At 41.1% G+C, this 118,478-nt stretch overlaps 24 protein-coding genes across 24 annotated transcripts; 9 read left to right on the top strand and 15 right to left on the bottom strand.

The window, feature by feature from the left end:
• Positions 1-12,348: 12,348 nt before the first annotated feature.
• EAF02_008311 (uncharacterized protein) lies at positions 12,349-13,875 on the bottom strand (the record flags this gene model as incomplete). The annotated part of the gene is made up of 2 exons (XM_038904359.1): positions 12,349-13,347; positions 13,468-13,875. 2 exons carry the CDS (start codon positions 13,873-13,875, stop codon positions 12,349-12,351), a joined length of 1,407 nt encoding a protein of 468 aa, XP_038756081.1.
• Positions 13,876-13,881: 6 nt separating this feature from the next.
• EAF02_008310 (uncharacterized protein) lies at positions 13,882-14,697 on the bottom strand (the record flags this gene model as incomplete). Its single annotated transcript, XM_038904358.1, has 1 exon — positions 13,882-14,697. One exon carries the CDS (start codon positions 14,695-14,697, stop codon positions 13,882-13,884), a length of 816 nt encoding a protein of 271 aa, XP_038756080.1.
• Positions 14,698-18,080: 3,383 nt separating this feature from the next.
• Positions 18,081-19,145, bottom strand: EAF02_008309 (uncharacterized protein; the record flags this gene model as incomplete). The annotated part of the gene is made up of 3 exons (XM_038904357.1): positions 18,081-18,826; positions 18,888-18,907; positions 18,964-19,145. 3 exons carry the CDS (start codon positions 19,143-19,145, stop codon positions 18,081-18,083), a joined length of 948 nt encoding a protein of 315 aa, XP_038756079.1.
• A 3,053-nt stretch (positions 19,146-22,198) lies between these two features.
• Positions 22,199-24,300, top strand: EAF02_008308 (uncharacterized protein; the record flags this gene model as incomplete). Its single annotated transcript, XM_038904356.1, has 6 exons — positions 22,199-22,417; positions 22,535-22,757; positions 22,808-23,300; positions 23,365-23,709; positions 23,766-23,938; positions 23,990-24,300. The coding sequence occupies 6 exons, from the start codon at positions 22,199-22,201 to the stop codon at positions 24,298-24,300; spliced, it is 1,764 nt and encodes a 587-aa protein (XP_038756078.1).
• A 426-nt stretch (positions 24,301-24,726) lies between these two features.
• On the bottom strand, positions 24,727-26,165 carry EAF02_008307 (uncharacterized protein; the record flags this gene model as incomplete). Its single annotated transcript, XM_038904355.1, has 7 exons — positions 24,727-24,816; positions 24,932-25,229; positions 25,312-25,407; positions 25,487-25,571; positions 25,635-25,753; positions 25,818-26,043; positions 26,105-26,165. 7 exons carry the CDS (start codon positions 26,163-26,165, stop codon positions 24,727-24,729), a joined length of 975 nt encoding a protein of 324 aa, XP_038756077.1.
• Positions 26,166-27,775: 1,610 nt separating this feature from the next.
• On the bottom strand, positions 27,776-29,926 carry EAF02_008306 (uncharacterized protein; the record flags this gene model as incomplete). Its single annotated transcript, XM_038904354.1, has 4 exons — positions 27,776-28,975; positions 29,025-29,157; positions 29,205-29,777; positions 29,829-29,926. 4 exons carry the CDS (start codon positions 29,924-29,926, stop codon positions 27,776-27,778), a joined length of 2,004 nt encoding a protein of 667 aa, XP_038756076.1.
• A 533-nt stretch (positions 29,927-30,459) lies between these two features.
• Positions 30,460-31,566, top strand: EAF02_008305 (uncharacterized protein; the record flags this gene model as incomplete). The annotated part of the gene is made up of 2 exons (XM_038904353.1): positions 30,460-30,579; positions 30,643-31,566. The coding sequence occupies 2 exons, from the start codon at positions 30,460-30,462 to the stop codon at positions 31,564-31,566; spliced, it is 1,044 nt and encodes a 347-aa protein (XP_038756075.1).
• Positions 31,567-33,241: 1,675 nt separating this feature from the next.
• On the bottom strand, positions 33,242-34,878 carry EAF02_008304 (uncharacterized protein; the record flags this gene model as incomplete). The annotated part of the gene is made up of 3 exons (XM_038904352.1): positions 33,242-34,308; positions 34,355-34,735; positions 34,794-34,878. 3 exons carry the CDS (start codon positions 34,876-34,878, stop codon positions 33,242-33,244), a joined length of 1,533 nt encoding a protein of 510 aa, XP_038756074.1.
• Positions 34,879-35,478: 600 nt separating this feature from the next.
• On the top strand, positions 35,479-37,479 carry EAF02_008303 (uncharacterized protein; the record flags this gene model as incomplete). The annotated part of the gene is made up of 5 exons (XM_038904351.1): positions 35,479-35,571; positions 35,621-35,853; positions 35,908-36,109; positions 36,379-37,038; positions 37,108-37,479. 5 exons carry the CDS (start codon positions 35,479-35,481, stop codon positions 37,477-37,479), a joined length of 1,560 nt encoding a protein of 519 aa, XP_038756073.1.
• A 169-nt stretch (positions 37,480-37,648) lies between these two features.
• EAF02_008302 (uncharacterized protein) lies at positions 37,649-38,576 on the bottom strand (the record flags this gene model as incomplete). Its single annotated transcript, XM_038904350.1, has 2 exons — positions 37,649-37,924; positions 38,034-38,576. The coding sequence occupies 2 exons, from the start codon at positions 38,574-38,576 to the stop codon at positions 37,649-37,651; spliced, it is 819 nt and encodes a 272-aa protein (XP_038756072.1).
• Positions 38,577-39,279: 703 nt separating this feature from the next.
• Positions 39,280-40,035, bottom strand: EAF02_008301 (uncharacterized protein; the record flags this gene model as incomplete). Its single annotated transcript, XM_038904349.1, has 3 exons — positions 39,280-39,446; positions 39,513-39,670; positions 39,752-40,035. The coding sequence occupies 3 exons, from the start codon at positions 40,033-40,035 to the stop codon at positions 39,280-39,282; spliced, it is 609 nt and encodes a 202-aa protein (XP_038756071.1).
• A 9,750-nt stretch (positions 40,036-49,785) lies between these two features.
• On the top strand, positions 49,786-50,208 carry EAF02_008300 (uncharacterized protein; the record flags this gene model as incomplete). The annotated part of the gene is made up of 1 exon (XM_038904348.1): positions 49,786-50,208. The coding sequence occupies one exon, from the start codon at positions 49,786-49,788 to the stop codon at positions 50,206-50,208; it is 423 nt and encodes a 140-aa protein (XP_038756070.1).
• Positions 50,209-53,500: 3,292 nt separating this feature from the next.
• Positions 53,501-54,912, bottom strand: EAF02_008299 (uncharacterized protein; the record flags this gene model as incomplete). The annotated part of the gene is made up of 2 exons (XM_038904347.1): positions 53,501-54,044; positions 54,101-54,912. The coding sequence occupies 2 exons, from the start codon at positions 54,910-54,912 to the stop codon at positions 53,501-53,503; spliced, it is 1,356 nt and encodes a 451-aa protein (XP_038756069.1).
• Positions 54,913-58,351: 3,439 nt separating this feature from the next.
• Positions 58,352-59,551, top strand: EAF02_008298 (uncharacterized protein; the record flags this gene model as incomplete). Its single annotated transcript, XM_038904346.1, has 1 exon — positions 58,352-59,551. The coding sequence occupies one exon, from the start codon at positions 58,352-58,354 to the stop codon at positions 59,549-59,551; it is 1,200 nt and encodes a 399-aa protein (XP_038756068.1).
• A 771-nt stretch (positions 59,552-60,322) lies between these two features.
• EAF02_008297 (uncharacterized protein) lies at positions 60,323-61,342 on the bottom strand (the record flags this gene model as incomplete). Its single annotated transcript, XM_038904345.1, has 1 exon — positions 60,323-61,342. The coding sequence occupies one exon, from the start codon at positions 61,340-61,342 to the stop codon at positions 60,323-60,325; it is 1,020 nt and encodes a 339-aa protein (XP_038756067.1).
• Positions 61,343-64,937: 3,595 nt separating this feature from the next.
• On the bottom strand, positions 64,938-70,729 carry EAF02_008296 (uncharacterized protein). Its single transcript, XM_038904344.1, has 5 exons — positions 69,079-70,729; positions 68,924-69,008; positions 67,527-68,882; positions 65,802-67,480; positions 64,938-65,737 (listed from the first exon to the last, which is right to left on the bottom strand). Exons 3-5 carry the CDS (start codon positions 68,832-68,834, stop codon positions 65,500-65,502), a joined length of 3,225 nt encoding a protein of 1,074 aa, XP_038756066.1. The 5' UTR covers positions 68,835-68,882; positions 68,924-69,008; positions 69,079-70,729; the 3' UTR covers positions 64,938-65,499.
• A 762-nt stretch (positions 70,730-71,491) lies between these two features.
• EAF02_008295 (uncharacterized protein) lies at positions 71,492-73,988 on the top strand (the record flags this gene model as incomplete). Its single annotated transcript, XM_038904343.1, has 4 exons — positions 71,492-71,916; positions 71,964-72,502; positions 72,751-72,832; positions 72,905-73,988. The coding sequence occupies 4 exons, from the start codon at positions 71,492-71,494 to the stop codon at positions 73,986-73,988; spliced, it is 2,130 nt and encodes a 709-aa protein (XP_038756065.1).
• A 2,564-nt stretch (positions 73,989-76,552) lies between these two features.
• Positions 76,553-77,095, bottom strand: EAF02_008294 (uncharacterized protein; the record flags this gene model as incomplete). Its single annotated transcript, XM_038904342.1, has 1 exon — positions 76,553-77,095. One exon carries the CDS (start codon positions 77,093-77,095, stop codon positions 76,553-76,555), a length of 543 nt encoding a protein of 180 aa, XP_038756064.1.
• Positions 77,096-84,251: 7,156 nt separating this feature from the next.
• Positions 84,252-86,428, top strand: EAF02_008293 (uncharacterized protein; the record flags this gene model as incomplete). The annotated part of the gene is made up of 4 exons (XM_038904341.1): positions 84,252-84,344; positions 84,430-84,539; positions 84,603-85,397; positions 85,456-86,428. 4 exons carry the CDS (start codon positions 84,252-84,254, stop codon positions 86,426-86,428), a joined length of 1,971 nt encoding a protein of 656 aa, XP_038756063.1.
• A 1,134-nt stretch (positions 86,429-87,562) lies between these two features.
• EAF02_008292 (uncharacterized protein) lies at positions 87,563-89,889 on the bottom strand (the record flags this gene model as incomplete). Its single annotated transcript, XM_038904340.1, has 4 exons — positions 87,563-88,058; positions 88,124-89,526; positions 89,577-89,703; positions 89,753-89,889. The coding sequence occupies 4 exons, from the start codon at positions 89,887-89,889 to the stop codon at positions 87,563-87,565; spliced, it is 2,163 nt and encodes a 720-aa protein (XP_038756062.1).
• A 637-nt stretch (positions 89,890-90,526) lies between these two features.
• EAF02_008291 (uncharacterized protein) lies at positions 90,527-94,035 on the top strand (the record flags this gene model as incomplete). The annotated part of the gene is made up of 4 exons (XM_038904339.1): positions 90,527-90,612; positions 90,665-90,789; positions 90,838-93,742; positions 93,795-94,035. The coding sequence occupies 4 exons, from the start codon at positions 90,527-90,529 to the stop codon at positions 94,033-94,035; spliced, it is 3,357 nt and encodes a 1,118-aa protein (XP_038756061.1).
• Positions 94,036-94,836: 801 nt separating this feature from the next.
• On the bottom strand, positions 94,837-99,103 carry EAF02_008290 (uncharacterized protein; the record flags this gene model as incomplete). The annotated part of the gene is made up of 3 exons (XM_038904338.1): positions 94,837-97,316; positions 97,367-98,653; positions 98,698-99,103. The coding sequence occupies 3 exons, from the start codon at positions 99,101-99,103 to the stop codon at positions 94,837-94,839; spliced, it is 4,173 nt and encodes a 1,390-aa protein (XP_038756060.1).
• Positions 99,104-99,495: 392 nt separating this feature from the next.
• On the top strand, positions 99,496-101,567 carry EAF02_008289 (uncharacterized protein). The gene is made up of 7 exons (XM_038904337.1): positions 99,496-99,676; positions 99,755-99,808; positions 99,865-99,916; positions 99,969-100,022; positions 100,073-100,534; positions 100,584-101,066; positions 101,121-101,567. Exons 1-7 carry the CDS (start codon positions 99,643-99,645, stop codon positions 101,293-101,295), a joined length of 1,314 nt encoding a protein of 437 aa, XP_038756059.1. The 5' UTR covers positions 99,496-99,642; the 3' UTR covers positions 101,296-101,567.
• A 1,955-nt stretch (positions 101,568-103,522) lies between these two features.
• EAF02_008288 (uncharacterized protein) lies at positions 103,523-108,777 on the bottom strand. The gene is made up of 7 exons (XM_038904336.1): positions 108,369-108,777; positions 107,192-108,303; positions 106,693-107,116; positions 106,269-106,459; positions 106,031-106,215; positions 104,506-105,941; positions 103,523-104,437 (listed from the first exon to the last, which is right to left on the bottom strand). The coding sequence occupies exons 2-7, from the start codon at positions 107,314-107,316 to the stop codon at positions 104,264-104,266; spliced, it is 2,535 nt and encodes an 844-aa protein (XP_038756058.1). The 5' UTR covers positions 107,317-108,303; positions 108,369-108,777; the 3' UTR covers positions 103,523-104,263.
• Positions 108,778-118,478: the final 9,701 nt, after the last annotated feature.

Here is a 118,478-nt window from a genome sequence, read left to right as displayed (position 1 = left end):
TTGGCTTCTTAGTATTGGGGATAATTATATCTATAGGTGCCACAATAAGATCGATATCATTATTTATTTATTAAATAAAATCCTTAAATATAACAATATCGAATATTCTTTTCGAGAAAACTATTTGTAAGCGATTCTTGATTTGATTGTTATTAGAGTTGGTGTATACAAAACGATCTTCTGCTTTCTTATTCAGTATATTGGGGCAAACTGCTTTAAGACCCAATCTGTATATGATACGAAAGTTAAAATCAGCTAGAAATTTAGTTTATCTAGTTTGTTTTTGATTCAACATTTTTATCAATATAAAGTATTCTAGATTCTTATAATCAATAATAATCTTGAATGGCTTTTGAATTCTATATAATTCGGGTTTTCATTCTTTTAAGAATTTGATAATAACTAGTAGTTCCTTATCATAGATTTTATAATTGCATTTAGCAGTGTTGTGTTTTGAGGAGAAGTATGTAATCAGGTATAATCAGCCCTCATCGTTATACTGAGAAAGTACTCTGTCTGTAGTTCAGTTGGAAGTATTTGTTTTGATAATTGTGCAGCAATAGTAATCAAATATTGCAAGGATTGGGGTAAAGGCGAAAGCATTTTTCAAGTTTTCAAAAATATTCTTTTAATTAATAATCCAATTCCATATATTCTTCTTTTTTAATAAAAGATTTAAAGATTTTATGATTTTAGAAAAGTTGCGAATAAAGTATCAATAGAAATTAGCAAACTCTAAAAAACATTGAAGATCTTTTAGCTTAGTTAACAATTTCCATTCAAGAATAATTTTAATCTTATCAGAGTTTATCTCAATATTATTAAAAGTAATAATCAGATCAAGATACTTTGTTTTTCTTGTTTCGAATTTGTATTTATCGATATCGATTTATAATCCAACATCAATAAATCTCTGAACGATTTTGTAAATCTGTTTTCGATAATCTATAGTATTCTTGAAGTAAATCAAGATATTATTTAAAATATATTGTACAATTCTTATCCAAAAGATTGAAAAGAATATAATTAATATAATTCTGAAACAAGATAGAAGTATTACAAAGCCGAAGGGTATTACCAGGGATTCGAATAGATTAAAGTAAATTGTAAAAGCAGTTTTCTATTTATAACCTTTTATAATCTATAGTTTATTGAATACAATAATAATATTCAATTGATATAAATTTTAATATAATATAAGCATTAAGGGTTTTTTTTTGATTAATAATAACAAATAATCGTTTTTAATAATAATATTGTTTAATCCTTGATAGTTTTGATAGATTCGAATACTCTCCCTCAGGCTTTGCAACTAGGAAAAGTACGGGCGGCCGATCGGGAATGGGATTTACAAATAAATCCTTTATTTAGGTTATCATCAAACTACTTACAAACAATTTGGAGCTCGACTAGAATATTAAATAATCTTTATTATACAGAAACTCTTTATTTAATATAATCTCAATCTTATAATCCCAGAAGTATTATAGCAAAAGCTTATTAATAAAAGAGAGTAAAAAACTAATGAATAGATTATAGAGTCAAAATAAGAGTTTGCTTTAATCGTAGCTATAGATGATACAGATTGGTTAGTTTTTTCTATAAATTTCTCAATATTGTTTTCTATAATATTATAGTATAATTAAATAAAATCATTTATTATAATTCAATATAATTTATAAACTTTATTTAATTTATTCTATATTATCTTTATAATATAAGCTTCTTGACCTTTATAAATTAAATAAAGCTATAACTGTAAGGAACTTTATATTATTCATATTCTATTGAATATTTTGTAAAATATCAAACAATTCCTTCAGGGGGTTTGGTAGCAATAAGGGGTTCAATAAAGTAAAACGTTTGAATTCTGTAGCAATCTTTTGTATATCCTGAAGCCCGTAATAATCCGTATTAGAGCTGATTTCAAAATCAGCCAATTCGATATTATCTTGATATAGGTTTTTGCTTTCCCATTGATTCAATAAGTATAGCAATAATTTGAATCAATTAGTCTTAGATCAACAGAATCTATATTATCGAGATTTCTACCAATAACCTTTTCTATAACTAGAATCAAAAAACGTATTCTAAGAATATCGATTGTTCCAAAAATAAGAAGGAAAGAATCTAAAGACTTTTATTAATAACTTTCTCAATAAAGATTTGATATAAAATTAAAATAGATTTCTTTAAATTAAACTTCAAAATAGACTTTCTAATAGATATACATAATATCGAATTAAGTACTATATCTATTGAGGTCAATACATTATTACAATCGGGGACAACAATTGTAACGAAATTAATTGGATAACAATACTTGAAGTAGTATATAAATATAAACTTGAAAGTTATCGCTATCCAATCAATAGTAAGGTTATAATACTGGAGCTACAAAAAGCCGAGAATCATAAGATCTACTTTGGAAAGATTAGTGATATAGATAAACCGATTTCTTTATAATCATTAATCCATAGATCTAATAATATATATTGAAATAAAATATCAGAGATTCTTCTGTTATTAATAACAGATTACAGATAATAGAAAGAGAGTGTATAGGGATACTTAACTTGAATATAAGGATTCTATCTATAAATCTATATCTCGTAGCTCTATTATCTATTAAGTCAATAAATAGAATGATTATATTAAACACAAGGGAAATTTCCATTGAGATTTTAAGAGATTTGCTATTTATTATTCTAAAATACAAAGGATCCCTAAACATAACTGATCTTTTAATTTACAAAAACAAGCTTTTTATAAAGGATCTCGATTTGTGATTATAAACCGAGATTAATCTTTTAATATATCTGACTGGGGAATTAAATTTCTATTATCATCAGAATGTACAGAGCCTTCCACAAACCTATTTAGATTTGAGCTAATAATAGAGGTTAGGGTAATATATCGAATTGATATTATGGCAATCAGGAATGTATTTTGATAAGTAAAGTGGTACGTGTTGTAATAGGGTTTAAAATTGTGATTATAATTAGTGATAAGAAAACAGTAAATATTCGAAGTATATTGATTTGTAATAGAAAAGCGATTAGAGTATAATGTGGTTTTTAAACTGATATTATATTTTGTATTATTGCATTACTTTTTCTTATAGTTGAATTTGATATAACCCGGCTTCTTGTAGTAAAGGCAGAGGTTAAGCTTGAGATATTGTTTTTTAATATGATATGTTAAGGGTTACTAGCTTTAGCAAGCAATATCTAGTTATATGGAATCTTCAAAATAATCAGGTATAAGTATTACAACAATAATAACAAGCTTTTTTATATTGAATTTAATTTGATTATTAAAGTTAGTATTTTGATTCTTATATTGATTATCGAGGTAAATCTTTTCCTTTAGATTATTATAAATGTTTTGCTACTATATTATCTATATATCAATATCGATAGCAAATAGTTTATTAGAATAATAAATAGAAATATTAATGAGTTCTTATAATATTTTAAATTTAAGATTAGCAACTTATTATTCAGCGATCTTTTTACATTTGATTACAAACTATTTAAATTTGATAATAAAGTTATCAAATAAAATCTTTTTCATTTTATATCTGTTATAATCCATAAAAGCTTTTTAAAAAGGTTTAGAATCTGATATTACTTGTTTAGTTCGCACCAGATATCTATAACAATATATATCCAGAAGGTCAAAAAATCAGAATCATATAGATTATTAATAATTATATCAAAATATATCTGATTATTCATATAAACAAAGTTGGAAAATAGATTAGCAAGGAATATGATTTTCTGAAATTCTGATTCGTTTTTGTAATTCACAATCAAATAATAATTAACTGTATTACAAAAAGTTGTATATTAATCTTAATGTTTTACAATATCTTGCTTATTATCATTAAACTTTTCAAAAATAGCGAAATACTTGTGACAAAGTAAAGCTTATGAATTATTGCAAATAACAATCTTCAATATCTCAATTGTGTCTTTCAATTCGATAATCTTTGATTAAGTATTGATAGCTTAAATCTGAGTAGTAATAGTTTAGACTTGTAATGAGCCTATAATTGATTCGATCGATTCAAATATAGCTTGAGCGACAACAAAGTATACAGCATTTGAATCATTGAATAGGTTTGTAAAGAGAGAAAATATCGGCTTCAACGAAATTGAGAATGTGATTCAAGAAAAGGAATTATAAAGGTAAATTAGATGCAAGTACTTCTAATATAAATACTTGTTCACCTATCTTCAGCACTTTTTGAGGCTCAAAATATCAGTGGTAGGGTATACAATGGATCAACAGTGAATGCAATCAGCATGATCAGGACAAGGTATTGGTGGGGTTTTGGAAATAAATAAGAAATAAAACTGTGATAGCTTATTTAAAAATAATACAAACTGTCAAGATACAAATAAAGACTTGTCACGGGTTCACTAGCGTAGTATATTAGCGTAGTGGATGCTTAGTCATCTTTGCCATTATATGGCAAAGTTACATCGTACCACTTTCAACCTCTTTGTAGAATATCATATATCCAATCTAGTATCTATTCCTTGCACCGTAATAGTATATTCTACCTTCTTAAAGGTCCCGTTGCTATACGTCAATAGCAATCCGACTTTGACAACAATACTCTGATAGAGACTTCGTCTTCGTTCTTGTTTTTGTTCTCATCTTCATCTTCATCCTCGTTTTCATTTTCATCCTTATCTTCGTTTTTGCCTTTAAAATGACGGATACATTTGGTTTGTCGTCTACAGAAAACAAAATTCAAACACTTAACAATCTTAGAACAAATATTCAAATTGTTTTTACTAAATAACAATGACTCGCAAATAAACTTTCAAGCATCTCTAATTCTAATCTTCGAAATTCAGTACTCAGCCTTTCTAAGAACGAATAATTATACTTACACTATTTATATAGTATTATTAATAATTCATTAGAGTCACTTCATAACATACAGATTAGGATGGATATAGATCTGAGCAATGAGCATACAACCCTAGCCGATATACAAATCCACTTACAAACCCAGATATAACTGAATATAGTATTACAAAACCAGCTTTCCCAACTACTGTAAAACATATTAATCCAAATCCTCAACTCATTTGCTGGCGCTCAGCGATAAATCTTTAAAAACCCGGAAATCTTTAAAGGAGAGAAGACTGGTGCAATAGCACAACAAAACGAGTATCTAGCTTGGAAATAAGGATTATAAATCTACTGGATATCTAATACCATTGTATTTGATATTGAGAAAAAGAAACTTTTGTATATAGCCTCCCTTATCGAAGGATATACACATCAAGAATAATTAAAAGATATTGATAACATTTTATAAAATAATTCGATCCATACAACCACCAATTCGTTTCTCAAAAAGCTTGATAGCCTTTATATTACAATTGACTCTAAACAAAAAGCAGCGATTTAGTTTGATAAACTCAAGATACCGGAGAAACAGGTCTTTGCAATATTCTATATACAGTTGGAATACTTAGGCAATCAATATCACAAGTCTGATCGAGAGATGGTTTTTGCTTTAAAGCAAAAAGTCTCTGAAGAACTAAAACTCATGGTTCGTATGGACTCAAGCCTCTGTATATTAGATGATATTGAAGGGTGGAGAAAGAAATTCACAATTTGGAGCCAGAATTGCCGGGAGAATGATCATTACAATATAGGTCTATCAAAAAACAACCACAATCAACCTTGATTCAACACAACCCCTTCTATACTTGCCACTGCTTTATATAGTAACCCTATAGAGCTCGATACAATCAAATTCCAAAACAAGGTACAACAATACAAAGAGGAACGCCGTCTCAGCCTTTGCTATTACTGCAAGAAACCAGGTCACTTTATTTGGAATTGTAATACGAAAAAACAAGCTGACATATAGCGAGTGGTCAGAGAATACAATACAGAACCCCTAAGAGGAGTATCAGAATACAATCGCAATAATACCGAAAAAGGAAACCAACAATTCGGTTGAGGCGGATAATATCGAAGTAATAGCAATCACAATCAAAATGACTTTCGGGAATATGGCCATTAACAATAGCCTTATGTACGATAACAGCTTAATACAATCCATAACTATATCGAGAATAGTTCTTTAGTATTCTCGGAAAGTACCTTTAATATCTCTCCATACAATAGTATAATATCACTATCACTATCCAACAGCACATACAAGTTCCCAGAAAATATATCACCTTCACAATAAGTCGGCTGTGGAGGTTATCAAGAAACAAGAAATGGATAAGATACACTGTAAATAGTACTAAGCTGTTACAACTCAGCTCTATAAATAGCAAATCTCTACTTATCCAAACTATTATATTTCCAATACACACTTCCCCCTTTAATGTAATCAGTCTGATTGATAACAGATACTTCGATAAAGTATTCGCTGATCGATCATTTGTCAACCAATATAAAATTTACACCTAACTCTTACTTCATCGCCAATAGCTTTACTTAACCAACAGTAATGTAGTAGATATTATCACGAAATACTTTACTATGCCTATAGCAATAGAATTACATTTAAAAACCTGGATATTCTTTATTACAAAACTCTCCCTTGATATACTAATCATTTTTAGCTTGCTATGATTACAATGCTACAACTCATACATAAATTGAGCGAATATAATACTTTCTTTTACTTCTCAATACTATGCAACATAATATTATTGCAAGGGGAACTTATGCCCTCAAATATCTATAATCAAATCAATCCAGCAACAACCTAATAATACCTTAACTCTTCAAAATATTAATTCAAAGATCAAAAGAGTCTTAAACATATTACTGTTATCAAAGATTATCTCCCAAAAAGCTTATAAGACAAAAGATTATCGATCATTATATATAGAGGACGATGATAAACTTGATAATGATTATAGACCTGAAGACCCTGATATAGAATAAGATATACCTATTGAAGTAACACTTACTTCTAACGCAAACCATTACTGTACAAGAGTCTGTAATGGGAATACAGATACACAAGCACAAATGATACAAAACCAGCTAAAGACACACCCAGCAGTAATAAACAAGATTGCAGAATAAAGATAAAGAAAACCAAATCCAATAAGAGAATTATTGTCACCCTTTTCGGTATCATTATTAATAGTTCGAGAATACAAAACAAGTCCAAATATAGAGAACATTTAATGGTTATATACCTCAAGCTTTGTTTCTTTTTATCAACAAGATAACATTTGTATAATGCGAATCATTTGGGATAAATTAGATTAGGCTATAGCATCTAAACATAAGCTCAATTATATCTCTATAAACAACTTTACTAAAAATGAGCAAAGTTATAAAGACATACTTCAAGAATGTAATAATCTAACAAAAGCACTTTCTACAATGCCATCATACTTACATAACTTTATTCGAGATTGCTATAAACCAGCTTACCTATGAAGGATTTCTGAGGCTGATATATCAAAATTCTTAGCAGGAAAATCAGACCTCAGTGATAAAGAGATACGAAACATACTCCCTAATTAGCTTCGAAACAAATTATTAGCTTTCCTTTCTCGAAATGCTGAGGTACTACCATCACAACAAGCTTGGGATTATAGAATCAAACTAATGCTAGGCAAAGAACCACCTTATTTCAAAAACCGGTTATTATTATTATTAGAACTCAAAGTAATTCGGAAGTGGATTGATGACAACCTCTCTAAAGGATTTATTCGGAAATCAAGATCTCGTAGTGCAGCATCACTCCTTTTGGCAGTAAAGCCAGAAGACGGAATCCGTATCTGTTAAGATTATTGAAAATTAAATAATGTTATAATAAAAAACCACTACCCTTTACCTATTATACAAAAGACTCTTAATACATTATATAATACTAAAGTTTATTTCAAACTGGATATTATCACTGCTTTCAACAAATTGTGTATTATAGAAGGAAATAAATGGAAAACAGCTTTCATTATATGTTTTGGGTTGTTTGAATTCCTTGTTATGCCCTTGGGTTATGCAATGCGTCAGCATCTTTTCAGTATTATATCAACTATATGCTTTTCAATGAACTCGATAAATACTGTATAGTATATCTTGATAATATTCTTATTTATTCCAGTAATAAAACGGAACACAGGGAGCATATACAAATAATTATCCAAAAACTCGCTGATACAGGTTTATAGATCAATATTAGTAAATGCGAATTCGAAACAACATCCACACGGTATCTAGGCCTGATTATCATTACAAATAATATCAAAATGGATACCGATAAAGTCAAAGCAATTATATCTTGGGAGCAATCCCTCTTAATAAAAGATCTACAGCGTTTTCTAGGATTTGCTAATTTCTATTAACGATTCATAAAAGACTTCTCGAAGATTTATTATCCTTTGAATAACTTGTTATACAAAGATATCTTCTGGGTATGGGATCAAATGTATAAGGATACTTTTGAAATATTAAAACAGGCTTTTACAATTACATTTGTCCTTGTGTATTTTGATTATAATAAATGTATGGTTTTAGAGACTGATACTTCGGATTGGGCCTCTGGGGGAGTACTTTCTTAATATGATAATAAGAATGTTTTGTAATCAGTAGTCTATTTTTCATCAAAGTATTTAGTAGTAAAGTATAATTATGAAATCTATAATAAAGAGCTTCTAGCAATAATCAAGTCAATAGAAGAATAACGACCTGAACTTCAGGGCTTGCAATAGGAGTTCGAGGTTTTTATAGATTATAAGAATTTAGAATATTTTATTACAACAAAGGTCCTCAATCAACAACAAATTAGATAATCCGAGTTTCTATCCTAATACAACTTCTGCATCGTATACAGACCAGATATTAAAGCCATTCATCCAGATGCCTTGAGCTGCAAGCGGGAAGACAGACCAAATCTTTCGAATTCTAACGACAAACGGTTGAAGAATAGAGAAAGAATAGTCTTACTAATACAAAGGTTCGATATTGATCTGTACAAAGAATTGATAGGGGAAGTAATACTGGCATCTATGGATTTGATAATACCTATAGGAGATAAGCCTATTAACGAATTGATTAATAATGCCTACACAAAATCCGATATAGCACAACAATTGTTAGCAGTAATTAGAGATCCGTATGTACAAAAATAACCAGCAGAATTCCAAAAGACTATAAGAATCACTATGCAGGACTGTGGAGTATCCAATAATAGAATATATTATCGTGATAAGCTTTGGATACCGCTTGATAATAAGCTGAAAATACAAATTATCTACAGGATGCATTCTTCCGATTCGATTGGTCATCCTGGATGTACCAAGACTATCGACATCATCTCCCGAATCTATTGGTAGCTAAATATGCACCAGGAGATTGATGTATATATACAAGCATGTACATTATATACTCGTACTAAGTCATCAAAGTCAGCTCCACCAGGATTCTTAAGGCCTCTCCCAATTCCATTTCGAGTATAGTCTGATATATCAATTGACTATATTACACCTCTTCCAGAGAATAAACACTACAACTCGATATATAAGTATATCCTGATAGTGGTATATAGATTGACAAAGATGTATCACTTCATTGGTATAAGAATCTTAACTACAGAAAAACTGGTTAGTGTATTTATTAATTGGATATATATCCTACATAACATACCAGACAATATTATCTTGGATCAAGGTATATAATTCATATCAGGATTCTGGGCGTAGTTGTTGAAAAGACTAGTAGTAACTTTAAAACACTCTTCAGCCTTTCACCCACAGATGGATGGGCAGACAGAGTATATCAACTCAGTTCTCGAGCAATAGCTACACACTTTCATCAACTTCTATCAAAATGATTGAATGAAATAACTATTATTGGTAGAGTTTGCCTCTAACAATATGGTTTCGGAAATTACAGAATGTTCTCCATTTTTTACTAATTACAATTTTAACCCAAGTATTGATATAAAGCCAAGCAAACCCTGCCTACCAAAAATGATATTAACTCAAAAATGTGAATTCTTTAAGAGTAATAAAATGGCAGATAGAATGAAAAGGATTCTAAATCAACTTTAAGCACTCGTTAGGCAAGCCATAGATACATACAAGGAGCATGCAAATCGATATCGAACCAACTCACCCCGATATTGTATAGAATAGAAGATATTCATTAATATAAAGAATATAAAGATCTCTCGAAAAACAAAGAAATTAAATAATAAATAGATTAGATCTTATAAAGTCATTAAAGTTTATCTACAATCTTGTCTTATTCAATTACCAAAAAATATACAAATCTTCCCTATCTTTCATCACTCTTTACTTCTATTAGCATATGACAACAAACGGTTCCCGATATAATCCCAGATCAACAAAGCAGAAGCTATTACTATATAGAATAGAGTCCTTGAAAGGGAAAACAGTGAAGAGGAGCCAGTTCAGAAGTAGGTATTCGAAGGCATTTTAGATAATCATAATGAGGATGGATATCACTACTTAGTCAAATAGAAACATTACACCCCAACTTAGCAACCAGCCTCAGATCTTAAGGGTAATGAAAAGATTATAACTCACTACCATCACTTACACCCAGAGAAACCAGGTCCACCAAAATGAATACTAGAAAACCCAAAGGCTAAGACAATTTTGATCCCTAAACAAAAAACTACAAAAGAACTTAGAAAACAAAAGCATTCATCACAACAAAAGAAAGTACAATTTGCATAATATACTTTCTCTCAGCTTGCTTAGAACAAACAAGTCTTAAAAAGGAAAATACTATCACAAGTTCACTAACATAATATATTAGCATAATAGATGCTTAGTCATCTTTGCCATTATATAGCAAAGTTACATCGTACCACTTTCAACCTCTTTGTAAAATATCATATATCCAATCTAGTACCTATCCCTTACACCGTGATAAGACTTATATTGTATTATAAGAGTAAAAGAGCTATGAAAAAGTAAAGCCCTACTTATAGGAAGTAGGGCACGCTAGTATACTGTGCCTGAGGCACGAAGGCAACTACAGATCATATAGTTGGCGCCGTGACACTACTATCTATTTAATATATATCTATTACTACTTATCTAATATCATATTCAAAACCTATTCATCTACTATTAAGATAGTAGATAATAGATATAATATTATACTTAATATATATATTTTTTATATTATTTATTAATAGAAAGGATAATAAATATATTGAATATCCTCTCAAGACTCTTTAAGATATATCGATTACTAACTATTACGAGAATTACTAAGGTTTTTAATTTATATTATAGATTGGCGGGTTTTATAAAGTAGAGGAATTAGAATAGATTTTATTATTATAAGATACTTATAGTTAAGATTAATAGTCGGCTCTCTATAAATCAGTTGTCTCGTTTCGAGTCGAGTAAAGCGAGTATTTCTCGAGTATTTTTATTATAAAGAAATCAGAAATTCATTTATAATCTTATTAGTAATTAAACGTTTCTAACAATTATGTCTTGAATCTTTATACATGTCACGGGATCACTTCTGGGAGTATTCAGAAGCTTTACCGCTGAGCTAAACGCCCAAAAGACTAGGAGGTAGAACTGGAAGTTCTACCTTACTCTCACATATATAGCAGGACAGGACAGGACAGAAAGGGCTTAGTGTCACCCCGTGACACTACCCCCCTCCTTAAGGTATAATCTCTATACCATCACCTACTAGGAGGTTTCAGGATTCAGGATTCTGGATTCTAATACCTCAGGCATTCAGACAGGCAGACAGGATCTATATATGCTAGCCCCCAAACCAATGAAGGCTTGTAAGCTATAAGTAGGCCCCCCATACAGCTCCATTTATAACCAAGGGTAGTTCTACCTAATATCATGGGATCACTTCTGGGAATATTCAGAAGTTTTACCGCTGAGCTAAATGCTCAAAAGACTAGGAGATAGAACTGGAAGTTCTACTTTACTCTCACATATATAGCAGGACAGGACAGGACAGAAAGGGCTTAGTGTCACCCCGTGACAATACATTTGATTATATACTTTGTTTAGAAATTATTCAAAAGTCGAAGGTTATATATTGAAAATAAGTTTTTTCTTAAAAACATTTATTGATTTTATATTTAGATTTTGCTATGATTCTCTAGAAAGAAATTTTGAATAGGAAAAGTATATAGTTAATAATAATAAGACATTTAGAAAAATAGTAATCTCTGCTATCAAAGCGAGTATAGATAGTCTAGATCAATAGAAGAATAAACAAAACCGAAAGAACATCCTTACTCGACTGAAAGAACAAGCGATGAATAGTACACTTCTCTATTAATCTCTTCCCAAGTTCGAGTCGACCACAATTTTTTACTCCCTAACCTAGAATTAGCTCGATCTTCTCCGGTTCTAACTTTTCCCATTCTTCTGCCTTCACCTGCCCGCTAGCAAGACGATACGCAATACCATCCTTCCATTCCACCCATAATACTTTGTATTTATCTTTTTTCTGAAATGGGTGTTCATGCTTCTTTTGATCTGCATACCGCCTCTTCAAATATACTCGTGACTTGTACAAAGCTACAAGGTCCACCGGCAACCCGTGAATTTCCTCGGAATCCATGCTTGGGAAGAGAGACAGGTCAGCTTCGTTGTGTAATTTCAGAGAGCCAATATCCTCCCCAGAGCTATTAAAAATTCTGGCAATATTTCCTTCGCTAGCCTGTCGTTCCCAGAGGCGCGCCCTCCAAGTCTTGCAAAACAAATAGGATGTCTGCTCAGGCGTGACTGGCGGCGTTGAGTTATGGATATCGGGGACCGGGAATGGATAGTACCACGATCCCACGTAAGTATCGGGCATGTCCCCATGTTTGAAAATGTATTTCCCACACCCATCTGGGTGCAAGTGAGGCTCTCCCCAGGACGATCCTGTGTCGGGGGCGTCGTGGCACGACCAGCCAGTAGGCAATGGCTTCGCAAAATCCTTGTTATTATCGCGATTTTCAAAACACGTGGACCTGATTCTCCTTCTATTTTCCGGCAAGTCGTTGGAAGACTTGCTCGTGTACCACTCTGTGATCGGAATTGTTTCTTCAATCCGACGTGGGTCGCCGTTGATTCGAGCCGCCTCGCCGCATATGAAGATGTCAATGAGACCGTGCCAGCCGACCCAAGACCACGATGGTAAGCCTGCCCGAGACGGACGGTCCTTTCCAAATCGTTCTGAAAACTTAGGTCGTCGGATGTTCGAGTGGTTCCAGAGGGGACTCCAGCCTAATCCTCGTTCGAAGAACATTTCCGGGATGCCGTACAAGAATCCGCCAGTGAATGTACGACTCAGGACTGACAGCAACCCAGAGATAGCGGGTAAAGCGTCCTAGTCGTACCGAAGTTCTGTTTGATTAAAATCTGAGAGGATTTGGCTCAGAGAATACAAGTCAGGAAAACCAGCCGTGATGACATTCTGCTGTAGGTCGATGCATTTGTCAAAGCCTACGTCGGGAATCATCTCTTCGTGCCAAACGCTACACTGACACAGCCAGTGCAGCTCTTTGTTCTTGAATATTATCTTTCTTTTCGACAGACTGTGCTCCTGAAACGTCCAACCTCGGCTAAAATAATCGCCCCAACTCGATAACTCGAAAATACTTGTATTTCTAACAATAAGTTGCTCACCACCGAAGAGAATAATGCGTTGGTTCATGTCTCTGGATTGAGAAACACCTTCCAGACCACGAAGCCCATCTTGTGCGTCGCCATCTGCAGCAACAATTGTGACGACTGCGTTACCGTAGATAGCGCCCATCATGTTCAGTTCCTCAGCTCTGAGTTCCTCGTTTGCGTGAGGGATACAGAGCGCATCTGCCCAGAGATACCGCTCGCTTATGACCGAGGTCAGGAACATGGCATGTCAGATTACTGGCGACAAAAATTCTTCAAACTCCAGGGCATCCAGAGCATATGGCTCCTGCTGCCTTTCGAGCATCACGGCGTCAATTGTAGGAACAGAGGATCTCCCGTACCTATAACTTAGTGCCACAAAAGCGCCAGAGATACAACCCGCGACAAGGCACTTGGTCTTCACATCGATCAAAAAAGCGGGCCTTTTCGGCCAAATCTTCCACAAACTCTCGCATTTCGCACCATGTGTTGAAAGACACTGCCTTTTCCACCGATTCAGCATTTCTACATCAACCCAATCAGTGTTTAGAATACGACGCATACCAGGATGATGCGGTACAGACTCCTTCCTCACTAGCAACAGATACCATAAAAAACCCCCGATTGAGATCGACTCTGTAATCTCGACGCTGCTCTTTAAATATCCAGAGCGGATGCCAAGGTCACCTCTTTCTTGCCTAAATAAACTCCGGGGATCTTCGCATGAGCGCACATGGTCAACAAAAGCTTGTACTAAGGGTTTATGTGTGCGGTACTGTGTAGCGAGAGCGTCCGTAACATGGCCCAGATTGACCGGGCCCGGATTGACCCGATTTGCCAAATCTGGCTGAGAAAAACAACGCCAAATGTTTTTGCAAGTTTCGCACTGGCTCGTCCATTCCGAGAAAGAGGCGACTGAATTCTGCTGGTTACAGGCGTCGAGATCACCCGGAATTGCTGGAGCCTTGAGAAATTCTTGGCTATCAAGTTCCTGTGACAGTGTCAACATGCTTTCATACTCTGAAAGATCGGCGTACCAACCTGATTGCTGCTTTGCGTCGTCCATTGATGATCTTGGATTTCTTCTTGTGAGGCGTGTGCCATCTGAGCAGTGAGATGGATAACGCGGTGCGAAGTCAAAGTTTGTACCACTAACGATACGGGTGACTATAGACAGTCCAGAAATCAAAGCGTCTACCTGTGTTTAAGAGATCTGACGCTGAAAGGTAATACTGAACAACGACTGATGACTTTGATAACTTGTGCCTGTGAGAGTTGTCAAAGTGGAAGGCTGTAGAGTGAGAAATGATATCACACTTGGTGCGGAGTTCGAAATCGCGTGGTGAAGAGGACGAGGCTGACGATGCTGTAACACCACCGAGGCCGACCACGATCATTCCGATATTTTAATAAAAATAGTTTTTTACCTGACACATGATTTTTATTACTGTTGGTATCACCATGGAAATGGTGAAGATTCAATAGTACCATAGTTTCACACTATGTAATATTGCTTAAGGACCCAGAATTAAGACTACGAAACTAGTAGTAGATCTAGTAGCAGATCATACCCAGGTGCTAGCGCAACTGATACCGCGTGACTTTTACATCATATGATCTCTGTCCCAACAATTACAAAGAGAACATACCTGATACTCTTGATATTCCCATGTATATATTTCCAAACTAGCTGTTTATGTCTGAGGTGAAGTCCCTGAGAGGATATGGTTTGGAAGTGATACTATATATCTCGTCTCGTGACGTGGCTCTCGAAATTTCCTGCTATGATATCTTTGCAGAGGGCTTTACAATCCCTAAGTGACAATATATCCTCGAGCAACGACAATCATAGAGTATCAATTTTTCTACTTGAAGGTGCATGGTTTGCATTAGGCGTGCGTGGAGACCAACTCTTGAGACGGTTAATAAGCTCGACAGTCCATCAATCTGCGCAAGGCGCCTGCTCAGTTGTGACTTTGATGCTTGACCGAGCAGATACTTGTTGAATCGAGAAATGTATTGAATGAAATGTAATCTTATATTCTGTGGCGTCTCGAAATCGTATCTCAACTTCAACGTCAATCGACTCGCAAAGTGTCGGGGGTACGGTGTGTCTGGCAAGATCAAGACATCGCTCATGTGAGACTATTTCATTGTAGTATTTTCGTCGTTTCCGAGGACATGGCTCATGGTATACAAATTATGTAGAGGATTGAAGACGCCGCAGATATAGATGTTGAAAATGAATCGATGGCTACTCCGTTGAATAATCATTTGGATGTCTCTGTACATCCTCAACTTTACCTCACAGATAAAAGGACACTCTGGCTGAATTGAATTAATATCTGAAAATGAAATAAATACTGAGAAATTTGAAAGTTGAACATAATTAAGATTTAATATCATCTACTTCTACATTGTCACTTCCAAGCAGTTTGCAAGTCATTATCAGTCGAAGAACGACGCATTTCCACAAAATTCTACTTAATAAGCTCATCGAAAATTGAGTACAAAGTGTGAATGCCAATGGTTATTCTTGCCAGACGGCCTCGATGATAGCAAGGGATGCCCTCTAGAATTATGCATACTCAGCATAATCATATCGAGAGAACTAGTAAATTTTCGCGGCTTGAAAATTTGGATTATTTAGCCACATGGGTAATAACAGGAGTCGTACCGAATTGACCGTTCACTGGAAAGTGAAAGAGAATTCGAAGGCGGATTCAAAAGCTCATTCACAATGACCCGAGCGCAGTTTTGATCACCAGAAAAAGGGTGCGCAGAATAGCGACAACATACTTATCAGGCCAGTTGTGGAAGATCCAGCGAAATAGATATGCATCGACCACCACGGTTTGCGGAGTGAAAAGGTCACGTCCTTGAAATGTCACACGATCCGCGATACTAGCATCAAGCTTCGATTCTGCACCTTCGATAACCTTAGGGAGATCTTGTACGATGAAATGCAGCCTAGGGAAACTCTTTGCAAGATACTAATATGGCCTTTCGAACCACCAACGTCATCGACGGTGCCGTTGATAAATTCCCATGGATTTCTTCTGATCGGATGCAAAAGTCGACTGGTCCTTCAGCATCAAAGAACGGTGAGGGTAAGCCATGTTGGCGAAGATACTCGTCGACTCTCTTCGTATTTTCAGCGACTTGAGTAGCGAGCTCTGCGATACGCGTAGTAGCCATTGGGAATTAAGCCAGATTGAGATTGATTGAAATGGAGTAATACAAAGAACAGTGCAAAATGGAAGCAAGCTCCCAAGGAGTACAAGGTAGGAATTTATGAGACTTTGAAATATATAAATTCTCAAGCTTTAATTCCAAGATAGAAGTCATGGGGTCTCGGGCCCTTTTTGCAAGGGCACAACGTAGAATATACCATCAAAAAACAAAGCTTCTCTCGTATGCTATCATTTCCTTCGATGCTTAACAACATGACATCTAAGAACAAGGAAGATCAACACTAATTTCATCTAGCAATCTCAGAGGAAAATAGCTACCGCAAGAAGACGAACCAATTCCGTATGTTGCAAAGCATGCGGAGGAAGGTGGATATCTCTATCGGATGTTCTCGTTCCAGGTAAGAAAAGATTTGGAACCCGATGTCGACCGATCCAAATGACATGTTCCAAATGTAGTTACTATGCGCTGCATCTACTACGTGCACACCAGAGGTCAAGAGGAAGGAATTTAATATCAACATCAACATGCGTGCAAGTCGAGGTGTTTGTGATGGGTCAAGTTGATCGGCCGTTGACTCCAGTCACATATGCCCTACTCTATCTCAAAGCTTTTCCCATCCCTCGTCCCGGAAGCTCCCTCACTTGTGTCAACCCCATGATCCGTTTTGAATGAGAACATCATAAGAATCCAAAAAATTAAGAATATATCTCTGCATTTCAGTGCCCGAGCAAGAAGCTATCTCAAATGCCTAATAATGAGATGCCCCATAACGACTTTCCATGAGTACATCAGAACTACGGCTGTTACTGCAAACTAACAAGAAAGACGAACATATTCCCGAATTTCTAACTGCAAGTACTACTATGAACACTAGCTCACGATGCCATTGGTTTTCTTCCTTGGTATAGATAATTTCTTAGAGTATACGACAGCACTCAAACCTTTGAATCAGCCTGACTTTTTCATAGCTACTAGAATCGGGCTCTCAATTGGGAAGACATTACATAGCACTGTCTAAAAAGAGGGGGGAAAATAGGAAAGACTCGAAAGATCTCAGATCGTTTCGCCAATGATAGCCATTGAAGTACATTGAACTACTTGAACTTCCAGTCTTGAAACACGAGACGTTGGTCCTAGATATTCCATTGTGATACGAGTTTGACTTATAATGTAATTCTGGGTGAGAGAATACTACTATTGTCGTACATGGGAGAGTGTTCAGTTACTACCTTTGCATCCCAGCCTGATGCTTCCCTACTTCCTAAAAGCATTCATCTCTCTCCTCCAATATCCAGTAAAATCCATCGTAGCAACATTGATTCCCAGGTCTTTCAATGCCTTTGTAGATAAATGACAATCATAAGGTCTCTGCACACTAGCATTTGGATCATTTCCCTCTGTATTTGCCACCATGCCATCCAAAGGCAGGCCTAAGATCTCCGCAAAGAGTTGGCAGATCTCATATTTTGTAAATTTGTCCTCTGAAGAAAATTGCAAGACTCGTGGTAAAGATGATGGGTCTTTGCTTTCAAGATATTTGGTCGCAATCTCTGACAAAACTCGACCTACATCTTCTGTATTGGTAGGATAGCGCAGGGCCCAATGATCCATTTTGACATTGGCATCTTTTTCTTGGGCTTTCCAGACCGAGTTGACAAGTACACCAACTGCACTTTCTTCAGGTTCACCTTCTCCGTAGAGTACAGGAACTCTCAAGACCACTCCCAGACCCGATTTGCCTACTTTCTCATATTCTGCCAATACGGCTTTCTCGCCCTCATATTTTGTTTCTCCATATAGATTCGGGGGTTTTACGGTGTGGCTTGTCTCGTAAGGAGCATCACCTTCGGTGCCAGGGAAAACATAATCGGTCGAGATGTAGATAAGGAGGATGGATTGTTCGGCGCAGAGTTTGGCCAATGAAGCAGAAGCTGCGATATTGAGAGCGCGTGTTCCTTCAGGATCGCTGTCGCATTTGTCTGGGAATCTATTCGCTGCACCTGTAATCGCGGGGTTAGTAATGGCGACAACGACGAGGTAGCAGCGCTGACAGAAACTCACAATGAATTACGACTTGAGGTCTTCAAATACTCTTACCGTCAGTACTGCATTGAAAATCGTGAAGATGTTACATTACTTGGATTCATTCAACGCCTTTGAAACTTCAGACTCGGAAGCCAAATCTACCTTGAGAATGGTAGGAGGCTTTGCACGCGAGAATCCGGTGCCCACTGTATTCCAATTTTCTCGATCAAATACTTTTAGAACTTGTCTGCCAAGTAAACCAGTTGCGCCTGTGATGAGTGCGGTCTTCGTCATGATGAATATATCGATGTGGTTGTGATATATCGAAATGGGGGGTAGTGGGTTGAGTGCACAAAGTTATTGTTCTTGTGCTTGTTCTTCGACCTTCCTGATTTGCTGGGTACGTTGAATATAACAGGCACATTTACATCATCGATAGGGAATTTGCAAATGGCTTGATTAGACTTACATGTGGAATTATCTATTACATTGCTCTCCAAAGATAATGTTCTCTCCATATGGTGTTGGCACAATAGTCATCGCGACAGCTACCTACTGTAGATAGATAACCTATAAATCATCACAACACAGTCAAAATCATCAGCACAACACCAAAGCTTCAATCTGCCATGAAGAATATCGTTTCTATTACATGCTTACTACATACACATCAATCTCTCAAGCCGTTCTCTCATACTTGAGTCCTCCTGCGTCTTTGCCCCTCGTCGTCATCATCAGTACGTGCCCTTCAATTCTTCTTCACGTCAGCCTACAAGAAGCCGAACCGCAATGAAAAACAATAAAATAGATCTCTTACGAGAAGATGTTTGGTTCCAAAGATTCCCAGGCCAGCCGAAGCCAACCTGGAGTGGTCATGGTTATAGTTTTCAACTAGCAAAAACGCAATCTCGGACGAATCCTCACTGATATGCGTAAAACCCATGCACTAAGATGAAGAGAAAAGAAGGGAATGCAAAGGGAGAAGAGGAGACTTTATACATTTTTCGCTAGTGGAAAATTTGGGCTGATTGCTGCAAATGTGACAAACTTGGCTGTATTGGGCGTAGATTCGGTCGGCGCGGCCGCAAGTGGGTCAATAAAGTGGATAGATTAATAAGCGTCTGCTGTTTTGGTGTGTTCCCTATTCATTGTTTTTAAATGAAGCACCAGTATGTCATGTGATGGGTCGGGATTGTGAATACCATTGATATAAACCTACTAATATTTTCATGCCTTATGAGTTGAATTTGGCTGAATTATCTTTTCTTTATTCACTTGTAGGAAAAATCATTTGTCCAAAAAGATATACATCGTTCACTCAAAGAATCAGCATCTTTCAGCAAACCTACGTATTACCAACACCTCATCTAGCTCAGATCACCCATAAATAGAGCCATCATGGACATCACTTTCGTCAGCCTCATTTAAGATCGTTGCTTGTATTCTTGTCAGTTTCTTCGATATGACGGTCGCCTTGCTTTGTGCTACCGCTCATGAGAATTTGAAATCCTACTTTATCAAATTGAGCACTGGAAAGAAATTAGGTCACCGCAAGTACCATTCAGGGAATTCCTAATACATTCTCGTGAGCCAACTTGGATCACCAGATCTTGGGGCCACTGATCGGAGAACAAAAGCTCTGCATCTCTGCTTCCTGGTGTCTGCTTTCTCTGCATAGGCTCACAGGTTTGAATTGCAGCACAGCATTGATGATAGCATCAAAATGAAGCATATTTTATGCTGGATTTCCATTCTCAATGATAACTGCATAGTTGCACATTCACCCCGCGACTGAGTAGTTACTCAACGTCTATGAAAGTGGTGCTGCCTTCGACATTCAAGCATCATCCTTTCGACTTTGCTTCGCGATCTATCCTAATCCAACTTATTTGTGACCTCGCAATGTATCCTATCCTATCCAAGCTTTGGAGATGATATCTTCAATGTTCTGAGGTCACAAGTATGACGGACGACGACCTCATTGTTCATTCATTATGTTAGCTTCGTACGACAGACGTATTGTCAACTGATCTCTATTATCTGAATTTAGCCATATGGTTCGTCGCATTGTTATCGTAGCTGTTTCGTATTTACCGTTGGGAGATTTGCTGCCCTGTATCTACCAAATTTCGCACAGTCGAAGGTGACCATGATCTCAATTGATTCTATTTGCTTTGATATCTTGTCCTTGCGGCAGTGTACAACAATCCGGCGGTTGATCAATCAGATGTTGAAACTGTCTTGCATGTCTTAATACAAGTCCGCATTATTGGATTCGGCCTTTGTTATTGATGCTTTGAATGAACCACCCTTCATTCACTGGACTGAGTCTTGAGTGGGAAATCAATAAAATAGCCCTATGTATTGTATGTATATGTTTATATTATTATCTGCAATGAATAGCACTGGGTGATCGATATTCACATTGCGTATGAGGTTGTTTTTTGACAAAACATCTTCGTCAACTGTTCAGAGATACCTAGTTGATTTGAGAATGGAATTGAACACAGATCGGAAATTGGTAACTTTACCTACTTAATCGACCTGCAAACTTTTAAGATAACATTTCAAGAGATTGATATCAGATACCAACTTACGTGATTCTGAATTGGTTGTGTATTGCGATATTTAATCTAATCTCTCGCCAATGATAATCTGCTGCAACTAAGGATTATTATCGTGATGGTTGAATGACACCTTTTCACAGCTACCCAATTAGGAAGTTCCTTTTCACTAGTCCCACAAATCAAAAAAACATTCGATTCGTCTATATGAAAAGATACAATTGTATTTATCAATCTGGACTCTCTTCTACTGCTTAAACACAGCTTCCTCTTTATTTTTCTTTGGGTAGTGAATTACGTTAACAATTGCGGTAGTTCATTACAGAGTAGGATTTGTGCTCTATGACCTTCCCCTTCTTTCGGCAATCTTCAAACTTGCGGAAGGAGAGTTTCCCCACTTAGGTAACATAGCTCAATTCAAGCGTCCGATTCACTAATGACTTTCCTAATGCAGTCACACCGCCGTGGCGATCTGTCAATCACCCACGCCTCATATCTTGCGTCGTCCAATGATTTTGGAGATTTAAGATAACCTTAAATGAATGAAGAAACCATGTGCGGGTGATTGTAACGATATGAAGGATAAAGAAACTCCAAGAGGCAGCTCGTAATGCAAGCAATTAATTCACCATTGGCTCAGAGGAGCAGGTACCGAGGCGATGCCGCAAGCTTGTGCGAGACAAGCCTGCGCCTTTCCCTTGGCTAGTATTGGCATAAGTATGCCATGATGCCGCAGTTCTTCGTCGACGTCTTCTTCGTTGTAATCATTCTTACTTCGGCAAGATGCTTCTCCTCAATATTTTCTCCGTGGCATTTGCTGCGTCGGCAGTCCAAGCATTACCCACGTTTGGCAAATCCAGCGTTTTCGAGAAGATCGCTGCTCCACCACCAGGTTGGGAATTGGACGAGGATGCCGTATTCGACAAAGATGTGTCGACGATGAAGTTGAGATTGCATTTGATTGCACAGAACATGCCAGAATTTCACAAGATGGCCATGGATGTATGATTTCACATTCCTCACATGTCATATGTAATGCTGGATTTGGATATGAGAAGAAGTCTTCTTAATTTATTGGGCATCTTGATATAGATGTGAATCTAGGCTAACTTTCCGTAGATCGCTACACCTGGACATGCCCTTTATGGACGTCATCTTGACCAAACGGTGATCAATTCAATGATCGCACCAAAGACACAGTCGCGTGACCTTGTATTACAATGGCTGTCAACTGCAGGATTGGCAAACCAAACCAGTGTCTCAGCACGTGGTGACTCTGTTATTGTAGAAGCAAGTATCAGCCAGATTGAGGAGCTTCTCCAAGCAGAGTACAACGCTTATGGTAAATCATCGATCTCGCCATAATTAATTCCAGTTTCTAACGTTTTCTAGTTCACACTGGCTTGTACGAGGGTGCTATCCGAACTCTTGAATACAGTCTCCCTGATGCTTTGAAGGGCCATGTTGATATTGTTCAACCAACAACCTTCTTTGGTCTCCGTGCAATGCGTTCCGAAATCAAGCAACATAAGGAATTTGACGAAAGTGTGCTCAAGGTTGAGGGTACCGAAGCTGTCACAGGTTGCAGTGGTAGCACAATTACACCAACTTGTCTTGCCAACCTTTACTCATTCACCTCCGCCCCAGCTACATTGAAAAGTGGCTCAATAGGAATCGCTGGGTTTTTGAAGCAATGGCCATCCAAGACAGATTTGACCACCTTCATGAACAGCTATGCATTCTTCGCCAATAAGGCATATACTTACACCTGTACCCTTATCAACGGCGGAACTTGCCCATCAAGTGGCAGTGGTTACCCAGGTATTGAAGCCAATCTTGATGTTCAATATGCTAGAGCAATTACATCAGAGATTCCTAACGTCTAGTGAGTTTTCTCATTAATCCATATTTAATTATTTTAATTGGCAAAATTTACTAACGGATCAAAGCTACTCAACTGGTGGATCTCCCCCCATTGTAGGCAGCGGTTCAAATACCAACGAACCTTACCTAGAATTCCTTGACTCCCTCCTCGCTGCTACTACACTTCCGCAAACCATTTCCATCTCGTACGGTGACGATGAAGACACTGTTCCCTTGAGCTACGCTGATGAGGTTTGCAATCTCTTCTCTCAACTTGGTGCTCGTGGTGTATCCGTTCTCGTTGCATCAGGGGATTCCGGTGTAGGAACTACTTGCGTTACCACTGGGACCACCAAAGGTTTCACTACTAGTTTCCCAGCTTCCTGCCCATGGGTGACTACTGTTGGTGGTACTACTGGTAACAGTCCTGAGTAAGTCATATTTCCCATGAGATAATTGTAAGAATGAAAATACTAACTCCTAATAGGGCAGCTTGGGCTGATGGTGGTGGAGGATTCTCCTCTGTTTTCGGACAACCTTCCTACCAAACTACCGCTGTCAACACCTGGCTCACAACCGACACCACCCACAGCGCAGTAACCAAATACTTCAACGCATCCGGTCGTGCCTACCCCGATGTTTCAGCTCAAGCCACAAACTGTAAGAATACCGTCGCATTTTTCTTGATATCATTTACTAATATCTTTCTAGTCGTAATCGTCGCTTCCGGTAGTGCCGAACTCGTCGACGGTACCTCCTGCGCAACTCCAACCTTCAGTTCCGTAATCCAGCTCATCAACTCCAACCGTGTTGCCGCCGGTAAAGCCGGTCTTGGATTCCTCAACCCATGGTTATACACAACCGCTAAATCTGCATTGACCGATATCAAAACTGGTAAGATTACCGGATGTACTGGTGTTATTTCTGGTGCGGGTTTCTCAGCTGTTAGTGGTTGGGATCCTGCAACTGGATTGGGTACGCCTAACTACACCAAGTTGTTGGCAATCAGTAATTCTACCTAAGAAAATAATGAGATTATTGAACGAAAATGAAATGGAAATAGGATTGGGCAACGGATTACGGTTATGAATTATGAGGATTTGGGCAGAGGAATAAAAGAACATATATGTAATATGCATGATCAGTTACAATATATCGACTAGCTCACAATGTTAATTCGAATATATTCCTCTACCCATCAAATGATAGTGGAACCTCATCCACACTTTCAAAATTGAAGATTGTTGTAATTACACCTCAGCAATGAAATGCAGTGGGTAAAACTTTTCGCATCACCATAACATCATTCATATATACAATAACGAAGTTCCCCAAATCCGGCTCCTCTCTACCTTACATGAATACTGATGTAATATCATACCATGTCAACCCAATCCACACATCATTTCACTAACCCTTTCAGCCCTCTCATCATCCCCCAACACCACTCACAAACACTGACTATAGTAAATACTACTAGTGGTACACGTACTACCCGTCGCACAAACCGTTCCTCCAGTCCATCCTTGGCCTCCACACTATAATATGGACACTCGAAATTAGCATTCATCTTAATACAAGCCAGCACCTCATCGTCACCAAGTACCACCCAAAAAATCAACGAAACTAACAAACACCAAAAAGAAAACGTACCTGTCCAAACTTCTGCACTACCGATCCCGTCGCCGTAGCCACTGCGCTCGTTGCAGTCTTGGTCGAGGTGATTAAAGTCCCAGTAGCAGTAGCAGTTGTAGTGAAAGATGCGGTAGTAGCCGCCCCCGTTCCAGCAGGCATACTAGCCAGAGTCGTCGCCGCATTGTTACCATTTGAAATTCCAGCGTAAGCCGAAGAGCCTCCTTGAGAAGCCCAGACGGCGGGACCGGGAACAGTGTAGTTGAAGAAATTTGAGTAGATGTTTGCCGTGTAGCCGGGGTCTGTCACGGAGAAGGCTCTGTGGGAAAGAGGGTGTTAGTTAGATTTGGGAGTGAGAGAGGGAAGGAAGGGAGTTGTGGGTGGTTGTTTGGAGTACATACCCGGGAATAGATACTAGAGGACCGGGAGTTCCGGTACCTCCGTTGGTCACGGTTATTTGGGCGCATTCGATGTAGAATTGTGGGATTCCTCCTGGGCTGAATTGAGTTGTTAGCATCAATGTCCTCCTCACTACTCGTAAATCTTGCAAGAACAAATAGTCGAACCCAAACTTACTAGGGATTGTGAATCGCAAGTTGTTGAATACGAAGAAGATAATCACCGTTAGGAAGATTTGGCGGAATGGTATAAGTATATGTTTCTATTCAAATTAATTCTCCTTACTTTCTGCTAAATCAGGTTCACTAAAAGAAGGAAAACTCACGATAGAGATTCCAAGTTGCGACTTGATTTGTAAAGGTAGGACCAATGTCTAAAATCTTAAACCAAACCTGACCGGATCCATCGAAGGCTGCTGCAGTTGTCGATGCTTTTGCCATATATCTACAAACGTCAATCTCAATATCAATTCTATTATAAGTAGCCGCAATAGAGATGAGAAACTTACATAGACAAAGGGCCTTGATGATAAACCTGTACGTCCGCAGTGAAAGAGAAAGAATCGCCAGCTTTGACTGTAATAGTTTGCGTTCCCTTGCTCGTTCCAGCACCGGAATTGCATCGTAGATCATTGCTAGCGAGGTCTGTAACAGGACTATTGTAATTATCGTTCATACGAATGTATCCATAGGGTGGATATTGAATGCTCTTGTAGGTAAATGACTGGAAGATGTCTAGTTGCTAAAGTGTTAGCTGCGCTTTATTCCTGGGCTTGATAAGTTGGAGGGTGCTTACAATGAGCAGAGGCATGACACGTAAGGAACGAAAGTCCTAGCAAAGAAACGAAGGATTTCATGATGGGCAAGGCAAACTATGATGGAAAGCTTAGGGCGATACGAGGTTCAAATTGACAGAGGGGGACTTTTGAAAATTTATACAAGTAGGAAATGGAAAAAAAGCATCTGCAGCAAATAACAACACTCTTAACTAGTGTTGTTACATTTATGTACGCGGATCGAATCATTCTCAAGCCAGATATTGCTTTTAAAATCTCCTCATCAACTGACTAGGACAGCAGATAATTCATCAACAGCCGGCATTCCTCGAGCCTCTAATATCAAGTCCATGGAATAAAATTGGTACTATACCCAAGTATCTGGGTCTTGGCGACTTCCAAAATCTGGGGAAGTCAGCATGGGGAAAGTGGAGGATATAGGCAGCATGCCGTTGCCAAGTGCCGTTTCGGATGAACAACGTCAAGCTGCACCCCAGATTTCAGTGGCTGAGAGGCTCGAAACTTTACGGAGAAATGGAACGATGAATTTGCATATCCCAATTAGGATCCAATATACCTCAACGGCGCTCATTAAAGCACGACAGCAAAAAGCTTTTGTTAGACATTTCTCTTCTTTAGTACATCTCTGCACATGAACGGAAATACGGAACTGTTACTATTATATAGAAAGTGTATTTATACCATGATGATATGCGGAGTAGCGGGCCGTGTTACACAATTTATATGAATTGAACTTCATATAAATCGCTTGGATAAAACTGAAGGTTGATCAGCAGATCCCGGAATGTCATTCCAAATTACAAACGCATATGCTCAAGTATCAAGTAAACAAAATATGTGATGTGATATTAAGATAGACGGAGAACTGATTTTCGACGAGTGATCTCGCTCCTTTCTAGTCAGTCTCTCATAGAGACCATCTTTGGACTCGGAAAATGTAATCGTCAGGCGGATCTTAATAAGTTCCTGAGCTTTACTTATTGGCTAGTATTAGCTTTGATGGTTCTTATCTATTTGTTAAACCCATTCTGTCCTCGTAACCATCTTCCAAAGAATCTCTGAAATCAATGAAAAAGCCGTTACTGGCGCAGCGAACTGCCGAAGCAACAACTCCCGCAGCTTCCCGCGGTCAATTCCCAGAGCAAAAGTACTTTGCTCATGACGCGAAGAAAAGAGACAAAGTGCAGCTCACAGAGCACGAATCGCACTAGCTCAGACCACTCGAGAGGAGAAGAGATGAAAATATAACACTCTCGAAAATCAAGAACGGAGGTAACATATATTAATATATTTGAGCACGTACATCAAAATAGGTGAGGAAACCAATGCGCGAAAGATGGAAATTGTGATCCGAGACGATGCTGTTAATGACTTGTAGCAATTGTTGGCCATCCTGAACATTGTCACTTCTCGACAATTTCATGAATTCAGGATGATATTCGCGAAGAAGGGCAGTATTTTGCTCGAAGTAACGTGTGAATGGGCTATACATCACTTCGGGTATTATGGAACAATAAAACTATGATTTCTGAAGATTAGCAACAGGTCTAAGAACATGTGGTAAAAGAAGGTATGCGAATCATGAATCTGACGCTAGCCAGGATCAAAACTGGACAAAGTCAATATTTATTGGTATCTCAAACCTCCTATAAATGCTTTCAACTTGTTACTCAGGGTGAGTCCAATCCCTCTAGTCTGACTCTGACCTCTCTGACCAAAGCCTTTGCGTCCTCTACTTCTACCCCATCTTGACACAATTCTGTCGCCAATTGCATGGCTCTTTTGTAATCACCCGTTCTCATTGAGTGTTTCGCTAACCACATCCTTGCTTTCGACGTTGCAGCCGTAACTCCTGTGCCGTTGCTGCCTTCACCTGTAGGTGCCAATGGTTGGCGTCCTTCATCATCATCTGATGCTGAATCATTGTGAATGTTAATAGCCGATGCATCTGTATTATCATTGCCTTCTTCCTGTGCCATGCACAACTCCATGTATCCTCGTGCTTCTTTCTCATCCTCTAATCTCTCGTACATCCCAGCAATTTGGAGTAAAATTTCCGGATCCATGGTGCCTCCTCTTTCTCTACCCCCACTTCCAAATGAACTACCCACACCTGCGTCGTAGTAGCTATCTGCTAACAATGCACGCTTCAATGCTTTTATACCCTCCAAATCGCGTCCCATTTTCTGTAAGCAGGATCCTACTGCCATCCACATTTTACCGTCCCAAGGACGGAGTCCTGCTGCACGTTTATAATACCACAGTGCATATGCATGCATCTCAAGTACTTCGTATGTTTGCCCTAGTCCATACCAGGCTCTGTAATCTCTCCTGTTCACATCAACTGCTCGACGATATGATTCAATAGCCGCGTGGGTGTTTTTCAATTCCACATATTCGTGACCCATGAGCGTCCAAGCACTGAGGCAAGAACGGTCTAGAGTTAAGGCACGTCTGAAATATTGTACAGCTTTCTCGTGGCTTGATAATAGTGAGTAGTAATTGCCAATCACAACACATGATTCTGGTCGAAACTTATCGACACTCGAGCAAAGGTGTGCAAGAAACGATAATTTTGGTCTGAGATTCATGACATAAAGAATATTAGAGTAGTGATCGAGTGAGTCCAGCCGATGAGGATATAGTGCAAGAAGGCGACTGAAGTGGGCATCAGCAGTGACGAAGTCCTTAGTATGATAGGATAAAAGAGCTAAGCATGTGAGTAGAAAAGGGCTGGTTGGGAATATGGAAAGAAGTTGCTCTAGAGAATTGGACAGTTGTGGCGTCGACTGGTATAATTCTAGAGAAGTATGAAGATGGAATATGAATGAGAGAATGTTTTGGGGAAGATGTGGCGATATTCGATTTAACTGCCCAGCAAGTCAATATTTTAACATAAATTTCAAGGGGCTTACTTACATCCTCAACTCTCGAAATCAAAGAAGTCATCTCCAACCAGCATCCCCAATTCATGGGGAATAACTCAACACTTCGGACCAGCCAGCGCATCGCCTCATCCTCATTTTTATCCTTGGCCAGAACCATTCCATAACTATGTCTCGTTAATGAAAATTCAAGTCTGAGAAAGTTTTGACTAACAGATATTCAAGCCATCCTTGACTACCCGCAAACTCTCCAGTTTCAGTCTTTCTCTCTTGAAACCAAGCCTCCAATATTCGAATTATTGTGACTAATTGTTTGTTTACTGTATTTCCTCCATCGTGAGGGCCCATTACCATTTCACTGTCTTCATCTTTCTTTTTCTCGCCGGACATGAACTTTGCGTATAAAGCTAGGAATAAGCTCTTCTGGCTCAGTTTTGGAAGCCCCGATATTGCACCTGTGCTAACTCGACTTGGTGCCTTTTCTTTTCCCTTTGATCTTGTGTTTACCCCATGTTGATTACCTTTTCCAGCCGTCGTTGACAGAATCCCAGAGAGCAATCTATCCGGCAGGAATACGGCCGCACATCGGTCGAATTCCCGGCAATCGAAAAAGGATTTCGCCAACAAATACTTGTTGATCTCTCTCGCCTCAAGTTGTGCCTCTTCGGGATCGAGGTTTCCAGTAAGAACAATTGGAGGGAGTCCTTCCGCCGGAACTTCCGTCATCTGCGAATCTTCGGGGTCCGAGTCATCATTTGTCGGTATGGATGTTAGGAGTTCTGCTGCCCTAAATAGATTGGTCAATGAACGTAAGCAACATCATGATTGGGCGTTTTACCATTTTGCAGATTGATATAGACATCTTTCCGAACATTTTACAACTGCTTCCTGTAGTGACCCTCGCAATTGTGCTGTTTCCCGCTCCGTAAGTGCCATGTTGTAATCTTTCTACCTCAATTCTTCGAGAATGTGAGCTTTAAAATAGCTCATGGAATTCAAGCTTGCCTGCAGACTAGTAAGTTGGGTCTTGATTAGCTTAAGGTACGGTACGGTACGGTACGGTCCGGGCCCTTTGGTTGTTTTGTTGATTTTGATACCTCGTCGACCGAGGAACAATTCACAATATTATTCTCGCCAGAATATCTTTGAACAATACAAAGTCAATTCACTGTTGTACATTATACAGCATTGCTGTCAAGAACATTAAAATTAAAGTTTAAAAGTAACTTTTATCTTATCAGATATGGAAAGCGAAAGCGCTGTTTCCGCGTCCTACCCACCCCGCACCTTCACCGCTTGTAATTTATTAATTCCCCCTCATCACTCTTAACGCTTCTTTAATACCTCATTGTTTACAGTACCACCACCATTCACCTCTCTATCCATACTCTTCTTTCTCTGGTCATCAATACCTTTCGTCTTATATTCTACCTAATCGACTTCTACCAATCATCACCTACGCAATAACAATGGCGAAGAATACCACTCTCAAGGAGTTCGAATCCGTCTTCCCAAAATTGGTTGAGGATTTACTTGCCCATGCCCAAAAGTACAACCTCCCTCAACAGGGTCAAGATTGGCTCAAGGCCGTGAGTGATTTTCCAGAAGAATCATTGTAAATGCCATGTACTGATTCAGTTTCTCTCGTATAGTCTCTGTATGCTAATACGATTGGCGGAAAATGCAATCGTGGAATGTCTGTTCCCGACTCAGTATCTCTCCTCCTCGAAGCTCCTCTATCTGAAGAACAATACTTCGAATCTGCAACATTGGGATGGATGACTGAACTTCTTCAAGCTTTTTTCCTTGTATCAGACGATATCATGGATAGCAGCATCACTCGTCGCGGTCAACCTTGTTGGTACAGACAACCAAATGTTGGCATGATCGCTATCAACGATGCTTTCCTCCTCGAAGCCGCGATCTACTCTTTATTGAAGAAGTACTTCCGCTCGCACCCTTCCTACGTTGATCTCATTGAACTCTTCCACGAAGTTACATATCAGACAGAACTTGGTCAATTGTGCGACTTGTTGACAGCACCAGAGGACAAGGTCGATTTGGACAACTTCTCAATGACCAAGTATGACTTCATTGTCACATACAAGACTGCTTATTACTCCTTCTACCTTCCCGTCGCTCTTGCACTTCACCACCAGAAGATTGCAACTCCAAAGAATCTTAAGCAAGTCGAAGATATCTTGATTCCGCTTGGCCAATATTTCCAAATCCAAGATGACTATCTTGACAACTTTGGTCTACCCGAGCACATTGGAAAGATCGGAACTGATATCATGGACAACAAGTGCTCTTGGCTCGTAAACAAAGCATTGGCTATTGCAACACCCGAGCAGCGTCAAATACTCGAGGAGAACTATGGCCACAAAGATAAGACGAAGGAAGCCGCGGTGAAGAAGCTGTTCGATGAGTTGAATTTGAAACAGATCTATGAGGACTATGAAGAGAAGAGAGTTGGTGAGATCAAAGAAATGATTTCACAGGTTGACGAATCTGAAGGCTTGAAGAAGACTGTGTTTGAGAGTTTCTTGCAGAAGATTTACAAGAGAAGCAAGTAAACAGACAGAACCTTTGTTGATCGCGCATACTTCTTTACACTATTGAGCAGCGAGCTATACTTTTTCTAAAAGTCGTTGGAATTTATAGAGCTGAGTTTTAAAATACCCCAGATAAGCCTTATGCTTTATTTTACACCTTTGGGTAATTGTTCAATTCGCGCTGATGATTTTCTGTTTGCCGTTATTTTTCTCATGATTCATAAATCTCATTATGCTAGATGCTGATTCCTTTCGCTATACAGTGCGAGAGGTGCTTTGTGCTTCCAAACCGGCTGGTCTGCTATTTTGATCCATGAACTTCTATGCTGCAACTTTCCTCAATTTTTCGCGTTCCCATTTAGCTATGCTAAATATGACTTGAGCATCTGGTCTTGTCTTTAAACAACATTGCCCGTAGAATCATATCTTTTACATCCAGTGTGTCTAGTAGCTCGCACTGGTAGACCAAGTATAAGTCTTGAATATTCGGAAATAATTCGATGTTCAAAGGAATTCAACTTTTCAAATTTTAAACTACTTGAATGTTCCCATTGTATTTTAAATTCGAAAGCTTCCTGTTGTTCAAGTGCCGAATTGCTGGCAACTCTGCTTATGCCTTTAGTCTCTCAATCAATCCAGTCGTCTCGTGCTCCCGCTCTTCTCCTCTTTTTTGTATTCTCAAATTCTTCCAATCTGTCCTCGTTGTACACAGGCCTGCCGCACAACCTACCTTGGCATTTCTCTGCACACCAAGAAAAGCCCCCAAAGCTTCATCCATCATGATACGGGAAATTTAAGTAGTAAGTAGGACGACGAAAACACGATCCAATCACAATATGGAACAAAGAGGGGCTTTTTCTTCTCTTGTGAATGCCTAGTTAGTTTAAAAATGAAGAGAAGGCGCCTAGATGTAATAATATACATGTTGACCGATAAAACCGAGCGCAGGTTTCTGAGAGCTTCTCTCTGTCTTGCCATCGCTAAAGCAGTAAGTGGAAGATTAGACCGCAAGCCTCAGAACAACAGAAGATCGATCAAGAGGGTATTTGGTAATGTTTCCTTAGCAAATACGAATAATTTTGAGGTTTTAATGTTGGGTTTTGTGAATGTAGAAGTGGAAGTTGGTCTGAAAGCAGCTGGATGCGCACAGAGACTTCTACTCTCACCTCCTTGAGTAATGTTCACCCTGGTCGCCATTTTAGCATCCTGCCCTCCTTTTAACATCAATGCCCCCGTTCATCTCCGAATCAGCACTCCCTTGCTTACACGCTCTTTAGATTTGGAGGAAATGTACTAAATCCAATTTGACAGACAAAGGCATATAGTCCTAATGAGCTTGTAGGGAGATCTAGAAGCTTGCACTACGTCTTGGTGTGCGATTCACTTCATCAATCTTTTGAAAGATTAGCGGTTCTTCAAATTGGATAAGAGACACCTAATAGATTTGAACAAATGTGTAGTTGATGTTATAGAATATATGCAAAGGGTATATACGAAAATCAAACTCAAACCCAAACTCCAATTTGCGACTCCTGCCATTAATTGAACTATTATTTCATTTATACACTTTTCATTGCACCTCCGATAAAACAACTGCTCTTCTTTCACTCAAAGGAAAAGAACAAAACAAGGGACAATAATTTATATCGTTTTCAGAAAAACCATACTTCACTGTGTTTCACCTACCAAGAATTCCTCATTTGGTAAGAATAATCTCAACATCATCAGTAGCCTTATGCTTCCCATCTGAAGGTATCAATTTTATAGAGCTTCTCTTACCACGACTCATGAAAATGACTTTCTTCATTCCTTCCGGACATGGCTCAGCTGCCTTAGTAAGAGGTGATGCTGGCCGTTGATGGACCGCTGGAGGAGGTGTTATAATAGCGTCTTTTGGCTCAGGATTTGCCGGTAACGAGTCTGCAGATATGATCTCTTGTAGTGGTGATGCCTTAATCACAGAGGCGCCAAAGGTAGTTTCTCCAGATTTCGATGAGACGGAAGGTCGAGTGAGTGGTGATATGGGAGACATCAAATGGGAAGTCGGTTCCGGTGTTAGACTTCGATTTCGCGGGCCAAATAAGGAGGATAGACGAGATGAAGTGCTGCCGGATCGTTTGGAAGGTGCGATTGAAGATGCGTCTGTGTCGGTCCATTCATCATCGCCAGGGCTTTCTGAGATAGATTTTTTAGGGGTTTTAAGTGACGATTCCCGTTCTCGCCTTTTACGATGACGCTGGATTTCCAGTTGACGAATTGACTCGCGATCTGAGCCCTTCGCTCTGGCTCTTTGGTAAATTCTACTCTTGTTCTTGTCGAATATTTGCGAGGAATTTGTCCACCGGTAAGGATTCGGCATTTCTGGTTCTTTTCCTTTTCCTCCCGCTGCGTAATCCTTGCTCTGAGGATATTTGTTTGTTTCTTCTTCATGTTCATCTTCGTCTTCCGTGTCATCATTGTCAACATCATTCTCATCTTCCTCATTCTCTAGAAGAGCAATTTTATCATCCTCCTTTGCCTTCTTGACCTTCGACTTTGGCTTGACTTTGCCCTTTGCCCTTTTCTTTGGAGCTTCATTGATGATTGGTTTGCTCTTGCTTTTCTTCCTCTTACTCTTCTGCTTATTGTGATTTTTATAGTCCTCTTCGTCATCAACGTCTTCCTCCTCTTCCAGGAACTCATCGTAGTCATCATCCTCGTCCTTATCGATCACCTTGCCCTCTTTTTCCAGGTCGTTTGTTTCGGGGTTGCTCCTTTCGTCGACTTTTGACGGACTTTGACATCTTCCGGCGATAGATTTCAGAATCACTGTCGCTGTCACTGTCGCTATCAAATTCATCATCGTCACTAGCCTCGAATTCACTATCGTCGCTATCACTGTCATCTTCTTCATCTTCATCTTCATCTTCGCCGAAATCTTTCCGTCTCCTCCTACTCGCTTTAGGTCTCCTGCGGGAATTCTTGGGACGAATTGCGCGCGATCTCTTACCACTTCTAGTAGCTCTTTGACGAGTTCCGGAGCGGCCTTTACTGCGACTTTCCCATTCTTTATTACGCCTGGGACCAATATCTCTATCTCGATCGTATCTCTTGCCCCTAGACCTGCCTTTTGTTTCTGCTTCAAAATTTCTCTTAATTTGGTACTCTTCTTCAAGTAATTCCAATACAGGATTTGTATGGTAAACATTATCTGGAAACAATGTTAGCATCAAGACTACAACTTACCAACAGACCCTGAACAAGCTTACGACTATTGCCTACAGGATAACCTCTACGTCCCGGCGGAGGACGAGGTAGCTGTTCTTCTGGAAAACTACTGCAACAATTCCCCATGCTTAACTTTCTTCATTATGACCATATCGTTAAAGAATCATCCTCTTTCCGTAAGATACGAGTTCGAGGATGTGTGTAGATTAAAAGATTGTTGGCCGACATATTCGGTGAGGTCGACATACACAGAAACTCTAACCAGCCTCAATCATAGACCCTAATTATGTAGGAGGACCGAATATAGAGGTCATATTTCACTTGACACAGGTGAGAAGGTCTTGGACCAAGATTGGTGTTTAACGCGCGGTTAAGGGGGGCACTGGTGCAATCGCGGGTCTTCTGTGGTTATCGAGCATTGAGAAATTTTGATTGGTCAGCGTTGTGGTAGGGGTTCAAAGCTAGCCTAATTCGAGGCAGCAACCAAACAAAATCTCCACGACCTCTACGTTTGTCCTTCTCCCACCAAGATACGAGAACCTGCAAATTAACGTGGTGATAGTAATTACTGGCGGCTAAAAAATACTTTGTACTCACATCAGCCATTCACAATAATATCCTGCTTTTTCATCATCGTAACTGTCTGAGGAGGTCGTTTGTGGTCCATTAATGAGCATCTGACCGACAACCTGCTACCATCACTTGTTTTCTCGATCCTTTGAAACAATGAAGAGCTATCTCCCTCTCGAATTGTGGATATTACTCGCTGATCAGCGATTACCAAAGAAGACTCTATCCGCCTTATGTTTTACATCCAAGGTGAATTGACCAGATTGCGATAAAGAATTAATGCTAAACAAGTAGCAAGACACTCAATGAAGTTTTCAGACCTGCGCTTTACCGTGAGATTGTTTTACCAGAATTTGCAGATGGGGTAATTCAGTCAAACAATGGAAAATTATGGGACATCTCCCAACTTCCTGTTGAGACCCATCTCCGTCACATACGTCGATTAGACCCTAGTTTTGTTGTCTGGCGTACCCGGGCCCTCCTTTCCAGGTGTTTAGACAGAATGTCAAATCTAGAAAGCTGTTCCATTAGGTACTTGACATTTGATATCTTTATGGGTTATAGACTGATCTGATTCACTATTAGCACGGTTCCTACCTTCGCAGCTTATTTCCATCTCAATAAAATCAGGGATGTCTACATCGATCTATGGAAGAATACACGCGACTTTTCGAGCTTTCATGGGTGGTCAAATGTTCCAGATTTCAGAAACCTGCATAGTCTAGATTTGAGGGGCCTGAAGGGTGACCTGGATGTTCTAGGCACGAGTATTGCCAAAATTCTTTTTGTGAGTGTGAAGATAATAGCATTTCTAGAAACCACCTTTCTCAATATCAGTTAGATTGTTTAAGCCGAACTATCATTAGATTGTTAGGTTTGCAATGGGTCGATTAAGAGGATCTCTGCATTCTAAAGTGCGAGATTGCTACGCCTTTCATTCATGCGTGTCGCTATGTGGAGAAATTTCTCTTCCACTGTTTTGCAATCCTTACGTTTTATACCCATTCCTTTCCTTTTTGAGAATCATTTGATAAATAAATAGCTCACATCACATAGAATGATGGTATGCCTACCGTTACGGCACTCGGTCTCGATTTAGAAGAACTCCAGGGAAGCGTAACCACAAATAACTTATTCTTGGATATTTTTGCAGTATTTGACAGAAGCAGACGAGCAATTGGAAAGCCAGATCTACGATTGAACTTGCGAGATCTCATATTGGGAAAAGGGATGTACCATCAGTCCACTGGCATGGACGAGCAATACGACTGTAAACAGTGGCGATTATCAAAACTTTCAGATGTAACGAAGCTTCGTACATTACGACTATTGAACGACCCATGTTTTGAAGGAAATTACTGGGAGCCATATGAAACCATACATTTGGAGTTGTTCGATGGCATCACTGCTCTCCAGAGAGTTTCTGTGGAATTCGTGAGTCAAGAAGTTGTAAAATTACTTCATCACTTAATCATGATGAAGGATTCATCGAATCAAACAACCCTACGAGAGTTTCAAGCAACCCTCGACGGCACGGTTCAATCGCGAATACCTGGCTCTCTTAGCCTCTGTGAGGTTTTGTCTCAGATTATGCAATTTGAGTGGCGTCAGCTATTGATATCAGGCGAAGAAAGTTGTATGGAGCGAATTTACGAGGCTTCTTGGGATGAGCCTTCATATCAGTGGGAGGAGCTGGGAATTTCGTGGATTAATTGGGTATGTATCACTTTCAAGAAGATTATGAATCGGCCTTGAGACATATGAGAACTAAATGGATAACTTTAGGATCAACATCGCGATGCACTTCTCCATCTCTCAAAGCTTCGTATTCTAATGTTCTCTTACGCCACAGTGACTGTCAGTGGTAAGCGGTCACAAGTTACAACCTGTAAAAAGGATGCGTTTAGTCTCGCTAAGAGGATCTTTACTGCTTTCCAAGAACATGCGAAGAATCAGAGAAGGGATTCAAACCTAAGATATGTTGGTATTGATGAATGGGTTTTCACTTCTTTGTGGTTGCCCTTTTCAGAGCTCAATGGTGCGCGCAATGGAGCTGAGATCGTGCAGCTGGATAAGGAAGAAGCTAGAACGTTTCATTTTATACGAATGAATGAAAAACTGGAGATTGGGAAGTATAGGTTGGGAAGAAGGTGGTAATATGGATGTTATTGTAGGTATGTGAAGAAGCGAGGGGGCTTTGTCTAAAATGCTCCAGATGAATTGTTTTTGGGGGATTCGTCAAACCCAAATACATCTATACCCTTTTCAAACGAAAGGAATGCGAGACCATGCCATCAACCCCTTTAGTCATATCAACGAGCCATTCTTAACCAACTCTTGCACTCCCTAAGATGTCCCTCATTTTCCCTACCTCCTCGCCATCTACATCTTCTCCGTCTCCGATCACAGCACTACTATGGAACCATCCCGCTCCTGTTTCTTGCGCCAACCCTTCGAGATTTTTACTGCGTACACCGCCTCCGACAATGATATCAATTCTACCCGCTGCTTGCTGTACCAATTTTTGAAGCTGTACAACTCCTTCAACCGAAGTGGGAGCCCCGCCGGATGTGAGGAGAGATGTGAAGTTTAAATTTATGAGCTAAATTTATCAGGAGGTTTTTCTTCACCAGTAATTTTACGAAAGCAAAAAAGTATCCCCAAACATAAATCAAAAGCAAAAAACAAACCAAGAAAAAAACAATACTCACAACTTCCAATTCCTCATTCATCCTCGCACTTTCAATTCGATCAAATGCCCGATGAAACGTACACCTCACATTCTCCCCGCCCTCCCCCTCCCTCGCAATCCCAATCAACTCAGCACATCTCTCCCTATCAACCACCAACCCTTTTTCCCCTTCCTCATCATCCCTCAAAATCCCAAAAACAAACCCCCTCCCCCCCAACTCCCTAAACCTCCTAATCTCCTCCTTCATCTCCACAAACACTTCATCTCCCACCCTAAAATTATCATCGCGTCCTCCGCCCAGCGAACTATTATCAACCGGTCGAATCATGATATTGATTTCTCCATTCTCCTCTTCTTTTTTCTCCTCGATCTTCCCGTCAAATGTTTTCTCATTCTGCGCATGTGGTGTAGATGCAGAGTACACACTCGAGAAATCCTTCGCGTCAGGCGTCAATCCATCTTTATCCTTGTATGCACAAAGTTCTATGCGTTGCGCGCCGGATCTGAGAGCTAGGAGAGCGGAGGACGGAGTAAAAGTTGCGATTTCTAGGTTTGGGGGCATTTTTGAGATACTATTGGGGATTTGGGGACGAGGGGACATTTCATTGGGAGCTGGGGGTTGGGAGTGAGATATGTTTTATGAGTGAGATAGCGGGGTAGCGGGGTCGAATTCAGGGTCAGACATCCTGGTGATTTGATAAGAGCAATTTTTGATTATTTCTCCAATTACCTACTTAGTGGTTGTGAAATGATTATACTTGGAAGAGCCAATATAATTTATAATTATAATAGTTAATAAAAGTATAATTTCTACTAGTAAAATGACTGGAAACTACTTATTTATAAAAAAAACAATTTACACGAGATTACAATTCAAATAAAAATAATTTTAGAATCAGTCTTTTGTTACTTAGTGTGTGTAAATAGAAATGCTAGCCTGCAAGCAAGGAAGCGGAGATAAATAGATCCTACTGGTCCAACGAATCCAATTCCGTCTGACAAGAACCCCTATAGTTGAGATACATCATCACAATTAAAGTGATATCTGCCCAACAGGAATAGAAGAGCAAGGAAAAATCCAGCAGGAAGAAAAGAAGAAGCAAAATGTACCAGACAAGCCTTCACCGTCAAAAACTCGAGACTCCATGCCTAATTTCGAGAATGAAAGACGGCCCATGTCGTATCATATCATTCCAAGAAACTCCATACCATCCAATGCGCACCGCACATAGTCATCCGACTCATTTCAAATCCCTTACAATCCCCTACAATCCGGCTGCCTTCTTAACAAATGCAGCTGCTGCCGTTGCATCCATCCCATAAGTTAAATGAGCCATTAATATCAAGCTTCCGCCTTGACAGATGTTATCTCCGGCGTGACAAATGATATCAGTTCTATCGGCTGAGACACCTTGGACTGCATCTCCATTATCTGGTTTTTGTGTCAGTTTCAGAATCGACGCCATTTTTTGAAATATGCAAAGGGATTGGGACGAACCTGGGTCACCGAAGATAACGGCAGAGCTGATTTTAGCCGTTATGTCGGCTGGTAAAAGTTTGGCAGCGTTATGCACGAGTTGACCACCTTGGGAGTAACCAGAGATGACGACTTTTGTATCTGGGCAGCTGGATAAGGTTGATGTGACCATTGAGGCCCTGTTGTGACGTGTTAGTCAATGTTTTTGAGAGGAAAACAACTAGTCACACTGGAAATTTAGAGGGAGAGGGAAAACATACATAGTCTTACTGCCGGCAGGATCACCTCCTTGTAAAAATCCTGGAATATCTGCTGGATAGTTGACACCATTCATGGTGACTGAAGATGACCCAAGAGCGGATTTGAGAGCGGAGAGGAAAGGTGGTCCGACTACAGTACCGAGAGTCCCAATCTCAGTAGTTCCACGGGCAAAGATCACCGTCACGTCTGAGCATGCTCTAGCTTCGATGGAACCTGTCGGAGCGGCGAAGACGGAGAGAGGAAGGAGGAGAATGGATAAGAGTTGTTGAGTTGAGGTCTTCATTTTGAAATTGGTTTATTAATTTTTTTTTACAATGAATGATGTCAGTCGAATGAGGATATATGAACTATTCAATAGATATGTGAAAGAATGTGGAGATGATGATCAGTGATGAGAGAAGTTGTGTTGAATGGAAAACATCTTGACTTTATATCTTCAAAGTTGAACCCTGCAATCAGGAACGTCATTTATCTTTGTGCAGAATAACGTCAGATCATAACATATGCTTAATTCTTAGGAGGCCTTGGGATGAAGTTTCAAGCCGATAATAGTATCCAAATGCTTGTCGGCCAGTCAAGATGAAACTTGCCAAATGCCGAGGCATTCAATACACCTGCTATCACACACCAGATGAAGGGTATAATAACATTTCTGCTATTAAAAAAGTAGAAGTGCCGAGGAGAAATGTTGATGGTGAGCTACATAAAGCTCTTCGTGAAAACCAACTTAGCAATGATTGCCCTTCAATACGGGGTACAGCACCGGTATCTCAATGGATGTTCAACTATGTATGTGATCACTAAACCTCCAAGCCGAGCTTTTCCCTCTACGCGCTATTTAAGGCCGCAGCTTAAACGGGCAATCTAGCCAGCTGCAGGTGTGCTAGCCTCGCATCAATTCCAGAGTAAGTATACATCAGACGGGGAATCAACATCATGGGAAACTTCCCCGACAGCACGATCCCAATTCAGAGATGAGGACAAAAGACGTTAATACGAATTATACGATATATCTGGGGAGAAGAACAAAGCGCATGCTCGGCGCTTATGATAGAGTTGCAAAAACATTCTTAAGATGCGATTGGTACAAATGATCTCCACTTGGCACACCAACTCCCGTTTCCTAGTCCTTTGGACCGTTTTGTTATGTTTTGGCGGGGCTAAGAAATGTTGATAGCCAGGATGTTAGTGCTTTGATACCTTTTGAAGTGGGTATCTCAACTTGACATTGAGTGTTTTGCCAATATATCAATCAGTATGAGACGAAAAATTGCTTTTGATGCAAATTGTTCGGATGAATCTGATTTTTCGAAACGTTCAGGGTGTAAGAAACATAAGGAGGATGGTGGTGGCTGTGCGGAGAAAAAGCAAAGGAAATTTGATTGTGATGCAACACAACATCATTGTAACCTTTTTTGCTTGGATTTCCAATCTCCAATATGGAAGTCCGTTGGGGAGTTTGCCGTGACCCGAGAGTCTGTCTGTTCATCTCGTATCTCTAGAATACCATGTCTAGATCACCGTGGTTCATTAAGTCGGTGAGCAGCACAATTCTAAACAATTGAATGGCGTTCTGTCTATATCTTCAACTGCCGAGATAGTAACGATACTTAGAGGTGGTGGTTGAACCACGGAGGAGAAAGAGGTGAAGAGATACTCCGTATGGAAAATACCGAGATCGACAGCAAGGACAAGGGAAGGGGCCGAAATTTCTCTTAACCAAGAGGATCCCCTACATAAAGTTACCCCATATTGAGAAAGCGTGAAGCTCCACATAGCTCATGCCTGCTTAGCCATATCCTGCGGTACTATCCGGAAGCCAAAGTATCGCAGAGGAAGTAAAGACTTTCGATTTGATTCTCTCTTCAAACCGCTTTTCTTTCTACATCCATCTTATTTCTCTCTTCTAGACAAACTTGTGAGTCAAGTTCATTGTGACGGCGTGTCACGGCGTGTCACGGCGTCAAGCTAGCTACTAGACATCTGAGATATCTAGTAATGGGCGTCGCTAGAGTATACGGCTAGTTTAGCCATTAACGGCAAATTCAACTGGCAGTTTTGACAGGAAAGCCTGGTGTCGAATGTTTCAGTCTGAGCTAACATCTACTGAGCCGGAATGATGAGTTGCCCAAAGTAATGCAAAAATGTAAGATCTTACAACTCAAGCTGTCATTGACTAGATTGAGAAAAGTGCTTGATGTCGATCACTTCATATCTCATCTGACGGCAACAATTATCAGTGCTTAAGAAGGGGATTTTTATTGTAAGTTGTGATCATTATTATTTTGGGGAGGGGGGGGTCGAGGCGGGGCTTAGAAAAAGAGCTTACTAGAGATATTCAATTGAACTCATTATGGATCACGAGTCCAACCAACCTCACCGGGAGATCGCATTGAAACATCAACGCTATCATCGCCCGCGCATCCATACTATTTACCAAGAAGAAGATTCCAAAAAAGTACAGTCTATACGTTGACGAGCGTCACTAAACATCTTTCATAATAGGAGAATTACTACGGTTAAAAATCTCATATACCCACCTACCTACCTACCTGCCTTATAGATACGTGACCGAACATGATACCCTCTACATCTCTCATAATCGAGTCTACCAAAAAACCCACCAATCGACACAAATACTCAAGCACCAAACTCTTTCCCTCAACCATCCAACCATCCAACCATCCAAGAATCGTTCTCACAAAGCCTAAACACAAAAAAGCTCATGGGAAAAACACTCAGATTACGAGAAACATTTACATGGAACTTTAACAGCAATCTCATTCCACACGCTACGGCCACACTCTCTAGACTAGCATCCTATTCATCCATCGATCCATCTATTCCACACCCATACATACACCGATCCTAAAATCCTCATCTTGTCACGGATCGCACCCAATCGCAGCTGCGATTGCTCACGTGCGCGCTTGCGCACGTGCACGATCATGTGTACATAGCTAGTATATAGGAGCGCTCTACGAGCGCTTTGCTCCCGATTCTGTAGTTGTAGATTCTAAGGATAAATTGTACCCTGCTCTTGCAATTCTTTTAAGGCAAAGTGTCACATTATCTATAACTCACTATACGATCGCACAGTCATCTGGTGGCCGATCAAATAATATCTTATAATCATAATATCTTCTTGGGTATATCGAGGATGTTCGATATCATTTATAGGAAGAGGGCTGATTCCGAGTAAATCTACTCGACGGAAGATAACAAACCCCCAACATACAGAGTTACAAGTACCGTTATCATATCCGACCCATTTACTTCAAAGAGATTCCATCGCTCTCCCCCTTTCGCCAGCCGAGCGCCCCCAGCCGATAACAGTCAATCTCAACGGAGCAACGGTTACAGTCCTTACAGTTCTAATATAAATACTGATAAACATAAAAAGGATAAATAGTCTGAAAACGACTCCTTGATTGAGATATTAATTCTCAAGAGTAGTATGCCAACACATACTCTCCCATTACAAAAAGAACAAGTGCCAACCCTTAAAGACTTTGAGGATTTGCAAAACGAAATCACAAGATTCAAAGACAAATTGCTACAATGTAGTCTTAGTACTGTTTATCTATCTCAACCTCCAAGATATTGATAGTAATATTATGTAGATTCCCTTACAAATCGCAGAGTTCAAATTCCTGATGTTCCAATCGATTCTATTAAAAGAGCATCTCCTATTACCGGAAAAAAAAAGAATAAAAAAAACCCCTGCTTGCAAAGTTAGTTTTCACAACGATCCTTTTCGAATATTGATAGCAGACCCCTCTCAAACCCAATCACCCTGCTAAACAACCTACAAATTCACCAAATACCCTACTCTCATTCATTTACCATTACAATAAAGTATTCATACATTTCGAAGCCCATCAATCTTTCATCTAAACTCAAAAATAATGTGGAGCCGAAAGTAAGCCTCTAGTAACTATTGGTTACCGAGCGACTCGAACTTTACGAAAATTTGTTTATCTCGGAAATGCAATAACGATCTTATATAGTAAATTAGATAAAAGGAGAGGCACAAGAATATGTGTTTTTGTTATATATTCAAGTTCTCTGCTTAATAGAATAGCAATTAATCGATCAGCTTACAGCTATTTACAAGAACCCTGCTGAAGCCGATTATGCATGAACTGAGTACGAACATTGGGTTATATCTAATAATACCCAATAAAAAAACTTTTTAGTATAGTATCGTAGGTTTAGATTATTAGCTATACAAACAGAAATCACCGATCCAACAACTCTCCTCTGCAATCTGGAAAGAAAAATATCCGATTTTCTTCGACAAGCTATTAGCCTTTATATCAATGAATACTACACTATTAAGGATCTGGCTATCAAGCTTATTGAGATTGACAAACTCGAAGTTACACTTCGAGAATGCAATTATCACAAAACGATTAAAGAGACACCTCTTAAAAAACCATCTAATAGCACCGATTTATCGATTACCCCTAGAAACACTCTCCACTCATTGGGTAATTCAAACCTATCTACTCAGTTTCACACCTAATATCCTCCTTACATTCCTACTGGCTATATAGAAACCTTCAAGTCAAACAATACTCTATCTCCAGGAAACAATTTCAATTGTAGTACTACTGTTCTCATATCAGGAATGAATTACAGTTTCACACTATACACAAATAATATAAGCGTTATAGCCGAGATCCAAGAGATTAGAAAAGACAAAAAGTTCTACAATATAAAAGAGAATACTGAGGAGGATATAAATCAAGAAGTACAAGCGAAAGCTATCGAGTCCACTCACATTGCTGAAGATTAATATTTAAATCAATATGTTTAGATAGAAGTTCCCTCCTAAACGCGATTCGGGACATAAGATTCCCTCGATTTGACAAAACTAATGGGAGGTGATTCCATAAATCTACCATACACACTTTCGAAGAATGGATATTCATATAATACTCAATCTCTTATAGATTCCAGAGCGAATAGCTTTGCTTTTATTGATAAGACACTTCTTTCATTATTATTCCTTATATTCAAATCTCGCTTTATACTACTCAAATCACCGATTAAAGTCAAAAACTACAATGGTGTATGAGGTGAAGCTATTATTTATTTTATATTTCTTAATTTCATGATTAATGCTCGATAATAATCTTATTTGCCATTTTCCATCACCGATTTGGATTCATATAATATAATCCTAGATCACAAATAGTTAGTAGAGACCCAAATTAAAATCAATTGTTTTAACTGATACCTCGAATAGCCTTTTGAGCATTCTCCTACTGTTTCCTTATCAAAAAATATACTTTTAACCAGAAACAGTCTTCAATAATCCAAAATCAGTCACTTAAGACAGAAAGATGCTGACAATCGGAATGTCTGATTGGAAGAGATGTACTACTGACTTGATAATAAACAACCAATTATAGCATCAATTGTACCTGAAATACTTATTACCCCTCCCCAAGAAACTAATACAATAATCTCAAATGCAATCAAAGCTCAGGGTTCAATCAATCTGAAGAAGAAACCTATTCTTGGTCAAATCTCTATTCAATCTGTTTACAAATCCTTTCCACTTCATATCTCTAACATATTCAACATTTATACACTCAAACCGATTTAATTTCAATTTATCTACAAGAGAAACAAGAATCATAAGATCTTTATAATCACATGTACAAAGATTAACAATATCATTTCGATTCACAAATCTAATCAAAACAACAATTATCGAATTTCAACCACAGTTGCTGCCTTAAATAATTCTAAATCAAAAACTATCATTGTTTTCAATCGCATCATCACAGATGTCGAAACAAAACCTCCGATCCCCGAAGTTTACTAGCAATATCATCAAGCATTCTCCAAATGCAAATCCAACATCCTACCTCTCTCCCGGTTATACAATTACAAAATCATACTTGAAGGAAAAGGTGAAAAAGCTTTCAAATATAGTCCTCTATATAAGATATCGCTCGAACAGCTTGAGATTGTTAAAGAATATATTATAGAGAACCTTGCCAAAGGATTTATAAAACCCAGCTAAGTATTGTTTACAATGCCGATTCTCTTCATAAAAAAGCTGAATAAAAGCTTAAAGTTCTATATAGATTTCCGACTACTCAATTCTTTAATATATAAAGACAGGTACCCTCTACCTCTCATTAACGAGATACTTATATGACTCACTAATGCAAAGGTATATATCAAATTAAATATTCAACAAACGTTTTATTATATTTATATAGATCCAGTTTCTAAAGAATATATTACCTTTTGTATTCGATATAATTCCTACAAATACAAAGTTTTACCTTTTAAACTAATAAACGGCCCTGCGATTTATCAATGATATATAAATAATATCCTATTTGACTATTTAGATAACTTTTATATTACTTATCTTAATAATATTCTTATATATTCTAAAAACAAAGATAAATACAAGAAATACATCAAGCACATCCTCAAACGATTTGAATTTATTAGCCTTCAGGCAAACCTTAAAAAATATGAATTCAATATCAAACATATAAAGTATTTAGATTTTATTATTTTTACAAACAGTATACAAATCAATCCAAAAAAGATTAAAGTAATTACTATTTGGACTTACCTCACTACTATAAAAGGTGTTCAATTGTTTTTAAGCTTTTGTAACTTTTACCACTGATTTATTAAGGATTATAATATAATAATAAAACCTTTTTATGAATTTATAAAAACAAATATCAAATTCTACTTCAATAAAATCTATCAAATCGTATTTGATATATTCAAAGATAGACTTATCTCCACTTCTTTTCTGTAGCATTACAATTATATATTACCCTGTATATTGGAAATCGATATATCTGATGGTGTAGTTGCTAGTATGCTATCTTAGAAGCACGGCAATGAATGGTTACCAATTGCTTACTTTTCGAAAACGATAGTTGTTGCTAAACTGAATTATGAAGTTCATGATAAAGAAATACTTATAATTATCAAATCCCTAAATCATTAAAAAGCCGAACTTGCCAGATCCCTATATCAGATCAAAGTGTACACTGATTATAAAACGCTCGAGTACTTTATATCTACCAAACAGCTAAATATTTATTAAACACATTAGACAGAATTATTCGCCAATTATAATTTCATCATTATATACTATGCTGGAAAGAACAATCCCCTCGCAAATGTGCTTATATATTGTATTAACGAGTTGGATTAATAGAATAGTATTAAGAAGAAGAATCGTCTTCAACAGTTTATAAAAGATAATCAGGTGGATACAAAGATCATACACGAATCTCTACAGTAAGATCTGGACATAGTTGCAAACATCGATATATATGTAATTACATTACTTTTCGATATTATAAATCGCATTATTGAAGTAAATAGATCTTATTCAAATTTAGAAGCTTTACATATTCAGATTACTAAATTGCATAAGCATTTTACACTCGAAAAAGGATTTTTGCTTTATAATGATCGACTTTATGTATCGGATATTGAAAATCTGCAAACCTATTTGATTCGCAAAGTTTACAATTCAATCTTTATTGTATATCTTAGTGTCAAAAAGACCTATACTCTCTTGGCCAATTAATACTATTGGAAGAATATAAACGATATAATTAATCAATATATATGGAATTGCTACAAATACAAACGTAGCTTTGTATTAAAAGATCGCATTTCTGGTCTCCTCCATTCACTCCTAATCCCTATACAAGCATAACAACATATTACTATAAACTATTGTAGTTTCAATAAGAATAAATATGGTTACAATAATGTATTTGTCATTATCAACCAATTGACCAAACAAGCTATTTCGATATTCTGTTATAAATCAATTGATTCGAGAGATTAGGCCCACTTGTACTTATATTATATATATAGATATTATAATGCTCTAGAGACTATAATTTCTGATTGTGATCCTCAATTCATATCCAAATTCTGGCAAGAATTCAATAATATTTTAGAAACACAAATCAAGTTATTTACCACTTATCACTTGCAAACTGATAATCAAACTGAGATTTATAATCAATATCTCCAACAACACTTATAATTCTTTATAAGCTATTATTAAGATGATTAATCTGAATTCCTACCAATAATAAACTATGCTCAATTCACACTTCCCTATAAATCACTAGGTAATCAAACTTTATACAAGATTTTGTATGGCTATTTACTCTGCAATCCCTAGGATTGGAAATTCGACTCCATTGTGTCTATCGATGATTTGAATATAACCAATACTAAAAAATATACCAAACACAATAAACTAGTATTCAATTGAGTAAAAAAAAATATCTTACATATACAAAAAAAGATATCTTGATTGGCCAACTTGTATTGCTGTTTAATCGACTTCGATATAGGAGATTATATATAGTTCAATATAAGGGACTTTCCAATACAACAACTATCCAAAAAACTGAATTACTTTATTTAAAATAGATTCAAGATTATTAGTTGGACCAGAGATTCCTTCCGGTTAGACTTACCACCCACTATAAAAGTCCACCCCGTATTTCTACCTAGTAAGCTTTGCAAAGTAACAAACGACCTATTTTCCGGATAAATCCTCGAACCACCATCCCCAATAAATATTACCAATAATACCGAATAGGAAATAAAGCATATTCTAACTATAAAGAAAATACACCAATAGTTTAAGTATAAAATATTGTGGTTGAACATTGATAACAATCTCATCTGGTATCCCACCTCTAATTTGAAAACTGCCCTACACTATCTTCGTAACTTTCATCTATAAAATCCTACTCTATCAGAACCCCCTGTACACCTATCGGAATAGATTTGTCTCTACAAAAGTAAAAAGGATAATTACAATTTCACAGATAACAATTAATATATAAATAAAAAAGATAGAAAGAATTTCTTTAATTCATTATTGTAATAAAGAAAATCCTAATTATATAAAAAGCTGAAAGTGATTGGACAAAGATGAAATGTTAATAAAGAAAGTTTTTTTCCCTACCCAATAGATTTAAATCAAACTAGAAAGAAAGCCTTTATGGGCATCAACGGTTATGGTCGGGCAAGGCATGATAGTAAAGACTGAATAATTTAAACCGAAATATTAACCGAATCCCTAGTCAACAGTAACAACAAGTATATACAGAACAACCACAAGCCGAAAGATAAGATAACCCTTAGTTGTAGCACGCGTGATAACAAAACCGAACTGGTGTTCAGTTGTACCCAACCACTTGCGAACTGCCGAAAGCTCTGTTTTTATTTGAGTTATAATAAACTGGTACTGCTATTTCAATTTATCTCCCTACACTACAATCTTTACTACACAATACTCCACAGTTTTTTGAATAAGAATAAAAGAAAGCATTTCTTTCGAAACATGACTTTTTAGTTTCTTTTGTATATCAAGTTATCTCAAAAATTAATTTTGCTAAAAACTAGTAAAGTTATAACTTACCTTTATTATATTACTGTATTCAATAATAGTTAATTAGTATTAGAGAAATATCTTATATGTATTCCTATCAAACAAGTGTTTATACTTATACTTATCAATCAGATAAAGCAGATAGCAAGATTGACTAGACAATTATTCAGGAAATCGATAGTAAACATTATCTCCCTTGCCGGAAATACAATTATATATATAGCCAGTACAAACCCAGTCATCCTTCTGTGACGATCCTGTCATATTAGTGGATCGGCTAGGTCCTCACGTGATCCACAATCCTGTATATTACCACTTCCTTCCGAAGAGCTCTTCTAGCTCTTCACCTTAGTATTCTAAATGATGCAATCGTCACATTATACTAAGGTCATATAAATTTTTTAAGCTCTTGATCGCTCCTGCGAAGCTTCCTATCGCTAGCCCGCTCGCCGAATGCCTACTGCCTTCCACGCCCGCTCCCCCGATACGACTATTCGTACGACCTCCGATCAAGACCTCTCCCTAGCTCCGCTCCCGCGGACCTCACCCACCGACGAGCTGATACCTCACTATCACATCACTTAGAGTCTCCTTGCTCTATCGACAATGGATCCGAAGATCCTGAACCTAGCACGCAAACTGCAGGAACTGATCGATTCGAAGCATCAATACGCTCGCACGATCGATGCCGCAATGAAGCAGCTTATTCAGTTGATCTGCCAGGCCAATCCGCGTTCCACCAACGCTTCCGCCGCTCCATCGGCACCACCGACAAGAGATGCATTTCAAGCGGATCTCCTCTCTTTCGCTCATTTTATCTTTCAACAACTCTCGAAACCTCCTATTGATTTCGAAGCCTCTCTCGCAAAAGCGATGAAACCGCAAAACGCGTACTTCCGCAAAGCGATCGACGACGCTACGAATTATATTATAGGCAACATTGGAACTAGTATTGGAACTATGGACCAGATATTAGTGGTAGTAGAGAATATAGATCATAATATAGTTGGATTGGAGAACCGTATTTAGAATACTATTAGTACGCTCGAGGGCGAGCTTTTCAGAAGGGGGGGGTAGTGTGACGATCCTGTCATATTAGTGGATCGGCTAGGTCCTCACGTGATCCACAATCCTGTATATTACCACTTCCTTCCGAAGAGCTCTTCTAGCTCTTCACCTTAGTATTCTAAATGATGCAATCGTCACACCTTCTAAATATATTATTCCTATTATAATACCATCTTTTTTGGTAACCTTTTGTTTGAAGATCTTTATTTATTGATATCAATAAAGCTAACATTTTTGTAATAGGGTGTATTAAATTTGCAATCAGGTTGACTTTGATGTAAGGCCTTTAGGATGTTTTTTTTAACTATCTCACTATTATTTTCGAAATTATGAAAATGATGTATTGCTGTAATTAACTTGTTAGCGAATTTCTTTTCATAATTGTCAATACAATTGATTAAGAAATTATATTCTTTTTCAAATTTTGCTTTGGAAGATGATGGAATGGATATATTCAATGAGTATATCAAAAATCAACCCTACCCTTAGATACATTACTTTTGGTATTTATAATTGTATTTGTTAGATAAGCCGATTACAAGCCAAAGATATTAAAAGAAAGCTTTATTTATATGCGTTTTTGTTGTTTAACCCATCTTTTTTATTATCCTCCTTCTCACCAATAAAATTATTACTATTCCTACTATAGCTCAACTTCTCCTTTTCCTCAACAAAACACTTGCCTTATGTAATAGAAAAGGCAAATACTCTTTTCACCACAAATTATAAAAGAAGTATATCAATAAAGCAAATACAAAAGAAAAATAAACAATTTACTACCACACATGCATCCTCCTACTACTTTAACTACACTGGCAACAACTTGCTTTTGCTATTATGTTTTCTTGATAATATGAAAAACATATTGATTATTAATTAAGAAATATAAAGAAAATAAATAACCAGAAAAGATTTAAAAGAGAAAAGGAAATTCGGATGATCTATATGTTTTAAAGGTTTTGTATTGTTGTTAGGCTACAGGATGGTTTTCTCTATTTCCCATACATCTTTCCGTCACGAAAAAAGCAAAATTTGCACACATACCTGTTTACCACGCTATATTACAATATAAACAACAACACCTTATTGGGATTGCTGATGTGTCTACAGATTAGATAATTGTAAAGCTTGAGGGTAAGCTTTTTCGAAAGGGGGAATAGTGTCACGGATCGCATTCAATTACAGTTGCGATCACTTATGTGTACGTTTATATATATGTATGATTACGTATACATAGTTAATATATAGAAACGCTCTACGAGTGCTTTGCTCCCGATTCTGTAGTTGTAGATTCTAAGGATAAATTGTACCCTGCTCTCGCAGTTCTTCTAAGGCAAAGTGTCACACATCTCCCAAATTCCTCTCGCTCGAGCGTCGTCACCAGAACCCTCTAGTATCCACGCAACACCTCAATATCGTATCTCGAATCTCAAAACTTCTCCACCCCATTTCATCAACCTCATCCCCATGCCCATCCCAATCCCCATCTCCATCTTCACTTCCATCCCACTTACTCCTCCCACTTACTCCTCCCCCCTCCTCTCCTCCCCCCTCTTCTCCTCTCCACCCATTTCCGCATCTCCACCCCGCCTAGCCAAGCACCTCCGCCTCGGTCCCGAGTGCGCTCCCGAACCCACCCATCCACCCATCCATCCCAATCCAATCCCAACCACCACCCCAATTTCCTTTTTCCACCATACAATCTCCAATCTCCAAAACCATCCCAAACCCCCCAATGTCTTAAACATCTCACACCCACCCATCTAAATTTAAACCATTAAACCATTAAACCACCTAGTACATCCATACCTAGAAAAATACACACAACTCCCTTAATCATCCCCGCTCTTCACACACACACACACACCTAAATATAAATATACCGATTCAAAACTCCGGTAAATGAACCTGAGATATTGGCCCATCGATCCATTATTTTTTATATTTATTTTTTTTGAAAACAACCACTACCTACTAGGTAGGTACATACCTAGCCACCTAGTAACAATATACCTAACAATATAGAAAATCCCCGTTCTATGAATAGATAGCTTTCTCTTTCTCTTTCTCTTTCTCTTTCTCTTTCTCCCTCAAGAAGAAAGAAAGAAAGAAACTACCGTAATTACCCACCTACCTACCTACTACCTACCTACTTACTATCTACTTCCTACCTATCTTCCAAACCGACGCAAATAGAAAGAAAGAAATATTAACAACGAATGCAGAAAAAAAGGAAGTATTATGGATCATTCCATTCTTACTCTACGGAGTAATCGTCGCAAACCTTGGAATTCCGACGAGTCTCGAAAGAGACGAGGAAACAAACCTCTGATTGGGATCTTTCTGCCAAAGGGGGGGTTTGTTTGCGATTGGATTGGATTTTTATTTTTCTAGAGGTTGGTTGGGAGAGTGAATGCTTTTCTTATGGTGATTTTATTACTGTCTCTCGAGTAGGTACCTACCTACCTCTTGATATGGGTTATGAGTAGGTATCTGGGTACCAGGTAGGTTGATTGATGGATGATTCGAGGTCGAGGTCTCCAATTTGGAGGTTTGGTGTTTATTGTGATTTGATGAGATGAGATGAGATGAGATGAGATGAGAAGAGAAGAGATAGATGTTATAAAAATAGATATTTCTTCATGTATCGGACAATTGGTGATGTGATTTAGGTAGTAACAAATAGGTACTAGGAGTAACAAGTACTCGGAGTAACGAGTACTAGGTAAATAATGACAACGACAATGAGAAGTCAAGCACCGCATTCTCATGATAGATTCACCACGTGCAAACACAGATTCAAAACACAAAGTAAAGTAAAGTAATAATCTCTTCAATTCAGCTTTGGCGACCGTCAGATACGGTATCTACAAGATGCACCTGCGCAATATCTAGAGATGAGCTCAACCCGCGCTGTCAATCGGTAGGCATGTATGTAACGTCGCTCCCGAGAAGAAATAAAAGAGACATCTGAGACCAGAAAGAATTAAAGCAAGCAAGCAAGCAAGCAAGCCAGCCGAATATGCCAACTGTTGCCGTGGCGGATTGCTCTTCTTTCCATACGTAGATGAATATTCCAGGAAAACAAAAAGCAAACCTTCCCATTTCGATATGTTATAAACAGTGTAAAGAAAGTCATTTACATAAAAACTCCCTACACCTTCCATCCTCCACTTGTATCTCTAATCTTCTATTCGTCTCACTCACTCCTATTGATTTTTCTTTCTTTGTTTGTTTCTTTTTCCTCTCATGCTCACATCTTCATGTAAGCACCACCATTGGCACTACCCCCAAACATCGGTTGTTGCGGTTGAGGAAATTCCGCACTATGTGGACTCATCTCCGCATTTCGCATGACCATCGTCGGACTCATGGGACCATGTTGGCCAGCCTGCACCATCGGACTTCCACTAGCCATTGCGCTCGCGCTTCCACTAGGTCCGACGTATCCAGTTCCTTGGTCGTTACCCCAGCCTCCAAGTGCGTCATCTCCTTGGGTGGCATATGAGTTGTTATCGAAACCGCCAAGACCCTTGTTGTGCAATTCCGTTTGGTCTTTGTAGGCGTCTTGCTGTTGCTTTTCAATCAATTGGTTGTAGGCTTCGCGTTCTAGACGGCCATTGCGACGTTGACGGATGAAGGTGAAGAGGAAGGCGGAGACGAGTGCGGCGACTGCGGCACCACCTCCACAGTAGACTGCGAGTTTGGTGGTTTTAGGAAGGTTGTCCCATTTTTCACCGACGGAGAGTGTGGGGGTTTCATTCTTGGTGATAGTCTCTGCGACAGTCGAGTTACCGCTTTTTTGATTTATTAGCGCGCTTTTCGTGATATCACGGGAAGAAAAGTAACATACCTGATAACTTTGATGGATTGCCAGTCTCCAGTTTTATCAGTCCATTGATATTCTGAACCAGTGCTGTAGTCTTGAACTGCTGCACTCTTCACGTACATCGTAAATGGAACCTTGGTAAAATCGGTCTCTCCACCAGCCCATTCGATTGTTCCCACGCTGTTCCCCTTTGGATCACCACCGGACCAGATTCCAATTCGGACTGTCATGGGGGTTTGAGGGAAGTTCTTGCCACCAACCGCATCAGCATATGCAAGGGTTCGAACAAGACTATCGTCAATCCACCATTGAATTCTCTCGGCAGTCCAGTCGATGGTGTAGTTGTGAAAGTTTGTTGTTGGATCGGTAGGAGTTGGGTACCAGATGGCCCGATCATAAGAAGTAGTATTTCCTTTTCCAAAATAATTGGTCTCGGCGTGAGTGGTGTTACCTCCAATCCATTCCCAATCTATTTCGTCCAGATCCTCACTCTCCAAAACGATACTTGATACGATACCTACTCCAGGTGCAGCCTTCATGATCACAGATACCTGGCCGAAAAAGATATAGAACTTGGATTGGATGGTGGGTGATTGTCCTTGTTTGGCGATAGTGAATTCGGCACCATCATCGCCATATGAAAGAGACCCAGCGGTGATGTTGAAATAGTTGTCGACTGTGGATGATGTGTTGAAAACGAAAGTATGGTTTGTACCCAAAGCTGGATCATTGGGACATGTTGTATTGAGAGGATTGCAAGTGGTCCAAGTTTGAGCTTGAACGAATGGTGAGAGGATGGTTGCTCCTGCTAGGAGAACCAGGGAATTGAATTGCATTGTTTCTTTCTTTTTCTTCTCTGTGACAAATCGTATGTATGTATGGATACTTTTTGTTTTTCAATGAGAGTTGTATTGTACTTTGTGAAGAAGGTTGATGGTAATTATTAGATCCGATTGATATTGCGAATTCAACTTGATGATTCGATTTCTAAAGAGTGACTGCGCCTTTCAAGGCGGACGAAGGTGAATACCTAGTTGTTGAAGGAAAGTAAGGTGCAAGAAATGCACAATCGAAAGATGCCAAAGTGAGAGTGAGGGCGAGTGAGTGAGTGATACTCCAAAAGTCAAAGCAAAGGATTAAGAGGTTGAGATGGGGATGAGGAAGGAAGAGAGGAATGACATTAAAGAAAGTGGAGATTTGATCAACGGTTACGGTAAACGCTGCTTTCCTCGTCCTCTCCCTCTGCTTTGCTGCTCGGATGAAGATGGAAATGGGGAAAGGTTGCAAATGATCAAGATCCCAATGCAACGCCAATCAATTCAATTTAAGGGAACGTGCATGTGCGAGTGATACTTCCATTGCTTCCGTGCCATTGTGTTCGAAGTGGGTGTACCCATGAAATTTGGGTGAAGGTGGATGAAATTGTGTGGTAGAGCGAAGGGTGGATTGGAAGATCATGGTAGAAAATTTAATTTGAATTTCCCAAAGCAGGAGATTGTGTTTCAGATTTAAGGGGAAATCCACGGATTATCAGTTCTCGAGGGGGGTTTTGGAGAATTGGCATATTGACATTTAAACGGATATGATACCGAATCGGGCGAAATCCAATTGATAAGCAAGGGGTGAACCAATCGTATTTTCGGATGCATCGAGGGAAATGAAGATATACAAGGATGTCTCGACGGAAATCATTTGCCGCTCGCTCCATCCATTCCCATTCATTCCATCGCAAGAGGATCAATTCAAGTTCGCTGACTGCTCGGTGCTGAGTTTGCTGATTTCGCTGCTGTCTGTTTGTCGGTCGGTCGGTCGGTCTGTCTCTCATGAACCTCTTGACGAGATCCATTCTCCATATCGGAAAACAGTTTGATTGCCAAGTACTCCGTATACTCGAAATAGATCTCCTTAGATTACATCTTATATCTACCTGGGAATCCTTTTGCAGCTTTCGACACTGATTTCATGATGAGAAGAAATTGATGACGCTGCAAGAACATACTTAGCTAGTCCACGGGTAGATACTAGATAGGAATGACGATAGAACTTTGATATGGAACCTGTCCTCTGGAGGCGCATAAGATGATATAGAGTTGAAAACGTCTGATCTTCCTTCCTTGGCATTTGGTGCGGCATACTGCATGTAGGTAGGTAGTTAAGTATCTGTGAAACTCCACTTGAGAAAAAAAATATACCTGGCTCCTGGATTCTTACCGAGTACAAGAATCAAGATCCTCATATACATAAAGCCATTTGGCTTCCTTATTTATTTGTCTTTCTCGTATTTTACCCACGCTGGATAGGAATTGATGGGTCCCATTTGTCAAATACCTCTTGTCTCTCTCGATCAGAGATATCATGTGTTCGATCAAGAACAGATTTATTATCTGTGGGCGGTCTACATATTGAATCGTGAAGTTTATATCATTCCCTTACCAGTCTTTACCGGTACCAGAACCATACCCGTCGGTTCTCTCCCTAGACACCGTTGCGAAACATTTGATTAGCAGCCTCTGGTCATTTACGAAATGTTGAGTCAATTAGAGTTACTCGGCGTCATCTCTAGGTTATGAACCCTCGATCATGATTCATGAATCTCCTTATCCTTCCACATTTCATCCTCCACATTCCACATTCCATCTTCCATCTTATTATACATCCAAGCCTCTTCTTCCGTTCCTATCTGTACCTGCATTTGCAATTTGCCAAGTGGACAGCGTCTAGTAGTCTACGGATTATGGAGCAGCACGTCCAACCCCTACTAGAGCCCCTATACTTCTTGACATGTAATACATCCACAATGGAAACCACAAATTCTTGACAAACGGGACTCATTCATATGTGGAAAGCGTATTTTGATGATACGGTACCGGTAGGTTCACGTTGAAAGCCTTCCATTGGATTAATAACTTCGTACAGATTGATACCTAAGGCATTCATTCACATTCTACTGCCAGTTAGGTATGTGGCGTCAAGAACCGCTGTTGAGCTAACCAGCATCTAGCCTAAAAGGGAAAAGATATACGTAAACGTTCACTTCCAAGGTTATACTCACTACTCACATGATTTAAACGCTTGTATCAACAGGTCACTCTTTTTTCATAGATGCATATTTACATCTTCCAAGGTTCTGATAGATTAGTGGCCAACTGCACCTCAATTTATTGGTATGAGGAGGAGCACTCAGAACCCCCAACCGCATATTAACCATCGTTATCTCTAAACTTCTCCCGCTGCACGCTCTCACCCACCTACACACAGGATGCTCCATACGCATTCGGGATATTGTGATCTTCTCAGAATTTTTTAACTTCGATGCGCAATCACAGCACTCAGACAAAATCGAGAAACCCCATCTTACACTGTATCACATCTCCGAATCGTGATATGACGATTCTTATCACATTGAAGTGCAAGCTAGCTGAGCGGTGAAGTTGGCGCTCAGCCAGCCACAAAATCTCTCATCCCATTCCACATACGCCTTAAGATTCCTCTCAACAGTTTTAACACGAATGCTCATGCATATAGCTCAACTGCAGGAGGATTTTCTTTGAGGATAATTGATCACGACCACCATCATGAGAGCAACTGCATCCTTAATCCATTGGGTACTCTGATCGGCAGTGCAGCTCCAATATACAGCTGAGCCTTAGCTGAGGAAAATGCAGTGACTTCCAAAAGGATGAGCTCGTTCCACTAGTCTTGTGAACGTTGACAGTACAAAAGAGCTTGATTCGGTGCAAGAACTCTGATGACACACAAAATTGACGTACCCCGCACCATTGTTACTTCAATAGTATATTCCCCTCACTCCCTGTTTCACGGTGATACTTCTGTTGTTACTCTGCAACACGATGCAAGAAATGTATCAGCTGTAATTGGACAGCAATGAGTGATATTGGGTTCATGGATAATCTGCCTGGCTTGTTTCATTTTGCAGACATCGAATTCACGACTCAGCATATCGTAGTGAAGACAGTGTCTCATTTTGATCATGCACACTGCTGTGTATTATATCGCACCCACAATTCATTGAGACATCGCATACACAAGTCATGGGCGACGCTGCTTTGCAAAGAAGTCCTTGTGGAGAGCTGAGCTGCAGAGCGCTTCTTTCATCATATCAACATCAGATGTATAGCAAGATCGACATTCTCAGACTTACAAAAAAGTATAATAAGTGCTTAATTCTCCTCCTGTCATCGATTTTTCACCACATCCCATATACTAAGCTTTGAAAACATCTTTTTGATTCATCTATTACCTCCACAAACCAACATGGCGAACGCAACAAAAGACTATGGTGACCTCAGAGTCACTATGACCTCAGCATTTGACTGGGTATGGAGCGATAAGGGCAGTGGAGCTTCGAGGGACTTTGAAGCCTACCACCCCAAAGCTCAGGGAAATTTGCGTCCTCTAGGATCTGTTGGGTTTTCTTCATATGGTGACAGGAATGGCAGCATTGCTGTTCTCCTTGTTGGCAAAAACCCAAGTTCTACAGGTACAGCAGCAGTCGCTAGTCCTACCGGCTATGATTTGATTTGGCGTGACGAGAAAAGCGGGGGTAATTACGACGGATCTTTCTGGAGGCCTAGAGCACCCAGTGGGTACGTCTCACTTGGAGATGTATGTTCAGGATCTTGGAGTGCCCCTAGCACTGACAAGATTTGGTGTGTTCGTTCTGATCTGGTTCAAACCTCGAATTACTTCAGAGCCAAGGTTTGGGATGATCGAAACTCAGGAGCTAAAACCGATTGTTCTGTGTGGGAAATTGGACTCCCTTCTATGGGCGTGAATGGGGGAGAAAAAATCCCGATCTCATCCGAGACTTTCCGCGCGAACAGCAGCTGGTCTGAGCCCAACAATAGCCTCGCACAAGTTCTCGCCCTACCCAACCCCAAAAAATTCACAGAATTCACTGCTCCCCCACCATCTTTCACGAAAAACAATATCCCGAGAGGTGGCGATGTATTCAACCGCATTGATCAATGCCAAGTCACACTTCCTTTCAGCATCTATTTCCCCCCCACAGACGCAGCAAGCCTTAGAACCATCAGCTACCCATTCTGCAGTCTCACTAGAAAAATAGCTTGGTATGTCCACACGGCGCACACCAATAACGGCGGAGGACAGATTTCCGACTCCACCACAGTTACAAAAGGTGTCAGCAAGACGCTTGCAGAGGAGATGACACACTCCGCAGGAGTTTCCATCTCTGCCTCGTACGGTATCAAGGGTTTCGGCATGGATGTCAGTCTCAACTATCAATTTACATCGACCACTTCCTCCTCCTTCACCGAGTATGAGGAGACTACGCGCACGCAGGGGTATACTGTTCCACCATATGAAGCCACCATTTTCCTCAGCAAGCGGATTTGGATTCAGGCCACTCGCTCAGATGGATCTATCGTTCTCAGAGAGATCAACTTCAACGCCAACGACGACATCCATCTTATCGGGGTCCCTCTTAAGTAGATGATGATATGGTTGTTTCTTAGGTTGAGGTATTAGTACCTTCGTTTATTGTTACGATCTACAAGGCCTGACTGAAGCTTTGGCAGGAAGAGAGTCATGTGACTAATTACGATCATTATTTGGAATTACTGGTACTGTTGATCAATAAATAAGCTCTGTATGGACAAGTTACATTTCACTCGTCATATCTATTGATTCGATTAGTGTTTCTTATGTCTATCAATCAGTCCCTATCTGAAATTTGCCACTACCGATGTGATTTGTATTCCTTGCTTTATTTTGCGCCATCTGTTGTGGCTTGCACTTGACCTACAGACCGCTGCGATCACGACTACTCGGTCTTACCAATATATATACATTCATAGGAGCAATTTAGCCTTGTAGGCGTCTTCGATTTGAACAGAAAAAAAGAATCAGTACTTCTACATTTTTGTACAGTGAAACTTAAGGAAACGTCTAATGTACAAGCTCTGCCTGGGGTTCCCTCAGATATATCTTGACCCATACCAAGATTCATCTCGCCTAGGTAATTAATAGCAAGAGCAAAAGAAGTTTAGAGCGCTAACTTCTTTCTTGTAGCTCAGAGGTCCCTCTCTCGACATGAGCGTCAAAATCCTCCAGGAGATATTCCCGGAGAGTCCAGCTCCTTCTGCGTATGGTTGAAGGCGTTAGTGATTCTCTCTATAATCGCTGTCCTCTATCCTCTTCCGCGAATTGCCGCTTTATTATATACTCGTTCTTCATTTCCAAAGCATGGTCTGAAATACCAGTTCATACCGCCGGCTTTCCTTCCTCCCCACCCAGCTTATTTTTCCATGTTCCCGCATAATGATGGGTTACCAAAACCGGCCCTTGATCCTTTGGAAAGTTGCTCTGACTCGCAGCAAACGCATTTCCCGGCAATATCAGCACATCGTGAACGAGCTTCGCACTTCTCAGTCCTGTGATATCCCGGTCGTCGAGCTCCCTTCCAAGGATCCGATTCAAACTCTTCACAATGCTCCACGTCATCCTCTTTGGGCCCGTGAGGTCTACCACCTGAGGAATCATACCCATTTGTATACCATCGAGCGAGACATTGTGTTGTCGCGCTACCTCATCGACACCCACCAGGATATCGTCGATCACCTGCATCATGTGGGGGGAGTGGGGCTTTGCCATTATCGTCCAACTCGTAAACTGGGCGTGTAGGAAATTGTCATTCTCCCAGGGCCAGTCAAATTCCAAGCCGACAACAAGATTTGCGGCTTCTCGATATTCTTTCAGCACCCATCGATGTATCGGTACTTCGTCGCATGAAACGTCTAAATCCATCCACATTCCACCCTCGGCCCACAGGATTAAGTATCTTAGTAGATCCGCTCTTAAGATCGGCACGTTGAGGGAGAAGTATGTCGTTATGATATCCGGTCGATCTGAGAACCATTTGTAGACGTATTTACTCGCCGCCTCATCGTCAAGTATTTCGTATTCGTATGAAGGGCTTAGCTCAAGACAATGATTTCTAAAGCTCTCAGCCTCGGTGGAAACACCTTGAGGTCCGACTTTGTACCATATCTTTTCGGGGAAAGCAGCAGCTGTAGGTGTTAATATAGGTGCGGAAGTAATTACTTGGGAGCCGGACGACTCGGTAGGTATCGGCCTTGTACTGCAGCTTTCATGATAAACAGAAGGGGCACTAGAGCTGAAGTCGATGAAATAGTCATATTTGACTATGATGAACAGAAAGACGAAAATAATAACAGTGAACAAAAGAGAGGTATGGGAATGGAAAGAAGTTTGGCGTAACATGGCGGAAAACTGAGAATGTGAAAGGAGCTAAGCGAATGTTGTGTGATAAATCCAAGTGAAGGAAACACAAGCATATGACGGTGATAGAAGACATATATTATATTCCCAAGTTTTAAGGGGTTCTGGTGTACCATGCTTGTTACCGCCCCTACCGAGCCCCCAACAACTGCGTCGGTTGGTATGACCTCGGGGGTTGTGAGATTCATGATCAGCAATAGGGATGACACTAACAGTTGCATTGTTGATGCTATTCTAGGAGACTGTGGCTGGGGGGGGTCTATACACTGAATAAGCGCTATATCGAGACCGATAAGAGGCATCGTGAAATAACCCTCAAATAGAATGGAGGATGATTATGTAGGATTTCGTATGATGTATGTGACCCATTTTCTTGAGAGATGAAGTAACAGGGATTCAATTTATCCGCAGAATCTACAAATATCTATCTCGCAACAACATTTTCTTCCTGAAACACATAGCCAACAATTGGCCTGTTTGCCAGATACAATTAGTGCCGGGGTGCCCAGAAGAAGTCGAACATCAAAATTGTACACTTTAATCGGATTTTTGTATCAAAACAACAAAATGACGTTTTTCCTTTGAAAATTTGCAACGATAATTCCACTACGGCAATATTATTATTGTTCTTCGATTCGAAAGAGTTCAAGATTTCACAATCTGCTTCTTTTCAATCGTAAAGGAAAGTGTATTTCTAAGCTTTTCTCATTCTAACAGACCGTTGCGAGGGGCCGCAGACTTCGGTACCAAAGTGTCGGGATCCAATGACCGGTTAAATTCAGATAATTGGCTCAGCCGAATCTAACAGCGTAGTACTCTGTGCGGATTCCCCTTTCAGGAAAATCACCCCCACCATCCTGGAAATTACAACCGCTCTCTCGTAGACAGTACATGGAGGTGAAAATGTCGACTTGCCCGAATTATGGATGGGCGCTTATGCGGGGGTTTCTATGTGTGACTTGATTAGTGTGTTCATCATAGTGGTATTACCGGGGCTAATGCAATGTGTGCCGGTCGGTCAAGCACGATAGACGCAGTTTTCTTCATGCAGGGTGAACTTTGTTTATCTCTTCCGGCGTGGATCTGAAGCTAATTGCCAATTGTCTTTCGATTTGTTGATAGTCGCAGGGTAGTTCTCTCTTTTCTGGTTCTTTTTTCTGGTTTTTAATTTTTGAAAGGATCTATCCGTACACTGGTCTGACGACGCTTAGAAGGTATCGGCTTTTACATGGCTTCTTTGTGCTGCAATATCTCCTGGGCATCATCCATACATTCATTCTTTAATTTCGTATTTCTCTCACTGCTATGACTGAAGGCATACCTATTTTCACTTCTTCCTTAGCTGACATACGACGTGGGACTTATCGGCGTGGTGGGGCGAAGCTGTTACTTATTAGCAGGCTCACCCACCCCTTATCAGATTCTTACATACACGCCCCCAACGACCATCAACAGGAAGATAGGTTGCCACAGTACAGTGATCTTATGTGGACTGACATCCTGTAATTACGCTAGATCCCTGCCATATGCACCTCAGTTCTCAAAAGGAGACTTTCCTCTCGTATCTTATCGTTTGTTTCCGAATATCTTGAAAGAACATTACTTTCATCACGGAGGTTCAATAGTGGAGTGTTCTTTCTATTCGTTGCTGAAGCTCCAGAATGGAGAGGGCTTGCTTTCTAAACATTGTTTCCCTCGGCAATTGTGATTCTTCAAGCACAACTACCATACAACCCTCATATCTTGCATGAATCCCAGAACATCGAGCAATTTCTGATCAAAGGATTACTGACCATTCCATTCCCATCACAACACCAATCATCAACGTCCTCACTAATATTCTCTCAATCTAGACAGAGGATTACGATCATGACGAGTCGGGGGACGCTCCATCGTTGTTCCTCGACGCATCGGGATAGGAGCTCTCCCCGTGAGCACAGGCTTCACCCAATCCCGATCGCAGAATTTTCCACAGCGATGCCTCTCAAAGAAAGATTTGATTCCGTCGTATCCCAAATCCGCGGGTCCGCAATCGTGTGCTTGGGACATGATGACTGGGTCTGAGAGAATGCTAATTGGAGTGTTAGGAGATTTTCATAACCATTGATATAGTTTTCACCGAGGCAGCCGAGCAAGGGGAAAACATCATCGTATGGGGGAAACAGCACTTACTACCCATCACTATACAAACCCCCCTGCAATCACACAACAAAAACCTTCTCCGGAATCATGATAGGAAAGTGACTCAACGCCTGCATCGCCTCATTCCACACATTATCCCTTCCCGTCCACCCGGTATACTATTAAACTTTTCAAAATTCTCAATCATGGGCTCCACCAAACTTAGGTGTCCCGCTTTCCGCCCCGGACCATCCTTAAACCTCCAGATCGCAGGCCTATTGACGATGATTTCTCGTCCGGGAAGAAACCCCGCCGTCTGGAAATTATCGACGATTTCCTGCGTGCGGCGCATGATCTCTAGCTCTTCGGAGAAATAGTGTTCTTCGTATACCGAGCCGCTTTTGAATTCTTTGGATACGCAGGCTTGCCCTTTGCGGTCGCCTGAGGTGTAGTGGCCTGCCTGGTAGAAGGTTAGCATTGAGATTCGAAAGGAAAGTAGCAGGATGATGATTACGTACCCAAACGTTTTTAAATGTCCCCGATGCAAATATTGAAGATGTAACGATATCGGCTGTCGTCGATTTGTTGGGCGTCGATGCGACATGTTGAGTTTTTGATCCTGCAATACGATTTCTGTGTAGATACAATACAGCCTTGGAGAAATGTTCGAGGATTGATAACTCGAGGAATCGTGCTTGTCTTTGCGATCTAGGACGAGATACCCGGCTGATACGAGTAGTTTTATCTACAAATTGTTCGTACGACTCGAAAGTTCTATGTTTCTGGTTTCATCCGCCATCGCCTAGGCGACTACTGAGGCCAAACGACTTGTTTGCTTGATTTTATTGCTTCTTTCAATCTCCCATGTTTCAAATCCGAGTTCATTTACTAGTATGTTTCAATTGATACGTCAATATATAAGTGAACATGCTCGTAAATGACATAGCATTATTCCACAGCCTAGTTTCGCTTCTTAACTGTTTACGCTATTGATTTGTTTCTCAAAGTTTCTTTCTTCAAGTCACCCTCTTTTTAGTTCACTCTTCCAGAATCTCGCTCGTTCTCCTCGCTACCCATCAGCCACCTAGTGACTGTGACCCCTCTGCTACACGATAATGGTAAATAGATGGAACTTAATTGAAATAGATAATCCTCTATCCTCATTATACTATGTGGAACTATGAGAACATCTTCATTCACACCCCATAATATAGAACAGAAACAAGACAAAGTGAAGAGAAATGGTAATAGATAAGAGAAGGAATAATAATACAATTAGTAGAACCTGTACAATAGCAAGAGCCTAATAATCTTGAGGCTAGATGGAAAAGAAAGGGAAAAGAGAAGTAACAAAAAAAGAATGAGCAAAAAAAGGTGAGATTAATAGAACACCAGGTGGAAAAGAGCAGACACAACAGTGGTTAGCGAAAGATGAGAAAGACAAGATGGAAAGATGTTATGTATTTAAATCCGTCAAGTGCTAAGTGTACTGATTTACTCAAACCAAATTTAACCTGATATGATTGTTTGTGATAAAATAGATGAAGGGTTTAAAGTGACATCATGTCATCTCACATGTCACTCACATCAAACATGAAGCACTGCAAGACAGAATATCTGAATATAGCCGCATTCGCACCTATACTACAAGAAATCTCCATCTTCATCCACAACTCTTCCCCTTCCTAAAGAAAGTAACAAAACTGGAAAGAGACATTCAATTCGCTTTCCTAATGCATAGCGCAATGTTATGAAGATAATTATGGAATTCTCCTACCCGTTCCTCATCACCGAACGCCCGCTCCTACTCCACCTTCCTCCCCTAGTTTCTCATCAGAAACCCATCCCATGAAGAGCATTTCGCGTCCCATTACGTTATGAATATAAATAATCTTACAAAAGCTTTATCCCACCTGGTTCCTGAATGCCAAAAGCGCTCCTTCCAAATGTACAATCCTGCAAGCGACTTTTTGTGAACTTTCTCATCCCTACTATGTGGGAGGCATAGTGGAAGCGGTCTAGTTGCTCGAAGCGGCAACTTCCTGGGTTTTAGGTATGGCAGATGGCGGTGGTATATCCGGGGGTGCCATCATTACTCGCTTTGGGTCTCTTTCAGAACAGGCTTCACTTTCTGCAGTTCTTTTCTTCTCCTTTTCCTTTTGGGCCGCCCTTCGTGCCTCTTTATCCTTGCGTTCATTTTCTTTACGTAACGCCTTAGATTCGAATTCATGCCAATCGCCTTTGAGTTCTTTGAGTCTATTTCATGGTGTTAGCTAATGCTCACCTGTAAAAGGAGGTTGTAAGCAAGGATATAACATACTCGATAGCCTGCCTTGCAGTTGGCTCTTCCGTCGTGAAATATGGATGCTCAAGAACATCAGAAGCAGAGGGTCGCTTAGCAGGGTCATATTGAAACATGGCATCTAGGAGTTCAAACGCGGCTGGTGTAACGCGTTCCTTGTATTTTTCTGCAAAGACATTGGATCGTTTAGCAGAAGGTCTAAGAAGTTCGAACCATGCCATGTCTACTAAGCCAGGCCAATCATTTCGATTCGGCGTTCCGAGCACAGCATAAATTTTCTCCAGTTGACTAATTTCACCACCGTCTCCAGGAAAAATTGCGTGGCGAGTGAAAATCTCAACCAAGACACAGGCTGCGCTCCAAATATCCACTGCAGGACCATATTGTGTCTCTCCAAGGAGAAGTTCTGGTGAACGATACCAGATGGTGATAACACGATTGGTATAGTCCAGCTGTCTTCGCTTTGCGTAAAATCGAGCCAGTCCAAAGTCTGCTAATTTCAGTTGACCTTCATCACTAACAAGGATATTTGCTGCTTTTATATCCCGGTGTAAAACACCTCGTCGATGGAGGTAATCAAGACCCTCGAAAAGCTGCTTAGCAAGGTGCTTTTTGTGAGCTGCGTCTAACTTAAAGGATGGGTGGTTGAGCAAGCCCGTAAGATCGTGTGATAGATACTCGAAAACCATAAAGCAATCGTTCTTCTCCACCATTACCTCTTGTAGGGTGACGATGTTTGGGTGGTTCAAGGATTGTAGCAATTTTATTTCTCGAACAGCAGTCACAGGAAACCCGTCGCGTTCTCCTTCCATGCGTATCTTCTTCAGAGCGACCAACTTCTTGGTGTAGACATGGATAGCTTTGAACACTTTACCATAAGTTCCAGATCCTACCACAGATTCATTACCAGGTTTTCGATAGTACACGGAATCCGATGCCTTATATTCGGGTAATAACTGTGGCTTTGGCTTCAAACGTTGCATAATCTTCTTGACCTTACGCGTAACAGGAGGCGGTGGTTCGCGGAATGCGTGTTGTGCTCTTGCAGATGCTGGCTCTGTAGGAATGTTCCGTGTCGCGGCAGGGCCACGAGGGCTATTTTGCATCTCTCGCTTGGTTGGTACAGCGTTTAGCTTTTGAGAGATTTCTGGCTTCGGAGTAGTTGCCGCTTTAGCTGGACCTTTGAAAGCAAAACTAAACTTTGAGGAGTTCTGTTGACTTTGAGGCCCTGTTGGTGGTGGTCGACTAGGAGGGGGCATTTGTTCATCATTCTTTTTGCTAGTATCCTCAGCCTGAAGGTCTTTTGAGGGTCTAAATAAGTCTTCGCTTTCGTCCACCTGATTCTGCATAGGTATTGCACCCGAATCAAACGAATTCTGCTGTGGGAACTGTTGTTGCGGTGACATTTGCTGAGGTGTAACATTACCAGAATTGGTGAACTGGGCGCGATTGGCGCCGGAGGGACCAGAAGGAGGATTCCATTGAGAATTGAACTGGTTTCCACGACTACCTCGGGGGTTGAAATTGTTCGCTCTAAAATTCCGTTGGTTGCCTCTAAAGTTATTGTTCATTGGCCCCGTAGGAGGACCTTGATGAGAAGGAGATTGGGCTTGGTTGCCATACATTTGGTTTTGTGGGCCAGTAGGAGTAGCATATCCCGGTTGTTGCTGGTAATTCTGTTGAAATTGCCTGCAAGTCTCGTCAGATTTGAAAAATATTAGTCCTAGCATAATGAAAACTTACGACAGAGGGCGAAAACTGTTGTTGCTGTGAGCCATTCCAATTTCCCCGCCCAGAAGAATAAGGTGATTGTGCCTGAGGTGAACCATGATATGAATTTGGGGTCATTTGATGTTGTGGAGATTGTGAAAATTGTCGTGGGTCTGCTTGAGGCCCTTGAGGAACTTGGTTGAATTGTGGTTTCAAAGGAAATGCAGCCTGCATTTGTTGGTTTGGATTGTACCCTTGCTGATTACCATAGAATCCTCTGTTAGCCATCTTATCCGATTTGACCTCAATGCTATTCGCTCCTGAAGCTGCCGATGTAGGTCGACCTCGAGATTTATTATTAGGGCGATATTCGTCTCGTGAGGGCCGGCCCTTTTCTCGCTTTGGGGACCGTCTCCGATTTCCCTTTGGCCCTTTCGGTGCACGAGGAGATTGTCGACGACCGCGATTTTTATGTTCGTATGTATCTGCCTCTGGCGATCGACGGCTCGAGTATGGGGAAGGATCTCGCTTCCTTTCCTTATTTTCAGATAGATTTGGTGCTGAATTTCCTCCGTCCTTTCGTTCTTGCTCGACAATTTTGTTGGGAGATGGATTACGGTTCGTTGGTGGATCGTCGTAGTCCAAGGCTGATGAAGGACGAGACTTTTCAAATTTATCACGGTTTTGGCCAGGAGATCGCCCACGCTTATCGTTTTTTCCAAAATCTCTACGATTTCTTGAATTTCCTTCCTCGCGTTGATTATTTCTGTTCGGTTCTGATTGTCGATGTCGATGTTGTGATGTAGACCGGTTTCGTCGCTTCCTATCTCGCCGGGACCCTTTCGTAGCTCCGTTGTGCCGTACTGGACTGCGAGAATTCCTTCGAATTTTCTTTTGTTGGTTGCGACTCGGCGATGGGCTGCGACTCTTTCTTCGTTTTAATTGTTGAGGGGAACGGGCTGTATTTCCTTTTACTATTTCTGTGCCTCGCGATTCCAATAGTAGTTCCCTGCCTTGATTGCGCTTCACTACGTCTTCTTGTGTATCTTTTGATGGCCGGGGAGACGATGGCCTTCTGCGCTCTGGACTACGATCTGGCTTTTCAGTTTCTTGTGTTGGCCTGGATCTATCAGTACTGCGATCTCTGGTATTGGGTGTCCTGTCGGCGTCCGGTCGACGTGACGTGGGAGACCTTGATCTTCTCGACCTTCTTTCAATAACTCCTCGGTCGACTCTACCTCTATCTCTGCGATCGTCACCGGGGCTCCAGCTGTCTTTCATCTCGAGCGCGATCGCATCTCGAGCAGGCGGGTGTTCTTTTGGTTGTGGAGTTGAAGGCATAATTGAGGGAATGTCGATGATTTTGCTAAAGTGGCGCGCTTCTTTAGGCTTAGCGAGAATTGAGTCGATGGATTGGCATTAAACCATACAATGCGACACAAAAAGACTTTCAGAGAGAAAAGTTGAGTTGAATTGAATAATGAGATGATTTTAAATGAAAATAATGATGAGAATCTTGAAACAATTGAAAAGTATAAGACGACGAGAAAATAAAAAATTGGGAGGGATTTTGGTGTTACATTACCTAGGTATCTGATTGTATGACTTGCCTATTTGTTGTGGTGGTGGTAGTGGTGGTGGTGGATAGCTAAGTGCAGAATTGAGTCGAGTCTGGTAATGGTGTTCCTAACCCACACCGTATCAACGGAACTCCATAATCCGTAGAGGTGCAGAATAACAACTGTCGTAGCAAGAACACTGCACACTCGTTGTTCTGTAGAGTTGAAAGATTTGAAAGAATCGTCCGATTCCGACACCGAGTGAGCAGAGCAGATTACCGAGCCTTGTGTCCTTCCTTCCGAGTTCCATGCATCGGTATCCAGACCGCGTTTACAATTTCGAAGTCACGTAATGTATGCAAAGTTCTATCTACAATGCGTGTGATACGCAAATATAACAAGGGAAAGTAAAGGAAATTATCGTCAATATGGCTTTGCCAATATAGAGTCTGCCTCTGCAAGAGCTGCACAAGGCGGCTCAAGGGAGTCTAACCCTCGAATATTTCCCAGCAATGTGTGCAGACCACGTCCTCAGTGGAATTAGGAGCTAACTCCCTCGAAACCTTTCTGCGAAGATCGACAGCCCAGTAGTCGAATGGTAGACGGTAATCTGGGAGCACTTCGCTGTTGTTTGGTTGTGGAGTTCTTGGATTCTTGTATTATTCTGCAGGATCGTTCTAGTATTGATTGTGAATGATGATAACATCTATCAGAAGTGACTGGGACCCCAAGCATCTTCATAGAATCATGGATTGAGGTCGCTGTTGGGGCAGCAGTCAAAGGTTAGAGCTTTGTGAGAAGACTCAGTTTTTGGGCAAGAATAACGAGTGCTTCAATTCATCCAGAACAACCGCCATGTCAAATATCCAATATGTGTAGACCAGTTCTTGTTTTGAATCAAAAGATCCAACCGGCATAGGACCATAAGAAGACCTAATCATAAGCCAGGGAGGCATTTAACGTACGACATGTGCCAACTTCAGCCTTGTTAAAATAACAACCACTATTTGACATCTTGCAGATGTCAATAGTGCTGGTATCGGGATCTGCGTGTAGAGAATTCGTTCAAGTATATCAAGGACTCATTAGGTATGGCATATTCACAAATAATCCTGTGGTCTGCCCATGCCGATAAATATCAGCCACTTCCATCAATCCGCAGGTTCAACTATTAGTGAGGGGTGAAAGCAACCTTCAGCCTTCCAAGCTAATCGCACGAACAATAACTGAAGCCATCGCATAGAAAACTATCGTCGCAATTTTGAAAGAAGTATCGGCATACGCAGGGGCATGTAGGTAGATGATAGATACTGGATGCCGCGGTATACAAAATCACATACCACCATAGATGTTGCTTATTGTCGATTCCAAGATAGTGTGTGTGTGCTGTGACTACCTAGTAATATTGTCAATGGCATAAGTTGCATTTAAAGTTCAGCCGGTTGAGGTGAACAGAAATATATCGAAGGATCTAGGGGGGCAATCGTCTCGAAATATGCCTGTTGCGATGTCGATGCGGTGGCATGTGCGATTGTTGAGAAGCGGCGAAATCTTGAAGAAAAACTGTACCGTTACCTTGCATAACCTTGATTATTTTCTCATTTCTCCTGAAACCCGTCGTCTTGCGGCATGTTATCGCGAATAATCATATTTGTATGGACCTTGTAGTCTTTTTTGTAAAATGGTAAGGATAGGTAGTATGTTGATTGTTCAAAGTTTACTCGTTTGAGAGCAAGGCTTCTACTCGTTTGGCTCTTGATTACATAATCTGATTGATGCTCAAATATTCGCGGTCGTGCTAACGTATTCGACAGAAATGCAATACCTATGTTCCAGCAACTCCATCTGCAACTTCTGGCCGCAACTTCTGATCTTCTATTGTTGAACAATCAAGGCTGATTGCATTAATTGATCAAGTTGATTTGTAGATATATAACGAAAAGTTCTAGTCTTACTCTGGCAAGGACGGAAGCAGACCATATGTGAATGCGAGTGTGAGATGCCATCTACATACCTAGATCAGAATTTCAATCTCTGTCTTGTTTCAAGCATTAAACTGCCGACAATGAACGGAATCAGTAAGATAGACAAATTTGATTCAACCTTGCTATCTGCAACAGAAATCAGACTGCTTTCAAAGTAGGCTCGAGTGAGCTGCAACAACCTAGAAGTAGGCTTTACCTGCTTGAGATTCTCTTGTACAACTTTCACCGGTAAATGAGTGGCTAGTCACATATCGGAGGCGGCTATGCAGAAACTGCACTGTTTGTTGGATCGTTACACCAAGCCTGGTCTATCTCCCCATTTTCTATTACTATCCACGGTCGCAGTTTCAGCTCACTTCATTTACTATGAAATTTGACACGAACTCTTTCATTTCTAAGAACGGGTAAAACTTCTCTATCTATATTTGCATGACCCCGAGACTCACTATACATTATGGAGGTACTTGCTGGAGTATCGAGCGTGCTCTCGGTTCTTGGTTTTGCCATCCAGCTTGCAGACGGTATCAAGAAAGCTTGTGCACTCTGGGAATCTCTCCAAGAAGCCCCTCATGAGGTTCAAATGATATGCAAAGATTTGCGCGCTATATCAAACGTTCTTGACGATATAAAGTTAGAGGAGAACCAGTTCATGCATCACTCTAACTCGATAAGTGAGGCTCTAGGGCTTTGCTCCGAAGTTCTTGAATCTCTCAATCACCTAAGTCAAAAGATCGTATTCCCAAATACCGATACTACCTTGTTGATCAAGAGATGGCGCGCTATGAAGGGAGTCATAAAGATAGAGAAGCTACAAGGGTTACAGTCGAGATTGAACAGCGCGAAACTGACCTTGGTCCTGGCTCGTCAGAACTCTTCTCAGTTAGTACCTCCTCGATTGCGTGTTTGGAAGTTCCTGACATATCTAGACTTCTGTCCATGCAAACTTATAAATCTCAACAGCAGCTCATGTCTATGTTGGATGGCATTAAGCTTGATCTGCAGGAACTGGCCTCGAAAACTGTTGAAATCATATCAAGAGATCCGCCAGACAGCAACGTAAACTTCGATGCACTAAAAGTGGAAGCTCGAGCTCTTGCATGCAATATCAAGAATCCTGTAATGAGGCTCGGCTTTGAGAGAGCTATAGATTTAGCATATTCTACATTGTCAAACCCCACCGAGAGAAGCCTACGGAGAAAGTCTCTTTCTCTGCACAGTGGAAAGCACAGCATCTCTATCATTAACACACCTTTTGGAACAAATAATATCTACATCACCACTTTATCGTTCTCAGACGGCACTTATAAGTCGTGCACCAAGTTGATCATGCATCCCTCTCGTTTGCTACAACTATGCGGTGTCAGCCTCGGGGTCAGAGTTGCTCTTTCGAAGTCGTGTGGGACCTTCAAATCTGAATTAAAAGCATACAGAGCTGTGCCAGACGATTCGACAATTTTCAGACTCTGTAAAGATGGACGCTGATGTCTCTTTGATGAAGGTCTTGCTTCTCCGCGTGATACTGATTCATATGGTAGAACACCTTTGATCGTACGTCTTTCTTACCTCCATGCTTAAATAAATTTTTTCCATGGACGATTAGAGCTGGTCGGCCATCTACATAGACTTAATTAACGGCGCCACTCCTTGCTGGATTATCTAGGAAACAGCTTCGGGCGGCCTATCGTATCTCATACTAATGTAATCTCTAAATAGCAGCATCTTCTGGGCGATTATCAACTTGTAAATTTCTCGTCGATGAAGGGGCTGATTTGGAAGTGCGGGATATACAAGACAAGTAAATTGCATGGTTTTCCAAGAGTTGTTATTGAGAGTTTGGGTCGATCATATGTCTGACATGTAATGATAGTGATCTTGGGTCATACGTATGTGGAACGTGGTCTTTCGGTTATGGCAATAGCAGAGTTCCCTCAGGCTTCTCAGATAGTGATAATCGGGTCTTTGTGCCTGGCGATATTTGCATAGAAGTCCTCCGAATGTTTCTCGATCAGTTCGAAGTCAGCGAAGATGAGAATTCCTCTGGGGTAATAGGATTGCGTCGACTCGCAAGCCGCACGGATTTAGTAGCTAATCGTCGGTGCTTGGCCAACCGAAAACTTTTCTATTGGACTGCTTCAATGCTTCAAGATCAGTTGATTCTCACTTCCAATTTATGGGACTATTTTCTATATACCTTGATTTCTGCAATGGAGCTCGAGGATATAGATATGATTGATCATCTCTTCCGTTCTTGTCCTCATGATATAACAGAAGATTGGGCCGCGCCAGCTATAGGGCGTTGTCTCGTGAAGAAGCTCAGAGAATCCGATCAAACACATCTTATTAGATGCATGATGAGTTACGGTATGGATCTTCATAGCTCTTCAGCAATGCTGCTTGCTACCATCACTCATTATCCCGAAGCAGAGCACCAGGGCACAATAACGACACTTCTCTTACAGTCATCAGCAGCATTCTTCCGGTTAAAGGCCACTTTGCAACATTTGGGCATAGATATAGCTAAATTCGTATACGATGAGATACAGCAGGGCCCCGTCATCGCCGCTGGTTGGTCTATGCAAAGTCTCCACGCGGTCTTCAATTTGGATTATGTACCTAATGAGTCCTTGCTGTATTTTCAGTGTCTGCATAAATGCATTTTTTTCCCTTTTAAGTATGGCAGAGAGTTTTCTTGGGAGATTCTATTGGACAAATCAAAAGTTGGAAGCGACTTCTCCAGCGGCGTCGAAGATATACTGCGTGAGCGAGAGGAAGGCGTTATTAAGTTTCAGAGTGTCGACGGACGCGTTTGTTCATGCTGTGGTAAGGTCGGGAGATCTTATGCCACTGTTGAGGAGCTAATCATCGAGGAGCGACGTATCAATTGGGATGAAATATACGCAGAGGAATATGAAGCAGAGGAGGAGGATTCAATGTTTCTCTTGTCTATCTGACGGTGTTATCTTCATGGCGAAAGAACTTTTTAGCCTGAACGGCATGTTGATTTGCAACAAGCACTGGGATGCACGAATTGTGCGTGGAGTTCAAGCGAATTGAGTTATTGAATTGTGTAGTTGGGGTCTATCCATATTTATAGTATGCGTCTTAAAGTAAAAACCTCGTTTAGTTCATTTCTTTCTATATTTTCCCGTCCTTTCTCCCCTCCTCATCTCCTCGTCTCTCTTTTATCACATCCAATATGTCAACACAGTCCTCGCTCTTCTATAAGTGCACAAAGTCACTCTTCACAGATATCATATCTAAACCCTAGTACCTAATTGAGAAACAAAATTAATCGATATTTGAGTGGTCTATCTCCTTTCAGATATTCCAAAAATCATTATCTGACATCTCAAATTCAACTCCAACTCGAGGTGAATCCAAACATCTGTCAGTTTTCTCCATTTTTACCAACTACGTCTTACTCCCAGGTAATTCCTCTCAGTCGATGACCTTACAGAAAAATCACAAGACCAAAAGGAAGTTCAATCGCACGATTACATGTAAGTACATCGCAGCTACCAAATTCCTTTACATCTCCCATCACGAAGAACCTCAATGATACTACCGCCAGTGAGTAGGTACATGAACTAACAGAACACCACTCATCTCAATTTCGAAAAATACAACGATTTTATCCTCCAATTCTTCAATCTCAGAATCTACTATTCATTACCCAATTTAGAATAAACCACACTCATAATCCTACCGTGTCCAAACCAACATTTATGGAGATATTGCAATTTGCTGATTATAAATCGATTTTTTCCATATCCCATCATTCGGTACGTACTACGTACACTGACTGATACACATACTAAAGAGACCTCGGGAATCAGAGATCGAATATAAAATACCAAACCAAATATCATATCCAAAACCCCGATACTCATACTCATACTCATACAAATTCAATCAAGCCCATTTTACCATTCCATTGTTTTTACCTCTTTAAAAACATTCATTCATTCATCCATCCAGAACCCAAGCAAAGGCCCAAGCAAAACTAACCCACAACCATCCCCCTCCCTCTAGACTCCCAAAATTCCCTCCCGCAATTCCCTCCCGCACCCTCGGACACCCCTCGGTACAAAATTCCAATCCTCCATCAAACATCCATCCATCTACCTAGGTAGATCTATCGTAGACCCCAAATCATTTCTATCTCTATTCCTTATCCAGCAATAACATCTCTCAATTCACATTTCCCATCCCATTTCCCATCACCAAATCGACCTACCATACTCACCTCGTACCTCGTACCATCTACCTACCATCTACCCAATACCCTCTTACCACATATTAACATCTCAAGTTCTCAACCAAATGAATACGTAAACAACAAGTGAATAAACATCAATAGATCAATCAACCAATAAAATCATACCTATCCTCTATCCTCTACCCTCTAGCCTCTCCCTCTAGCCTCTCCCTCTAGCCTCTCCCTCGTACCTATCTCGTATCTCTCGTACTAACTAACCCAGTTACCTAGACAATCCATCACCTAATCACCTACTAGGTACTGGTGTACGTACCTACGTAATTACCTACCTCTCGTAGACGATTGATTACCTAATCCCTCCCATCCTCCCCCCCCAAAAAACCATAGAAAATAAATATGGGAATCCTCCAAACATCCAAACATCCAAACATCCCAATTCCAAACCAACAACCAACAACCGATCAGAACTCCGAACTCAGAACTCAAGAACAATTCATAATCACAGCATCAAAGCATCAAAGCATCTTCCCTGCACACTCTTTCATCTCATTCGTCTCATTCATCCCACTCATCCCACTTTTCTACTCAGAATTCAGAACTGGTGGGGTAATTACTGCAGGTTAATTTGGTCGAGTTTCAAATTTCTGCGCATTGTTGTTTTATCTTGTTTTCATTTTTTAAATTTTTATCTTGATTTGAATTTCACATTACACACAGACACAGAGGGCACATACACAGAAAAATCATGTGATCAAAAGGATGAATGAATATTTAATTGTATCCAGATGCAAGAAGTGGATAGAGAGAAAGAAAGAAAGAAGTAAAAACATCCCCTCATCCACCATCTGAAAAAAACATAACTTTTAAAGTCGTGAGTGATATTTAAAGAAAAAGTCTACATAAAAAAGCGAGTGAATCGAATCGAAACACGAGCTGCTTCCCAAAAAGGAGAAGAAAATAAAAAGGGTTCCCAAAATGTAAAAAAAAAGGGTAATCCCACGCCAATACACCACAATCCAATTCCGAAAGCCGTCCATCCCACCGATCCAATCAGGAGGCCCGTTCCGTCCTGTCCGTCCGTCCGTGTATCCTTTTATATATCCTCGTGATAGAACCATCATAAATTTCGTATGCCACATCGCAGCACGCTTTGCGGCGCTGACGTACATTGTTTCTTTTCTTTTCGTATGTATCTATGTAATGTATGTGTTGGTGTGTGAGACCGGTCGGTATGTACATCTTCTTGCACCTTCTCGACTACCAAGACAAAGAATGAAACTTCAGAGAGTGAGGAATCTAAGCGGATCCTCCACCAGTGACGAACTCTTTGCCGACCTTGGCTCTGGTCTCACGCTTGGAGGTGGCGAGGTTACCGAGGAGGCAGACAAGTTCGTTGGAATCGGTGGCTTGGGTTTGGACGTCGTCGGGAAGGTTGTAGGCGTTGTCGCAAGGGAAGGATTGGCAGCCAGAGAGGGGAGTACCGGTGTTCAATGGGAACATCTCCTTAACACCATTGACATCATCTGGGTTGACGATAGCGGAAACATCAAAGTAGGTCATGCCTCCCCAGGAATCGAAGCAGACTTCACCAAGCATACCAGAAGTGTTGTCGGCGCCCTCAGAGACAGAGTACCAGTTGCCAATCCAGCCGGTAGGGAAGGTTTGGTTGGCGGTAGAATCGCCTGGGACAGTAAGGGAAGCGATTTCAGCACAGCCAGAGGTAGGAGTGAAGACCAAGGTACGGGTGGTGCCGTCTTGGTTGACAAAGTGCACGCTACCGGCGGAAACAATGGTAGCGAGAGCTGCGGAAACAGCAAGGATGGAAGTAGCGAATTGCATTTTGAGTGATGTGTTTGTGTAAACTTTCAACTTGGTAAGGATTGGTTGGGGTAAAGTAAGACTGGGCTTTACTTTAAGTTGGTCAATTTAAACTGGTTGCTTCTTTTGGCAATGAGAGTTTTGGATCGAATATATGGTCTGATATTGTCAAAGTCGTCAAGACTGAAAAGTTCTGGTGTCGTAGAGACAAGTTTTGCTGTTGAGCTGACTGTAGAAGCTGTGAAGTGACTGGAAAGTCAAGTGCGATCTCAGATCGAAATGTTTGAGTAACTTAAAGGAATGAGTGAACTCTTGTTGACAACGTCGTGGATGAAGAAAAGAAAGAAACACAAATGGAGGCACAGCGGATTATATAGACAGACGACCGAGTGTGAATTCAGGGGACACGACTCGAGTACCATGATTCAATCAGGAAAAACGCCAGCGCGGACATTTACGCTTTAGCTCAGGCTTGCTCAGCCCAAGCTACGGCAATTGTGGAGTCATGTCAGCCAGAAGTAGTTCAATCGGAACCGAATAAACAAAATGCATCCAGAACGTTTGCTTCTGCTCAGGGTGCATACTCCGTACACTTTCCACGTTCCGCTATTGGAGGCGGCCACGCCAGACAAAATTCGTAAACACGCCACCAAACCGCATGAGGAAGTTACTGGCATCTGAGACTCGGGAGAACTAGCCTTGGCGAGATTGAGAATTTTCCTTTGGTGGGAAGAATGGAGTCAATGGATTGATGCGACTACGCTTTGATTGGATCATTGGTGGTTTGTTCCTGAATCTTAACGGCAGCCGAAGCGTAGGGCATGCGGAGCGGAAACTCGAAAGTTTATTTGGTAGTCGTCTCTGTGTGGAGAATGTCTTTGTAATCCAAGCAGCCAATGAACTTTACGATATTTGTTTCCATGATTCATATCTGTAATAGCAACTCTTGATGCCAGTGATAGGATAAGTAAGGTATTCTAGACCCCAATTGCTTGGAACTTGAGTCATTTGTCAAATTATCCGTGTTTGTGCTTGGAAAATTGATTTTGTGAGAGTGTTTTCCTGCAGTGACCGGTCATGATATGAACGGCTGATTGATGTAAGTATCGATATATTACTTCTTGGAGTCGTTACCTCGCAATCAGAAAACCCAGCATATCGAAGCATTTGACCAAGGAGATGCCGTAACACAATGGCAATGGCACTGGGTAAATCACGGAATCGATATTGTTCCAACACCTCGGAGTCGTTGGAGATTTGGAGTGGGTAAACACTGTCACACGAAGAATAAACTATTGTCCCAATTGTTCTCGACCTTTGCAACCTGGTAACTTTGGAGGTCTTTCTGGACAGCATCATTACAAGGTCTACCTATATCTTGCAAAAGGGGGGGCCATTCGATAGCGGTGACGATATTCGCCTGATATTATCTAGGATGGCAGCGGAAGTGTGCGGTTAGCAAGGATGAGCCGTATCGAAAAGTCTGTTCACTGTTTCAATTATTATGGATGACTTTGAGCAGATTGGCTGACGAGAAGAGCTGCTGCAACATACGCATGTGTACTGCAGTACCTGCACATGTCGTGTAATATTCAGAAATCTAGTCCACTTCATGTGAGTTGCGAGTTCCTGACATCCTGTCCTCCCCGTCTCCCCATTATTAATTGCAATCGAATAATCACACCAATGCCGCAAAAACTCTCTACACATTAATTACGCCATAGGACAGCAATCCCTATGAGAGAAACACACCATGTGAGTATCCATAAGGGTTCGCTTGCCCTTGCAGTAGTCCCAGGAAACCCGCAAGGAATCGGACGCCCATGCATTTAGGCCTGCACCAGGGGCTGAGAGAAAATTCTAAAATTCGAGAAATCTCTTTTGTCTAATTGACAATCCATCTTCACGATGTTACCGACTGCCACGAATCTATTGTGTAACCTGTTACTCCGTAAACTCAATTCTATATTATCCGTAAGGCATGAGGATTATTCAATGATTCCCACGTTTATCGATTTGAATTCACGCATCACTCAATCATTACGTCGATCACAACATACGCACCTCTTCACTTACCTGATTCCCTGACTCCATTTGATACAGTGCCAACCCCACATATCTCTCATAAGCGTACAGTATTGAGTAGATTCGAGTAAAGAAGAATCTCCAATTAATGTTCAATATCTCAGAAACAGTCCGTATGGCAAGTTGCAAACCGCAGGATTCCGAAATAACAAACAACCATGAAGAGATCAACAACTAACCTATTCTCAAAGTCTCAAACCAGAGCACCGGCGTAATAGCGGGGCTCGACATGTGGTAAATTACGCGATGAAACCACGAGCTGCCTCGACTGCCTATCGTAATTTCCGATTGCTGAGTAAGGTTTTCTATAGAAACAACCACTCGGATTGAGTTACCGTAGGATCCCCGGGGAGAGTAGCGATTCATGATCTAGATTTTACTATGCTGCCCTGCTGGAGTCTGGACGTGTTCTTGAACGGAGGTTCTTCCCGTACGCTTGGGTTAAATGTGAAGGGATACACCGCTTTTGGGCATCCGTGGATTCTTTTTGCAAACTGGCATGTGAAGGAGATAGGGTTGGTGACTTTGGTTGGTGACAGATTGAAGCATATGGGTAATGGCCAGATATGATTCGCTTACCAGTGTAACCTTAGGTGGCTAAATCACGGAAACGTGGATGGACGTGAATGTAGACATGCTTCATTTCGTTCATGTGAATATACGATAGTCTAATACGGACTGAGGAACTGATTTGGGAACTCGGTGAAGACTCTATCCCAGACCTATCGGAGTCTCGTATAGATATTCTGGATTCATTTATCCTTCCTCGACTACCATAGAATCTAGATGAAAAGATTTGCAAAGATCTTCTCGTCCTCACGCCCCAGTATACGTCACATAATGCGGACCTGCGTGAAGAAAAAATCCCACAACGAGAAAAGTGTGAGACGGATTTATGTTTGACCTAAAAGCTTGTTGACGAGCTTATTAAACAGATGGAAGATTCCGAGTGAGTCCCCATGACAATGGGACTACCACGAATTGAGAAGGATGAAAAGAAAACTCTGAGTAGAAATCTTTTCAAGGTCTCTCTTTTATCCCCGACGAGGCGAGGAGGGTTAATAAAGGTGGAGACATTTGTGCTGATAATTTATGTTAAGCCGACGAGGTGCATAAATCAAGTAATGCAAATCGGGATCGACAATTACAAACACCGTTCTTGAATTTGCAGGCCGTGCTGAGAGTTCATTGCTGCGCCTACAGAGAGTCTGGACTCTGGACTCAGGATTGTTTGAGAATTCCATACAAATACCGGGTAGTTGTAGGCTTGTAAGTATTGGGACATGTAATCAGAATTGGTCATCGTATTAGGCCTGGAAACGAGTTGAAGAAAGAAGTAGAAGTAATGCTGTGTTTTGAGAGATTGATATGTTTCAGGGCCTGCGAGGGAAAATCATTTTGCCGAGGTTTTGACAGGAAGTTTGTGTTGCAGCGTCAAGAGTAAGAGGTGATGCTTTCTCCATACTGTGCTAAATCATATGTTGTGTGAGGGATTGTATGGTGGTGAAGCTCAAATCTGTGATAGTATTAGACAATAACATAGGTTGCGTGGCTGCATGTGAAGTTTAGAATGTGGACGAATGTCATCCTCGTGTGAACGCGTGATGTAGGGTCAACGGCGTTGTACTGAGTGTATAAGAAGGGCTCGAAGTCCTTGAAAGAGAAAGCTTCAGATATCGGCGGAAATGTGTGATACAGAACCATTCTTACGGCTCGAAATTCTCCAAATGTCGAGATTGGATCATGGGCATTAGATGACAGTTCGTATACCGGAGCGGGCAGCGAAGGTATTACCTATTCAACCTCATACCTCGTACTTGAAGACATTCGATGACATGTGAAGACATAGTAGGCAGTTTTTTTTGGATCGACGAGACAATCATTGGGCTGATGGTTTTTTCGCTTTCAAAAGATGGGAACCATCAAAAAGATGATGTATCCGTGTCCTTGGACGGCTTGCCAACATATCTTCTGTATGGCATGATCGTGTCGTATTTGGTACTTATCCAACACCTAAGCAGGCTGATTATCAAGCCAAGATATTACAAAAATAGATGTCCGCGCCGTCTTGTGGGGCCATTCCCCGACGCAATAAAAGATAGTTTGTTGCCTTTTCCTAGGAAGCGAATCGAATTGGAAGTTGGCAATCAATTCCCGATGGCGGAATAGTCATGGACCAATTTTTGACGGTCGTCCGGAGAGCACTCTGCGGCTTTTTGCCACTCGCTGTTGCTCATTCGGTCCTGATCTTCGTGTGATGGTCGGACCGAAATCAATCGAATGGAAGTGTCCACCAAAAAAATACATACTTGACGTCAGCATCAGAATCTTTGCGATGTTGCGGTTCCAATCCATGTAAAGAGTGTGATCTAGGTCGGGTATTTCGAAAGATCTTCACTCTTTCTACAAGCCGGATTTGTGGTCTAGAAGCAGTGGGAAGTGTCGTTGAAAATCCCTTCAATACTCTAAATAAACGCTTTGCTAAATGTTCGAGAGCAAGTTTTGCTCTCCAGCCTCCTCCAGCCCTACGTGAACTTTCGACCTTGCGTTCCCCATATCACCAAACCCACCTCATGTCTCCATCTTTATGGCGAATGCATCTATCGATAACATTGCATTAGCAAGCCAACGACCATGATGGCATACTGTGTTGACATTTCTCCTTGCATGAAGCTTGACATGAGAAGAATAGTATGATGACTCAGCGATTTCCTTATTCGTTAGGATTGATGTTACTTCACTATCTCCTCGTATTCCCACATCCACGATTTCTTAGCAGATAACATGCTTGGCAAACGGACGATTGTGTACACTACCTCGAGACTACATACCTAGTCTCCACATGGATGAAGAAAGCCCTACACTCAATCACTCGAGTAGATTCACATGATGAAAACACTAATATTCTGTTTCCTCACTATGATCTCAATTTACATGAGATTAGAAGGATACATATTATTAAGTATACTTAAGGGCTTCAAATTCGTACATATTCCATATCTTGTATCAATAAATGACTGTCTGAATTGATATCGAATTTTGAAAAGAGTTGTTTTATTTTTTGACTTCCCGGGGTTCCGTCCTGCCGGAGGACAACATCTTATCGGAGTGCTGATCCAGCAAACGGGACGGGGACGGGCCACCACGAGTCCACGACACCAAAAAGAGACGAGCTTTTCCGCTAATCGTTACCCGGGGGTGGATAAACGATCTAACAAGATTTTCATCTTCTCTCACTCCAATTGTTCAAGTTCACGATTACGTCGTATCCTAGAGTTCTAATCGCCCACTTATCGTACTTGTAACTTTTGCTTAAGCATACATTTGGTCTCTTCGCATTTGGACGGCTATCACCTACCTAGGGCAATTCGAAATTTGGTACCTGGAGTCTAAGAGAAGGGCAAGGAGGGCGCGGACCAAGAACAACCCAAGCAAAACATTGTCCGCCATGTTAGTAGCGATGACGGTCGCTAGTAGTCAGGTACATGTGAAGCCATTGAGTAAGTATTATCGCAGCGATTGGCCACGAGATGATGGAAAGTACGAGAAACGTTCAGGTGCTAAAGCTGTCAGCGAATGAAAAGGGTGTAACTTTCGGAATAACTCCTAAAGTAAGAATTAGGACATAGAAGTCGGTTACTTCCTCTAACTAGATAGCCATAGGCGTAAAAGGTGTCAAGTAGCTACCTAGTAGGTAAATGGATTTCTTTTCCCCAGTGCGTGGGAAGTCGAAAGTTTTCTCGTGTTGGACTGGACCATCGGATCCAAATAGATATCCTATCAATCAGCTCACCAATGACGCAGATCTGAGCGCACAAGTGGATCATCAAGTGCGGGAAAATAGACTTTGGAAGTCGGGGGAAAAGTGGAAAGAACATCCAATGCAGAGTAGTGGGCGAGCAAAAAGTCGAATGAGACATGGTTCGGAATCCGGAAGAAAGATTTCAGTCTTTCTTTTTTTTTCCATCCTCAATCATTATCATCGTATCAAACCCATTATATCGTTATTCCGGACCTTGGAGTACTTTCTTTTCTTGTCTTGGATATCGAATGAATGATAGTCAAGCTACATCGTTATCTAGTTTGCGTAGTTGTTCGTCCGTTGATATCTTGTGTGGGGTGGTGTACGAAGTTTCCACCCATCTCTTATGCTTAAGAATCAAAAGTCGTTCCGATGTTCATCTCGATTTTACTTACCACTTTCCACCCTCAATCATTCTCATTCTCATTCATAATCCAAGTACAGCCACTTGTAGATGCATACCAAGCCGTAGGCACATGCAGCATGTGCAGTAGTTCCTTCTTCATTTGTGGAGGATCGAAGCTCGTAAAGATTAGATCCAAACTTAAAACTTAAAACTTATACCCAAGTGGTGAGTGGTGAGTAGTGAGTGGTGGAGGGAAAGGTCTGAAGATTGAGGCCTTGATATCGTTGCATAAGCCCAACACTATCGTATGTAGTATCACCCTGCAACTGCTTCGATTGATCATTCAATGAAAGGTGGGCGGCGGGACTTGCCAGAGATCTTGAATGAGGTGCAAAATCTAGGTACGCGAATACCGCAGTAGGATAAGAAATGGCAAGGCAAGTCGTATGGTCGTTCTTTCCCCATTCGCACACGCATAGAACTTGCCTAGTAACCGACTATCTACACTACTTATCACGCCTCCAATACCGGTAGGCAAAGTTTTCGCTGGTACCGACCTTCGTACCTACCGACTTAGTACCAGACTTCACCTTTGACATAATCTTGTCCCGAGTGACTAAATCTCAGAGTGAGGCGACAGAAGATAGAAAAGGAAAGAAGAGAAAGAAAAAAAGAAAAAAGAACACTAATGCATGCATGCAACTCGTACCTGCCTGCTTGCATGAAGTTCGCCAACTACTTAATGACTCTACATCCCATCTTCATCTACCTTTTCTTTCTGTCTTCCTGAAAATCACTCATCAACAATAACCACACTCGTTCAGGTTTGGTTACATCAATCTCATCTTTCAACCTCCCCCTCCATCAACACAATATCTTAATTCCATCCCACTTTCGTTATTGTAATCATACAATCACAGTCGTTGGAGAGAAAATCAGAAAATATGAAGACATTCCAATCGCTTCTCACAGCCTTCGGGCTTCTTGCCGTAGTCAACGGCCAAAAGTACTCCAACGGTACCAATATCGCGTATACGGTAGGTCTTCTCTGATGCTTCATTGATATCAGTTGATATTTCCTGCCCCACCAGATTGCATGTGCTGACACCGCTTCTCTTTCAGACTATCACTACTGATATCTATACAACTGTCTGCCCACATCCCACTACTTTCTCCATGGGAACGAGTACTTATACCGTCACTGCTCCTACTACCTTGACCATCACCGACTGGTATGTTCTTTTGGACCATCAAGGCCGAGAAGCCTTGATCAAAATACTGACGTAACCATCCAGCCCTTGTACATACTCTACCACCATTGATAAAACTGTTCCAACTATCCCAGCATCCTCTTCACACAAACCAAGTAGCTCTGCTCCATCTGCTCCAGCTTCATCGAGTGTTGCCAGCAGCGCTTCCTCGGTCACCACCAGTCATCCAACTGTTCCTCTTAGCACTGGACCAACCACAAAGCCCGTCAAGCCAACAGAGACCGAGCACACAACATGGACCACTTACACCACCGACATTCTTACAACCGTTTGCCCCACTCCAACTACATTAACTTTTGGAACCCAGACATACACTGTCACTAAGTCAACTACTTTGACCATTACCGACTGTCCTTGCACTGTGAGCAAGCCACATCCATCAAGCACCTCGGTCTCAACCAAACCATCTTCAAGCGAGAGCAGTGTCAAGTCCAGTGCTACACCAAAGACTACCGTCATTGTTCCTCCTCATGGCAATGAGACATCTTCTACTTCTTTAGCGCCACCAAAGACTACCGTCGTTATTCCTCCTCATGGCAATGAGACTTCTTCGGCGCCTCCAAAGACTACTGTTGTTGTTCCTCCTCATGGAAACTACACGTCCTCTACTTCTTTAGCGCCACCAAAGACTACTGTTATTGTTCCTCATGGAAACTACACATTCTCTACTTCTTCAACCCCTCCAAAGACTACATCCGTCGTCTGGACCACTACAGTCGTCAGCAGCTACACCACTTATTGCCCATCTCCTACCACCGTTGCCATTGGGAACTTCACTTACACCATCTCATCAGCCACAACCTTGACTGTCACAAAGTGGTACGTTCTTTTTTCTCTTATTTGATGTATCTGAGCCTTACTAACTCTATTTTAATAGCCCTTGCACAGTCAGTTACACCTCAAGTGTTCCAACTGCCAAGCCAACCACCAGTACCACTGTATCCTACTTGACTACATACGTCCCAAGACCAACCACAATCACTATCAGTTCGGTTCCTCACACGATTACTGCCCCAGGAACCATCACTGTCCCAATTGTTTCAATTCCTTCTGTCAAGCCAACTCCAAGTACTATTACCGTGTCTTACTTGACTACATACTGCCCTGCACCAACCACAATCACTATTAGTTCTGTTCCTCACACGATTACTGCCCCAGGAACCGTCACTATCCCAGTTGTCACAGTTTCAGTCGGAACTCCTGTGTATTTTACACCTGTTCCCTCTGTCAAGCCAACTCCAAGTACCATCACTGTGTCTTACTTGACTACGTACTGCCCTGAACCAACTACAATTATTGTCAGCTCAATTCCTCACACAATCACTGCTCCGGGAACTGTCACCATCCCAGTTGTTACTGTTTCCGTTGGCACTCCAGTTCACGAGACCCCAGTTGCCAGCGTTCCAGTTCATGAGACTCCAGTTACTAGCGTTCCAGTTGCTACTGTCCCAGTCCATGAGAGCCCTGTCGCTAGCGTTCCAGTCCATGAAACTCCAATTGCCAGTGTTCCAATCCATGAGACTCCAGTTGCCAGCATTCCAGCTCAAACTCCAGTCGCTAGTGTCCCAGCTCATGAGACCCCTGTTGCCAGTGTCCCAGTCGCCAGTATCCCAGTTCATGAGACTCCTGTCGCTAGTGTTTCCAGTCCAAGGGGACACCGGTTTGCTAGCGTTCCAGTTGCTTCTGTTCCAGCTGCAACTCCTTCTCAAGCTACTACCCTGGTCTCCACACCTGCTACCGTCGGTACTGCCACCGCAACAAGTCCAGCTCAATTCACTGGTGCTGCCATGAAGGTTGATGCTAGTTTCGGTGCTCTTGCCGTAGCTGGTATCGCAGCCTTCTTGTTGTAGGCTTCATGATCATGACTATTTCTTATCTCTCGGAAAATTTTAATGATAACGAGATCACTGGTATCTAGATAGGGTATCTAGAAGGAGGGCGGAGGAGTAAAGGACACAATCATTTTCACGGGTATGGCTAGCACGCTTCCCATTTCCCTTTTCTTTTCTTTAGCTATCGGCGGATCGGATCTTTTTGGAACTCAAAACAAAGTTGCTCATATTGCTCATGTCACGTCCTCGATAATACAAAATTCAGTTCTCAGGTACATATACTATAGTCGTTCGGATACAATGGATCTTTACTTTATACCAAAAAATAATACAAATGAAATTTCGAACCTCCAACCTCCCATGCTTCTTGATATTGTGACTAAAAATCGTTTCATTCATGATAAAATGTGGTGATTAATTTGCTGACGATTAGTTTGCTATCACATTACTGTAGGTACTTATCCAGTGAGATCCCCGTATCAGGGAGTTTACTTAATGAAACTCGATCTCACTCCCTAGCCTCTTATCCTAGGTACCTACATACAAACGTGCCACATTCAAACGATGGGAGAAGCCAGATAGACTTTGAATTTTATAGGTTGGGCAATCAAGGTGATGAATGAAGCCCGATCGAGTATACATTTATCGTAGCATGAGAAGAGATGAGTAAGGTGTAAGCGAAGTGTAAATGATGATGAGAAAATATGATACAATAGTGAGATGGGATGGTGAACTCATGTAATGAAGCAGCGTAGTGTGGTAAAGGTAGTTCTGAGTAGGAAGTAGCTGCTATTATTAATGAGTTTGTATGTATTGAGGAAGGGAAATTTTTTGTTTCGGTTGGAAGGAGATGGGTAAGTGTGAATGGATGGGTGGATGGATGGACGGATGAATAGTGTTTTGTTGTTGAAAGCTCTTGCGGGCAAAAATTCATGGATAGTAAAGAATATCCGATGAGGGGGTACTTGGTGTTGACATTGATATAATTACTAGCAACTACCTAGATGGGTATGACACTAGACACGTCCGTTCGCATCCAATGCGTTCGTAAATAACATAATATTCTTTCCTTCTTTCTTTCTTTCGTCCAAACGCCAAACGCAGAGGTATTCATTCATGTAGACATCAAATATCACGCTCGCAACGTTAACCCTAAGCGCCGCTCCTATAAACCTGACTACCCTGTCCTCGAATAGCAATTGTATCTCTTCTCTGCAGCACGACCAATGCCCTCTCTAGACTCATCTCGCTAAAGCCTCTGCCCTCGCACATTTCGCGCTTGAGGGTTGCGAGAGAAGTGCTCCAGCCGACGGGCAATCGCTTCTTCAATTCTTCTTCCAATCGTGCGACTTCGTCTTGGAGCTCGCGACTTCCTTGTTGCGCGACACCTTGTTGGACGGCGTCCATGGTGGATGCGAGGAAGAGACGGATGGCTTCGTCGACGTGATGTTCGTGCGCGATGGGGGATAGGGAGATTTTGGCGAGGGATTCGGTGATACGGATGATGGCTTCGAGTTGACGGACTGTGATGGGGATGGATGAGCGTTCGTTGGTTGTCATTTCGGTGGCGTGGACTTGTTTGCGGATGGAGACGAAGTGGGAAGAGAGCTTTTCCGAGGCTTCTGGGGAGAGACGTGGGGCGCAACGACTGTGGACTGTTAGTTTTGTATGTTCTAGTTATGTAGGGGATCGGTTTCTAGGAATAATGCGTACGATTTACAGTAGCTGATGTATCTCTTCATCTTTTCAACTGGAATCTCAGACTCGGCTTGTTCTTCCCTTCCTCTACCACCCATGTGAACGTTCATAACGTGCCTTGCCATTTTTTCATCTTTGCCTCTTTCGTGCTCATCCTTGACAATGAATATCATATCGAAACGCGACAAAATTGTGGTTTGGAAATCGATGTTCTCTCCTGGTGATTTGAGATCATCATAACGTCCAAAAATAGGATTGGCTGCAGCGAGGACCGAAGTTCGTGCATTGAGAATTGTGGTGATACCCGCTTTAGCTATCGAAATAGTTTGTTGTTCCATAGCTTCGTGAATGGCTACTCGATCTTCGTCACGCATTTTATCGAACTCATCAATACATACTACACCTCCATCTGCAAGGACCATAGCTCCTCCTTCGAGGTAGAATTCTCGGGTTGAGTGATCACGTTGAACGGAGGCGGTAAGACCAGCGGCTGAAGAACCTTTTCCAGATGTATAAATGGCGATTGGAGCGACCTTTTCGACGAATTTTAAGAGTTGAGATTTGGCAGTTCCAGGGTCACCGAGAAGAAGAACGTTAATATCACCTCGGAGTTTCATACCATCAGGAAGAATCTTTTTGGATCCACCTAACAGGAGACATGCTATCGCTTTTTTGATATCGTTGTTACCGTAAATAGATGGGGCAATACAGGAAGCAAAGACACTGTAAAGATCAGGTCTGCGTGACATTTCGAGAAATTCTTGTTCTTCCTCTTCCGAGAATACTGCATTTCCTTTTGCAGTGTGGTCAACATCGCTATGTATACCAACTGCCCTCAAGTATGGAGTTCGAATGGCAACAGCCGAAGTGGTAGAAGAGCCTTTCGTGTTCTTGTTTTGATAAATAGAAAAAATGCCGGTGATCATACATCTCGTACCAGGTACCACTCTATTTGTCAAATATCTATCGGTGGAAATAAGAACATGTCGTGGCAGTTCTCCCACAGGGACCTGATCTGGAGCTTCCTGAAGCTTAATAATTTGTTGATCAACGAATTGGGAAGATTCATGAACAACCACATACGGATCCATGGGACAAGGTGGATCTCCAGGCATCTTTTGCCTATCGCATATTCTGGGCAATGAAACACCAGAAAATCCGCCATTTACTGGTAATATCTTTGTAGAACGACAATTCCGACATTGTATATTTAGTGCTGTTGCTTTCGAGGACAGTACTGATGCTCCTATAACGATACCTGGTACTCGTACAAGTCGGGATATGGCGAGGGCGTCCAAGTCTCGAATTGAAATCTCTGAAGCTGTGGAGTGAAGGAGGAGTTGATGCTCGGGAAGGACAATATCTCTATCCGAGGGGTATACGATTCGATGTGTACATTTCTTCAATGCGCTTTCGAACTGTGTATGCGTTAGACGTAGCTTGCGGATACTCTGGAGGGGTTTGTTACAAGGGGTATAATCTCTGCAGGTTCTGTCGCAAGTCGGTGTGCAAGCTCTTCATTAAAGGATATCAAATGCCCAACATCAACGTCGCAAAAGTATTGTTTTAACAGAACATTTTCTCGGATTTGATCTCTATGTGGACTTATTAGCAGGATATCGCAGACAGTGAATTGCTTCCTACCTGTAGATGAAGGCATTGTCAATGCGGAACTGAAGAATAAATTGTTCTAGTTGAGATTGCACTTGACCTCTTGTATCTTCATTGTCGCCATACTCAGGAGGTAAAACACTCAGAGAAAATACAGATTGACGATCCATCTTATTGTCGGTATATTTTTGTGGTGTTGAATATGAAATTGCGGGGCTATTGGCAGTGTTGATATTTGATCTGTTGTCCTGCTGTTGCTAAGTGGGCAGATCCTGAGGTTTTTGATAAGACGCGTTTCTCCTTTTTTGAACGCGACCGATTCGTGTAAAGTGGTTGCATGGAACTGCTCACTAGCCACAGTTTAAACCTCACCAGCTCTAGCCTCGACGCTCAGCCTCATCATCCCGACAGACCAATCAAATGATGATAACGAATATCGTTGTATCAACGGAAGGCTGAAAGAACGGAAACATCAATGAACCTTCGTACAAATGGAACAATCAATGAATTAATGAACATGCAACTTGTACGCTTCTACGATATGCCAATTTTGATACACTCTTTCCCTCAGCTTTCCTTTTACCAGCAATGATACCCCCATAACGATTGGTTTGTCGACAAATTCGTGTTGACTACTAAATAGCTTACGAATGCGCCTCCGTGGCCTGTATTAAATAGTTTGAAGGAAGGCTTTCTCTTGGCTACTTTTTAATTCGCTTCTCTGCTGTTGCCGGTTATAGATTGAGATTGCGCGGCTGTGGGGGAGGTTGAGGCTCGTTGTGTGGTGATCAATACATAATTAGAACCATGGATCATTCCCCGGCATCGCGGTTTTCTGTGGAGAATCTTTCCCCTACTTCTCCTGGAGGTCGGAATGAATATCCTTTCCCAAGGTTTGTTGCGCAACCCAGAATCAAGTGAGATCAAAATGCTGATGACAGGCAGACCAGGTTCCTCCAATAGCAGACTTTATCCAAGGCGCGGGTCGACAGCTAGCTCGATACATTCGATAGGGGGGACATTGGATTCGGTCTCACAATGGCACGGGTTCAATGAATCTGGGCAGAACGGTATGTTTTGAGAACGGACGGGGAAACTAAGAAACTAACAAATGCAAGCTATATCTACTTTACTCCAACCACCGATCGTTCGAACTGGCCTTATTCCCCACACTTCTGCCCCCGCATCGAGTGCACATAAACCTCCGACTGCTCGAGATATACCCCCAGTAACTCTCACAAATATACCCCATGTCGACCCTTCGGAATTTAAGTCGTATTTAACCCAGGTAGGGGCAACTTATGATGCTTTACAAAGAGCGAAAGAGAATGAGGAAGAGGGGGGAACTCAATTGCTACGGAAAGGCAACAAGGCGGACGATTTTGCGGATATCCTAGAATTTGACGTGCGGACACCAAGACTTTCTAGGAAGTCTTCTCTAGCTTCTCTTGCATCGTTGGACACTCCTTCGGGATCGGCTCGGAAAAAGTCAAGCAGCGGAAGAAGAGCTTTACATGCGCCGACTCCCATTTCCACAGTTCCCAGCGTGTATTTTGAGGAGGACTTCCATTTAGAAAACCCTAGAACTTTTGACGTTGTCAGCGAACGCTCAGAGGTTATCCGGCCGACTACCGGCTCTCCGGATGAACGTCGAGCAAGCAATGGCTCCATAATTAACCCCAGAAAGGCACTAGCTACGAACGCTATTCTACAAGAGAAGTTATCATGGTATATGGACACTATTGAGGTGCATCTAATATCTTCAATATCTACAGCCTCAACTTCTTTTTTCGCGGCATTGGGATCGTTGAGAGAACTTCATTCTGAAGCAGCAGTTTCCGTAGAGAGGATCAAAACACTGAGAAAGGAATTGGAAGAGTTAGATGAAGAAATGGCTGTGGGTGGATTAAAGATTGTAAATCTGCAAAGAAGGAGAGAGAATCTGAAGCAATTGAACGATGCAGTTCAGCAACTGAAACAAATAGTAAATGCCGTTGCGAGTTGTGAATCAATGGTGGAGAATGGTGATGTGGAGCAGGCGTTAGATGCCATCGACGCGCTGGAGAAACTTATCGCAGGTGAGGAGATGCTGAGCAAACCAGGCCAGCATAAGATACAACTCCGAGACTTGAGAGGTGCCATTGCTTTGCAAGGAGTGAACAACGATTTGGATGTTTTGCGCTACCGAATTGGAAAAAGCTTCGAGTCTAGGTTTCTTCAAGCGCTACTTGGTGATCTTAGACGACATGTTGATACGGTGTCTGCCGAGGATACACTACAGCGTTGGAGCAATGCATCTTTAAGATCAAGAGGCAATCACAGTCGCGAAACATCGTCGCAACAGCCTACATATCTTACTGTTCCTGACCAATTTCGGACAGAATTGTTATCGAACCTAGGCGGCTTGTATAGGGCAAAATGTACTTCGGTTGCAACTTCTGCGTTCAGAGAGGCCGTGTTGCGAGAGGTGCGAAATATTATTCGACGCTTCCTTCCTAGTTCTAATGATGACGATACCGATTCTATGATGTCGGCGTCCACGGTTGGAGGTGCTAGGCAAAAGAACCAACAAGAGAAGTCTATGATATTAGCTCGCAATTTACGTTCATTAGATCCAGATGACGCTGAAGAGCTCCTAAAGAAAACCTACATCCAAGTTGGCGAGACTTTAAGAAGGCTGGGAACTCAAGTGAAGGTACTTTTAGATGTCACTAGTACTCTTGGAGATCCTGACACTCCCGGGGGAGTTAAATCGCCACCAAGAAGTCCAGTTATAGGGTCAATAAATGCTAGAATGAGCCCCAGCCTAAGGGGTAATTCTGGTAGAGAGCTGCAAGAAGAAATGCACCAGACGCTAGATATGTCTAATCTTCTCGGACAAGCCGTCGATATTGCTCAAGATAAAATAGTCAAGGTTCTGAGAGTAAGGACAGAACAAAGCACTCATCTTTCGGTTGAAAGGTTTCTAAGATATTTCACGCTGAACTTACTTTTCGCAAATGAATGCGAAGCTGTATCAGGTAGAAGTGGAACTTCACTAAAAAATGTGGTAAATGGCCACATCAAAGATTACGTCCAACAACTAGGCGAATCAGAGCGGCAAAGTCTTGCCACAGGCATGGAAGCAGATCCTTGGAATGCCAAAGATTTCACTGATGAAGATAAGGAACTCTTGTCTAGAATACTTTCCGCAAGCACGCAAGATGTCGAAGCCTGGAGCTCTGGTAGCAAAGTATGGCAGCCTTGTACTGATTCATCCCCCGGGACTCAAACTTTCCTCACGCCCCCATCGAATGGTAACCAAAAAAATGGAACATCGACACCCAATTCTACCTCTGTACCTAGTAAAGCTCAAACTCGTTCAGCAGTCGTTGATGATCAATCGTACATCCTCCCCATATCTGCAATTCTTTGTCTCCACGGTCTCGCCACTCTTCTTCACCTTAATACTGGCATTCCATCCATGACCTCCGAAATCGCTACATCGATACTTTCCTACCTAACTCTATTCAATTCCCGCGTACAGCAACTGATTCTTGGTGCCGGGGCCACCACTACCGCAGGTCTTAAGAATATAACCACCAAACATCTCGCTCTCGCCGCTCAGGCCACTTCTTTTATATCTGTTCTCATTCCATACATTCGTGAATACGTTCGACGTAATGCCGGAACAGGCTCTTCAGTTTCTGTTCTCATGGGCGAGTTTGACAAGATCCGCCGCGCGTATCTTGAACATCAACAGTTGATCTACGATAAATTCCTCAACATCATGTCTGGAAGAGCAACTGCCCATATCAAAAGCATGAAGATGATTAATTGGGATGACGGGACTCGGGATGCTCCTATCAATACATATATGGAAACGATGACGAAAGAGACGCTTACGTTGCATAAAGTTTTGAACAAGCATCTCCCTGACATGACTGTGAATATGATTATGGAACTGGTGTTCAAAAGTTTTAGAGAGCAATTGGGGAAGGCCTTCGGGGATGTGGTTCTAGGAAGTGAAGATGCCAAGGCCCGGTATGTCAATTTCTTTTTTGCTCTGATATTCAAGCGACTAACGATTAAATAGAATGCTTTGCGATGCACAATACTTTAAAACGCGTATAGGAAGTCTTGATGGCGCAAATGATGCAGGTGATTATATCATTAAAATCGTACAAGATAAGAATGTTCCAAGGAACCCAACTCCGCCTTTGCCAGCGACTATAGCACCTCCTGACACCCAGACCACTCCTCCGACCGAAGAAGCGCAACCAGTGGCAGAAAATGGGAATGGGGACGGGAACAATAGCGCAAATGGGAATATCTAAAAGTCAAAACCCTTAGTTTTTATAGAACGAGAACGTTCTTCATAACCACGTTGTAATCCATCCTTATCTTATTCAACGAAGAAAGTGGTGAAATGAAGCAAATGGGCGAATTAAGAAAGGAGTAACGGAATTGTAGATAGATATCCCGGTCTCCTTGATATAATCGAGGACGTGTTGTATATTAGCGATTGTTAGGGATTAGTCGATCGTACGATTGTACAGTGGCTTTAAATAATCGATGACCAATTTCACTAGTGGTTAAGGTGGTGTTCGTTCAAATCCGAATTTCGACTTCATTAGCACTGTATCACGATTGACTACAATATCTTGCTACGTGGAACAAGAAGAGAGGAAAACCTTAAGCATTCACGCGATCTGGCTTGCAATTTATGGTAGAGTTTAGAGATTTGATTCTCTGTATATCTAACTTTTTTCTCTCGATTTAATATCATTCACCCCCTTCCATACCACCGATTCGTATCTTCCCCAAAACATACCAAAGAATAATTGGTTGTTACTGCGCGCTCTTTGCATTCGAAGTCCATTGACCGTCTTCTACGTCTGATATATCCGATCAAATCATGATGCATAGTGATAATACAAGCAAAACGTAACCATCCCACTCGTGAAATCGTTAATCTAGTCTCGTAAATATACCAACCGAAAAACAGACCACTAGTTTCCGTTTTTCCCGATATATTATGCCATGTAACATCGTGAAAATCCTATGCCATCCCAGTATCGCCATGCTTTTCCAGAAATACCAATGAAGAAAAAGTCGAGAACCAAAATATTGCAAATCTAAGCTTGTGGAGGATGTGGATTACCACCTCGACCCCTCGAAGCACCGCGGCCCCTACCACCTCGGCCTCTACCTCTTCCTCGTGAATCCAACGCAGATGGAGGAGGAACGTTGTTATATGCTACGTTGCCGGCTGCAGGGCTACCACCTCTAGCCGCTGCAAACGCATTTCCACGACCTCGGGTGCCATTGGCATTTCCGGTAGTATTCACGGGTGTCGTGTCTCGAATAACCATGCTGCTGTGAATAGCCGGCGTAGCATTATCACCAGAATTTCCGTTGGTGCTTCCATTAGTAAATCCACCACGGCCACGTCCACCACGGGGTGTGAAATTTCCACGATGGCCTGAGACAGCACCACGGAAAGAGCCTCGCAGTGGAGGGGGTGGTCCAGACTCTCTGTATTGTTGACCTCGTCCATAACCATAGCCGCCATTGGCTGTCAAAGGCGTGCTAGTTGGAGCGGGTCGTTTCTCGGCAGCAGCTCTAGAACCTGCAATCAATTGCTTGTTGGTAAGATTCAATACACTAGCAATTGGCACGGTGGAGCCACGGAATGGGGAACATCGTTCTCCAAGAGTTGTGCCACTCATGAAAGTAACGTCGAATAAAACATCGAGTAGAGTGGTGCGTGGAGTGCGGGAGATTCCAACAACAGTACCACGTGTTGCGATTGGAACGCGACCTGAATCTGCGACATAAACGACACGATCACCCAAAGCAAATTTCTGGTTGCCGCAACGATGTTCAGCATCAGATGGTTTTAAGAGGGCACCTCGTGGAACAGCCTTCAAGGTTGTTCGTTGAGGTTGAGGGCCGTTTACCAAAGCATGTTGGGCCGCTTGTTCAATGGCCATTACGGTATCAGAGTCAAGCTGCTCAGCATCTAGAGGCACTTTTTCAAAGTTCTTGGACTCGATGGTTTTAAGCCATGCCACAATCTCCTTGATACTAGCACCAGGGAAGTCGGACTCCTCATAATCGTTTCCTTGAGGCTTTCTTTGGATACCAGCAAAGAAATGAGGAAATTTGGTCATGTAAGTGCTGATGAGTTCGATAGCTTTGTTGCTAAACTCCCAGCCATTATCAGCTCGTCGAGAATAACCCAGAACTTTGAGTTTCTTGCCCTCAAATTTAAGGTTCAATCCTAAATTGACGCGGAGTTGACCCACGGCGGATACTTGGAAAGATGAAGTAATCTTGCTGAGTACCAAAGGGTGCAACCCTAGCATTTTAGCCACTGCAAAGGATGGCGTATACTGAGTAGTATTCTTGGAATCGTGAACAATGTTTCTGCCAAATTCCACTTCTTTCCCCTTGATCGTTGACAATGATATTTGCAGTTTGTGATCTGTATGACCTTCAACCAGTCCTGGTCGGCCATAATTGAAGTCTCCAAGGAAAAATATTCTGTCATCAACAGGAAACTCTTCTTCCACAGGCAAAGCCGCTTTCTCTAAGAATCGCTGATCTTCGCTGATCACTTCATCCACTACAACTTGCGAAGCATATTCTGTGTCCTGGCCAGGTATAACAGCATATTCTTTGATGGTCGCACCGTCATCCATCTTTTTCAAGCCTTTCAGCATCTCCACATGAGTTAGAGACTCTACTGGTCCAATGATTATACCAAGGCGTTTGCTATAGGTACTTTCTATTCTCTCAGCTTTCTTGCGGAAGTCATCAATCTCGCGAGGTCCGTGAGGCCTAGTAATAGGTTGACCACTGGTATCTTCGGAAGGTAGATAATCGAACAATTCGTCAGAAACTTTGACAACTTTACCTTCCTGCAAGAAAGGATAGCCAACAAATACTCTTTTACCAAGTTTCTGTTGTGCTGTCTTGACATTGGTACGAATCTCATAATCTTCAATTGTGACAACCATACTTTCATTACGGCTGTCTGACTGGAAAACGTTGACCCCATGGAAGCCCAATGTTGCATTGTATGGAAGATAGCCCAAACTTGGGAATCCAGCTAGAGATGCTGACCCAAGCTTGGCTCCATCCATGAGACCATGGTAGAAATCCAAACCCTCTATAGTCGGCAAGTCGAAAATATTCTCAACACAGTGGCAGTGGGGAATATCCGGAAAGATACCTGTCAATGAAGATGGATAGGTGAAATCGACATCTGGGTCATAAGTGAACTTCAAGGAGACTCCGAACTCATTCCTAAACTTCTCGGCATCACTCAATAAATTGTTCTTCGTAGCCATAGCATCCAATAATCGCTTTTCATCGATGAATGGAATCTTGACCACAGCTTCCCACTCCATCTTCTTTCCGTTCATATCTAGCTCAAAGTCTCGGGGATAGAAGTCGATGATAGGAGAAGCGGGATTTGTCATGAGATCGTGATACACTGTTGGTACAATCTTCTTACTACGATCCGGTAGCACACCCATAAGTTGCTCAAATGGATGAAATGGCTGACCAAGCTTGAAATTGACATCGGCTTTGAGTCCTTTTATGACATCTGATGATATTGTTAGCTTAGCAACAAAAAATTACAGAGAGGATACTTACCAGAAATCATCGGCGAGTAGTGATATTGGTAATACCACGGCCACGATACGACACCACGATAGTAGTAGTAAAGAACCCATTGCAAACCCTGGACGTAATTCTCGCATAGTTTCGTCAACTCAGTTTCGTTCTTTCGGTCCCATTCAAACTTGCCCTCATAATATTTGTCCTTCCACTCTTGAAACTTCTCTTCGTATTTGCGGTCCATCTCAGCTTGTGCTTGTTCCTTAGAAACGTCGAGAACTTCTGCTTTGTCGTATTGTTTAACAACTCGCATAATGGCAAATTGAGATTCTTCCTCTTCTTCATCGTCATCCTCTTCTTCGTCGGCACCGAGCTTAGCAGGGAACGAGAGTTGCATGTGACGTTCACCGTCATCATTCTGTACCGTCTTCCATTCTAGGTGCAGACTCTCTGCTAGGTCTTGCGCAAATTTTCTATCTGCTGCGGGAAGCTTGTCGGATAAATCCAGTGCTTCTGGACCTCTCTTTTGAACATAGGATCTGACCTGTTTCCATATTTGTTGCTGTGCAGTCGTCATAACAAGCTTGCCCTTGTTTTTACCTTTTACCATGACGTCCTCCTTGGACATTTGTTTAGCCTTGAACCATGATGAATCCGAACTCTCAGATTCGAAAAATCTGTACTCAACATGAGATAGCTCCTCAAGCAAGATTGCCAGTCGGCTCATGTTAATAACACCTCCCTCATTGATATATCCGCCACCCTTAGGTAGAACGGTCTTGTACACCTTGAACATCAACGCCAATGCTCCTTCGTTGATGTGCAAATTAGGAAGATTCGGTAGGAAATCATTGCCAACAAAGAACGCCATGAGGATGAAATCATCAATTACGCGCTCGAGGTCGAATGGAAACCCTAGAACTCCCTCTTCCTTTAACTCCTGAAATTCCAATTCTAAGTACTCTCTAACAATGCACAGATGCATCAGATAGAAATTTTGATGCTCCAACTCCTTTGACTTGGCTTTACTCTGCCTACCAAAAGTAACTTCTTCACGAAGGAGGCAAAAGTGAGGGTCATGACTCAACAATCCCAACATAATCAAGTCCGCATCCAAACCATAAAGACAATGGCGTCTATTAGGATCGTAATCCGGTTGTGCTTTCTTGAGGCGAATGTACTCCATAATTTTGTGCTCTCCCTCTCCTGGAACCTCATGCCCTGAGAGCACAATCTCGGTTCCTTGCCAATCCACATCCTCTGAGATCTTCTTTGCGATAAAATATTTTAGTTGAAGGGTCAACTTTTGCATAAACTCCGTGCCTAATTAATTAGCTTTATAACATTATATTTCCCAAGCTGCTTACCCGGCGTAATGGAATTGCTGTCAAACGCCTCCTCTTTTGGCATTTCCTTTCCTTCTCGAATTGCCTTCTCTCTAGCATTCTCGACATCCAATGCCGTTCTAAATCTTCGAGCTCGCTGTTGATTCATCTTTGCGCGAGGAGCCACTCCATCCACGGCCATGAAGAACAGCTGCTTTGGCTTGATCTTTCCGTAGAGATGCTCGATGTAATTGAAAATTGCAATGAACATTTGCTCCTCTGTCATACGAAAGGTCGCATCGTCTGAGTCTTTGTGGGTACAGTTATGAATAATACCATTCATATCCAGATACAGACAGTCGAATTCTGGTATTCTATTCTCCGCAATCAACTGCGAGATCGAGGGATACCTCTCGCTCATCCATCTGAAGAACTTTGGGACACCCATGATGTAAAAACGATACGCAGAATGCGCGGGACGATTGTATGTTGTAGATAGTTTGCGATTTGAAGTTGATATTTGTTGAAGTGGCGCACTTTGCTTCAACCAGAAAGTGAAGACGAGGGGCGCAAATAGCTACAAACAGGGCTATTGTAGGGCGGATATTTGGTTCTTCTTTTTCTGTCGACAGCCACGGATGGCTTGGTGAGGGTGGTAAAATAATGAGAAATAATCTCTTCAAGGAATCAAGAAAAGAATTAAATCAACTTCGCTCGAGGACATCAACAACAAGCTCTCCCACTACTCACACTAACGTCACGATTGACGCTAGCGGCCGACTGGGCCGATCCGGAGCTATAAACGACCCACCTAATGCGCGCTTTTGGAGCGCGTCTTCCCAGTAAATTTAGTGCAATATACGGTACCAGAAGGTATTCGCAGAGCTACCATTTTTAACTTTTCGATATTTTTGAGCGCTTTTGACAACACGAAGTGGAATTTTACAACAAACTCCAAAGGTTCTCGAGCAGGAAATAACCGCCAGTATGGCCCCTCAATCGGAAGATCCTGATGTGAACAGTAAGTTTTGCTTTTGCGGTGCAGCGCATTCCATTCTGTAAGCTGAATCTTGTAGAGACTTGCTAATGAATGCGAAAGTGAATCAATCAGTAGATGATAATGAAGATATGGAACAAAAGATTATCAATGAGGGTACTAATCTGATCTTGCCCCAAGAAATGAGGGATCATAACTAAGCTTGCGATCAGAGTACAAAACATGGAAGAAGAATAGCCCTTTCCTCTACGATATGATTTTAAGGTAGATCTATCATACGACTATTCAAGCCAGATATCAACTAACAGTCTACTAGCACTGCGCTCGAATGGCCTACCTTGACAACTCAATGGTTTCCCGATGTTAAAGAGTATGTTCAATCGAGTTGTTTCGGTTGTCAACATTACTAATAAATTCTAGACCAGCAGGAAAGAACTATTCCGTCCACAGACTTCTTATTGGTACTCATACCTCGAACGGCGCACAGAACTATCTACAAATTGCCAATGTCGAGTTGCCAAAAAATGTCACCCCAAACCATGTTGATTACGATGAGGATCGAGAGGAGATTGGAGGTTATGGAAAATCATCATCTGGGGAACAGGCAGCGATCAAAATGACCATCGAACAAAAGATCGATCATCCGGGAGAGGTTAACAAAGCCAGATACCAACCACAAAACCCAAATATTATAGCTACTATGTGTGTTGATGGCAGAGTTTTGATCTTCGATCGTACCAAGCACAGCAGCCTTCCCAAAGGCGTTGTCAGCCCACAAGTTGAGCTTATAGGACACAAGAAGGAGGGATTTGGTCTAGGCTGGAACCCACACGTTGCTGGTGAACTTGCGACTGGTAGCGAAGACAAAACAGTCCGATTATGGTAGGTCAAACAGGTTTCGAAATCCAAAGCTCTACTGACTTGGCAATAGGGATCTCAATACTTTACAGGTGAACGACAACAAACTGAAGTCGAGTAAAATTTACACCCACCACACTTCCATCGTCAATGATGTCCAATATCACCCCTCCCACAAATCTCTGATTGGAACAGTCTCAGATGATTTGACTTTACAAATCCTCGATATCAGACAACCAGATACAGATAAATCAGTCAGCACAGGCAAAGGTCACACTGATGCCATCAACGCACTCGCTTTCAACCCTGCATCAGAATTTGTCCTGGCTACCGCATCAGCAGACAAGACCATTGGTCTTTGGGATCTGAGAAATCTCAAAGAGAGGCTTCATACACTGGAAGGCCACATGGATGCTGTTACTTCGCTTGCTTGGCACCCAACTGAAGAGGCTGTATTGGGAAGTGGCAGTTATGATCGCAGAGTTATTTTCTGGGATCTTAGCAGAGTTGGGATGGAGCAATTACCAGATGATCAGGATGATGGACCACCTGAGTTGTAAGTACTCCATTCCTGTATTTTGGAGTAGTAAGAGATTCTAATCCGCTTTAGATTATTTATGCACGGAGGTCATACAAATCATCTTGCTGACTTTAGCTGGAACCAAAATGAACCATGGGTAGTATGTAGCGCAGCAGAAGACAATCTAATTCAAATATGGAAGGTCTCAGAAGGAATTGTAGGAAAGGACATTGAGGAAATTCCCATGGATGAACTGGAGCACTAAATTTGAATGTGGAGAATGAGGCAATGGGAAATGGGACAGCCCGGATAGGAAGAACATATTGAAATACCCGAGCGTTGTCAAATGTATGAATGAATGGTAGAAGAAAGAATCGAAAGGGAGTTTGCGCTTTTTTTACAGTCGGTCGCGGCGTTGACTTGACGTAGGTTCGTTGGCTAGTTGGTTGATAGGTGATAATGATAAATATGTCTCAATATAATGGCGTAGTTCAAAGGAACTAGGATGTAATTCAGTGTTCGAAATTACTCACATATTGATGGCTTTTATTCACGTTGCTTCATCTACACACGTATAAATTCGAACCTGAAATATACTGAGTAAGAATGGTAATCTTACTTGTAGATAATGAAGTACGTAGTATTTATGTGTATCAGTATCACCTGAAGCTTCTTACCTTTTCCAACGAAGTATATATAGAGCACTAAGGTGCGAAGTTTCACTCTTTAAAACTTGGGGGGAGATAGGGCGAAAATGACTCTATGGGGGAACATATTAGAATAGAGGATAGGGTTGGTAGCGATGGGGCTTCCATGCCCTCAGTGACAGGAGATTTGTTGCATGCAGGTGAACACTCATAATATTGATTGACTTTTTTGATACTCTTATTAGAAGATTGAATACTTGAATACTTGAATACTTGAATACTTGAATACTTGAAAGATGGAGTAGACAGCTCGGTATATATTACGCTGGGACGTACGCTTTTCTCCCTCAAAGAATTTCATGGATTAGGTAATTACCAACCACTGTCTCCTATCCAAACTTGGTCAATCATCTGTCTGATCACTTTGAGAAGTTTCTCGTTGGGGATGGTGGTTGTGATACGACAGTAAGAGTAAAAACACCACTAATAATGCTCTTGTTTGTTGATACATCGAGACTCGAATCGAATAAATGACGACGATGCACAGGATCAAAGGGCATAGTGCTGTAAGTAATAGATTCTCATTCAAACCCCCAAGGTTTCTACTAGGTACCTAATAGTTATCGATTTCCTCGCAGAAGATATCTTGCTATTCCCTGAACAGCTTGCTCAAGTAATATTCTGAATGATACTTCTGCTGAAAGCAAGCCTCGGGGATAACTAAAGTTTTTATACATGCATATCGGGACTCGAGAACTTAATTAGTGTCTGATATTATATACAATATAGATGTTGATCTCATAAATGAGATAGCTTTCTACTCTTTCACACATATCCAGCTATACGAACTTGGCAAGTTCAGCAGGCTGAAGGTTGTAGAAGAATGTAGGGAGTTTGTGTCGATTGACTCATAGTCTTATGGCAACATGGTCAAGAATACATTGAAGATTTGGCAAGTTTAGAAAAAGGCTTGAAAATTAGAGCTTTTGCTTATATTACTGTTGTAGGTATCCCACTTACAAAAATGTTGATGGAGCGAAAACGTCGTCCGAGAAATATAATCTGAAGATTAGAGCTTGATAAAAGATACTTACAGACCAAAGAATTTGTAGATGGTGAAATTAAACTTTCAATAACAACAGAACTCGCATGGATATCTCAAACCCCCGCAACATGAGGACAGAATATCTAGTCTATTTGTCCAGCAGTATAGCCTAAGCACATATTTACCATTTTCATAGGATGAGACTACACTGGCTGGCTGTACAAACCTTCACATTCCGTAATTCTCACAGTCTCCTTCGTAAGAAATGTGAAAGAGCAGTAGAACTTGAATTTGCGACAACAATAAATAAAACTCGATAGTGTTGTTTAGATATCCCCCCAAGCAAATCAAATCCGCCTTCCATTCTCCATTCTCCTTTCTCCATCCCCACTTCTCCACCTCTAATTCACCCCCCTTAAACCTCACTCGCTTCGCTCACTCGCCTCACCCCACCAACCATCTCACCTCTCCCAAATTCCTCTCACCAACCCACCCCCCCCTCAAAAAACATTCGAACATCTCGCTAAGCCTGCCCTCCCCCCAGAAACCACAACCATTTACTATACTACTGAGACATCCAAACCCATAGGAGTAGGCCGAAGCAGCTATACTATGACACCCTTCTTCTTAGCAATGTTTGTTACCGTTTTGTCGTATACTCCATATATATGAGGATCCTTAGAGTTCGGGATACCGCTTAATTATTACTAGATACCTACCTACCTAGACATCATCATTATGATGATGATGATGATGATGATGATGATTATGTACAATAACGCCATGTATCTAGATATGTAGGTACCTATATATTAAGAAATTCTACAGTTATGATAGATCAATAACTATCATTGACTTGAACATATCAATATAGTCCCTAGGTTTTCCAAATCCCAATACTCGGATAATCTCAAGATCAGTATAGGCATGTTAACCATATCTCAAATCAATCACTCAATCACTCACACCCATTACCACATACATCCAATCTAATCCAATCCAGCCCATCATCAAAACAATCTCCAACCTCCAATCTCCCAAAATCTTCAACTCCCGAGTTCCACAAGGAGAGTGATCCCATCACACCTGATCACCTTCCAATTTCCCAAATAAGACGAGCAAAATCGCGAAACTCATCAACCACACAGACAAAGGAAGACACTTTTTCTGCACATCTCAAGAAAGCATCTGAAAGTCTGTCCAAGCAGCCAGGTGTGCGTTGATTACCTATCTATCAGAGTATATCATGTTATACGATAGCATAGCATAGAGTAGATGCAATAGAATACACAACCGCTAGTCATAAATCCCAGCACATCAAATCAACCATCATGTAATTAGACTGCATTGAAGATATAAATCAGTGGACTTTTAATTTTAAATGTCGAGAGGGGTTTTTATCCTATTACATCGCAACTCCCAAATTCCCAAAAAGCCGAATGTCGAATCCGCGTGGTATCATTCAATAACATTCACTGCTCCGTTATCCCCTAACGCACACATTGTCTTGTACAATCATAGAACATCATTTTGTTCAACCTTCATCTACCAGGAGTATTTGCGCCCATGAAAGGACCACCAGATGGATTCAACGGGTCATTTTGTTGTCCTTGTCCTTGATCCCCACCAGGTGGTGAAGGTTCTAAATTGGTTGGATAGAACTGAAATGCGGGATCGATTGTATTTGAATTTCCTATGTAATGATCCCATTGTTCCTATTTCTCAATCAGCATTTTAATTCAATCTAAGATTTGGACAAAAGAGTTTGAAAACATGAACTTACCCAGTCGAGATTTGCTGGTAGATCCATCATTCCAGGAGCATTACCAGTATTGCCAAACATGGAGAAGGGAGATGCACCAGCGTTCAAAGTGGCAAAAGGGTTCAAATTGTTGTCGAGTGGGTAAGGGGTGAGACCGTTTCCACCTGATTCGCCCATATTCAAATCCATGTTTGTGTATCCTGAAGATTGGCCCATGCTATTGAGCATCGCTGCCGAATTTGGCGACAAACCACCAGAAAGCATACCGAGAGTCATAGCTGCAGATTGTTCAGGCCTGAGGTTCTCATCATCGAATTGCGAGAAAGCGTCGGCTGTATTCATAGGTGTGGCAGAAGTATTGGCGGCCGGGTCCCTAGAAGCTTTCAATTTCTCGAGAATAATATTTAGAGTTTTAGATGCTTTAAATGACTCCATCGATTCTTCCACGGTTTCACTCCAAATACTTTGGGAAGTTTCAACTGCCTTGAGCATATTGGCAAGCTGTTCTGTTGTCCAGAAATGTTTGTCCGACGGACAAATGGTTTCATAATGTAGATCCAAGCATACTATCATGCCGGCCAGTAGATAATCGTGTTTGGTTAGAGATGAGATCGCCCATCTCATTGATCGCAATCGTCCTCCGGGCTTAGATTCAAGATGAAGTTTGTGTTGATGTCGAAGGATTTCCATCGCAGCATTGACACAGGCTCGACGAGAATGATCGTAGCGAGAATTTTGTCTCGCTCGTGCAAGATATTTGCGATGTAAAACACACATAGTCTTCTGCCATAGAATATCTACATTGAACCTATGCATCAAGAGCGTCGCAGGATCATGCATACATTCTTCCAAGGGCCTGAGTTGAAGATGGGGAGCAAGATTGCGTTTTAATTCCCATAATTTATTATCGCGGGCAAGGATATCATCATATGTAATGCTCTTAGGATTGACACTTTGTAGTTCCTCCAGTATGCAATTGAATTCATTGGCTATGCTGATCTTGGCGAGCATGTAAGAAACAGGGGTAGGCTCAGTATTCGGTCTCGCGGGTGGTAATGTTTTCGAATCTGGACCAAACTCATCCTCAAATATGTTGCGAGGAAGTTTTGTATCACAGTCGCTATCACGTATCATACTTGGGAGTGCCAATTGAAAGGAGAACATCGTATCCATGGCGCGCACAAACCCCCATAGTCGACGACGCATCTCCCCATGGAAGACGGTGATACCAGGAAAGTTGCTTGGATCCCGATGATAGCCCATGCGCATTGACAATCGAGTTATCATGCCGATTATGAGCCAAAGTCCCACTTCAGCATCCCAACGGCTCGCATACTCGCCGTGTACGTATAAGATTAGCGTTTCAATCGTGTAGAATGATGACTTTGTATAATCGGAATTGACAAGACACTGGACCGTGCGTTGCCTAAAATCACCAGCTTTGTCGAGAGTACAACCTAAATAATAATTTAGCATCGTGAAAGGAGGTTGATGTTAACATTAAAAGAAAAGCCGATCAAAGGAAAAGCAAATGTGGGTACTCTACCTTTCCATTCCGGTGGTTCATCCCCAATTCTTTGGTATGACTGCATGGCTAAACAGAGGATTGAATATAATAGGCCTAGCCATACTATCGAGGTTTTTGTGGGATCTTGCCAATGGGTTTGCAGTTCCTTGTGGAAAGTCGGGGAGTGTATGATATGTATAGCTGGGTCGTATGTGTTAAAATATCTGATAAACAATTAGTTGATCTTTCTTTCTATTGTTATGGCTATGAAACAGACCTGGTGACGAGTTTATCAACTTCCGGTTTTGTAGGAACTGCCATTCGAAGGTCTTCATCTGTAGCCGGTGTATGGGCACCGAATAGAAAGGCCGGACCATCACTGGCAGACGACTTTTGAGATCTAATTTTTTCGTAGTTATTTTCGAGTTCCTTTTTATGGTTATTGAAATAGGTTTTGACTTCTGCGATCTTTTTGACAAATTAGTAACGAATTCTGATCCATACTAGGCCTGCAAAGAGCATGAACGAAAGACGAGTATTAAAGAAACTGCTCGACATTTCCATATGCCTAAAGTCATCTTGTCCGAGTATTCAACCGGGAGAGGTCACTCTAGCGACTTGCATATTTGCAGATATACATTGATCCAGAGAGTTCGTGATAAAAGCACGCAGAGAAGAAAGAAATGAAGGCCACAACATACATCTTTTAAGACTAAATGCCAATGTGATTCTCCTATATATGTTGTTTTTCCTTTATCGGCATCAACTTTCATAATACCTAGTGAGTCAGCAACACCATCCACATCACTATCTCCATCACCCTCTTCTTTGATCATATCATCGTCGTCTCGGTCTAAATCGGGTGGAAAGGATGAACCCGCACTATCGCTCTGAGAACGGTTAATGGCGGCAGCGGCGGCGGCTGGACCTGCAGATGAAGCACCATTTGTCATCAGTGATAAGACTAAACCTTCTAAACGGTCAATACGATTTTGCATATCATCAGGACTGGTTGAGCCTTGACTTTGAGTCTTCTTTCGTGTTCCTGGTGCAGCATATGAGCACGAGGAGGCGTCACCTCTCCTCGTACAGTTCTCACATGGATGCGACCTATTACATTTCAACCTGTTTCGTAAGAAGGATTAGTACATGCGTGCTGGAGGGCCTAGATTTTGACAGAATAGAACGTAGTGGACTCACTTTCTGTGCCGACAAGGCCCACATGACAGAGGAACTCTATTTCTCTTTCTTACCACCCGGTATTGCTCTTCTGGAGAGTGAGCTCCGGCGCTTGAAGAGGTAGTAGAAGGGGGCGTGGGAGTCATGATGATAAATTATTATTGATTTGTGAGGAGAAATCGAAAAGCAAGCCCGGGCTAAGGTTATGTTTTACTCATAAGCTCACAGGAATGGACCCTGTCCGAATAAAGTTTTATTTCTTTTACCAATATCTCACCACCAGAGAGTCGGTGGGCGTAAGCCGGGATTTCTTGATGCAAAGGACCAATGAGAAAGATAGTACAAGGAGGCGATGTGCCTTGCGCCGAGACGATCAGCTCCTAATTTGATAGGTGAAGTAGCCCGTTAGCTCGTTGGAGAAGAGAACGAACGGACCCTATTGGCGACGAGTGGGGAGATAGAGGTATAGAAGCAGGTGACAAACAGCTTTTTGTCCACTCGGCAGTGTTTGACTGCACTACAACCTCACATATAAATTGGTGCCCCCTTTCCAAGAGTCTAGCTTTGGCGCTTGATGGCTTACAATGACAGGGCAAAGTGACTTGAACTTCCCTTCTTATCAAGGTGTAAGATGGCAAATTCGAAAGTATGGTCTTCCTTGAATCCAGGTCTCCACCGATATTCTTTTCCTGCCAATAATCTACCAGACCCTATAGAGTGTTCACAATCGCCCCTGAGTTCTCACGCACTTTCCCCGAAAACAAAGATTACCCACCCAAAGTATAAACAGCAACCTTCGGTCCAGATCCAACAACGAGTATTACTGATGTGCTCGAGGATGACAAACGATCGGTAGCGCGAAAGTCGAATAATAAAGAATAGGTAGCTCTAATGACGTTGTCTCTCTACCTTAGGCTTTGCTAACCACTGAAGCGTAAACTAATAGCTGATATGTTTAAGGAAACCCCCCCGCAGGTATGGGATATGAGTTATTTAGTATCGTCTTTCGGGGATGCCGACGACCGAAAGATCATATATTGTACCGTGATTTGTGGAGAGAATGATTCGGAGAGTTTAGGAGGGATATATTATATCACACACAGTATATGATATCAACTTAGCAATCGCATATCCTGCAAGAATAGTCAGTCGTTGCACCAAAGCAAATGCGGAAACGTTGAAGTGCCAAACTACTCACAAGGGGGGGTAAACACTGCCTGCGGTCCAGATGTTTGGATACAGGCGCAAATCAGTACAGAAGCTTGAAAATGATCGCCACCAAGCGTATGATTTGATTTCCAACAATTAAAATAAGAATTTTAGTAATCTTGCCATCAACAGAATTCCATCGAAATCTCTGCAAAATGTTTGCGACAGGAAATATTGGAAATACGAATTGAGGTTGTTGATAAGTGGACTGTCAAATGATAAATGATAGCCTCAAGCTAATAAAGAAGTATCATTCACTGAGTAAGGCTGGGCTGCCTGGCATTTGGGACTTGGCCACCCCGCCAAAGAGGGTCTGGGCTTAATGGGCTAACGGTAAGTGCCGAAGAGATGTTTAATGTTTTTAATGTTCAATCTTTTATGCGTTTGCTTGCTTTGCACCATCTTGTGATTCTATCGAGCAGGTCGTCACTGGTGAGATATCGATATCGATATCGATCATGGCAAGTGCACATCAACAGTGACAGTAAGATTACGTAATCCTTTATGAATATTTCGCAGTGCAGTCCTTTTTACCTGATTAGGTAATCTTATCTTATGACTCTTGGTATGTAGGTAGGTAGAGGATTCACGATAGACGAGAAGAAATTACCATCCCACGCGCTTTCAAGGCACCAATTGGTGTGCGCGTTGCTTACCGATCTTTCGAGCTGATGTCCTACCTAGTAGAAACCGATTCGAGCCAGTCCATGGGTTGGTTACTAATAACCGCCGATGACTCATACCTTTCGGTTCAGTTCTGCTGCTTCAATTTATATGCTGACTAGGTACTACTTACATACATGTTATGTGATCAAATCTTACCACGCATACCGATCGATATACGTCAACTTACTTGCAGTTGAACTCTAAAGAAAATTAACGACGACGTCATGCATCCATCATTCCGCTGTTCGGAAAATATTAACTTTTTCCCATGTCCACAACTTGGCCTTAAGACCGCTATCTCCGTTGGTAGAAACTACCTACATAAGGTGCCCCAACGCCAGAATGGTCCATTTATTATCCCCCAATTTTCATCGGGCATAATACAACAAATGTTCGTACATCGGGAGTTTCATCCACTGCTATCTATTCATCTATTCAATGGATTCCCAAGACTCCAATGGGAAAAGGAAAGCAAAATATCACAAAGCAAGACAAGGTGTAAGAATGCAACAAGGAATATCATGGCGAATACTCAAGCCAAGGCAAGCTACGCGAGTATTTCACCAATCCAAGTGCACGCGAATATGACCTTACCTTACTCGTAAAGATACACAAGTTGGAGTAATGTGGGGGGGCATTCTACCACTGCTTCCTCATCTATATATCGTCAGTTGCTCCCGGGGAGTACTTGATACACCAGCTCCCAATGACTATTTTTGATTCCCCTTTCTGGTGGGGTCTCTCTCTGCCAAGCAAAGCAAGTGACAAAACATCACCATTTGTATCGCTCTGAATTGCCTGGCCCAATTAAACGTCTCAGCTTGATTTCCTCGTCAAGAATTCAATCTACTCAGATGAAGCATCTACTTCTCAAAGAGTCTTAATGAAAGGGCAATTACTGAAATCTGACTTTGAGCTTGTGTCTGTTAACTACCGAGCAGCTCGAGCATCGAAGCGCCAATTGTACAAGAGCAATCCCAACAACTCACAAGTGCGGAGAGACTTACGTGATATGCATATTCTTGGAGTACTTGAGGATGGGGAAAGATATCCCGTCCAAAAACTGCTTGCTTTTCGAATCTTTCTTATTGCCAGGGCTCAGTAGATCAAGCCCAATAGTTGGGACTCTTATAAAGCCATTGATTTTGAGCAGGTTTCTTACTTATTTACTCTCGAACCAGCCTCGATCATCCCGAGATTCAATGTCTTGTTTATCTCGCTGTCAATATAATGCTTTGATCGCATTGAAAACGATATAGACAGGCAACTTTAGACATCATGGTAATTATCTTGAATGAAATTTCGAAGGCACACAGCGAAAGAATTAAGATATCAGTTTTCTTCAAGCCAATTTCACCCACCTAGAGGTAGCAATGCTTTTTTTCGGTTTCAACATCTTCTCCGATGTCTCTTTTAGGACTTTCAAAAAGCATGTCTTCAGCCCAAGTTTGCATTATGGTCAGGACACAGCAAGTCGCACAATGGCAAAGTGCTCTAGCACCAGATATTGTCGAACGACTTGTACACAAAATATTAAATAACAATTATAAAGTAAATAAACGAACATAGTGTAATAGTCATTATCTATACAAAACTAGCAAGCATAATTGACGGTCTGGCTTAATTATTAGTAGAACAATTCGGTAATCTTGGTAAATATGAAGCTCATCCTAAGCTTTTGGCTTATATTCACACAAACGACATCAGCTCATCAGCTCTAGATCCTGCTCCAGTCAAAGTAGCTACCCGGTTCGTATGATCATTTGCTATTTCCACTTCACCTCGCAACAGTCCAGCCGCACACTGCCTCGTTTGATCACCTGAAATGTCAGACTTTGATTCTTCAAATACCATCTCGTCCCACTCCCTACTAATGTTTTCCTTGATGCTGTAAACACATTTCCTCACTTCATGATGCCATTAGATGCTCTACTCACTACCTATTGTGAATGAATTAAAATTATACTAGTATCTACCTAACAAGCAAGCCGGGTATACAAGTCAAGTATCGAATTTTATCAATATATATCCTTCTCACTGGGTCTATAGATAGGTACTATAGGTTTGTATTATATTACAAGCCTTACTTAATTGTAATGGGATCGCATATATCTTCTACTTGAACTGTGGAGAAGATGGTGGAAAGCTAAGTAATTAATACAGGATTTCTACAACCTCTGGATTTGCTTCGACTCAGCTAGATAATCGCGCATCTTTATCAAAGTAGTTCTTGAATTATTATTATTTGGTATAGATGAATATATATCTATACAAGTCACTCAGTTGGGGAAAATATTGATGTTGTTATCTAGATTCTATACTACCTGCCCTGTGAATTTTAACCTGACACTTTTAGCATTCCGTCCACGATTTGTAGGACTTGTTAATTTATTAAATCTAGCTGCCTCTATTACTTTTATAGTACACTTTTTATTCATCTCTCCCATCGCAGCAGTAGAAGAAATTGAAGAAGATGAGCGGGTGTTTAATCTTCCGGATTTGTATTGCGTGACTTGGAGCATATTTTATGTGCTATTTCCGAGGGAAAATTGCTGGAGATGGTAGAGCTGAGAATTTGGATGGATAGTTTGAGATTGAAGAATGAGAAGGATAGGGTTGATGGTGATACCCATTGGGAAACAATCTGGCTGTGAAGTTGGTTGGGCTTTTGACTAGCTTGTGGGGAGGTGGGAATTTGGAGGTGGGAATTTGGATGAGGAGGGAGGTGTGGAGGCGTGGAGGAATCTATGCGGATTTGATTGAGCGGGCTTGGAATGTGAGTCCGAAGATGTGGTGTGGAGACTGTGAGGGGAAGTAGATGGGGAAATGGATGGAGGAATGGGTAGAGTTTGTGGCGGAGGGAGAGAGCGAGGGAGAAGAGGAGGAGAGATAAAGGCATGGATTTGATATGAAAGAAAAGGAATAATAGTTTTTCAAGGGATATCTGGAGATCATTGCGTTGATTGTTAAAAAGTTGTATATTCTGTTCCAAATAATACATAATGCGCTATCACTTTCTTGCCCGCGGGAATTTAATTTAGGTAGAGATTATCTATACCAGAAAATATCCATACAATCATATATACGAGTACTGCACTTACAAACAAGAACCTCTTCGAAAATCTTCCAGCTAGGACGATTCAATTAGATAAATCCGGAACTCAGATACTACAATCATAATACTCTGGATATCAACACTGTTGGAATCGTAAACTAAAAGGAGAATAAGTTGACAGATATATACAGGGGTTGGGGTCAAGTGCATTTTTATCGTATCTCGGATCAGATAAGATGCCGAAGTATGGATTCGGGAAGATGGTAGTTGGTTGAAGGGGATCGGTTGGGTTGGGTTTTATGATGTGATGTGATGTGATCTGCATTATATGTATACATGTATGTGTGATGAGATATTATTTATTGCATGTCGTGGGGATTTGCTGGGATAGATAGATACTGAATAGGGGAATAGTTTTGCACTTGGGTTTTGGTAGTTGGTATAGGTTGTCAAGGTGCTTCAGATTGTCGAGATGTTTGATTCCAGAACAACGGAATCATAGAATTTATATTTTCTATAGATTTTATTCGGGTTTTTTATGATGCTGTATGGTATGTATGTATGTACAGGGACAGGGGCTAAGCGAGTGAAGGGGCCGGGACTCTTAGATTAATTTTTGTAACAGCGAATAATAATACTATTTGGTATTGTACTTTGAAGATTTACATGACGGAATCGTTCATGGGAAATGCTGTTTTTTTGTCTATGATAATATAGGATTGTTATTTTTTAAGATTTGGTATCTGTACAATGATGTAGTATTCAACGCTTTGCAGTCTGGCTTCGATGTAATTTATAAATTTTTTTTAAGAAATCTTGTGATATCTGTGGATGTGTAGTGTGCAATGTGCTTTTGTGATTGATTGATTAAAGCAGTCGTGAAGAAAACTTTATTGGAGCTGGGCGTCTATAAACTGCGCCCTCAGAGAAGACAGGATACTTGAAGATCAGTGAAATTTGAGAAATAAGGATGGTGTGAGCTTGACTAGACCCCTTCTTTGAGTTGCTTTCATTCTATGTATGTATACCGAATTTAAGAAATCACGTTCAAGACTCTACTTATGATCGGCTCCAATATGTAATATGTGTAAATAGGTCAACGCAAAGATTCATAACCATGAAAATGGTCTAACCCAGTGAAATGCTAAGTGAAATGCTGAGGTCATCTCTGTAGGTGACTGTACTTTTGATGTGTACTGGGAAACGTTTCATGATTCTGGTCTCTTTCATAGCCGATATTCATGAAAAATAGAAGCTCTTCTTTTCAGAAAGAAATGCAAATTCTCATTAGCAATATCTGTCCATTTGAATGCCAAGAAAACTCAAGCTTCTTAAATTCGCTTAGCATTCAATTTGCTTATACATCACCCCCGCGGGAAAAACTCCATCCCTTCACCACACTAACTGAAATTCTCCATCCACCCCCCAATCTTCCCCAATCCCCTCAAAAGCTACCTAAAAAAAAAACCCACTCTTCTCAAAACTCTTCTTCAGATAAATAGATAGATAGGAAATGTAAAAAAATTACCGGATCCGGGATTCGAACCTGGGGCTACTCGATTGGAACGAGTAGAAATATATTGAATACAGACGTTCGTCCGTGCCATGTATGTACTTCTACCCGTTCCATGAACCCGAGTTATGTTACCACTACACTAATCCGACAGTGTGTGTTTGTTGTATCGAGATATATATACTTGATCGGAGGGAATCGGCTGCTGCTGGGGGGTTGAAAGTCTAGTGCTAGTGCTATTGTCTTAGGGGCAATGCTTCCTCATCACGAGGCTGATTGATCACTGAGTGGACTTTAGAATGATGAAGCATATCGTTTGTTAAGGTATATTGAAAAGAGAGAACAGGTACAATTTAAAATAGTTAAATCATGAATGTATTTGCATCAACTCGTTACCGAGACTTGAACAGAATGAATTTGTAAATATCATTGGGGTACACATGAGAACGAAACCATGAACAGCGATGTTGTGCCTAATTGAGATACTTTAGAATACATGGAGGTGACAAATAGAGAAGGAATGTTACAGCTTGCTGATTGAACCGGATGGTACCTTCTCTCTGTAAAAATCAACCAATATAAAAGCTATTCAGAGAAGAAACTCAAGCTGCTACAAATCTTCCCGACTATTCTTTTAACGGCCAACACTTTCGAATTAACCATTTCACGATTACCATAAATTTCTATCCCTCATGAAGTACCAAAAGCTTGCAAATAACCAGTTCCAAAGTCTGTCAAGACATATGAATCCACCAGACTACTCACATAGCGGCAGATCTCCTTGGCACCTTCAAAAAGACCAAAAAAAGAAGAGTCATTACAACTCCGAGTTGAAGAGAGCCCAGGCTAGCCAGTTAGGCCAGCACTCCACCACCATATCTATTTTTTGTTGAAGGAGGTACACTATTCAGGTATATAGCTTTTCTATCTTGGTAGCTAAAAAAACACCGAAAAAAGAAGAGTCTAACAACTCCGAGTTTGAAGAGAGCCCAGGCTAGCCAATTGAACCAGCACTCCACCACCGTATCTCTTGTTTGTTGAAAGGGGTGTGTTATTGAGATATTTACCTTTTCCAATCGACTACTTTAAAACCAAAAAACACAAAAAAGAAAGAGTCTGATAACTCCGAGTTTGAAGAGAGCCCAGGCTAGCCAATTGGACCAGCACTCCACCACCTTATCTCTTGTTTGTTAAAGGGGGTGTTTTACTCAGATATATAACCCATTGCTCAATGCTTTGGCTCGTGACTTCGTTGCCTACATTTTCTTCTACCTCTTATTAGATAACTGCATCTAACTTTTTCAACTATGCGATTAGAATGCACAATTAGACGCATAGAATAATAAAATACACTTTACTGTTTTGAAAATAAATGGCACAGGAATCTTCATCTCGGATGGAGTTGATGTATGGCATAACGATATACGGAATGGGAAAGTACATGTCGAGTTAAAGTACAAGCAGGCACACATGGGAACACGTAGCAGGTAGGCACATATCAATCATGAACGAACAATGTCTACGAGAAAGTACTGGAATAATATTATTGTAACTATACTGTATATATGAAAGGTTTGATGAATAACACCCACGCAATACCGGGCTCTAAACCCCTGATACACGATCAAACTTTTAATTACAAGTCCACAATAGAAGGGAAGCATGAAAGGCGTGAATCTATTAAGTTATATTTCTCAATCAAGTCTGTACAAAAAATGCCTATGAATTTCCCACGGCTCAAAAAGATCCTACAATTCTCTCCTAGATCACGAACTGAACATTCATCTTCCGTTCACAGAGCTGCAAAAAGTTTCCTTCGAGGTAGGACAGAAATTGCATTTTGTTCAAAATGAACAAAACGAACAAAATGAACAAACTGAACAAAACGGAAAGAACACCAAGGAATGACTGGTTCTTGAGTGGGGTGTCGAAAAATTCAAGAGGAAAGTAACTTCTATTAGGACAATCTAACCTTGATATAGTAAGACAAGCGGAAAAACACAATCGAGAAGGACCACTCCTAGGCCGTAAAAGTTTATTTCCAACCTACTACCCTGATGTCCATAATGCAATCTCATTAAATATTATAAATGATCACTACTATTTTCCAACAAACATTCACGCCCCAGAAAAATAAAGAATAATTGAGGACAATTGAGGAAGATCAAGGGCTTGCACCGGTAAACAAGTTACATACAACAATTTTCAAACTCCAAATCAAATAACTCATGAATCATCGATTATTCAAATCATTCCACAGAATACCTACCTACCTACATATCAAATCGATGACGCCAAGAAGTATAGCGCTAAAGGGGCTCGGCAAAAAAATCCGACAGGGGTTAATAATCTAACTGTATTAGACGAGTAATCTGAGGTAGCATGACCATCAGAGCTCGAAAAACTCCAATGAGAGACTTGAGATTTGGGAAAGAAGGGAGCGGTGGAGTCACTATGGGAGTTTGTAGTATATGGGGTTTTTTCTTTTGAACTTCTTGTGTAATTTATTGCGAAGATTTTCAGGTTTCTCGTATGTAATTAACGATTTCGAAAAAAATCGTAGGGGGATGGATGGGTACAAAATTAAAAATGCATATTACTCTTTACATAGACATTATTATCAGTTTAATGAGAAAAAAAAATGCTTAATATAAGTTTCCAAATCCAAGACTCGTACCCGCGGTCACCTGAATGAAATTTTTGTAATAATGTTACTGAGAATCCCATTAACGATTATCTTGCCGAGACAAATTATATACCACTACACTAACTCTGAAAATATTTGATTTGAGTTATCTATATGAGAAAGAGACGTTTGTAGGGAGATTTTTGAAGAAAAGAGTAATATAGTAAGCTTATATCCGGAACTTCCGGACCGGGCTAATGTATTTGAATAGGGTTGCCTTGGCTATAACTAGGCTTCTGGATGAAATAGAAATCTACTACATTTCTTCTATTTGTTCTCCAGTCTTCAAGAAATATATATCTTTTAGACAATCTGCTCATTCAAGGGAAGGATTTTTTGTCTATGGGCTATGGTCTCCAAGAGGGAAGCCGTATACGAATTGCACTTCGACTCTCTTCATTAGGAATAAAACCATAGATTCATAGCAGTAATATTACACATGCACAGCGATGACTTAAGAAAAGCTCGCATCACGAATGAAATTCTTCGTATTTATATTTCGCGCGAGAAGCATGGACAGCATAAATTTCACAAAATGTAGCTACAGTCAAGCATTATCTGGATTGGAAATCTGATGATCGTCGTAAGCGCCTGGGCATTTAACATATTCACATGGGAAATAACATTTCGAGATGAGTAGGACAGTAAGTGGGAGGAGTTCCAAACATTGGATTTGCGATGACTTGTGATATATTTCCATTGTTTATTACTAGATTATTGATAGACTTCGGATAAACGTACTTTGTGCCATTTGTTCTTTCCCCAAAAAACATTTTCAGAACTTCCTGAAACAGTATCTAGGCATCATCATCTCATTCTCCCGAATCCCAATCTCAACTAAACTTCCCCACATACTCCAGATCTGTTTTTTAGTCTAGAGAAGTGCTTTTCTTCATTAAGTCCTACTAATTTTCTCCCACTGAATATTATAGATCTTCTTGAAGAATTGTCTGACGTTTGGAGAAGACCGTTACTATGCATGCGAGCCGCAGTACAACTGCAGTGAAAACATATACAAATTTAGACAGCGGGACTATATATGAGTATTGGAAAATATTCGAACATTGGCGTCAAGCATGAAAATGGTCAAGTAGGCTTTGAGCTAGGTTCCAGCTCATGCGATCGAGAATTTGATACTAAATCTCGGTCACAAGGTTCTCAGAGTTATGTGGTGGAAATAAATGATGATGATAATGTCAATGCTAACCCTGCTGACAAAAACGATGAGGATACAGAGTACGGAGAAATGAAATATCAACTCAGGTGCAGATGAAAGATAATACACGCGGGAATGGTCGTCACGAAAGCTAAAATTTCGCACACGCACGCTCGATAAGTTAATCATTCAAATCTATGTGAGTGCTCATAAACTGCATAACATTCTTCAATTCCCAAAACAAACAATCTATGATCTTTTCCGACTCCGAAACAGCACATGAACGCGATGCACTGGTAAAAGATACACACACACCATTATCAAAATCGACTCCACTCTGTTGAAAGCACAGCGTCATACCTAATACGCACAACAAAATTCGAAAACTTCCCAATTCAACTCCCATCATCCATTCCAATTCTATCGCAGATACAATCCGACTGAAATATTCTCCATTCGAATCCGGGTATCGAATCCTCAAATTCACACCCATGGAAATATCGCGAATCCATCAAATCTCACATCGCAATAACTATCAACGCAGCATAAATTTCATACGCAACAGGCCACTTGGCACCTTGTGCACTTACTCAATATCGCCTAGTAAACGCACATGCACAGGAAAGCAGAGAGAAAATATACCCAGTGCTCAATATACTTCTACCTATCCATCCGTCCACCTACCAATCCACCCATCCAATAATGAGCCCAAAAAAAATCATCATCATCCCGTTTCACCCAGACCCGTTCGATCGAGAACTCACACCACGAATTCCCAGAACGAGATGGCGTGGTATCTTGGTAATTTTGATGTGCATCCATTTACGCGAGTAAGGGCTTTCTTGGACGTGAGAATTATTTTTTGTTTGAAAAATCCTCTCCGACGCCTCTTCTCGACAGGGTCCTACGACGGCACTCTACGACAGCACACCGTATGTTCCCCAAGAGCTACCTCCTGCAGCATTGCCCCAATACCTTCTCCGTCAACTCTCTCCAGCCCTCCACAACTCTCTCAAAAAGAGC

This window comes from Botrytis sinoallii (genome assembly GCF_014898435.1).
Source record: "Botrytis sinoallii strain Bc 23 chromosome Unknown BSIN_015, whole genome shotgun sequence".
In the NCBI taxonomy this organism is placed as follows: Eukaryota; Fungi; Ascomycota; class Leotiomycetes; order Helotiales; family Sclerotiniaceae; genus Botrytis; species Botrytis sinoallii.
This window is presented reverse-complemented; position numbering and strand designations above follow the sequence as displayed.

What these genes read in the sequence shown, in the direction of transcription:
- EAF02_008296 (XM_038904344.1), bottom strand. Translation starts at nt 68,834, where the DNA reads ATGCCTTCAACTCCACAACCAAAAGAACACCCGCCTGCTCGAGATGCG. An exon ending in AACAGTTTTCGCCCTCTGTC is followed by an intron (nt 67,481 to 67,526) that starts GTAAGTTTTCAT and finishes AAATCTGACGAG; the next exon opens with ACTTGCAGGCAATTTCAACA. An exon ending in ACTGCAAGGCAGGCTATCGA is followed by an intron (nt 65,738 to 65,801) that starts GTATGTTATATC and finishes ACCATGAAATAG; the next exon opens with ACTCAAAGAACTCAAAGGCG.
- EAF02_008289 (XM_038904337.1), top strand. Translation starts at nt 99,643, where the DNA reads ATGGCCCCTCAATCGGAAGATCCTGATGTGAACA. An exon ending in CTCTACGATATGATTTTAAG is followed by an intron (nt 99,917 to 99,968) that starts GTAGATCTATCA and finishes ACAGTCTACTAG; the next exon opens with CACTGCGCTCGAATGGCCTA. An exon ending in GACAAAACAGTCCGATTATG is followed by an intron (nt 100,535 to 100,583) that starts GTAGGTCAAACA and finishes ACTTGGCAATAG; the next exon opens with GGATCTCAATACTTTACAGG.
- EAF02_008288 (XM_038904336.1), bottom strand. Translation starts at nt 107,316, where the DNA reads ATGACTCCCACGCCCCCTTCTACTACCTCTTCAAGCGCCGGAGCTCAC. An exon ending in GTTGATAAACTCGTCACCAG is followed by an intron (nt 106,216 to 106,268) that starts GTCTGTTTCATA and finishes ATTGTTTATCAG; the next exon opens with ATATTTTAACACATACGACC. An exon ending in TACCAGCAAATCTCGACTGG is followed by an intron (nt 104,438 to 104,505) that starts GTAAGTTCATGT and finishes ATTGAGAAATAG; the next exon opens with GAACAATGGGATCATTACAT.